This window comes from Carassius auratus, chromosome 28 (assembly GCF_003368295.1).
Source record: "Carassius auratus strain Wakin chromosome 28, ASM336829v1, whole genome shotgun sequence".
NCBI lineage: Eukaryota > Metazoa > Chordata > Actinopteri > Cypriniformes > Cyprinidae > Carassius > Carassius auratus.
In genome coordinates, this window is record NC_039270.1 from 4,391,021 (window position 1) to 4,506,662 (window position 115,642).

Consider the following 115,642-nt stretch of genomic DNA (forward strand, 5'->3'; position numbering starts at 1 on the left):
ATCAATGTTAATAAATGTTCATTACCCAAGCAGGTGTCATCACTGGATCACTTGGGTTGATGTCTTCACCACAGAACTGACAGAGATCAGTCAAGTCTTCTAAAAAGTGTACAGATTACAGATAACATTGAGACACTATATTTATTATACAGCAATCAGTGTTAGGGTGACTCAGACAACAATGATTAGATGTAATAAATTAAAGTAATTTATTGAGAACATGACTGAGCAAGATGACTGATAAGACTTCTAACAAAAGAGATGAACAAAACTGTGAGTATAAACAAAGAGTGAGGCAGGTAAATGGTGTGGATGCAATTAACTGGAGGAAATAAAAGTTCAGAATTTTTTTTTTTTTTTGGAAGATGAGTATCTATAACTTGGAGTTGGAGAGTAACTTGGCTGTGTAGTTGTGTCCATGACAATAGACAAACCCTTGAGGTGTTCGGTAAAGTTGGCAAGATATTCTCAGATTAGACTTAATGTGGATCAATAACTCGAGCAAAAAGTTATTTTTCTACACAATTGATGCCTCTTTTCTTTGTAGTGATGTAGAAAACAAGCTACAAACAAATTTTCCTCAAAGCAAGCTTTCCTCTGCTTTGTACAAAATACATTAATCTCAAAGCATTGGTGCCTCAGAGACAAGTCCGAAGGGACTGTCTGCAAAGTGCAAAACGTAAAAAATGTTACTAATAAAATACTCAATAACTTCATAGTAACATACTGTAGTGTCACCAAATTAAGCTCTCCTGCAGGTAATCTTAAAGCCAATACTGAAAAATGTTATTTTTCAGAAAATAAATGCTAAATAATTAAGTAATTATTAGTAAATAATAATTAATTTAATTATTATTATTATGAAAATAATTTACTTCTAAATATATAATGCACAGCTTACTAATTGTAAAATAAACCTTCCAGCATTTTGTAACAATTACAGCAGCATTTACCTGATTCTTGCATAAGAGTCACTGACATCTTTTTCCTCATGATGTTTATTTCATTTTCTGTATTACAAAAGGTGATTGGCTGGTCCTTCAGTAATTTTTCTGCAAACTATAAAGAAGAATTTCAAAAAAACAATTAAACAAGATTATAATTGTGGAAAAAGCCTTAGATTGTAATACATTTTCTTTAAAAACACATATTTATTTCTCAGTTTTGGCCTCTCCATCCCGAGATGAATTTTGTCATCTGAAAATTTAGCTTTTTGCAAATGCTCTCCAAAGTGGATGAATATGAAAATATTTGTTCAAGTTGTAGGACTCTGAAAATTGAAGCTTTTGAAAACAGTGATGCATTTAGTCAAGTAATTCAATCATGTGATCCATTCAGACCAAAACATGATGGACAACAGTGTTTCACAGCTGTTTCAGCTGCTCTCCAGATTAATGTCAGTTTGTACATACTTGTACATAGAACATCCACAATGTTTTGAAGAGTTGGAAACTCCAGACAGAAATGAAGCATGTTGAAGGGTCTTATAAGAGGATCACACTACACTTTTTACACTAAGATAAAAAAAAAAAAAAAAAAAACAAACAAAAAAATGGCTGCTTGGTAAGTGGTATCATTGCAAACAGGAAAAGATGTTACAATTGAACACTAAAACCTACAACTGATTTAATACAGCTGGCATCACACCTGACTCGCAGCAATGTCAGAATCTATGTTTATTGGCACTGTCTGAAAAAAATATTCACAGTGTAGTGTGACTGCCCCTTTAATCATTCCAGTATAGTGACATACACATTTTTAGATGTTACTGTGTGAATATTACTACTTTTGCTCAAAAACACTAGTGTGGACAGTGTTTTGAAATGAATTTTTTTTTAATGTACCCAGATTAATGTAGTTGTACCCTTAATATCTATTGTATACTTACCTTGCATACAAAGACACCACAAGATACACCATCACGTTCCATCTTGACACTTTGCAAATTTTACTCCACATAAAGGCTCTACAAAGACAATTTATATATATATATATATATATATATATATATATATATATATATATATATATATATATATATATATGTATATATGTGTGTGTGTGTAACATCCACATTGTACTCACAGCATAGATAATAAATATTCTTCAAAACTGTTACCTTGTGGTGTCCAGGCACTTCTGGACTTTCATATCCGGCCCTCCCAGGGGATCCAAGAAAAATGTTTGTTTTTGGGATGGATAAATAACCTAAAAATCAAAGCATTCACAACATGTATATCAGTTTATTGAAATTAACAATTTATATTTATATTAGTTATATATTAGCTTTCAACTTTTATATTTTTTATACGAACATTTCATAGGTATTTTTTTTTTTTATCTGAAAAGTGGTTGCATACTGAGATAGGGGAGAGACAGATATTCAGATATTTAAGTAATAAATTTAAAACTCCAAGAGGATGATTGGAAGGCCAGAAAAGTGCTCATGAGAACTGTGGTTTAAATGAGACTGGGGCAGGAGTAACTGAGATACCTATGTCTGGAGAATGTACGACAGTCCTTGCTTATATGAGTGCAGTGGTTTAAGATAATGATAGATTTTATTCTTACACCTACATATCAGATTTTATTGGCATATACTAAGGACATAATTCTGAGAGGTATTCACAAATACTAACAGCAATAGTCCAGTGATGATTCTTATTTATGACACCCAAAATAAGTTTGTATTGTTTTGGATCCCACTAAAATAAAAGTAATTATAAAAAAATATTAAAGGGGGGGTGAAATGCTATTTCATGCATACTGAGTTGTTTACACTGTTATAGAGTTGGATTCCCATTCTAAACATGGACAAAGTTTCAAAAATTAAGTTGTACGTTTGAAGGAGTATTTTTGTTCCCAAAATACTCCTTCCGGTTTGTCACAAGTTTCGGAAAGTTTTTTTCGAGTATGGCTCCTGTGTGACGTTAGATGGAGCGGAATTTCCTTATATGGGTCCTAAGGACACTTCTGCCGGAAGAACACGCGCTCCCGTATAGCAGAGCACTGAGAGCACAACAGACTTCACTGATCAGAGCGAGAGCGTCGCGAAAAGTCACAAAAGAAATGTGTTTTTGGTTGCCAGGGCAAGACAACCCTGCACAGATTACCAAAAGAGAAACAGCATTAAGGGACCAGTGGATGGAGTTTATTTTTACAGAGCATCAACTGAGTTGTGCAAGTGTTTTTGTTTGTTCCCTGCATTTCGAAGATGCATGTTTTACAAACAAGGCCCAGTTTGATGACAGATTTGCGTATTGTTTATTTCTTAAGGATAATGCAATCCCAACGAAAAAGGGTCACGATCGTGTGTTGGAACCGCAGGCGGTGAGTCAAACTGCTTAAAATATCTCTGCCTCCTTGTTAGTGCGTCCCCTCCCATGCCGGAGACCCGGGTTCGAGCCCCGCTCTGAGCGAGTCGTTGATGCTGCTGCTCTCGTTCAGTTTCAGCCCCTGGATCTGATTCTGGATCATAAATAAATGGCTGAATCTGACTGTTAGCCATGGTTTGTTTTGGATGATGTTTTTTTTATCTCAAGGTAATGTCACAACTTCCAAACGCTCTCAACGCAAAAGCCTACTGGCGCTCGTGATTCTTTAGCTCCGCCCACACGTCACGCCTCCAGTCGGTCGTGTTTTTCCGGGAAAAATCGGTACAGACTATCTTTCTCTTATAAATATAATAAAACTAAAGACTTTTTGGAGTTATGAAGGATGCAGTACTACTCTATAGGTACTCAAGATTAACAGGATATTGAGTGAAAACGAGCATTTCACCCCCCCTTAATACAGAATGGAAGCAATACATTTGCGACAAAATACTATAGAAACCATTATAATCAGTGATGCTGTATACACTGGACTCGGCACGACACAACAAATCCTTGACAGTACACTGCTGCCTCGTTTTATTTATGAAGTACTGACACAACATTAAAATGATTTGCAATGGTCACTTTGTCGCATCCAGTGTAGACATGGTGTCAGTCTGGAATACATTACCATACCCTTCTTAACATTTTATGTGACCCTTGCCATATTTTGGTCATTGCAAAGCTGTCAATCATGTAGGCCTTGCCCTCATGCTACTGGTTATATTTCCTCACAAGTGAAAGAATGTATGCATTAATAACCTTAAAAACACACACCCACACCCACACACACACACACACACGTTATATTAGTAACAGGAATGTCAGATTTTTAAACTGACTAATTATTATCAGGATTCGAGTTTCATATTACTTTAATGCTAAGTATCCAACACTAAAGCAGCAATAAGACATAAAAATTATTTTGAGTGAAAATCATTACCTCGCTCTCGAGTTCTCTGCCAGGTGCAAGGCATGCTATGTCCATCGTAAAGATTTTATATGGCCCAATTTTGGCCATCAGTACACATCCACTTTTTCCTGACCACACTGCATTGATTCCTGCCAAAATAAGTCCAGAGAAGAGGAATATGTAAATAAATCGATTTTGACAAAAAAAAAAAAAAAAGTTTGCATGGAACCTTATAATTCAAAGGTGATGATTTGTCAGCAAAGGAATGATTTAAATACAGTATGACACACACAAAAAAAGATACAGCAGAGTTAATAATGGCCTGCAGGTAAATCAGAATTGAGTACACATTTTTAGACCATGGTATAAAAAAGTAAAAACAATAACCATTGTTTAAAACATCAACATTAATACAGTATTTAAGATGTGATTTACTAATATCATGATGTCCCAGAGGCACTGTGCTGTGGATGGGAGACCATGTCCTTAGAACTGGAGGCAATGTGCTGGGGATCGTAGTCCCTGTCCTAAGGACTGGAGTCGCTGTGCTGAGGAAGGGAGTAGCTGTGTTGGGAACCGGGCGCGCTGTGTTGGGGACCGGAGTCACTGACCTTAGGACTGGAGGCACTGTGCTGGTGACTGGAGGCCCTTTTTGGAGACCGGAGTCCCTGTCCTTAGGACTGGAGGCACTGTGTTGGGGAACGGAGTAGCTGTCTTGAGAACAGGAGGCACTGTGCTGGTGACCGGAGGCACTGTGTTGGTGGCCGGAGGCACTGTTTTGGAGACCGGAGTAGCTGTCTTGAGGACTGGAGGCACTGTGCTGGTGACCGGAGGCACTGTGGTGGTGACCAGGGGCACTGTGTTGAGGACTGGAGGCACTGTGTTGGTGACCGGAGGCACTGTTTTGGAGACGGGAGTAGCTGTCTTGAGGACTGGAGGCACTGTGTTGGGGACCGGAGGCACTATGGTGGGAACCGGAGTCGCTGTCCTTAGGACTGGAGTCGCTGTGCTGGTGACCGGAGTCCCTGTGCTGGGGACTGGAGAAATTAAACAAACTTAATCACAAGAAAATAAGTTCTGTTAGGAACTGAAGAAATCTGTATAATATAGTATGATATATATGTAAGAAAAAATTTACAAATAGTAAGTACTGTTTACAACACACTGTAAAAAATTTCACGTAAAATCAACAGTAACTTACTGGCAACAAATAGCCAGCAAGCTTCAGTATTTTATTCCACGGTAATATTACTGTAAACCTGACTACAGTAGTTCACAACATACTGTATAATAACTTACAGTATATTTATACTGTAAAATTAATTACAGTTCATGTTTTTGCACTGTATTTTAAAATACTGTAAAGTTACTATGCAGTATAATTGATTACGGTAGTTTTTATATTCACATATACACATATATACACAACATATAACTAACTACAACCTGTTACATGCTTAAAAAATAATGAAATATAAAGGCTTGTATGCAAAAAAAATTCACACAGTTATATTACTGATTATTAGATGTCACGTAAATTATGACAACACTCAGAAGTCCATTTAAAAACTTTTATTACAATTGAATTGATTAAATGGTAAAAACACTCTCCAGACTTGACAGGGCCAATGCAGATCCCAGGTTTTTGCTGCTTATAGAGAACAAAACACAAAAATTAAGTTGCACTACAGCTTGACCGACATCAATGTGATAAACAGACTTGAAAATGACTTACCTCTTTATTAACTCATCAGCACGCTGCAATGTCGAACAACATACACGCTGAAAGAAATGAAAAACATATTCAACACTGCATAGACCTACACAGAGATATTCGTTTCACCATGCATCCCCAGATGTGGAAGTGAAAGTTTGCAAGATCTATAGTTTGCAAGATTCCTGTGTTCCTTAGCATGTCTGACAAATTCTGGAATAGATTTTACTGAGTACTGACACACTTTGCAAGATAAAGGCATTTCTAATCTTATTTCCAAACAATTTTAACTTTAGATGCAGTACTTACCCATCCATATCTGGTGACTTCACCAAGGATAAAAAGGTTACAAAATAATTACAATATATAGAATCAAAATAAATAATTTGAAAAGAAAACAAATTTCAAAGACCAGAAATGACAAGCTATCAACTTAAATGCAACTTAAAAATAGCACAAAAAAACTTAACATATAATTTAAGTAAATTAAATAATTGAATGCTAGTATTAATTATTCAACCTGTGCATTTCATTTATTACTTGTAAAAAATGGCTAATCTATTAAATTATTATTATTTATTTATGTACCTATTACAATTAATTTGAGATCTCTTGGTGTCCTAACAGAGACCCGATTTCGAGGGAGAACCTGATTTGTCACAAATAAGAAATGAGAAGCACCCAAAGTGACAAGAATACGGAGATTATAATAGCCATTATCGTGAATATCACACAATATCAAATATACAACTAAATTATCCGCAGTGCGTTGGCAGTGGCTATATTCAGATATTAATGCACTTGAAGAAGTTATTGAAAACAAGTGAGCAAAATCATGTGGTCTGGTCTGAAGAAGGACTATAACGAGACGAGTGAATTAATCCGGCCCGACTTTCACTGCCTGTGTATTCACTTTAAATGTATACATCGGTTGTACACACGCAATAAATGTATAATATGACTGAAAACACTGTGATTGTCCCTTCAAGTCGTGCATAACATTAGTGTAATACAGTAGGTCGATTTCGAACATAGCTTTAGGTTTAGGCGCGTAAGGCCTCGATCGCGACAGGACACACGCACACGGTGTAAGTTACACACAAATGTTCAGAAACAAGAACATTTCGATTACTTTGTTCTAAACTTGAAATTATTAACTAACATTAACAGCAAACCTTGTGATAATTAATATTTGGTTAACGTTAGAATGTTTGTGTTACAGACTACTATCAAACTCACCACCGATTATTTAGTGGTAACGTTAAAACGAATATCTTCCCTTTGGGGTGAAATTTTTTGAAATACACATCTTTAATATATTGAATAAAATTGTATATCTCACCTGAATGGTTCTCGTTGGTCTTGTTCATCCTCAAAGGCTCAGAAAATGAATTGGAAAATGAGTGCAGGCTGACGGTTTAGATGATTGGTTGCCAGGTATATCGCGTACGATTCCGCTCTTTTTGTAATTAGTGTGTTTAATAGAAAGCAAAATAATAATATTAAAAATATATCATGGGAATTGATTTTATCTATTACCTAGCCTATATTTTTGACATCTACATCTCTACAACTACCTCCCACCCACAAAATTGTTGGCTATAACCTATGAGATTAGGTGGGTTTTGTGTCAAAATCTGGCAACCATAAAGATACGCAATTAAAAAACACCCACATAAATCATTTAACTTTTTTTAACTATATGCCAAATGCCTTAATATATGGGTTACCTTATGAAATGATGTATTATAAAATTCCTTATAAATAAATATATAATTAATAAATAAAATTCCTTGTCAGTTTGATTATTACTGTCATCAATTTAACAGTAATATGAGGATTACTGTAATTATTTTCCCACTCTATTGTTTTTTTTCAAAGAATAGCATAAATTGACAGCAACTGTCCTGTAAATAGTTTCTACAGTAAGACAAAGCTGGAAATACAGCAATAATACTGCAAAAGTTATAAAATTGACAGCAACTTACTGTAAACTGTTTCTACAGTAAGCTTTCTCTGATAATACAGCAATAATACTGTGAAAACAACAGAAATCGTTTACAGTGCAATTATACTATATTTAGGATGCAACTTACCATAATCAAGATCACAATATTTGTCAGATGGTTGACTGGCTTACTCTCTGATTCTGTGAGGAATTCGAGATTCCTCGTCCACAAATGGCACCAAGTGATCAAAATTTATTTTTGAGAATGACACACCATTCTCATTTATCAAATCTGCACTTTTGCCTTTTATGGATGTGATTGTGAAAGGTCCCAAAAAACCTCTAATTTCCCTCCTTTCCTTTGTTGACTTCGGATGTTCCTCCTGAGCACCTTTTCACCAGGAACAAAAGTGTGGGTTGCCGTCCTGGAAGCTTGTTTTTTTTCTTTTATTTTGTCCCTTGAGGCTTGCATATTATTTTTCGCAGCCTCATATACAAGGTCCTGCCTGGACCATATCTTCCACTGTGGCATTAATCTAGGTATAGAAAAATAAAGAAATTATATACATTTTAACAATTTGATATCTATGCAAGTTATAAAAATAGTTGAAAAAATATCAAATATATTTAATGCAGTGAAAAAACGTACACTGAAAGTTTCAGGAACTTCAGAGAAATAGTGTGCCTCTCTTACAAATATAAGGTGAAATGGGGAATACTTAGTTGTAAGCTGTTTTTTCGTCCTGATGTTAAACAACACAGCATCTAGGTATTTGTCCCACAAATGTGGTTTTTCCTGGCACAGTTTTCCTAGGGCGCTGAAATTAAAATTCTATGTTACTACTACTGACTTTTTGTTTGTGTAGCTTGGTACTACTTTAAACTGGAAACACTGCTTTATGAAACTGATATATACAAAACTAACTTTATTATGTATGATAATCCTATATTAAACACAAATTTTCATTGGCTCACTCACTCCAACAAACACAGTCCCCCACTCAACAGACAACAAATCACCATCACCTGATTGTTTATATTAAGTTAGATTCTTAGAGTTTGTCACAATTAATCTTTTTTGTTTTAATCTGTTTTGTTTGATGATGTTGTTTTGTAATCACTGTCAATACGCATACTAATGTTTTGATTGATCCTGATTACATAATAAAACATTCTGGCTGGACAAATTAAATACAGTCTGTGCTTGGAAAGATAATAAGGTTGTATATGGTATACCATATGGTATGTGGTAACGCTGCAGCCAGATTTTTAGCTGGAGTCCGCAAACATCAACATCTATTCTAATGCCTCTAAACTGGTTGCCAGTTCACTGATTTCTAAATATTGATGTTTGTTTTTAAATTTGTAAATGGTCTTGCACCCTTTTGCTTGTCAGAAATTTCAGGTAGTCAGTATCTATGGGCCACAAATAGGTACACTCTGATCCAGCCTCGAACATGGCTGGAGTCAAAGAGGAGATCGTGGGTTCGCAATTGATGGACCTATTCTCAGGAATAGCCTTCCCGTAGATCTGAGATCCTTGTCCTCTGTATGAATTAAAATCTTAGTTAAAAGTCTTATCATCTTGCCTGGGCATTTAAAAACTATGTTTTCAACTCATTATGTGTTGTTGAATTATTTCTCTTTTTAATCATGTATCTCAGTCTTTTAGGCTGAAAAGCACAGCGGTCAACTCCTGTTCAGTTTATTTGTGCTATATAAATAAATGAAATTAATCAAATTAAATATGTTAATTTTCTAAGTTTAATCATATATCACATATGCATATTAATTTATTTTATTAATAGAATACATTTTAGGAATGAAAATATCTTGTTGCAAATGTGAGAGATGTAAATACATACATGCATACACACACAAACACACACACACAATTTTGGAGGAATATTCACAGTCCATCAATGATACTGATTTGTGTAGCCCTCTGTGTAGATCACACGCTCTACCATTCTGTTGTCAATTTATTATTGCAATTACACAATTACTGATCTTACCTCTGTATCGTGCCATTTATCCGTTCCACTAACCCATTGGTTTGTGGATGGTACGGTGAACATAGGCTACGTTTTATGCCGAAGAGTTCACAGACCTCTATGTTGATCTGGAGGAAATAAATAAATTGTCATAATAAAAATTATAACAACTACATCAACAATAAAGTAAGTTGTTGAGCAAATGGAAATACAAACCTGGTTAACAAATTCCCTGCCTTGGTCTGTAAGAATTCTTTTCGGTGCCCCAAAACGATAAAATAATTTAACAATGCACATTGTTACTTCTTCTGCCGTCTTGGAGGTAAGTGGATGAGCCTCAACCCACTTTGTAAAGTAATCGTTGAACACACAAATGTACTGATTACCAGAAGAGGTCATGGACAACTTGCCAATTAAGTCCATGCCTACCAACTCCCATGGTTCATGGACCTACAGTACACAAAAAAATTAGGCAATTAATTATTCGAACAAAAATTGTATAATAATAATAATAACACTAATAATAATAATAATATAAAACACACAATTACTGGAGTGTATTGTTCCTGGACTTTGACAGATCTATTCGCCTGGCACGCAAAACACTGTTTAATCTGCAAATTGGTACAAAAATAAAAAATACAATTAATTAACTGATTTTTAAATGTTCTCATTTATATTTAGGAACTGGAACTGTGGACATAAAATAGCAATTATAGTAAAACTCCCCCAGTTTTCAATGTCAATAGTCATTCCTGGCCAGTAATATCTTTTAGATATGGCATGCATTGTCTTCTCCTTTCCACTATGCCCACCTACTACTTTAGCTCTCAACGGAGGCGGTCGCATTTCTTTCCTCTCCTCCCCTGCCTTGCCTGCTTCGCCTGTCTCTTGTCTTGTCTACTTTGAGAGACTCTCTGCACTGCTTTCCTAAACTAAAAACATGGATTTGATAAATTGGTCTCTCAACGCAATTGACACCATCTTCTCGACGAGGAGCTTGGGTTCAGGGGAACCTGACTGTCCTGACGGAACGTTCGCAGCGGGCTGCACGATGGACGCGGGGGCGAATTGGCGGGTCGTGTGTCTGGCGGCTCTTTCTGTGGAGGACATTGAAGACATCTACCTATTCGGAACCATGATAACAGGTCTTCTGATGATTGGATTAGGCTTTGCCCTGGATTATCGGCAAATTCAGAAGATGGGAACAGCTGTTTAAAGCCTCACAAGGCTGCCCGTCATGATTGAAGTAGTGGGCAGAGCGGTCAGCATTGAGACTGAGACTATTAACCGCAATATGGATAACATCACAGTGAAGCTCACAGATTTGGAAAGGATATTGGAGGATTTGGAGACCAAAAAAGACAATCATAGTGACTGTTAAATTGCAATGCGGCTACTAGACCAAAACAACTGGTATCTTATCTTCTTTCGGCTCCACTCCCAGCTTGGCTTTGGCTGGATAACAAATTTTCCCCTTGGAAAGCATGGCAACGAGACGCTCTGCGTCCCTCAACCCGTTTCCCCCACACCTGTTGATTGTTGTTGACTCTGTCTAGGACCTGACCAAGGCTGTCTCCATGGCAACTTGCTTTGACGCTGTATAATCTGCGGACTGAGGCATCTAGAGAGAATCGCAACTCTCCAGGCCTACTAATACACAAACTCTTACACATATACAGATATGCACTCACCTCCCCACCCCCATCCCTCGCCTTCACCGCTTTGTACCGCCAGTCTGTCAAGCGGGTCCATGACCAGCGCTTTCTAGCTGCAAGGTAGGACGACTGCTGCCTGCACTAGATTACCTCGACCCCCCCAATTTCCGTCCCCAGTTGCAAAGTCTTGTGTTAATGGTGTATGTGCTTTTGTTGCTGAGGTGTTTTTTCATATTCCCATTCTGTACTCCCAAAAGGAGCATAGTATGGGTGTTGTTGTTTTTTTTCTCCTCACTTTCCCAATGTTATGCTGTATTTCTTCCTCAATTCCCTGTCTTCCTGTTCTGTCTACCCCATTGTATGTATGTTATGTATGTATGGACAGGTTGATGGCTAATTTCGCTGGTACTTGTGACTAGTGACAATAAAGGGCTACTACTACTACTACCTGCCTCACTGGCATGAAATTCTTGAAAAATGCTGTCTGCTTCTTCAGCACCTCTAACCACTTTTACATTAAGCTGTTTTTTGGTTCCCTTATTGCAGATATAAAACAGCACTCCATCTATATAAAAATTTACATATATTGCTTTTATCTGAAATGCACCATTTTTATTAGCAACATATTATGAGTTAAATTGATGATGTGGAAAAAAACGGTAAACCTTCAATACTAAGATCAGTGTTTTTAATGTCACATATAACTATACATGAAATAACTATAGGTGAGTATAATATAATAAGTATAAATGTATATAAATAAGTGTACAGTAAGTTTCTTACCCTGGACAACATACTGATGTGCACGTCTTCGAATTACATACTTTTCGGCCATGGATACATTTTCTGGGTATTTACCACTATTATTGTAGTTTAATATTGTGTCATACTGTTTCGAATCCATTCTAGCAAAAAAAAAAAGAGAAAAAAAGAAAAATTATACTCATTTATAGTGTTTAAATATTTATTCGATCTACGTCACACTCATGGTCTTTGGGGTGTCTAGGGACCCCAGGCAAAATGTAATTTTGTAACAAAAGAATAGTTTTTAAAACAAATGTAATTTTACTCTGTTTATTACTCTGTTTAATTTCTGCAGTTTTTCTATATAAATAAAAAAATATTAATTTTTCCAATATGTTTTTATACATTGATTTTTATGTCAAATTAAAGGTGCGGTAGGGAACTTTTGTAAAAAAATATTTTGTACATATTTATTAAACCTGTCATTATGTCCTGACAGTAGAATATGAGACAGATAATCTGTGAAAAAAATCAAGCTCCTCTGGCTCCTCCCAGTGGTCCTATTGCCATTTGCAGAAAGCCATGCGCTCCCGGTAAAAAATAACCAATCAGAGCAGCGGTCCGTAACTTTGTTTGTGTTCAAAATGTAGAAAAATTTACATAATAAATGAGTACACCATGAATCCATTTTCCAAACCGTGTTTTTGGCTTGTCCTGAATCACTAGGGTGCACCTATAATAAGTGTTTATATTCGGACTATTTTAGATTGCTTCGGGGGTACCGCGGCGGAGTAACCCAGTACCTTTGTGATTCTTCGTATGACATAAACAGAGAGAAGTAGTTCCGGCTACGATGTTCTTCCGCAAGACGCAAGCAGTTCTGTTTATTAACCGCTAGAGCGTCAAAAGTTCCCTACTGCAGCTTTAACTTTATAAAAGACAGAAAATGCGTAATTGTGTAATTTTTATTGTTCAAATTGTGATTTCATAATATGTAGATATGAGTCCAACTGAAAAAAAAAATAAAATAACTTGGGAAAATAGCTTTCAGTTAACGTTAGTCAAATAGCTCTGCAGCCATCTAGTGGTAAAAGTGATTATATTTTACTTTTAAAACTTTCCAAAAGATGGGCAAAAAAAAAAAAAACATACACCAAACCATGTCAAATTGTCCATGTTATCCCCATGAATAAAAGTTAGAAATGTGACTTTGTATAAAGTGATAATAAATAAATAATTCTTGGAAAGTGGGACGATTTATTTTTTTCAATTCTTAGAGAAAACTATTTGCAAGTTATCAGGTGCACTATTTAAAAAAAGAATAGTGCTTAAAATAAATGCGTTTTAACACATGAGATTAAAAACACATACGTATGCGTAAATATAAATATACATATACATATATATATACTTTACCTAGCCGTCAGTGTCCGACTCGTGGGACGCTTAAATGGCGCTCTTTTACAATTTTTTTTTTCTTTTTTCATTCTCAAGCATGGGTACACTACGTAATCCGTCACGTAATTGCAGGGATCCGTGGAATCATCACAGAAATGCAGAAGGAATGGGTTATCATTGTCAGTAAACTTGATAATGCCACTTTTTTAATATGTAATATAGGCTATCACAACTTTTTTTTCAATATTACAGGGGAAAATTGAAGATTTTATTGTTTTTGATGGAGACTTTAATAATTCAGTGGACAGGTTTCCTCCCGTGAAATGGACCTCAGTAATAACATTATTTGTACTTTATGTGATTATCTTCATTTTATAGATCCATGACGTTTTTATCACCATAATGTTAAGGAATATGGGAGGGGGAACCATATTTCTCAGTTCTTTGGGAAAATCTGTTCCCACTTTGTTTTTGGTGTATGGGACGGTTCTGTAGATTAAAAGTTCTTCTAGACGGGAGTAGTTTAACAATAATATCAACACAATATTGTACATTGCAATATTTTTTATTTATGGAAAACATAAGGTTGTGTGACAACCCCGACAAACAACAACAACAACAACATATGCGCCTGTCGAAATTCGTTTATTAACTTGACGCTGTTGTACAGAGTTTCACAAGTTGTAGCCTATGAAAGACTGAGCTATAAAACCTCCAAAAACAATACATTCTACTAATATTTTTGACAAACAACGTGAAATTTACCTTATGTGGATGAAAAGTAGGAAATAACATCAGAAACTGACGCTTGGGATAAAAAAGCACACATTTTCCGCTTCGAAATGACAGGAATTCACGCATCCGCGCCGAAGGGGAAACAGGGGAACTGAACTCACTGCAACACCGGCTCCAAGGTTTTTTCCATGTTTTTTTCCTTTGGCCGCTTACCTCAAGGCAGAACTTTGTTTTGATTACGGCCAATCAGGGGGGTATTCCAGAAAGCTTGGTTAACTTACCATTTGATAAACTATAACCTCTGGGTTGATTTACCCCAAACAGGCATACCATGAGTATGTCGGTTCCAAAACACCTGAGAAGAGTTAGCTTAATCAACCTCTGACTGGTTACCCAGAGTTAATGCGCGTGCACGGTGCATGTATAAAGACATTTTCAATGGATCGCCGATTTCACGAGTCACCATGGAAACTCAAAGCGAAAAAAAGAGAGCCGCGTATTTCACAGAGGCGGAGTTGGAAGTTTTAATGCATGCTTATGAGGAGTTTAAGCCAATAATATTAAAAAGAAGCAATACAGCTGCATCGGCTAAAGCAAGAGAGTTGGCTTGGCAAAAAATAACGGACAGAGTAAATGCGTGAGTGTATTAAATTACAAATTTGGTATTGGCTCCCGTTTTATTGAAATGCAAAATAATGAAGTATGACTTATACATACTTTTGAATATGTTAAATCACTATGAAAGCATTTACTTTTCCTGCCATTTTATTTCTTTAGCTTGAAATAATAATGTATATTTCTTATTTAATAAGGTGTAATCCTTCTGGAGCCACAAGAACTTTAAGCCAAGTCAAAATGAAACACAAAAACATTCTGCAAAAAGGTAATATTTGATTACACAATTACTGAACTATTATTATAACAGGATTTAGTATATTCATTCTGTCATGCAGCTAACAGAAAAAAGACTGAAGCCCGTCTAACTGGCGGGGGGCCACCACCACCTCCCCTCACCCCATCTGAGGAGCTGGCTCTGTCCCTTAATAAAGGGCGACCAGTGGTTGCTGGCATTCCAGGGGGCAGTTCATCACACATACTATGCACCACAAGTGATGGTGAAAAAAGGGTGAAATGTAAGTTTACCTCTATGATTTGTTTTCATTTTTTATCCTGATAAATTACTATCTCTGTCACTTAAAGGCTTTTTGAACAAGATTAATTTATGTAGGCTTATTTTATTTAACTGCATATGATGTATTATTTTCTTTGATAATATTGAGAATTTAACGGGTTGTGTGTTCTTATAGATACTGATGGACGGATTGTATTATTGGACTCTCCAGAAAGAACACAGTCTGTCACAGTTGTAAGTGATTTGTTGTCAGGTACTTTTAGGGTTTTTTTTTTTTTTTTTTTTTTGCCAAATAATGTACACTTGAATATTTGTCTTGTAGGATGAAGATGATGATGACGATGAAGAGACCACATCTGCTGTGACAGAAGTGGACAATGCTGGTAGATCCACTGAGGTATGATGCATACCATTATGATGTATGGCCCCTTTTTGCATTAGAGTAACAAACTGTCATTGTCCTTTCATAGTACATACCTAGGGATTTGCCCACAGATGAGGGTCCTTCAGCCTCAGCACACAATCTAAGCAGGGTAAGAATTTGTGTCCATGTGTCCATATTTTAATTTTATTGTCTGACCAAACAATCTCATTTATTACATTTTTCCACCTTAGTTGCCAGCAAAGGAGCTGTATAAGGTCCATCTTCAAAAACAAATAAGAAAAAGTGACATGGAGATGGACCTTATACAGCTTCAAATGGAAGAGAAAAGGCTCCTCATTAAAAAAGCAGCACTTGAAATAGAATTACTTGAGAATCGCCTTAAGGTGAGAACTTGTCTGAATATTAATCTGTTGCATGTTAAAAGTGGTCTGTCTGTCTCTATCTATCTATCTATCTATCTATCTATCTATCTATCTGTATGTATGTATGTATGTATGTATGTATGTATGTGTAAAGCAATATAAAAAAAAAAACATTTTAATGAATTTTACTTTTATTGTTTTTCAGGAAATGAAGAAATAAACTGCCTGGCAGACCAGTGCAAAAAAAACTAATAAAAGTAATTTTGACAAATCCTGTCTCTCAAAAGTCTTCCGTCTCTGTTGGCCTCTAAAATCTGTCGGTGTTCCTCTGGGCCATCTTCCTCAATACAAGGAGGGTGGCTCTCTCCTCTTATAGTGGCAATATTGTGAAGCACAACACAAGCCACAATAATGTCGCATGCCCTCTCTGGACTAACCCGGAGCCCACGCAGACACTGAAACCGAGATTTGAGGATCCCTATAGTCATCTCCACCTTGGCCCGTGTTCGGCTGTGAGCCAGGTTAAACCGTGTCTGTGGTCCAGGCTCAGGTTCAGGGTAGGGTGTCATTAAATAGGGCAGACAAGGGTATCCTCTGTCCCCCAGCAAGTAACCATTGTACTGTCCTGTAATGATTGAAGTGTACAACACAAATATAGTAAAAACGAAAAAACAAAAATTGTATAAAGCAAATCATACCCTGCTGAAATGTCTGGCATAATGATGACTCGCGGAAAATTCTGGCATCATGCACAGATCCTGGCCATTTTGCCTCGACATTGGTGATGATTTGGGTTGCCTCACATATTACCTATAGTTAGTGGAAAAAGTAATGACTTTGATGATTTTAAGAAGGGGAAAAAATTAAGTTGTTACCTGCACATTGATACTATGAATAGATTTCCTATTAACATAGTCTCCCTCATTTATTGATGGAGCTTTAATAGGAATGTGAGTGCCATCAATGCACCCAATTACATTTGGAAACCCTGAAACAGAAAGTTTTGAAAGTATGAAGTGTGTGCATAAGGAATACATGTATAGATATTAATAATATGACTAAATATTAAATATGCGTCATATATTTTACTACAAAGGACAAACCTGCCACTCTGTGGAATTCGTCTTTAATAACAAGCAGAGGTTTATGGCCAGGGAACTGTACAAACGTGGGTAACAACTGTTTAAGTGCCAGACACACTGTACGAACGGCTCTACACACAGTTGCCTTTCCCACATGCTCTGAATCGCCCACACTGTACAAAAAATGGCCAGACGCAAAAAACCTAAGTGCTATGCACAGAATGTTTTCTGTGCTAAGCGCAGAGCCGCGGTTTGTCACATTTGCGATATGCGGTTTTAAAAGACGTGTTAAATAAACTAATGAATCTTTTGAAAAACGATAACGCTCTTTTAAATATTCATTAGGGTAAGCAAACACATCAATACGCGGTCTTATAACCCTCTCCCGATGAAAAAAACCTCGTATAATTTGTGCTTCAACGTCCACAGGATCCTCGTCAAAAGGGCACGCCATGCTCACCAACCTTCTGAAACGAAGTTACACTGAAACATAACCTGCTCTCGAGCAGGTTATCTTCAGAGAGTCAGTTGCTATGGTTACATACATACCCAGAAAGTGACCTCTGTTTTTGGAACCGAACGTTGAGGTTATCCACGAACTTACCCTTATACATACCCAGGTATGTCACATAACCTGCTTTTTGGAATACCCCCCAGATGTGAGTATATGGGATCATAAGATTATGTTAAAACAGAGAGGGGGTTGACGTGAAGCAGCACTCCACTGCAAGTTAACGAGTCGTTACAACGTTAATGGAGTGGAGACTGTGACATCGGTTCCTTCAGAGAGAATCTTCTCAAAAACAGGGCACATAATCACAGAAAAAAGAAATACAATCAGTCCATCAAAGCTGAGGCATCTGATTTTTTTGAATGCCAATCTTCGCTGAGGACATTAATACTGTTTGCTTGAGTTTGGTTCTATTTCTGTGGATTTATTTGCTGTTTTGTTGTTAATTTGTGCAATAAAATGTTTGATTAAAATATTACACAAAAGAATGGTTTTATGACAAAATAAATGTACAAAATTAGGCAATTCTCATAAAGGGTTTTCAACAAACCATTAATTTATGCAAAGTTATGGTAAAACAAAGCCCTGCAAAAAATCCTAAATTAAGAACCTTTCTGGAGTCGCAAGAGCCGGCTCTTCTTTGGGAGCTGAGCCAAAAGAGCAGGCTCTCTGAAAACAGCCGAACTTCCCATCACTACATTTAGCGCTCGTTGCTTCGCTCCAGTCCAGCGGGAGGCGCTAAAACACACATACGTCTGTTTACCAAACACCAAGAAACCTCAGAAGAAGATGATTAGTTTCACCGCGCTGTCTGTTGTTTTGTGGTGATGCTGGCTTAACACAGACGGTTTGAAATGTTGTTTCTGTAAATAGAAAAATACAGCTTTTTTTTTAGTCAAGTCAGTAAATACATGTATTCGTCCTCACCTTCGTCTAAGTGTTGAATCAAGCAGGAATATCTGGAGGAGTTTATCATCTGAACTGAGATCTGTTGCTGTGAAATGATGTTTGTTAAACAAGAGAGAGAAGAGGACAGGAGTGAACCTGAAATCTGCAGAATAAAACAGGAGGAACCAGAAACTTCGAGAATAAAACACGAGGAACCAGAAACATGGAGAATAAAACCAGATGAACCAGAAACATGGAGAATAAAACCAGATGAACAAGAAACTTTGAACATAAAACACAAGGAACCAGAAACCTGGAGAATAAAACAAGAGGAACCAGAAACCTGGAGAATTGGACAAGAGGAAGCAGAAACCTGGAGAATAAAACCAGAAGAACCAGAAACCTGCAGAATAAAACACGCGGAACCAGAAACATGGATAATAAAACCAGAGGAACAAGAAACTTTGAGAATAAAACACGAACCAGAAACCTGGAGAATAAAATCAGAGGAACCAGAAACCTGCAGAATAAATCAAGAGGAACCAGAAACTTTGAGAATAAAACAGGAGGAACCAGAAACCTGGGGAATAAAACAGGAGGAACCAGAACAATGGAGAATAACACTCGAGGAACAAGGAGGTTGGTGTTTTTTCCTTAATCTTTAATCACTGTTTGTGGTACATGAAGCTTATAAAGCTTTAGACACAAGGGGGGCTGCACTAGAGAGCTATCAAAATAACTGAAAATCAAAATTTTTATTTTGTACTTACATATGATCAAATTTCTATTTATATGTGAATTTAAAATGCATACTTTCAGTTAGGGTGAAAAAAGGCCACGTCTTGTGGCCTCTCTCCTGAGGCCACAAGACGTTTCATCGAGCAAAATATTACTAATGCACATTTATTCAAAATATAAGAAAACATAACTGTGGAAAAGAAAACATAACTGTGGAAAAAGGTTAATGTTTAAAATAATGTTTAAAAACCAATTATAATTAAGTTGCTTAAACAACTAAAAACAAAACAGCATGTATGCATGCATAGTTAAATACAAAGGGCAGAAAGCCAGTCACACAGAAATGTAAAATTTCATGTTTTTTAATTTAAAAACATAAGATGTAATGAGATGGGTCGGCCGTCCGCATTATGTCATTTTCGTCATCCGCGTACAGGCAATTTTTTGAGACCGCGTGGATGGTGCACGTACGCGAGGTGAATGATGAGACGTTGACGCTGGTCCACCTTTGAAAGTTGCGTGGACACGGCTGTGCGCGAGACGGAACGGAACACGGAATGTGACGTTTACCCGGGGCTTAATAGGCAGCCTTCGTTAATGCACACCTAAAATTCAAATGCAACGTTTTTTCTTTCGAATGTGGATTTTATTTTAAATTAGACGAACATTCGAAATTCAATTAAAAATTTTTTTGAATAACTATGAATACTTCAACCTCGTCTAACATACCCAGTGGCATTAGAAAAAGTCTCCACTACAATACTGTCGCCGCGATTGCGGAGAGGTGCGGTCAGAAGACAAATATACAGGTCTAGCGCGGTAAAAATCTCCCGCCTCGTCCCCGCAACAATAACACGCCTGCTAATTTCGCGATGAACACTCCGACCCCGGCAAACATTGTTCACAACTCTGACATCTGGCAAAGGACCATTTATTTACATTAGGCAAAGGATTCACCGTTTGTGCTTGGTGTAGGGCTATACTTTCACTTTCAGTATCACCGTCATCTTCTGAATACAGATATTCCCCTTTAGAATCAGTGTCCGCGAATAGAAGTAACAACACCTCATTGCGGCTTTATTGATGCCATTAGATAATAATAATAATCTAATGCCAATACTCGCTGACGTTGACAATATTGGTCAGATAAAATGGCTCACTTAATTCTCACACAAGCTCCGCTTTTTTTCGCACTGATTCAATGCGTTCTAGCTCGAAGATTTTGTATAGGAGCATTACGTTTTTTTCAGTCAGAGATGAAGTATTACATGTCTGCTATCTGGTGCAGGGGAGGTTGCATGAAATGTGACACCCTATTTGACAAAATCGGCCGTTTTATTCAGTGCCGCATCTTGTCGAGTAAACTCGTCCGTGGCGCCAAGAGGGTTAATAAGTAAAGCCTGTGGGATGGAGTTTGCAGGTAACTGTGTTCACCACCGAATCTATACATTTTGTAATTGTTGTTTTATGATGTGCGGTGGATATTATCAAGTGTTGCAAAAAATCCAAACAAAACACACCTACAGAGTGCACGAATACATGACGTGAAGTCAGGCTAGATTAGTGTGCATGCGTTCTTTCACTGCATGATTCAGTCTATTAAAATGCATAACAAAATTAAAGATACCGGCCTTTATATCATTTCATATAATTAAAATCACAAAAGAGTGCATTTTTCCTCAAAACCCCAGCATGATTAGAAATTTGATATTGATTTTATACAAAGTTAACAGATAAACAAGAAGTTAATATTAAGAGACTTATGTTTTTAGACTTTTTTTGGTAAATAAAGGGGATTTACTATTAAAAATAAAACTTGGAAGAAATGTGAGGTTATTTATTAAAAAAATGTTGTTTGTTTAATTTTAGTAGTAGTAGTAGTAGGCTATGTGCATTCTGCTGAACAGTAGTAATACATTTCTGGCAAATACTTGTCTTTAAATGAAACCGTATTTTTATTTTGAAGGGTTACCATGAATACCTTTACAGTTTATGTGTATGTGATATCACACTAGTTTTACTCAAATCAAACAGTCAGATGCTCATGAAGTGACTGTCAGAGCAGTTCTTTAGATGTTTTACATGTGTTCATGTCCTTATTTAGTGAGACGACACACGGTGTAATCACCGGGAGCGTCACGCGCTTCAGTGTGTTTAATAAACGAAGTCATGCTTCTGCGCCATTCATTAACACAGACACGCAAAACATGCATGATTCATATTAAAATAGAGTTTTCCGGCTTAATATTTACAGATATTAGTCCATATTGTTTTTTGATGTAAGTGACTTACTTTTAATTAATCCAATATTGGACAAATTCTGTGACATTCCGTGTTAAACTGTAAATTCCAGTATAACAGATTTTATCCTCGCATTCTAAACTTTAATAAAGAATTTAGACTGATTAATATTAGCTGTCAATCACACAGTCACTGCTTTCCGCTAACTACCACAAGGAAAAAAAGGGCTGAAGAGGAAAAAATGAAAAGAATACTGATTTCATTTGTAAACAACCTAAACCTAACATGCACAAAAGAGGATGAGAGCCTGTAGTCGGTGATGAAGTTGTAACGCTTTTGACTCTGATAACTCTTAAAATCCATGAAATGAAAGAGACTCAATTCAACTTTACTCCAAATATATGAACTCATCTCTTTTGAATACTTTATATTTAACATGTTCCTTTATGTCCAATATCAGTGTTAAACTGTTGGACTTTAAATTAAATCTACTATTGCTTTTCACCATTGACTTATTTTGCAGAACATTTAGACTGATCATTTCAGTGCGCAGATACGGCAGATTTGTCACAGGATGCACGATGTGACAGTTGTGTCCGACTATGTGAACTAGCTGTTTTAAATACAGTATTTTTATATTTAACATTAGTTTATCAGTATGTTTGAAAGTATTTTTTTTGATTATTGGTGATTCCATAGGCTCTCTCTCGCGCACCTGCGTGGTTTAAAACACCAAATAGTGATGTTATGACAAGAACAAAGAGTTTCTCTCTTGCTTCACCCATGCACGATAATATCGTGTATCGTCGATCTCATGGGCTGACGATATGACTATTTGAAAAGTGACCATATTGCCCAGCACTACTAAGTTGGTTACTGCATTATGATTGGTTCAAAGTCAAGTCAAGTCACCTTTATTTATATAGCACTTTAAACAAAATACATTGCGTCAAAGCAACTGAAAAACATTCATTTGGAAAACAGTGTGTCAATAATGCAAAATGATAGTTAAAGGCAGTTCATCATTTAATTCAATAATGTAATCTCTGTTCAGTTAAATAGTGTCTGTGCATTTATTTGCAATCAAGTCAACGATATCGCTGTAGATGAAGTTACCCCAACTAAGCAACCGAGAGGCGACAGCGGCAAGGAACCGAAACTCCATCGGTGACAGAATGGAGAAAAAAACCTTGGGAGAAACCAGGCTCAGTTGGGGGGACAGTTCTCCTCTGACCAGACAAAGTCAGCAAAGTCAGATTGTGCAGAAGAATCATCTGTTTCCTGTGGTCTTGTCCTGGTGGTCCTCTGAGACAAGGTCTTTACAGGGGATCTGTATCTGGGGCTCTAGTTGTCCTGGTCTCCGCTGTCTTTCAGGGCAGTAGAGGTCCTTTCTAGGTCCTGATCCACCATCTGGTCTGGATACGTACTGGATCCGGGTGACTGCAGTGACCCTCTGATCTGGATACAGACTGAATCTGGTGGCTACGGTGACCTCGGAAACAAGAGAGAAACAGACAAATATTAGCATAGATGCCACTCTTCTAATGATGTAGCAAGTACATAGGGTGTTATGGGAAGTGTTTCCGATTCCGGTTTACCTAATTAATGCAGCCTACAAATCATTTAACGGATTTGGATATTAAAAGCATATTAGTATGTTATGTGTATGCCAGGTTAAAGAGATGGGTCTTTAATCTAGATTTAAACTGCAAGAGTGTGTCTGCCTCCCGAACAATGTTAGGTAGGTTATTCCAGAGTTTAGGCACCAAATAGGAAAAGGATCTGCCGCCCGCAGTTGATTTTTGATATTCTAAGTATTATCAAATTGCCTGAGTTTTGAGAACGTTGCGGACGTAGAGGATTATAATGTAAAAGGAGCTCATTCAAATACTGAGGTGCTAAACCATTCAGGGCTTTATAAGTAATAAGCAATATTTTAAAATCTATACAATGTTTGGTACGGAGCCAGTGCAGCATTGACAGGACCGGACTAATGTGGTCATACTTCCTGTTTCTAGTAAGAACTCTTGCTGCTGCATTTTGGACTAGCTGTAGTTTGTTTGCTAAGCATGAAGAACAACCACCCAATAAAGCATTACAATAATCTAACCTTGAAGTCATAAATGAATGGATTAACATTTCTGCTTTTGACATTGAGAGCATAGGCCGTAATTTAGATATAATTTTGAGATGGAAAAATGCAGTTTTAAAAATGCTAGAAACGTGGCTTTCTAAGGAAAGCTTGCGATCAAATAGCACACCTAGGTTCCTAACTGATGACAAAGAATTGACAGAGCAGCCGTCAAGTCTTAGACCGTGTGCTAGGTTATTACAAGCAGAGTTTTTAGGTCCTATAATTAACACCTCTGTTTTTTCAGAATTTAGCAGTAAGAAATTACTCTTCATCCAGTTTGTTATATCGACTATGCATTCCATTCGTTTTTCAAATTGGTGTGTTTCACCAGGCCGCGAAGAAAGATAGAGCTGAGTATCATCAGCATAACAGTGAAAGCTAACACCATGTTTCCTGATGATATCTCCCAAGGGTAACATATAAAGCGTGAAGAGTAGCGGCCCCTAGTACTGAGCCTTGAGGTACTCCATACTGCACTTGTGATCGATATGATACATCTTCATTCAAAAAGCATTCAAATGATTCGAGAAGCACCCGGCTGCAGCCTGCAGATGCCTACTCTGATTGGTTCGATTGTCTTTCATAAGCATACATGATAAGAAATGTCAAGTCAAGTCTGTTTTATTGTCAGTTTCCACATGTACAGTACATACATACAGAGAATCAAAATTGCGTTACTCTCAGACCCCGGTGCATACAGATAACATAAATATTAAAACCTAAAAATCTAGATCAAATATAAAATGTAGATACAACTATACAATAAGGGAATGTAATAAAAAGACATATCATAAAATTAAAAATAAATTTAAAAAAAGCAGCGCAAGGCAAATGGCAGATAGAGTGCAAATCAATGAAGTGAACAACAGTGAAGATAAAATATTTTTTTTTAATATGTGTGCGTAGTTGGTGTAGGATGGAGTGTTGTTTAAAAAGCTAAAAACGCTGTGTAGTTTTACAAAGCCTTCATTATAATGCACAGAAGAAGAAAAAAAACCATTAGCATGTAAGCCTCCATGTCCCTGAAGTGATTGTTTTGCTAAATTAAGCTGATCTTTAGGCTAACAGACAAACTACCCACTACATTTAATAAATGAATTGGGTTGATTATCCAGTGGGAGGATCAGGTTTTCAGATAGTAGAATTTGTTATGAATACATTTTTGCAAATTTGATTATTTCGTATTATCATAGTATAAGAAAGGAAATGAAAAGGATGTATCAGTATTGTTTTAATTTACACTGCATGACAAGACAATTATTGTTACATAATTATCTGTCATGCAGTTGATAAACCCGCAATAGGTTAATGTGTCTGCTGTGTGCCATTTTGAAATTTTTATGAAACTTTAATTTTCTTTACTATTTTGCAAAGCATAGACCTTTTCCTCTCCTTTATTTAGGAAAATATGCTGCTACTCATTATTTTAAAGTGAAGAAATCAAGAAACTATTATTTCTATCGACAAGTCTAGATTCTGAAAGGACATAACTGTAATCTGTTGCTATAGTAACGATCGTGTTCTTATTTTAGTGCAGTTGTTAAGATTGTGCTTATTTCAGCGAACAGTTTCATACATTTATACAGGGTTAAACTTTTGTGTCATTCAGTGGCACTATTTAGAGATGAGTGATGTGCATTTTAGACCCTTTTTAAAAATGTTTTTAATTATGCACATCCTTGAATAAACCACATTTAAGTGTTTTCCTCCGATAGAAAACCATTTGCCTAAAATGAAAATGCTTAACATGGCATAATGCATTAAAATGTGTTTTAAAAAGACCAAACTCAGTAAACATTTTTAATAAAGCATTCTATTTACAGACAAGCAGACTATGGAAGAGAAATGTTTAACGATTAATTAAGCGCGTTGCATTCGTATTCTGGACTCATATCTAGTTGTCTGTGAATAGAATGCTTTATTAATAGTTTGTTTACTGAGTTTGGTACTGGTAAGATGACTAAGGCAAATAGTCTGGTGACATAGATCTGCACGTGCTTCTCAATACAAAGTACACAAATTTTGGACTTGCATCCTCGGTAGTTCGGAAGTTGTGCATTCGAATCGGGAGTGTGATGTCCACGACGACGCAAATTCAGTAATTCTGCAAACAGCAGCGCACTTGATAACATCAGTCAGCTCACCTTGACTACTGCAATTTTCCTCACTGTACATTTATAATAAAACAATATAGGATATCAAGTACCACTGCCTCCTTTCGTTTTTCATTTTAACAAAATAACAGCTGCAGAAATGTACTTAGTTCAGGGAAATGTGTGTATACATTAGGGCTGAACGATATATCATTATCGTATTTATATGTAGATATGAACTTTCAAGATTTTACTATTGAAAAAAGCAACGATATAGACGATATAGATTTCCCCTCTCCGCGCTCGCCCTGCATACAACTCTGGCAGTCACAACAAACATCAGTTTTACGAGTGCTCTTGACTGCAGCGCTAAAGCCATAGGGACGTGGGAACTATATTATGATGGGGGGGGCGGCGTTTCCATGGTGACGCGTCATTGCTTGTCACGTGACACACCGCAGCAGCAACAGCGCTGAATGAATGATGATCTGCTTTTATATCATTTTTCCTTTTTTATTCAGAATATTCACAAATGTGTTAGTTATGGCATGAAATATCTGATATTCCGATTGTAAAATACATGCAAGTGGAAGTATATTGTTGTTTAAACACCTTTATAACGATCGCGTTAGTTGAGCTGTATGCGCGATGGGCGCCGCCGTGTTAGTTTGTGCCATAGACGCAGTTCAGAGAATAGGATTTGTAGTATTTACAACCTCTATGTTTACAACACATGAATTCATCCACTTCTCCCGAAATACTTAAAAGTAAGTGGCTGGTGAACTGGGAATAGAATATGTAAACTCTGAAGTAACTTACACAATGTGTATCTGATATGAATAAAACGTGTCGAATTATAATGGAAAGGATTATTATTACCTCTTCCATAGACATCAGTGTGTATTTTACAAACTCTAAATGTATTGTTTTTTAGTACTTATGTGAATTTATTTGTTTGAAAACTAAAATAAACAGTATGTGGTTGAAAACACTGAATAGGTGTGATATATGACAGCTCTGACTCTGAGCGCGCCTGTCTCTGGCCGCCAGCTCCCCCGTTCCAACGTCTATGCACACTGTACAGAGACAGCGGATAAATTAGAAAAAGAAAGAAATGAGTGCGGGAGATAATGCGGCCGGTGGCAGTGCAGAATCTGATTGGGTGCCAAAACATAAATCATCCTCCATAATTTGGAAGTATTTTGGATTCAGAAAAGATGATGTAAACCAGAGTGACGTGTTGTGCAGGTCGTGCTTAGCAAAAGAACACGTAGTCATATCGTATCGATATCGAGATATCTGGCATGAAAATCGAGATATGAAATTTTGTCCATATTGTTCAGCTCTAGTATACATACAGCCATTACAATGAAACGAAATATAATATCAATTGCCTCTTTTTATTTTCATTTTAACATATAGATAAATTGAATACAGACCAAAGATAACCTGTTAGATTGACCCAAAACGAATTATGTTTTGTTTAACCACTAAAGAGACATCAGAAGGACTAGCCGAGGTGAGGTTGCTCTCGGCGGATACGTGATCACTGAGCTCCCGCTGATCGCGTGGAGCTCATGTCTCTATATTAATATAAAAGATGAGGATAAAAAAAGACAAAAGGAACAAATTAAATAACACAGACACTGCTCTGCAGTACGGCTCCGAGGTTCTGCTGGACCATAGATCGGCGGTCGTGGCATAATAGGTGATCTTCTGCAATTTATGGGACAGCGTTTGTCGACAAGACTTGAACAGTTTTGGTAGAGCTGTTTTACTGAAATATCTACTTGAAGGCAGATTATATCTGGGATCTAATGTCTGTAACATTTCTTGAAACCCATCCTTCTCGACTGATGGAATTGGCAACATAGACCTTGCAAAAAAAACTTGTTAGAGAGTTCGTAATCGTTTTCCACCTTTCCCTTTTTTTTGTCATATGGTGTTTTCTTTGTGAATGTTTCTGCCAAGGTCTGTTGCGTCTGTTCTTTTTTTTTTGTATCGTGTTTGTCGCAGCAGTGTTTTGTGCGTGGTACGGAGATGATGGAAGAGGTTGGTTGTGGTGCTCTGCATGCAACAAATTCTACAGATGGGCGACTTTTGTTGCTCGTCATTTTGGTCAAAACCAAACCATCTCCAGGCTAAAGAAGGTGACCCATGTCTCGTTGTTAGCTCTTCTGGCACTGGTTTCGAGGATGACTGTATTTTCGCTTTCTTCGCTCATTTTTGTGTTGTTGCACTCAAAGCTAGATAACAAGTCACTGATGAGTAACACGCACGGCACACTGTAATGACGTAAGACGTCAGGGGCACTGAGGCATTATGGGCAGTTCACCGTATTAATAAAAATGTTTTCATTTGTGTTCGGAGGCTATTCCGGTGGATCTCTTGTGAAAAATGTATTCCATCTTTTGGACTCATCATTATACAACGCAATTTTCTAATAATGCAATCACAAAGCTCACCACTTGAGGACGCCACAGACATAAAAAAAAAAGTTTTAACTTCAGACTTCAGTTTTCCGCAAACAACGCATATTTGCTTTTCTAGCAGCTATTTTATTAATCGTGTATCGGCTTTGCTCTTTAAGTTTTTTGATTGTTGCTTCAACTAAGAAACGTCATAACACACAGGTAAGAACTCCGTAGTTGTATTGCAAATTAGTAGCAGCTTACTCATTGAGGAACGATCGTGATTTTGTAAAAAAAAATAAAAAAATAAAATATAGTCAAACAAACCCCTACATTAATAAAATCACTACATATAATTATTTAGAAGGTTATAGTGTGCATTATTTGTTTTCTCTTTAACTTCCTTCAGCTCTTTTCGTGTTTGGGGGGTCGGATTGTACAAATTATGAAATATCCGATATCCCAATTTTGCTTATCGTCCAGACAACAATTTGGATATTATCGTCTAAACGTTATATCGCCCACCCCTAGTACTATGTATTTTTACAATATAAGATATATCTTTTAATTTGCTAAAATAAACGTTTAACAAAAATTACATGATTTGGGCTAGTGCTGGGTGGTATACCCGGTCATAACAAATACAGGTGTATATTTTCGTTATGATATTAATTTTTTTATATATTGCCATACCGATTTATTTAATTATTCAATGTTGGAAATGAACGTCATGCTGTGCCGCGGCCGCGCGACACTGTTTCAGACAGACCCTTTAAAATGTTGCACTTCTAAGCAGCGACTGTGAGGCGTGGTGAGGGTAAACACAGTAGTGCTCTGGTGTTACGTTATAACGCCTGTTTCACACATAGTCCATCTGCAGTGCATATTGCGTATTTTTTTATGCACCCATGTTTAACAGATTCCAGCGTTTACACTGCACGAGGTTGCGGTCCGTCAGTGAGTTCAAGGAGCAGTGCGTCTGCAGCAGTGCATCAATTGTTAAAGTACCAAGTCTAATTTTGCTGTGCTGCAGGCACTGAATTAAAGTGATAGCGCATTGTTCGCTGGAAAAATTAACATGGATTGACAGGGAAATGCAGTAATTCCACAATAAATGTACACTAATTAAAGCTGTTTCACACACAACACATGGGTTTTTGGCTAGGTTTCAAACAAGAAAAACACTTTTGCACTTTTAGATAAACAAGGAAAACAATATATTTATATTCACTTCTATGGAGGCAGAAAAACAAAGTTCACCCATGGGATTGCTTGTGATAAAAATTTAAATGCAAAATGGACGAGACTGTTTCTGGCTGTGGTGTTTTAATTTGAAATATTTTAACAAGAAAGGTAGGCTAATTATTGTGTTGAAATGTTTTGCCGCTTGCTTGAGCAGCTTATTATACAAACCTAGAAGTAAAATGCATGAGTAATGTGTTGTTTATATTTATTGAGTTTAAACTAATGTCTATAACTATGAAAGATTGTTACTGTTCTTTGATAAAAGACTCACAATGTAAAATATATATATATATATATATATATATATATATATATATATATATATATATTTTTTTTTTTTAACATATGAAATCAAAACAATGAACAAATGTGTTTTGTGGACTAAACAGACGCGGATCAGTGTGAGACACAATCAGTCCGTGCTGCGGACTGCAGACGGAGTATGTGTGAAACAGGCGTTACAGGGAAGATGGATGCTGCAGAACTAGTAGAATATGACAAAGAAGAACTTGTGACAAAAAGAGGAGCCTGGTCTGTTGTTTGGAGGGTTTTTGGTTTCCAAAAATCCGACATCGACCAAACAACCATTTTATGCAACCGGGAAACCGGCATAATTTAGAAAAAAAAAAATGTCATATACATTTTTGTTCAGACCGCCCAGCACTAATTTGGTCCCTATTAAATTTTTTATTTTTTTCACCATATTTTTTTTTATTGTTACCAAATTCTGTTGTGGCATGTCTAATTATTAGAACGCATTCATGATCTAATGATTTTTCCCCTCAAACATTCTGTGTATTTGCAATTTAATTGTTATAAAATCAAGGCATGTAACATTTTGTCTTTTAATTACTGAAAATTAAGCAAACTTTTTTTTGCAAACAAAAACATTTTACTATTAAAATTAAAACATGGAAGAAATGTGTGATTATTCCTTAAAAAATAACGTTTGTTTAATTTAATAGTAGTAGCAGGGTATGTACATTCTACTGAAAAATAGACTTCAAAACCGGACTTTTATTTTGACGGTTTGTCGTGAATACCTTTACAGTTCTGCACATGTGATCTGATGCTTTTGCTCAAATCAAAAGGTTAAATGCTCATGAAGTGACTCTCAGAGCAGTTCTGAAGAAGTTCTTTATGTGGTTTTCGTCCTCATTTAGTCAGTTGTCAGACGCCGAAATCATCACGAGCGCCACGTGCGTTAAACTGTGAATTCCGTTTTTATGAATGGATTCCATGATTCCGTCCGCATTTTCTGCATCACAGGAAACACAGGACCCTACAATTCCATCAGCACAATGTATACTCTCACACTTGAACTGCTTCTGTTATTGAACACTCCGGACACATTGCGTTCAAATCAAGCAGTGGTCTAAAACAGTTTATTTATTCACCAATTGGACACAAGTTTACTTCAAGAATGAATGAGGCAAAGATTAGTTTGAAGCTCAGTGTTTAAAAAACGGAAAGAGTGATCTATATTATAGCTCTATAAATTAAGCATATGGACTTTATTAGAGCCACAGAAAGACAAACATTTAGATGAAAATGCTCAATATACAATTCATTATGTACATTAACAATGATTCGGGGTGAATATAATGTAATTTAATGAAAACCTTGTGAATGGCACTCTGAGGCCATTCAGAAAATCCTGTCTGAAATTTCTCGCTCTGTTCAGCGTGTAGCATCAAGTGTTAAAACAAACAGCACGTGCTGTTAGTGATTTCAACCGCTAGAGGCCGCTCTCACAATGTATAATGAAAACAGAGCCTTCTCAGCAGCTCCAGAAAAGGGCGAAATGTGGAAAACTATCGGCATGGATTTTTGCCGATAAGCGTTTGTTCCAGCAATCAACTATTGGTGCCAATCGGTTCTTCTATATATATATATATTTGGATAAAGCACTTCTCCTTTGCCGAGATAATCCATCCACCTCACAGGTGTGGCGTATCAAGATGCTGATTAGACAACATGGTTATTGCACAGGTTAGGCTGGCCATATAAAAAAAAAACACTCTCCGAAAAGTGTGCACAGAAATACAGTATCATACATCCTGATTATTTTTTTAAACGTTGAATGTTTTTTAAAGCATGACTCTAACTCTTTGTAGTGTAAACAACTCTGAATGCATGAATCAACATATAACATGTATATCCCCGCACCCCCCAATTGTTTTAATAAACGTTAGATTAACCTGTTAACCAGACCAACCATTAAGTGCCCTACGTAACTTAAAATTGCAACAGCTCCTTATCTTTGTTAGATAATTTTGGTGCCTTTGGAAAGAACTTTTTAGCAACCAGAGTTGATAATGCTAAAAAATATTTGTCAAGATTAATTTTGTCCCGTTTCATTTAATCTATTCATAACCATTGACACTTGCAAACAAAGAGTTGAGTACGCCGGCGTCCAGTTGAAGGTTAACAGGTTAATAATCATTTTTTGCAACCATTGTACACAAATTTTAACCTTTTTCCAAATGTCCCAATTGATTCTTATTTATTAATTTTAGGCCTGATGAAAGTGAAAGAAGGAGGACAAGATCCGAATAAGGTGGAGGAGAAACATCACTGTCAGAAAGATCATGATGTCAATGGAGAAAAATCTTGCAGCATTAAAAAACCAGAAGTCAAAAGTCTTTTCAGATGCTCTCAGTGCGGAAACACTTACAAACATAAAGTAAGCCTGAAGGATCACATGTTAGCTCATGCTGGAATAAAGCCTTTCAGCTGCTCTCAGTGTGGAAAGAGTTTTACAACAAAAAGGCTGCTTAAGTATCATTCGCTAACTCACAATATAGAAAAGCCTTTCAGCTGCTCTCAGTGTGGAAAGAGTTTCAAAAAGAAAGGACACCTTAATGATCATTTGCGAACTCACACTATCGAAAAGCCTTTCAGCTGCTCTCAGTGTGGAAAGACTTTCACTCGCAAAGCAAGCCTTAAGAATCACATGTTTATACATGCTGAGATAAAGCCTTTCAGCTGCTCTCAGTGTGGAAAGAGTTTTACACAGATAACTCAACTTAATGAACATTTGCATATTCACTCTTCAGTAAAGCCTTTCAACTGCTCTCAGTGTGGAAAGACTTTCACACGTAATGCAAGCCTTAAGGATCACATGTTAATTCATGCTGGAATTAAGCCTTTCAGCTGCTCTCAGTGTGGAAAGAGTTTTACACAGAAAAGGAAACTTAATGAACATTTGCATATTCACAGTTCAGAAAAGCCTTACGTCTGCTCTCAGTGTGGAAAGAGTTATACACACACATCGAACCTAAAGAGGCACATGTTAAATCATGATATAAAGTATTTTACCTGCTCTCACTGTGGAAAGAGTTTTACACAGAAAACCCAACTTCAGGATCATTTGTTTATTCACTCTTCAGAAAAGTCTTTCAGCTGCTCTCAGTGTGGAAAGTCTTTCACAGGTGCAGCAAGACTTAAGCATCACATGTTAATTCATGCTGAAATAAAGCCTTTTAGCTGCTCACAGTGTGGAAAGAGTTTTACACAGAAAGGACACCTTAATGCTCATTTGTATACTCACTCTTCAGAAAAGCCTTTCAGCTGCTCTCAGTGTGGAAAGACATTTAGATATAAATTAAGCCTTAAGAGGCACATGTTAATTCATGCTGGAATAAAGCCCTTTACCTGCTCTGAGTGTGGAAAGAGTTTTACACAGAAAGGACACCTTAAGACTCATTTAGTAACACACTCTTCAAAACTTTCAAAAACAAGATAACAGATATCTTGAGACTCACATGTTAATTTATATTGAGGTAAATCCTTTCAGCTGATCTCAGTGTCGATAGAGTTTACAGTTATATTTATTCATTTTAGCAGAAGCTTTTATCCAGTGACTTACAGTTGGGGAATATATCAAGCAGTTCATCTCAAAGAGGCAAACTGACACCATGTTTGTAATGGCAAGTTTCAGACATTTGCCGCATTTCCACCGAAAATACCCGGAACATTTGTACCAGGAACTTTTTTCCCCAGGAACTTTTTTCTCCCCAGATCTGTTGCTTCCTGCATTTCCACCGCGGTCTGCACGTGTTTCTCAATACAAAGTGCGCTGATTTTGGACTTCATCGGTAGTTCAGGCTTTGTGCAGTTGACTCGGGAGTTGTTTTGTCCACAATGACACAAACCAGTAATTCTGCAAACAGCAGTGTACTTGATAACATCAGTCAGATCGCCTTGGCTACTGTAATTTTCCTCACTGTACATTTACAATAAAATGAATTATGATATCAAAAACCACTGCCTCCTTTCGTTTTCATTTAAGCATAATAACAGCTGCAGAAATGTACTTAGTTCAGGGATATGTGTATATATACAGCCATTACAATGAAACGGAATATATCAATTTGCCATTTTTATTTTCATATTTACATATAGATAAATTGAATATAGACCAAAGGTCACCTGTTAGATTTACCCAAAACCAATAATATTTTTTGTTTAACCACTAAAGAGACATCAGAGCCAGCAGCACACATCAGAAGATCTAGCCGAGGTGAGGCTGCTCTCGGTGGATACATGAGCACTGAGCTCCCGCTGATTGCGTGGAGCTCACCGTCTCCGAATTCGGCAAAACACATTTTTAAATAGCCGCTGTATAAATAAACCACAGATTTGAGTTTTAAACAACTACATTCGCAACTATTATTGCTCAAATAAACATGAGCTGAACCAGGAAAGAATAAAGGAAGGAAGTTCTTTGTTCGTTTTTCAAATATTAACAAAAAAAATGCATTCACACTACAAACGACGCAGCGACAAATCAACACGATGCTATTAATTTCAATGAAGATCCAGCCATTGCTGGTTACACAGGTGATCGTGACAAAGGATGGCAAGATGATGTAGTGCCGCGTTTCCACTGAAATTACCAGGAACATTTGTACCAGGAACTTTTTCCCCCAGACATGTTACTCCCTGCGTTTCCAGCCCGGTGTAAAGCACCAGGAAGATTAGGCAAATAGACTGGTGATGTAAGTCTGCGCGCGTTCCTCAATACAAAGTGCGCTGATTTTGGACTTGTAAGTCCGGTAAATCTGCAAACACCAGATAACTGATAACTGATAATTGATAACTTCAGTCAGCTCGCCTTTGACTACTGCAATTACAATTAAACAAAATAGAATCTGGTTACATCGAATGATTTGTTCGCAAACCTGATATAACTACACTGCAGTTTTGAACTCTCTCACAACAGACACGGAAGAGAAGACAATGCTGAATAAAGTCGTAGTTTTTGCTATTTTTGGACCAAAATGTATTTTCGATGCTTCAACAAATTCTACCTGACCCTCTGATGTCACATGGACTACTTTGTTGATGTTTTTCTTACTTTTCTGGAAATGGACACATTGGACAGTATACCGTACACACAGTTTCAATGGAGGGACTGAAAGCTCAATGACTAAATCTAAAATATCAAACTGTGTTCCAAAGATAAACGGAGGTCTCACGGGGTTTGGAACGACATGAGGGTGAGTTATTAATTACATAATTTTGATAATTGGGTGAACTAACACTGTAGTATTCAAACTGTGTATTTACAATGTTGAAGTGGCTGACAACAATACATATTCTTATAAGAAATAAAACTGCCTTGTGGAAAAAATGCAGAGATGTAGCTGAATAGTCAGGCCAACTACGCTGCTGGAATTTAATGATGGTCATGGTGGTAACAAGCCAAATATTTACCGAAGTGGTTGGTATAAAAAGTTTGAGAACCACTGGTTTAAAGAAATGGTTTAAAAGACCCTATTTGTCCATTAATTATTTCTGAAGAAACACGAAAATGTATAAAAGGCTCCATTACCTTGTATCTTACCTTATGGTCCCATAGAAGCAGTTTTTGTAAAAAAAAATAGGCTAACGATTGTGTCATTACCTGCGACTCTCTGTGGCACAGTAGATAAATTACCGTATGGACAGGAGGAGAAGCTCGCAGGCAATCTTTTACTGTCTATGATGCTATCGAGGGACTTGGAGGCATAAAGTCAAGGGAGATAATTAATCAGAACACTTACCAAAATTTGCTCCTGTTCACGCTCACCTTCTCTGCAAGATTCGGTGGGTGATTCAGTTTTCTCTTGGCACAGCTATTAGAAAACTTACAATTGTCAGACAGGTTCCTGGTTGTGACTCAACAGTATGCAATGTATTACAATGTAGGCCCATGAAATAACCACTGAATTGAATACTACTGTATGCCTTCAATTCACTAAGACTGCACATGTGCCTGATCACTGATCATCCCAATATGTCTTTTTACTTCTAGCACAAGGTGAGTCGGAGACGACCACGTGGGCCCAACACTGAGAATACTAAGAGGAAGTACACCTTCAAGTACCATGTGCAACAAGGAGGCCAAAGACTTGCTGTTTGTAAGCTCACATTTATGTCAGTCTTTCAACTGACCAACAGTCACCTACAGGCAAGTTTTATACAGCCTAGCTTTTTCCATTTGTTAACTTTTTATTACATGCATGATTTTAATTCGATACATTGTCCATAACATATTGATTTAAAGTTACTTATCTTTGAAAAGGTTATTCAAGAAAAGTTAGGCAGTCAGTCTGAGGGAACAGAGCAGGTAGTCAGGTCTCCATTAGAGGACATAAACATAAGAACAGGTAAAAAAAATAAAAAAAAATCTTGAAGGACCTCATGCTCTTGTCCTGTTAGTTTTTAAAGCTGCACCAATGTCAGCATCAGTTGCCCTACAACATTCCCTGATCTAATGGTGCACTGGACACTGGCATTATAGGGCGTCGGGTGCCTTGCCTCATTGAGTTTACTGTGGCAAGCAGGACGAGACTGAGGGCCGCAGGTGTTGGCTTCATCCTTAAATAAGGGCCACCTGATTCACACCTGTTTCTTCACAAAATTGATGACCTCAGTGATTGAATGCCACACTGCTATTTTTTTGAACACACCCCTTTCAACTAATTGCCCAATTGCACAGCCTTAAGAGCGTGCATATCATGAATGCTGGGTCTTGTTTGTTTTCTGACAATCTACTGAACCTACTGGTAACTTGTTTGCCACGTAGCAATAAAAAATATACTAAAAACCTTGATTATTCTGGTTAGTCACATTGTACTGCTATTATTTTGAACAATACTGTATGTGGTTGTTTAGCAGATGTACAGTGTATTTGTTCGGAAATTAAATTAAATTACATTATATTTAAATAAGTTATAATTATTTAATTTTTTTGTCAATGTTAGAGCAATTTCTGAAACTGTATTCTTTTGAATTTTTTTTTTCTTTCCAGCTATCCATCTGGTACAGAAAAGTTGACACTAGTAAAGGAGATTGTGTCATTGTTCCTCTCATTAAGGATTTGGCGAAAATGAGGGACAGGTAAGGATGTTTTTACATTATAAAGTGAATTACTTAGCAATGTGTATATAACCTGCTCAAGTATACTTGACTTCAACTTAGTTCTATTTTTGCATTACTCATGTCAGGAGCATTTTTTGATGGACCATCACACAGTAGATTTATAGAAATGAGACTATGGAACATCAGACAGAAGCTTCAACAGAGCCAGCGGATGTACAGTTTGAAATGTCGTCAGTGTACACAGCAACCTTCTTTGTCAAGTCCAGATGAAACTGCCAAGTGAGTGGTTGACCCTGATAAAGAGGATGCGACCGTCACCAGAGAATTCATCATCAATAAAGACTGCAGTTGACCAAACCTTCAGTTACCAAAAGAGAAGGATAACGACAAAATCCCCAACTGTTGCTGAAATCTTCAAGGAATATCCCGGATTTCTTGACATGCCAGCCTTGGTAGTAGACATGCTCAATGAAGAGAACTTTACACATACTTGTATTTCATAATTGCAATATAATTTTTTTTTTTTTTTTTTTTGTTTTTTAGCATTGAGGATGGACATTGAGTTTTCCAAGCTCACAGATGGAGAAGAAAACTTGCTCATCCAGAAATGGGAAGAGACCATAATTCCAAAGCTCAAGGAAGTAGCATCCTTGGAGAAGAAAAATGACATCAAACACTTTCTGGAGAAAGCTGACAATCAGCATGATGGTATGATTTTCTACCTCACTGTCTGTTGCATGTGCATACATTTCCAAACGTAGTTTAAATAAGAAAAATAAATGTGAATTTTAACATTGAATTCATGACAAAATAATCATTTCAAATAAAATTTGTTTACATTTTCTTTTTTGCATGTGACCTGCATCTTCACTTCATCAAGATGAGTTGTGTTAAACTATTTTGAAGATCCTCATTCATCTTCTTCCACCCACGGCATCTGGGAGAAGTGTTGCTGGCAGTAAATGCTGTGTGAACTCTGCAGTCTCATACCTGTTGGAGCAAGTGCTGGTATGCTTTTTACTGTGTTAGCTTGGGATTAAACAAAATTGTATCTCATGCAGTAACATTTTTTGATGCTTTTCATTGTTTCATTTCTGTAGGCTGGTACCAACGTGACCTCCTTGCTCAGTGGATCCATGAAAGGTTCCCTCTAGGACATGGAGCCCAGTATGTAATTGTGGCTAATAATGATTCTTTTGGCCTTCCACTTGATGTTGGAAGCCTGACCTGTTCTGTAGACAGACTTTCTCAAATTCTTCTGGCTGTGCAATCTTCAGTGTCCATGCCAACTGTCCTCTGTTTTCAAATTTACGAGTATTTTTTTTAAATGACTGTGCCAAATGCTTTCCCAGTTGTGATTGGATCTTTGTAGAAGGAAGACAAATTGCTTGACAAGCTTAACCCTTTAAAGCCTGACACATTAAAAAAAGGGCAGAAAATTATATATTTTTGGAAATTAGATGTTTATTAAGCCTTGAATAAAAATCAAAAAAAAAATTTTTTTGCCAACTCATTTTGTTTATGATATATTTTTTGTATCACATTTGATACATCAGGCTTTTTGGGAACGTTTTGCTTACAACAGTGTAGATTTTAGATACAAAAAATCTATTATGCCTTTAACAGTTTGAAAACATAGAACATTTTAGGCAGTTTCTCTCTCTTTTTTTTTTTTTTTTTTTACATAGATCTTTTTTCCAGTCCTTTTATTTCACTTTGTGGTAGTCACGAAAGCAGTTTCTGTCTTTGTTCAGGCAAAGATGCACCTTACACTTCTCACAGTACACATGTGAGAAGTGATTGTTGGTACAATGCTTGCATCTTTGTCGGGTTTCCCATGTTGGAAAATGATCCATGGCATCCCTTCTGACATCCAGGGGCACACTGCAGCTTGACCTTTTACGGGGTGCTGATGGAGCTGCTTCTGGACAGGATAGTGGTCGGCCAACCTTTTTAGCCTTTCCAGCACTTGTGAGTGAAGTACCAACCAAAGCTTGAAACCTTCGCAGAGCCATGGTTTTCATCTTGGGGTATAGCATCTTCTGGTCTCTTCTGTAGAGGTTCCACGCATTGATGACTGCCACTGTAACAGTGTGCCACCAGATGTACATGTACCATCTTCGGGATCTGAAGCTAAATTTGTAAAGTGCAGACAGCATATCAAGGAGATCCACGCCTCCCATGAACTTGTTATATGCTTCAACGATGGCTGGTCTGGGAACCATTATGTGAGTTTTGGATTTGCGATCCCAGCGTTTCACATTTCCCACAGGTTCAATACCCACAAATGAAGAAATCAGGTTCACTGCTTTGTTGTCAAACCATCTTACAATGATGTTGTTGTCCTGGTTCACTCTGAAGTCCATTGACCCTCTTCCATGTTTCTTCATTTCCCTTTCATCCATCATGGTACAGTTGGCCATCCTGTTCATCCGGATTGTGCCAATGTAGTGGATTTCTCTCTCCTTTAGGTGCTGCACTAGGGGAACTGATGTAAAGTAATTGTCGGCAAAGACCTTGTGATTTTTTCCTGCTGGAAGTGTTGATGTCATTTTCAGCACAACTTCTCCTGTAACACCCACTTCTGATTTTTCTCTGTCTTGATGTTCTGCACCTTGACAAACATCAAAGTCATAAAGAAAGCCACTTTGTCCTGCACGTCCCCACATCTTAAAACCCCATTTGTGTGGTTTTGCAGGCATGTAGACACGTAGATGAGATTTTCCCTTGAATGGCACCATAATTTCATCTACTGCATGACATTCTTCAGGAGGTATGCAAAGAAACTGTTCTCGCAGGTTTTGTAACCATGGCCTAAGCTTCCACAGTTTATCTTTCTTTGCATCATCAGAAACACTGAAATTGTCCTGAAAGTGAATCAGTGTGAGCAATTTCAGAAACCGATCTCGAGACATTACATCACAAACTGCAGGAAGCTTTGACTCCATCTCCCAATATGCTCTCACACAGGACATCTGTACTAACCCCATATGCATGTACATGCCTAGAACTTTCTCTATCTCTTTGGCAGTTGTGTTTACTGACTTGCCCTCTTTTTGTACGCTGTACAGATTTGTTTGTTCTGCCGTTTCCTGTAGCATTTCATCAGTGACAAACTGTTTGAAATACATGTATGGAGTCCAGTTACACCTGTCTTCTGTCCCTTCCTCATCAGATGCAATGAAATCGACAGATGGAGGTTGAAATTGTTTTTTTCTCCATCTGTATTCTTTCTTTTTTGCATTATCCTTCACTGACTGCTTTTTGAATGTGTTTTGTGTTGTTGGGACCTCAACTTCTATGCTGCTCTGGACTACACTTTCGACTTGATAATCTTCCTCATCACTGCTGTCTGAACTTCCATCATCATGCATGGCCTGAGGAATCAATTCCTCATCATCATCATCCTCCTCCTCCTCTTCCTCTAACTGCTCTAGGTCACTTGAATTGCCATCCATTATTATGTCGATTACATTTTGAAGATGCTTTTTTTTTCTCTCTTCTTCCTCTAATCTCTTTGACATCTAAAAATACACATAAAAATGATGATTCCAGCATACTGATTATAATTTTAGAGGAATTGTTACTGTAAAAATAACCTAAATGTATTGTAAGATGACATTGTGGTAGGCATATTGTAGATTACATTAAAAAAAAAATGTGATACGACTATTCAGGGATAAAGAACCTTATACCTACAGTTTCAAATTTAATATGTGCATTTTTAACACAATATATATTTTAATATGGCATTTCAGTCATTAATTGCTATTAATTGAATCATCCCAATATTGTGTGTGTTTGCATTGTGGTAGTCATAAAGTAGATAACATTACTACAATTTGACATTACTGTTTAGACATAAAGCACCATTAATACCTGCAGTATCAAATTTGATACACAATTTCCAACACGATTTACTTGTAATTTAACGATTAAATTATTAAGTAATTATGCATTATTTCAATTCAGAAAGTGTTAAATTAATTATATCAGGCGCAATCCAATATTATTTTTTACCTTAACAACTTGAAATTAGCCTTTATTTTCCTGCCGATAGCGTCTGGCTTGATCCAATCGCGGCCGCCATTTTGAAAACCTAAAAAATCACCCCTCTACTGCCTGCAGTACAGTGAAATTCCACAGGATGGCAGAATACATGTATCAAAATAGATACAACAGGTTTCCAAAGAAAGTATTGCTCACACTGATTCAATATATCTCTTAGAAACTCGTGTATCAAATATGATACGTGCGGTTTTAAAGGGTTAAGACAGACTCATTTTGAGACTCACTTATACCAGTTCAATTCATGTGACGAATAATATCAGTTTTTTTGGGAACAACATACTGGACAAGATGCGTTCGGACTTTAAAAGAAGATAAAAGGGAAGAACCATTATTTGGTGAGGTTATACACATTATTCCACAAAGTGAAAGAGAATGTGCACGTATGTTCTTGAGTTTTAAGAGTTAAATATTTTGATGAACACCTTTTTTCCTTCACTGTCATCAGAACTAAAGATTATGACATGGCAAAGCTGCCTGGTGACTTAATAGATTACAGACCTTCAGATATTGTATCATTTTGTGATCAGCAATATGTAACTCCTAAATACAAAATTTAGTTTTAAACATGTTAGTGGTTGAAACTGTTGAACACAATGTTTTGACCAGATTTGAAAATGAATTAATTTATTAAGATGAGCACCTTATGTGAATGCATAAACAGTAAGTGTGTAATGGTTATTTCTTTAAATACAGTTTTCCGGTTCATTAAAAGTTTTTTTTCTGTATGAAAAAGAACATGTTGGTACTTGAGAAAAAGTTCAGAAAATTTGGTAATTTATATATTTGAAACTCTTTCATACATATTTGATCTTTTATTTGACTGTGCTTAACAGATGTGAGTTTTATAATATTTGATGAATGTTTTTTATAAATGTAGTTTTTATAATGTATGATGAATGTATTGAAATGCTAATTTCACAAGTTTATAGTCAGAATACTGTAGTAACAACATTTTAATGCATTAATTCCATGTTGAAAATGAAAACAAACAGTATGTGAGCAGTGTCTAATGGTTTCCTGTGAAATTACATAAACGTTCAAAAAAAATTATATTGATTTGACATTTTTAATAATTTTTATATGACCATATTAAACAATTGCTTAGTAACACACAGTTGTGTTAGATACATACAAAAAGAACACATCAATGTGTTTACTTAAGCAGCACATTTATGTGTTACATTTAATAACACATTTTGTGTGTTGAATTTAACTCAACATGTGTTGTCCCTGAGCACACTCAGAACATGTGTTAAAAATAACACATGTTGTGTGGTTTTCAACACATTTGTTCTAAGAGTGTGGTCAGTTTGAATGTGGCACATTTCGTTTTTAGTCACATGGTCAAGGAACAGATGAGAGAAGATTTTGACGGTTGCTTTGCATCTTTTCTTGGCGGGGTTTTACATAATTTACATTTTATTATTTTGCAGATGTTTTTATCCAAAGCGACTTACTATTGGGGAACATAAAGCGATTCTCCATAAAGAGGCAAACAGGCACATGAAGTGCTTGTAATACCAAGTTTTAGGCACTGTTCAAATAAGTACAAGCTAGAAAGAGAAGGAATAAATAAAGAGAAAGACTTCAAAGAGAAATGGTGAACAAGAATGTTTTGGAAAGTGATTTTGAGACTCTCTGTGATGGTACCCAAGAGGCGTCGCTCACTAGCGGATCTCAGACTTCTGGAGGGGATGTAGATTCGTAATAGTGAGTGGAAGTAGGTGGGTGCAGAGCCTGTGGCTGTTCTTTATGCAAGCATCAATGTCTTGAATGTGATGCAAGCTGCAGCCGGTAGCCAGAACAAGGAGATAAAGAGAGGTGTATCATGGGCTCTTTTGCGATTGTTGAAGACCAGTCGTGGCGCTGCATTCTCAATCATTTGTAGAGGTTTATTTGTGATAAAATGGTAGGCCATTAATGCTCCGTTATGTACCATGAATGTAAGTCTTTATGTATCATGAATGTAAATCAAACAACAAAATAGCGAAACATCACTTTTTTTGGCTTTATTAGACTTAATTTATACACTGAAGAATATGTAGTGCTATTTTACATTTGATTATTCAATTTCTGTACCCGAATACAATTAGACTTGCAAATGAAATCAACTGTGCTGTATATTATCTTAATTTTTTTAGCATTTATCCATGTTTGTAATTTGCTAATTTCTATGCTAATTTATTCACCTACAAAATCACCCCAATCATTGTTGTTGTTGTTTTTTTTCCTAAAAAGAGCTGTTCAAGTCATCTGGGGCCCGTTTCAATAAGGAGGTTCAACCAACTCTGAGTTTAAACTTGAACTCTGAGTGGACTTACGCTGAGATGGGAAACTCTTGAGTTTTCGGTTACAGAACAGCTGAAATTAGCTGGTTTAATCAACTCTAAATTGACTGACTCTGAGTTAAGCGCGTGCACCACAACTATAAAAAGCCATTATCAATGGAGCACCAATATTACGATTCACCATGGCAACAGCTCCTGCCAAAAAGCCGTCTGCATACTTCAGACTCAATACAAATGTAATTCTTATCAGTGTTCAGTGTTATAATATCACAGGTGAAAACTGGCAGAATGTTAGATTAATCAACTAATAGTTAATCATTTTATGGTATCTCATGGGAAATAAATATATATAATATATACATCTAATGTGACGTAATGGGAAAAGTGAGGAGAACAAGCTCGACAAAATCTGGACTCTAACCCAATCAATCGCATTACAAGCTATTTTTTCTGTGTCCAAAACATTACCGCCTACACCACTGAAGTCGTTATTCACATGTGTCATATTTAACCTTATGTGTCGATGGAGGGCGGAGTTACAGTAGATTTGCTCTTAGTAATAGACACTCCGAATAATCTTGTTTTCTATTTGCATCAAGATTATTTTTATTACCACACTGGCATATAATTTTACTTAAGTAAAATGCACTTAATTTACATCCCCCCCAGGAAACAAGACTAAGTATTTTTATATAATTTTCTTAAATAGAATATCAATCTTTATTTTATTTTATTTTTTATATATTTGTACTTAAGAAAAAAAAAAACAGTTCGTAAGAAGAGCATTTTTCAGCGTGCATCAATTAAGTGTTTAAAAAGGGGAGGAGACCGAAAGAAACTCTGGGTTTACCGAAGAAAACCTGCTCCAGGTTAGGTTCATAGAGTAAGTTACTATGGTAACGGGCTTGACTTACCGTGCTTTCTCGGGTTTGACAAACCTCCCATTATGAAACAGAAAACCTAGTGTTTCCCTCATTTCAGGGTTAACATACTCAGAGTTTTCACTTAACCTCCTTTGTGAAACGGGCCCCTGGTGATCTTTTTCTTTTTTACATATTGCAATATACATTTCAGAAAAAAAATACTGTAAATATCGTACAGCTCTACTGTTTAGGAAAGGTAATAGGATCAGTAGCTTCTGCAGCATGAACCTTACTGTGATTTTTTTTTTTTTTTTTGTATGACTGTGTAGAGCAAATGACTGAATGAAATACTTCCCACATGCAGTGATAGGGTTTTACTCCAGTGGAGATCCTCTCATGTGTTTTCAGATTTGATAACCAATTGAATCTCTTATCAGTGAGAACACTTATAAAGTTTCTCTCTAGTGTGGATCCTCTCATGTGTTTTCAGATTTGATAACTGATTGAATCTTTTGTCACAGTGAGAACACATATAAGGTTTCTCTCCAGTGTGGATCCTCTTGTGTTTTTTTAGATTTGATAACTGATTGAATCTCTTGTCACAGTCAGAACAGTTATAAAGTTTCTCTCCAGTGTGGATCGTCTCATGTGTTTTCAGGTCTCCTGACTTTTTGAATCTCTTGTCGCAGTGTGAACACTTGTAAGGTTTCTCTCCAGTGTGGATCATCTTGTGTGTTTTCAGATGTGTTGAATGATTGAATCTCTTGTCACAGTGAGAACACTTGTAAGGTTTTTCTCCAGTGTGGATTCTTTCGTGTGTTTTCAGATGTACTGACTGAATGAATTTCTTGTCACAATGTGAACACATATAAGGTTTTTCTCCAGTGTGAATCCTCTCATGCAATTTTAAACGGGTCGCTGAACTAAAAGTCTTCTCACACAAACGACATGAATGTGGCTTCTCCTTAGTGTGGACATTCATGTGTTCCTTAAGGTGTGCTGATTGTGTGAAACTATTCCCACACTGATCACATGTAAATGGTTTTTCTCCGGTATGAATTCTCATGTGACACTCAAAACTTGTTTTCTGTTTAAAACTCTTTCCACACTGGGTGCAGGTGAAAGATTTATTGGCTCTTCTTTTCTTTAAATCTTTCTGTTTGTCTTGAGAACTCAAGGGTTTTCCTCCAGTTTTGACATGATCCTCAACGTCACTCAATTCTTCATTCTCTTTTTCTTCAATGAATTCTGAAATAAAAGTAAAAATGGTCATTTTTGGTAACTCGTTAAAAGCTGAGAAATGTGAACATAAAGTAACCCCATTCAATGTTTAATGTTTGTAAATGTTTTTTTTTTTGACAATTGAATGGCATTTTCACTGTCTCACAAGATAAAAATGAATATAATTAATATTGTTATTTAAAATGCAGGAAATCATTAAACATTTATTTGTCCTACATGGACCTGTTGTTATACAAGCTGTTGACTCGTGAAAGAGTCAATCTTTTGTTCATTATCTGGCTCGGTGTTCATATTCAGTTCTCTCTTCACAGAAGTTCAGTCAGTCTACTGTTTGAGTACATGAATTACTCCGGGATATTGGTTTGTTTGAACTCGGAGGGAGTGTCAGCCACATTAAAAAAGTTAACAGCTTAAGTCATTTTGTGGATTAATGCGTATCGGAGACACAAAACGTTTAAAATGATTCCGTTTGATTTGGTGAACTGGTCCAAAAAGATCCGGTTACATCGAATGATTTGTTCACGAACCGGATATCACAAACTGCTTTGATTTGAACTCTCTCTCACAACAGACACGGAAGAGAAGACAATGCTGAATTAAGTCGTAGTTTTTGCTATTTTTGTATTTTCAATGCTTCAAATAATTCTAACTGACCCTCTGATGTCACATGGACCACTTTGATGATGTTTTTCTTACTTTTCTGGACATGGACAGTATACTGTACACACAGTTTCAATGGAGGGACTGAGAACTCTCTGACTAAATCTAAAATATCTCAAACTGTGTACCCAAGATGAACTCACGTGTTTGGAAATTTCATGAGGGTGAGTTAATAATGAAATAATTTTGATTTTTGGGTGAACTATCCCTTTAAATGAGATTGAGGAACAATCAGATGTAATTGATCATTTGAATGCAAGACCTATTAGATTGATTCAAAGTTGCAAACTGATTAGATCTGAAATATACTCTGGTGCTAAACGATGCAATGAATCCTGTATCGTACAGGAAGCCAGTGTTATTTAATAAGCACAGGAGTAATATGCTCTCTCTTCTTAGTACCCGTAAAAAGCCTAGCCGCTGAATTCTGAACAAGCTGCAGGCGGGAGAGAGAGGCCTGACTCACACCCAGATACAATGCATTACAATAATCCAAACATAAAAGCATGCACAACTTTCTCCAAATTAAAGGACTGGCTTCAACTTAGATATAGATCTAAAATGGAAAATAACTTTTAAACAATGGCATTAATTTGTCGATCAAATTTGAGCTCTGAGTCAAAAACGACACTAAGGTTTTTCACTCTAGAAAGATTTTTCCAAGGAAGTAATCCCAGGCAGTCAGTGACATTATCCACGCATCCCTTTTTACCAAATAAAATAAACTCAGACTTTTTCTCATTCAGCTGAATAAAATTATTAGCCAACCAACACTTAACCTCATCCAAATATTCATACAGAGACTGAATGGATAAATGATCCTTGCACTTCAATGGTAAATACATTTGTGAGTCATCAGCATACAAATGGTAATGAATGCCATGTTTTTCAAAAATTGATCCTAGAGGGAGCATAAAAAGGGGAAACAAAACTGGTCCCAGGATTGAACCCTGAGGAACACCACACATGAGAGGGGCAACAGATGAAGAGTAATTCCCTAGACTGACTGAAAAAAGTCCTATCTTTTAAATATGAAGAAAACCATTCTAAGGCTAAAACCTAGATGCCAACATGGACTCTAAAAGCTGCGGTAAGATCTAAAAGTAACAGAACGACACAACTTCCACAATCAGCTCTCAAAAGAGCCAGCTCTAAATCCTGATTGAAATCTATCCGAAATGCTGTGCATACACAATCTTCTCCAATATCTTTGAAATAAAAGGCAATTTTGAAATGGGACGAAAATTATTCATATCAAATGAGTCTTAACCAGCTTTTTTAAGAAGGGGCAGGATAACTGCATGTTAAAACTTGGTGGAACAACACCTAATGTCAAGCTACTATTCATTATAGTTAAAATGCATGTACCAATAAAATGAAAAACGTCTTTAAATAAAAGAGAAGGAATCACATCACAAGGAGACCTAGTGGGCTTCATGTGCGCAGTTATTTCTTTGAGCTATGGCAGACAGACTCATAGTCTGTAAAATTTTAGCATGATGTAGAAAAAAAGTTTGGAGTCAGTTTGTCATTTTATTTTATTAGTGTTCATTTATTATATTAAACTGGACAATTTGTTACACCTTTTTAAATTTTATGTGGCGTCATGATTTACTTTTGATAAAAACAAAGGTTTATTTTTGTATGTTAGTTTGGTATCACATTTATTGTATACCCTTTAAATTCACTTATTAAAGGAACAACACCAGCTGCAGTACGGTGTATCATTTATTTTAAATGATTACGTATTTTGTACATTGTACATTGCACATCAAAGAAGGTGGCGTTTCAGAACACACCCACCGATTGCGTAACCACCACGGACCAATAGAAGGTCAAAGATGTTTAGGAGCTGAAACTAACTCCCACAGAAAGTTTGCTTTGTTTCGGCAGTTTGAAACAGCTGACCAAGCTCCTGATTTTGTTCTAAATGATGTCATAACAGTTAATTTTCGATTTATTTTGAAGTATATGAGGGCTTTGATTTATTTATGCACATGCATGCACACTAGGGCTGGGACAACGCGTCGAGGTCATCGATGATGTCGACGCAAAAAATATGGGCATCGATTCGTCTACATGTTTTTATTTCTCTAAAAAACGTTTGCAAAACGTTTACCTTATGTGCACTGAATATACGCGATGGCTGGATCAACATTCTGTCCAACGTTATATCTTTTTTTTTGGCGGCTGTCAAAGCCTTATTTGATCGGTGAGTGATGTAGAATAGAATGACTGCTGCGCCTTATGACAGGGCGCGTACGAGAGAGAGCCCCGGCTGCGCGCGCACTCACAGTCTTCAAACAACACGAGCGCTTCTTGCTCTCTCTCTCCCTTGTGCATATTAATCAAAATCATTAAACACGATAGAAAAAGGGCGAAACACCAAAGTTTCATGCGTGCTTGTGTGCTCACAGTCTTCAAACTACATGAGCGCTGTCTTGCTCTCTCTCTCTCTCTCCCTCGTGCATATTAACCAAAATCATTAGACACGATAGAAAAAGGGCGGCACACCAAAGTTTCACATGGAGCAGTCAGAGATTTTTTTTCTCCATGACAGGCTGCTGGCTCCCACTGTTAGTTTTTTTTTTTGGAAAAGCACACTGAATTAGCTTAAAGCCCTCAAGTTTACATTGGTTACTGTATTCTTTCAATTGCTCTAAACAAGTATTTTGGGTGACCTTTTTTAGTTTATTTTAGTGACCTTTTATTGAATGCTAGATATCAAGTTGTTGTTATTTTCATCTGAAAGAAGAACTTTTTTTCAGTAAGCTAGGCCCCATGTATTCAGTAAGCTTGTTTCAGTAAGCTATGTGTTTTCAAGGCTTCAAGGTTTTATTGAATGCTATCTCTATACAAGTGCAAAGTAATGCATTTGTAAGGAAATATTAGCTCATTTATTTTGAGAAGAATCAAATCTAAAGTCCAAATTGATTTAGTTATACTTCATCAACGGTTCGTCCACCGAACTTAAAATTCAGTATATCCTTAAAATTCTGTTTAAGTTTACTTCATGAACAAGATAATATAAACAGAAAGATAATTTAAATACGCTACAGGCTAGGTAGCACAGGATCTGGGCAAAGTTTAATCTTAAAATACACCACACAAGACAATACTTCTTTATAAATGAAACAAGAATTTATTGAGCTATTCTATAGATTATATGGATCTAAAACTAAATGAACACACACACACAAACATACATACACATACCCACACAGTTGCAACGGATTTATGAGGTGAGTTAATGAGAAAATCTCTACCAAATTCATATGCGTATCAAGAATCAATAAAAGCAGAGCCCTAGTTTAGCTTTACAACTTAAAACAACCTTGCACCATTTCAGCATTAGATAGAGGTTTGTTTGTCTTTACTTGTGGTTGTGCTGCTGGCCGCGGTGTCGTTTCATCTCCTTGGCTCGCGTTGAGCTGAAAGGGGAATCCCGGCTGGGATTCGTGGTTGCGTAGATGACGTCTGGGGATGCCCTATGCCTCGATTGGTTGGTTGACTGCCCGGTGATTTTGAGAGATTCAACAGCTCTTGCCTTGACGGTGGACAAAGTTTCTTCCGAGTCCTCTTGTTTGCGCGGCGTGAGCTTTGAAGATTCTGTCACGGAAAGTTGAAGTTCTTTATGACTTGCAAGCACGCTGATGGCTAGAAGCCAGGGTTGAAGAGGGGCAAGCAAGCATGGTTTCACTGTCACAAAGTTTCAACGGAGTGGTTTTGAGTTCTGGATGGCAAGAACGCTAGCAGCGTGTAGGTAGTTCAAGCCATGGCCTAGATGGAAGAGCAGCGTAGCGCACCGCATTTAAGCGGCATGATACACGACATCAACCTCTACAAGAGATGACGCACTTGGAGACTAGATTAGAGACTAGACTGGAGCATTGGGGTTTTATCAAAGCAGAATTGGTCCATCCATTTTATCATTGGTCCATTGCTCCTTTTTAGGGACTCAGGATGTCAATGTACCATTAGTTTCCTCATGAGCGGGGGCATTTTGCAACAGACCTTTCCTCTGTTGTATGATCACGTTATCACTTCGCTTAATGTCGCAATGTCCTTTAGCCATTTGTTACCCTGACAAAAATGGGTCCAGACAATCTTGAGCATTGTTTTCCTCAGCTAATCATTAACGGTGTTCAGATCACAGATTGGAGGAAGTAGGCTCTTATAATTACTTTGGCCGAAGCAGCCGTTTCTGCAGTTATTGACGTGACTGTTCACCGAGGTCCTACACATTCTTAGCCAGTCTTTTATTTTGTAATTTTAAGAGCAATAAACATATATTGCAATGTTAAGGAATTCATGTTTTTTTCATTCAGATATGTAAATCAACATGTATAAATTGTTAGTAGTCAATTAATGGGGAGATAATCGAAATCTAATCGGTCTGGAAAAAATAATCGTTAGATTAATCGATGCATTGAAAAAATAATCGCTAGGTTAATCGTTTAAAAAATAATCGTTTATCCCAGCCCTAATGCACACACACATGCAGAGAGAGCAAGAGAGAGATGAAAAACTTTGTGAAAGTGGAAAAGGTCAGTTGTCTATGTTGAGAATGTAAGAGCTACGCTTCTAAGAGCTAAAACAAAAAAAATTGTTCCCACGAAAAAGATATAAAAGAGCATCTTTGGTGTCCAGCACACGGTTCACTCTCTTCGTGTTGGATTCCAGCAAAAATGAAAAAGGCCTGGAAGACTCAGAGTCAGAGGAATCTGAGCCAGAGGACTGCAATCCCCCTGAAGACAACACAGGGTTGGAAGAGGAGTGCCATGAATCGGACGAGAACTGTGAAGAAGCAGATGTAGACCAAACCTTCAGTTCTAAAAATGGGCAAATACTCTGGTCTACTACTCCACTTCCACAGGGGCCAGGGGAGATCTTCAGCTGCACGGGTAACAAAGTGAACTCCTGGAACAACAAGATACTTGTGTTCTTGTGTAGAGGACATAAAGTCAACCTTTTTATTATTTTTCCAGCATCTCGGTGGAGATGACAAATGGTTAAACAAAAGTGTGCATATGGTGCTGACTGGAGTGATGTGAATTGGACATATGCCACATTTCCACCAAAATTACCCGGAACAATTGTACCAGGAACTTTTTCCCCCAGGAACTATTTTCTCCCCAGACCTGTTGCTTTCTGTGTTTCCAACGTGGTCTAAAGTACCGGGAAGATTAGGCAAATAGACTGGTGACGTAGATCTGCCTGCTTTTCTCAATACAAATAGTACGCTGATTTTGGACTTCCATTCTCTGTAATTGAGTCTTTGCGAATTCGACTCGGGAGTGTGGTGTCCGCATTCATTTAATCCGGTAATTCTGCTGTATACAGCAGTGTACTCTTGAAAACATCTGTCAGCTCGCCTTGACTAATGCAATATTCTTCACTGTATATGTGGCGAGGGGGGCGTGGTTTTGCGGAGTCGGTAGTGGGTGGCGCGTAAGTAGGTCAAGTGCAAATGATAAACACGTGTCTGATTTTAATAATTGGCGTGAAGAGACCGGATATAAGCCGGGGAGCGCAGGTGGTGCGCGTCTTGTCGTGAATGTCAGTTGGTGATTCCACCGGCCACCACAAAAGCACCATTGTGCCCCCTACCATTAATGCAGGTCCCCTTCGAACAAATTGGTATGGACCTCATCGGGCCATTATAGCAGTCAGCGCGGGGACATCGCTTTGTAATAGTCCTGGTGGACTATGCAACGTGATATCCTGAAGCAGTGCCTCTCCGCACTATTTCCGCTAAAAGTGTTGCGAGTGGACTGTTTCGCGAGCTTTAAGAGTTATTGGGCATTAAATCGATTTGAACAAGCGTCTATCACCCACAAATAGATGGGTTGATCGAACGATTTAACCGCACATTAAAATCCATGATTCGCAAAAATTGGGATAAGTGGCTAGAAAGTTTCTTGTTCGCTGTACGGGAGGTCCCGCAAGCCTCCACGGGGTTTTCCCCCTTCGAGCTTCTCTACGTTCGTCAGCCCCGCGGGGTCCTCGACGTCCTTAGGGAAACTTGGAAGGACGGACCTTCTAATAGCAAAAATGAAATTTAATATGTCATGAACCTGGGAACAAAACTCCACACTTTGGGGCGGCTGTCAATGGAGAATTTGTTGCAGGCTCAAGACAAACAGAGTCGGTTGTACAACAGGGGGCTAGACTACGTCAATTCGCACCGGGAGATAAAGTGCTTGTATTACTCCCTACGTCTAGTTCAAAATTACCCTTCGAGGTCACACGGCTAGTTGGTGACCTCAACTATGAGCTAGCTCGAATGGATAGGGGCGGAGCACATCAAATATTTCACCTCAACCTGCTTAAATAATGGTCCGAGGCTAAATCAGTGATGCTGGCGACGGTAGTTAGTGGAGTGGAGGATCTCGGTCCAGAAGTGAGTTCAAAGTCTCTCGCTCAATCTCTCACTCTGGCCCCTGGAGGAGACCACCTCTCGCCCTCGCAGCTCACTGATATAAAGTCAATACAAGCAGAGTTTGCTGATGTGCTCTCGCCCCTGCCTGGTCGAACGAATCTTATTCAGCACCATGTTGAGTAGGGGTGTGCCAAAATATCGATATGGCAATATATTGCGATATTTTCTCCCGCGATTGATTCTCGATGCGCTCTTGCCAAGTATCGATCTTAAAAGTCGTTATAAAACGCTCTATTAGTATTCATTATCCCTTGACCCTTCTCCAGAAGTAGTTGCGTTGCGTTGCGAGTTTGGCTGTTGTGTTGTGAGCGTAAAAGAAGACGTACACACACTTGAAATGGTGGAGTCAAGCGAGAAAAGTAGAAGTGAGAGCAAGAAGTTAAGGAAGGAGCACTGAGCTCCTGCTGATCGTGTGGAGCTGACCATCTCCGAAATCAGCAAAACTAATTTTAAAGAGGCGCTGCTTTTATAAATAAACCACAGATTTGAGTTTTAAACAACAACATTTTTGCCTGAAATACTTTGTTACATTTCATCCCACAATTACTGTAATATTTTGAAAATGATTCGAATAAATGTTGAAATGTTGAAATCACAATGCTGCATGAACTCGACAAATCAGGATGTTTAGTGCCCAAGTCCCACCCCCGAAAGTTCCGGAACTTTGAAAAGTACTACCTCGCCAGCAGGGACTTTCTGAGGGGCATTTTTTTACCCGGAACTTTAGTTCTTGGTACCTGCGGTGGAAACACACCGAGTACCAGCCCAGAGTCCCTAATTCCTGGCTCTATATATCTATATATTCCTGGCTCTATATAAGTTCCAGCAGCTATATATGGAAGCATTTATTCTGCTCTTTCTTGCTTAAGTTTATCGCTCCAACAATGGGGCCCTCTCCAGTTTGTGGAAGGATGAAACTGGGTGTGCAATTTTTTCGTGCTGTCATGCCACAGAAAAGATTTAAAATGTTGTTAAGAGTCATCCGATTCGATGAAAAGGCCACAATACCTTCTCGGCATGAAAGTGGCAAGCTGGCACCAATTCGGAATCTGTGAAATTTATGGGTTGATCATTTCCAACTAATGTTTAATCCTAGTCAATGTTATGCGTGGAATAGTCTCTCAGCCTCAGACATCATGCCCATGGACCATTGGCTAAACAGGACATAAAAGTTAAAACACTTCAGGATTGTCAGTCGTCATTGGATTGATTGAATTCTATAGGATTTATGGGAGACGTGTGTGTCAGGTTCTTTAACGTTCTGTCTGGAAACACAGATCCCGTGACGATACCCCCTTACGAAAGATAGCGTTCTGATGATTCGGCATTTCCCGTAAAGGATGTCACAAACCAAGTAACAGAACCGGGTACACTTTACATTCAGCATTCCTTTCTGTCTCACGCACAGCCATGTCCACACATCGAGCTCGACACATGCGCAGTACCATGGAGTGAAAGGCTGTCTTCGAGCCCTCTTAATGACAAAAATGAAGTAATGCCAAAGGTGTGCAGACGGCCGAAGTATACTTTGGCTTTTACGCAAAAGGCGACTGGCTGTTTTTTGCCTTATTGTAACTGTCTGTTCTGGACTTGCAATTTAGGGCTGTGCGATTTGGGGAAAATATCTAATTGCGATTTTTTTTGACTGATCTTGCGATTGCGATTTGATTTGGGATTTTAAATTTGCAAAGTCAAGGTTCAGCTCAATATTATCAATAATGTGCAACACATTATGAGTATCCTTACCCTGCTGAAAAAAAAAATATATATATTTTTTTACAGTTTCATTAAATTTTATTTATACATTTAGAAGACACTTTAAATCAAAAGCAACTTATAGTGCACTCAGGCTAACATTTTTTCAACACGTGTTCCCTGAGAATCAAAACCACAACCTTTTGCGCTGCTAACACAATGCTTGACCACAAAGCCACAGGAACATTACAAAATATTTTTTTTGTTTTAGGCATTATTCCAATAGGAATTACTGTTGTTCTATGTGTTACCATCTGCCATATTACATCTCACCAATAGAATCCATCAAATAGACACCATTATAGTTTACATTAAAACCAATACAATTCTCATTATAACCCTGAAGTCCATTACATTTTCAATTGTGTTTTGGGATGAGTTCTATATATTTTTTATATTTTTTTTTATAGTGGGTGTTTATGCAGTTGGCTAGAGCAGAGTTGGCTACGCTCACTCTATTGGTTAGCAAGACTGACACTCAAGCCGGCAGTCATGCATATGCTCTGAAAGAGCGTAATATCGTGTCCAGATCGCAGGCATTTGCAATTAGAAAATCGCAACCTCTCAAATCGCGTTTGCGATTCGATTTATCGCACAGCCCTAATGCAATCATTTTACACAATGTCATTTATGTGGAAATATGAAGTGCTTCAAATTGGGTTATTAAATTAAATTATTTGTGTGATTATTATATAACAGAATTATATAAATTATATGTATATGAATTATATAACTAAAGTTAAATAAAGATGTCAATATTTTTTTTCTTTATAGTAAACAAATCAAAGACAAAATAAACAAATTCTACTGTTTCGAAGGTTCATTTCTAAATATGTTTTAATATAATTGAAATTGATTTTACACACAAGCAATATTGTATTGCATATTGAATGTTTCAACAAGGTATCGCATATCGCACAGCCCTTATAAAATGATAATGATATAAAATAATAAAATGAGACTCACATGGCTCAAGGGGGTGAATAAAGGCCTCCTGTAGCAAATCTATGTTTTTAAAGGAAAATATCCGTATTTAAAAAGTGATAAAATAATTGTATCTTCCACTGACTGTCCGCTGATATTTGCAAGCCATTCCGGAGGTTGAGATATGACTCTCATAAATTTGTTTACAGGAGCAAAAGGAAGTTTCATTACTTTAGCAAAGGAAAACCGGTCTCTTACAGGCTTATATCAAAATCTTCTTATATTTTTCTTTACCAGTCCTTGTTTTGTACTTCTAATAAGTGGCTGTCATTTTGTTTTGGTGTCTCTTATCCACGCTTCCGTGTTCGGCACAAATCACTGACGCCTGCTCTACGCGTACATCCTACGTATGTAAGTAAGTAGCCCGGGATGGCTTGCACGTATAACATTTCAGATAGGAATATTTTTCTCACAATAAACATTGATTCGCTACAGGAGGCCTTTATTCACCCCTCAGAGCGATGTGAGACTCTTTTTTTTAATCAAGGATTCACATGCTTTATTTGACTACTTTTGGACTGTTGAACAAAAACGCCCTCCTATTAAAACTTGGAAGAGCCAAGATAATTATTAATATAACTCAGATTGGATTAATCTTAAATAAATCAGTCATATACCCTTGAAGGATTCTTGAGAGTAGGGTTGTAACAGTATGAGATTTTCACGGTATGATAATCGTTTCAGAAAATACCGCGGTTAAACTGTTTCACGGTATTAAACAATCAAAACTGTTTTTGTTTTTTGTTAAATGTTTGAAATTAGGGATGCAAAATATTGATTAATTCCATAATCGATTGTCGTTTAAATTAACAATCAATTTATCTATTAATCGTTAACCATAATGCTGCAAAATGGATCTATTGCAGGCAGCAGTCACTGGCATGACAGAATGTGCTAAAGCCACACACACACACACAAAACGCTTTCTCACTTGAATTAAAGGGGGCTTTAGTCTGAATAAAATGGTAGTACAAGGATTATAAAATTAATAGATGTGATTAGGATTATTTTATAAAATGAAGAGAGAGCGCCATACATTTGAGATCAATTTACTTTGTTGACTTTCTTATCCCGCACAGAGACCGCTGAACGTGCCGGTGCTGTAGGGAACTTTTGTAAAAAAAAATATTTTTTACATATTTATTAAACCTGTCATTATGTCCTGACAGTAGAATATGAGACAGATAATCTGTGAAAAAAATCAAGCTCCTCTGGCACCTCCCAGTGGTCCTATTGCCATTTGCAGAAACTCCATCGCTCCCGGTAAAAAATAACCAATCAGAGCTGCGGTCCATAACTTTGTTTGTGTTCAAAATGTAGCAAAATGTATATAATAAGTGAGTACACCATGAATCCATTTTCCAAACCGTGTTTTTGGCTTGTCCTGAATCACTAGGGTGCACCTATAATAAGTGTTTATATTCTGACTATTTTAGATTGCTTCGGGGATACCGCGGCGGAGTAACCCAGTACCTTTGTGATTCTTCATAGACATAAACAGAGAGAAGTAGTTCCCGGCTACGATGTTCTTACGCAAGACGCAAGCAGTTCTGTTTATTAACCGTTAGAGCATCAAAAGTTCCCTACCGCAGCTTTAAATGGTTTTGTGGTGCTCGTTGTTGTATTTTAAAACACAATTACAATGTTTTCAACTGACATTATGGCATTTAAAATAAAATGATCCCAAATGTAACTGTGGCGCGCGTGTGACTGCTCTACGCATTAAGTGAGCCGCATCCATCGGCGCTGCTGCAACAAAACACTGTTGCTCACTTTAATTTGATCCTGCTGGATTCTGTTCTAGAAAATGTCAGATTTGGAATTTTTGCGTTCCGGTAGGCCTAGCCTATTTGTTTTAAAATATAAAGCATACAGTGCATTAGGTCATGACAGCACGTGCGTGTAGACGAGGACGAGCGAGAAAGAGAGAGAGAAAAAAAAACACAGGGTTAGGAAAATGTTAGATGACCATGCCTCTGCCGTATAGCCTTCATTAATGTGGTTTAATTTGTTCTGGTTTACCGGTTTGTTTTCTTAAATCTTCTTATTTCGCAGATTTATTTTAATTATCTTTCACTTTTAATCGCATCTCTTAGGCTACTGTGTGTGGTAAACATGGGAAGGGAAATTAAAGATTTCATGAATTAATAATTCGTTCGATTTATTAATTTGTTCCCTTATTTCAGTTAAATCATGGGTTATTTAGGGAACAAAATTAACGAAACATGGACAATTGCCACAAATTAATAAGTAGTAGAAACGAATTAACAAGTTGTAGGAATGAATAGTCTATCTGTCCTATGTCCCGCAGCCCTGCAGAGTGCAGTTCTGATGAAATGACTACATTTCTATTGCTTTTCATGTTGAATGAATTTTGTGTTCTTTCTATTATAAGCTCTAACCTGTTAACATGGGAGCCGAATTAAAAACAGACACGCCACGCAGCTGAGACGCTTGCGCCACGCATCCAGTGTGTCGCCGGCCGCAGCCAGTGTGGCGTGAGCGCCGTGTGTCTGAAGCGTCCCAGAAGCGTGGCGGATTCTGTGTCTTTACACACCAGAAGTGTGCCTGACGCGGCGCTGGCGCGCTGCTGCTGTAGAGGGAGACCGTTGACAGACCAGGCTCTTGTCTTAATGACAACAATATAAACTTTTTTTTTTTACACACCTACACCTACTGATAAAGGACACTGTCAAAAGTATTGACGGCGAGATAGATTATGTTTGACAGGTGCAATACTTGAAAATCGATAATTATTTATTTATTTTTTAAGTTACATTTATATCTGAATTTATGTCAACCTATAGACTTTCAAATACCAAAATATCATGAATTCATATGTATTTGTGTACAAAATGACATAAAAACACATTTTCCTATTATATTTTGCCTGGAAACGCTTCCAACACGCACGCGTGTCGCGGTAAAAATAGGCGTCGGTTCTATTTCTAGCATGCACGCGTTTTCCGCGCGTCTCACGCAAGGCGGTCTATAAGCTCGAACCTGTTAACATGAGAGCCGAATTAAAAACCGACACGCCACGCGGCTGAGACGCTTGCGCCACGCATCCAGTGTGTCGCCGGCCTAACGGTCAGGTGAGGAAGCTGAGAAATCGAGTGATTAACGTTGTTAAACTTGTTAAAAATTTATTGAAAGACTCTAAAAAGGAAGAAATAATGATACTTATCTGAGCTGCATCCCAAACGAACCATTTTGGGTGAAGTAATTTTATCTGTTGGTGAGTTGTTGATCTAGTTACTGTATCTGCTGTTTGCCATTACATAGCAAAAGCTAATTTAACAACTGATATTAATGAAATATTAATGTATGCCATTTATAATAAAATGTAATTATATAAAACACTGAAGTAGCGAGTACAAAATGCCTGTTCTGCCACCATTTTGAGCATTTTGAATTGTGCTTTGAGGTTTTGTGTAGCGCTTTGTTTATATTGATGGATTAATATGTTCTTTTGTGCAGGTTAGGTTTTATGTTCCAAAGGCAGAGAAAGATAGAAAAATCCCAATTTACACCGATTCAAATTTCTAGAAACTTGGGGACCATATACAGGCTAGGGGAACTCATATTAATCTTAAAAAACCTCAGAAAGGAACATTTTCATGTCATGGGACCTTTAAAAGGCCGTTCACGTATTGCGTCCTTTGCGCGCTCAAGTTCGTTATTTCAAATGTAGCAAACGCGCTCGTTTTTTTCAGGCGCCTCTGCACCGCATCGAGTTAAAAACATCTCAACTTTTCATAATGCCGCAAGCAGGTCATGTTCCTCACCTTTCCCGTAACAAAGTTGAAAGCTCAGCCAAGATGAAGGAACAGCTGATAATAGCTGTATGTGGATTGCCATTTTTAAATAAATCAAGTAGCAGAGCTACTGCAAGCAATTTTTAGTGTTGCAAATTCATTTATCAATGGCTGAAATTTCCACGTCTTCATGGAGAGAGCAGGTCATTGTTGCTTAGCAAAGGCAGACGCCTCAAGAGCGCTAGTGCCAGAAGGCTTTGGGAAAAAATCAGAAAGCAGCTTGTCTAAAGTTTCCATGTGTTTTAGGCGCGATATATGAACTGCCCCTTAGGTGGAACGTTGTTGCCTAGGCACAGGTGAGATTCTGTGTTTGTTATTTTCTCTCAATATCGTAGATAAGCAAATGTACACGGTATGATAATCGTACATGTTTATATCGCGGTATATCGTCATACCGGTATATCGTTACAACCCTACTTGAGAGTGCTTAAAACATGGCCTAATTTTTTTTTTTGGGTGAACTAACCTTTTATGTTTCTAGCACTGAACACAAAAGAAGATCTATGTGAATGATCTATGAGAATGTGGGTAACCAAACAGTAACTGGTGCACATTTGACAGTAGAAGAAATACCTTGAAAGTCTGTTCAACTGTCTGGTAATATACATTATTCAAAATAACATTTATCATAACATCAGAATATCAGAATATTGTTTTCTGTGAATGAGTGAACAGGATGATTTTCACATAATTTTTGTAGCATCAACTCTAGTGTAAAACATCCAGTTCTCAAAAGTCTTGTGTATCACAGCCTTATTTCACCTTTCACCTTTTTTTTTTTACTAACCATACATAAACGTTGTTTTCTCAAAAGCACAATCATGGCTACATCCATGCTGCTCACATATTATTGTAGCAGAGCAATTACATTGTAATCAGACTTAAACCAATAATGTTTTTTTTTTTTTTTAAGATGTTATATAAAAACACAAATGTCAGGGCATTCCCAAAACAGAGAAACCCCAGATAAGTAAAACTTTGTAAGCCTCATTTAACATTACCACAAACAGTCATTAATATGAATGAAGAATAAACACCAACCTCCTGGTTCCTCATGTTTTATTTTCCAGGTTTCTGGTTCCTCATATTTTACTATCAAATAATCTGGTTCCTCATGTTTTATTTTCCAAGTTTCTGGTTCCTCGTCTTTTATTCTCCAGGTTTCTGGTTCCTCTTGTTTTATTCTCCAGGTTTCTGGTTCCTCTTGTTTTATTCTCCAGGTTTCGGGTTCCTTGTGTTTTATTGTGCTGGTTTCTGGTTCACTCGTCTCCTCTTCACTCTCTTCTTTAACAAACATCATTTTCACAGCAGCAGATCTCAGTTCAGATGATACTCCTCCAGATATTTCTGCTTGATTCAAAACTTAGTCACGACTGTGAGGACGAAAATATTACAGTTTTTTATTGACCTGACTCAAAACTGATTTTCTCCCTTAAAAGAAACGTTTCTAAGTGTTTTTATATTAAACCATCATCCCGACATAACAACAGAGATCGTGATGAAACTAATCTTCTTCTTCTCAAGTTTAATGGCGTAGTAGCCTATGTGTTTAGCGCCTCCCGCTGGACTGGAGTATGAAGAGGAGAGAATAGGTAAATAACACGGGGGAAATTACCTATAGATAGTGCATCTATAATGCTGGCTATCCTAGCTATGTCCCGATTATCTTGATGGTTCTACAGATTATTTTATCCCTTGTCAAAAAATTCTATTGGAATTTCATTTTATCCATTTGGATCTTACTGGATTGTTAGAATCCTATTGGACATTCTAATGGATTTTATTTGATTTTTAGAATCCTATTGGACATTCTGATTTATTTTAATGGGATTTTACTGTGTCCCTGTAGGATTTTATTTGATGCTGCTCAGAATGTTATTGTGGACATTGCATTTTATTTAATGGGATTTCAATTTTTCATGTATGATATTTTTTTGATTTGTATCATATCGGACGTTGTGATTTTTAAATGGAAATTCATTTTGTCCTCTACAATCTTACTTTTTCTGTTAATTACTTCTGATTCTGTTAATTACTTTACTTTTTTGGAGTAACACTGTGTGTGTGTGTGTGTGTGTGTGTGTGTGTGTGTGTACTTGTAACCCATAAAAATGCAGCTTACATGAATATATACAAATATAAAAACTTAGTCATAATACAGTAGGGCAAATATAATAAATATGATATTTCATATGAGTTAAAATGTATTACATATGACTAAGAATTCATAATAAACACTCTGTCTGATTCCCTGGAGATAATGATTCAAAAATGATACGAAAAAACACACGCGATTACAAACATGAAGGACGTAATAGATTAAAACACCAAGCTATCGAATTTATTAGTGAGGAAGTTAACTGTCTGAAAAGCAAGTGTGGTGCAGTGGAGTCCAAGGTGGGCAAAATGGAGCAGACTACCTCTGAGCAAGAGAGAAGGCACACCTGGAAAGTTATTTGCGACGTTGGAAATAAAGAATTCACGGAGCCCCTGAGAAAGAGAGAGATGTTCGACTACAGGTGATCCAGTTATGTCAGCGACTCCTACCAGAGGACAAAGACAAACTTTCGAACGCCATTGATATTGGTCGCAAAACCAGAAGAATTATTGTTCAATTTGTGTTCAACCTGTGTTGCGTGCAGCATAGGAGTCTACTTTTCTCAGGGAAAACAGCCTGAAAATATCTGAGGACTTATCTCCGACAGATAAAGGGAGGAGGAAGAAATTATGGCCAGCAGTGGAAAAAGCAAGACAAAATAACAAGTGTGCTTACTTTATTGGAGATAGGGCGTTTGTAGAAGGAATTGAAATATTCCCTCCAGTAGTGTTGTCACGGTACCAAAATTTCAGTATTCAGTACTGATACCAGTGAAAATCCATGGTTTTCTGTACCAATTTCGGTACCAAACCAAAGTTTAATTTGGACTAAATTCACCAGTAAAAATTCATGGTTCTCCATTCCAAAGCAAAACACAAAAACATGGTAGCTGAACAAAACTCTATTTTTATTAATAATGTTAAACAATGCCGTTCCTTATATTTGTTTAAAATTGTGTTTCAAGTTTTTCCACAAGTAAAAATGAAAATAATGAAAATAAATTACAAACCTAAAAAACACAATTTTTATAAATTAAACAAAATATGCCATGACCAAAGGGTTATAAACTAAACTATTATTATACATGTATAAAAAACAATGGCATAATATAAGTATTCAAGGCAAGGATTGTAAACATTTGAGTGATTAAATAACTAGATAAATAACAAAACAATCCATGACTGAATAAACTCTTCTTATTTATAAACAAAATGTCATGACTGGTCAAGTTATAAATGAAAATTTTATAAATGTAAAAAAAAAAAACAGAAAACACATTCGTCACATTACATCTCCTGGCCCAGAGGACAAGCCCTACACATATCACAGTTAGAAATTGAAACAGCTGGGTTTCCTAAAACTGTCTGTGCAGTTGATGGATGCCACATTCCATTAGTAAAACTGCACTATGAGAATCCTGTGGCCTATATCAATAGGAATCAGTTCTATTCTGTTATTTGTACAGGATTCTGTGACAGTCAGCGGCGGTTCTGTAATGTCAGTGTGGGTCACCCTGGTAGTTGGCATGATTCAAGGGCATTTCGGTTGTCAAAAGGGAGGTGACTTCTTGAGGAAGATCCACATTCCCTGGTTCATGAGGGCAAGCATATAATTGGAGATTCTGTATCCTCTCTCGCTTCAGCTAATGAAGCCATACAGAGACAATGGCCACTTGACTGTCAGCCAGAGACGCTTCAATAGGAAACGGAATTCTGCTCGTGTAGTTATTGAGCATGCATTTGGAACATTAAAATAAAAATTCAGGGGACTCAGATGTGTGCACATGAGAAACGAATGAACATTCCTTCTGCAGTCACAGCCTGTTGCATTCTTCATAACATCTGCCTGAAATCCAGTGACCAAATTGATGAGGATCAGCAGGAAGATGTTATGGAGGATGTGTCATGATCAGTGTTACCAGAAACACGGCGAGAGAACCAATTGCAGGTAAGTCATTTATTAAAGGGTAATCCAAAGGGGTAAACAGTTCAGGCAGGGTCAAAATCAGAATATCCAAATCCAACAAGAAAACAAACAAGAAGAAAAGGCAAGGCAAGAACTGACGGACATGAATCAACTTTCAACATTAAACAAGGACTCCGTAACACAGACTCAGACAGACCGGGTATAAATACACAGAAGGATAATGAGGGAACAGGAGACAGTTGGGGAACAATCAATACTCAACAAGGAGGAAGGTGACCAAATAAGGGAACAGGAAGTGATAAGGTGACAGACACCGTGAGAAAGGAGGACATCTAGTGGAACCCCAGGGAACACAACCCAGACACTGTGACAGGATGACCCATATCCACCAGAAGCCCACATTCACAATGATGCATCACATCATAGAGATGCAATCTGTGGCTGCCTGTGAACATCACATTTACTTGTTCTACCTTCAACAATTCCCTCCATAAAAACTTATTTAAACTTATCTTAAGAAGCTTTTTGATTTGACTGCTTTGTGAGCTGGTGGATGGGATTGTACACAATTCTTCTTCGGCGCTCCAAGTCAGGCCGCACTAGCGACTCTAGAGCAGCTGTTCTCCTCTCTGAATGCACTTCATAAATTTCTCAGAATGTGGATGTTGTTTGTCTCCTTCTGTGCATTTCTTTGGAGGGCATAGCAGTGGAGGGACCTGGTTGTTTTTCTGGGAGAGGCTGTTCTTGGGAGCCTGTGGCCTGTGCAATTGAGGACTTGGTCTGGGATGAGGTAGTGTTGAACAGAGAAGTCGAGCAGATAGTGCCTGATAGTGCACTCCCAACTCCAGATTTCCCAAATAAGTCTTCCATTTCCTTTGAGAAAACATGTAAAACAATGTACAGTAAATAGAGATGCTTTAGAAATATTTTTTTGTGTAAACCCAGTGATTTGCAGTAATTTCAAAACCAAAAGCACACCAACCTTGTAATACTCCCATGCAACTTTTCCCTCTCCTGTTGACCGACACCGGTCTTTAGCCATTTTGTAAGTCGTGATCATGTTGCCAAGTTTTTTGCGCAATTTTTCATTGCTGATGTTTTTCTTTGAAAACTAGCTCAAGCTTTTTGTCAAATGCTATTTTATTTCTGTAGTACAAATGCAGATACATTTTTGTGAGGTCAAGCAGCAGCTGTGTGGTCCGGTGTATGAATTCTATGAAAACAGCAGTTTAAAATTGTGAGAGATAAACTTTATACATATTGGATATTAGTTAACTTTATACATATTAGAAACAGCACATACATTTTTGGGTTTCTTGACATTCTGACTGAATGGAAGGGGATTGAAGATTGTGTGTTTTCCTTGAGATTTATTTTCCTTGTTTCAACAGGGCACTCAACAAGGGTTACTGAATGATCAATCACTGGAAGGGGACACTGAGACAGAGATGCTGGACGTGGAGGGGGAAGTTGAGACAGAGTAGTAACAGGAGGGGGACACTGAGACAGAGATGCTGGACGTGGATGGGGGAGGTGGGACAAAGTAGTAACAGAAGGGGGACACTGAGACAGAGATGCTGGACGTGGAGGGGGAAGTTGGCACAGAGTAGTAACAGAAGGGGGACACTGAGACAGAGATGCTGGACGTGGATGGGGGAGGTGGGACAAAGTAGTAACAGGAGGGGGACACTGAGACAGAGATGCTGGACGTGGATGGGGGAGGTGGGACAAAGTAGTAACAGGAGGGGGACACTGAGACAGAGATGCTGGACGTGGAGGGGGAAGTTGGCACAGAGTAGTAACAGAAGGGGGACACTGAGACAGAGATGCTGGACGTGGATGGGGGAGGTGGGACAAAGTAGTAACAGGAGGGGGACACTAAGACAGAGATGCTGGACGTGGAGGGGGAAGTTGGCACAGAGTAGTAACAGGAGGGGGACACTGAGACAGAGATGCTGGACGTGGAGGGGGAAGTTGGCACAGAGTAGTAACAGGAGGGGGACACTGAGACAGAGATGCTGGAAAGTGGGTACAGTAGTATCTGCTAAAGAGAACACAATAATAAAAAAATCCCCATGATCATTTTAAATGTTATTATGGTTAGAAGAAAAATGCCTTACCTTGTTTCTGTGCTGCAGATCTCCCTTGTTGCATTATATATGCTTCATATTTTATGTCTATAAATAACTAATTTCAATCAATAAAAATAAAATTCATTATTTTTACATCATCAAGCAACTAATCTTTTTATTTTTTTTAATTGTTTTTTACTTACCATTCTTTATTCTCTCAGCAATTTCTTTGCTTACTGTTAAAGTGATTGCACCCTGGGAGTCTGATAGTGTTAGTAACATATTCTCCATCTTGCTACAATTGTTAACTTTGTGGATGCCTTTTATAATCAAAGCCATAATGAGAAATAATGAGCAAACAGATGCTGCATTAAATTAACATTGTTATCCCTAATTATGGGTTAAACATTTAAGAGTGGGACATGGCTGATTAACTTAATGATGTCTATCCTACTTAAGGGATAGTTTACCCAAAGAAAAAAAAATCTTTGGCTGAACTATCCCTTTTTTACATGAAAAATATTCCATATAAATATATTACACAATTGTGTGTCACCTTAATGTAAGTTTGGATTTCATGTTTAATGACCAATAAAAGTGTGTACAGCTAATTAATAGTCAAAAATTATATAAAACAAAAACACATTCTAAATTAAGAAATTAGCATGCATATGTGGGTTTTGTTTACTGCACTCCTGGAATAAGACATACCTAGATAAATATCTCAGATAAAACACAAACATGAGGCCGTATTGTAAAACCGTCACATTAGATATGCATGTTTGATTGACTAATTTATTAAATGGATTAATGTTGTACAAAAATGTCAATGTACAAAATTAACACAAGCATGCTATACAATAAAGTGTAAATTACAACAAACAAAACTTTAAACCAAGAAAATAAAAGGGTATATAAAGCACATGTCCGTATTACTAATAAAGTACTATGGAAAACAAATTATAGTATTATACTATAGGTAATGGACTTCTTGGAATTAAGGAAAAAAAATATATCAGCTGACATTCGCTGCCAATGAGCATTAAGCTGTGTTGTCAGGAAGTTGTTTCCCATCATGCTTTTGATCAGCACAGTCGGTGGAGGGCAAATGCGCATATATATATATATATATATATATATATATATATATTAGGGGTGTAACGGTTCAAAAAATTCACGGTTCGGTTCGATACGATACACTGATGTCACGGTTCGGTTCGGTTCGGTTCGATACGTTTTAGATACAGCAAAATGTAAAAACATCTCAACTTTTCAGAATGCCGCAAGCGCACCGCGGGTCATGTGACAAGAACCAACCAATCAGCTTCATCCTTTCCCGTAACAACGTTGAGAGCTCAGCCAAGATGAAGGATCAGCTGATCATAGTTGTATATGGATTGCAATTTTGAAATAAATTTAGTAGCAGAGCTACTGCAAGCGATTTTTAGAGCTGCAAATCCATTTATCCTTCGCTGAAATTTCCGCGTCTCATGGAGAGAGCACGTCATTGTTGCTTAGCAAAGACAGACGCCTCATGAGCGCTTCTGCCCAAGCGCTTTGGAAAGGAGGAGAAAGACGCGATTAGCGTTTTCCATGCGTTTTTAGGCACGATATGGGAACGGCCCCTAAGGCGCTTGCTCACTCAGCACGCGCTGAAGGCTCGTTGCAAAATGTCGAATGCCTTTAACAGACCAGAAATATAAGATCCTAAAATAACCAACAGGTCTGGTGTTTGGGTTGAATTCCCTGTAAGCTATAGTTTCTAAATGCTGCAGGGATAGTTTGCTGCGTGCATGTTTCTCCTTTTTTTCGTCTTTTCCCAGATAGTACTGACGCATATATCCCAGATATTCCCGCTGGTTTTTTTTTTTTTTTTTTTTATTCCCGCTGGTGTACCCTGTCATGTTGCAGATGCGACATACCGTTGTTTTTTTATCCACCACTCTCTTGCCATCACCATTATAGCTTAAAGGGAATCCAAAGTGCACCCAAACACCAGACCTGTTGGTTATTGGAGGATCTTCTCATTTCTAGTCTGTTAAACGCATTGGCTATTTTGCAACGAGCCTTCAGCGCGTACTGAGTGAGCGAGCGCCTGCTGAGTAGCCTAACATAAACATATAAGATGGTGTTTTTTTCTTCTTCGGGAGTGTCAGGGGCGTTGCCTGTTACGTTGTTTGGGTTATTGGGCTACCTTGTTGAACGCATATCATTATATTTCTCTCTCTCTCTCTCTTTTTTTTTTTTTTTCAAATATAATTAATTACTCCAACGAACCGTTCGGTATACATAATGCGTACCGCGTACCGAACCGAAAGCGTCGTACCGAACGGTTCAATACGAATACGCGTATCGTTACACCCCTAATATATATATATATATTCACTTTATTATTGTTATTATTATTTATTTATTTTTCAGTTTTTTCCTGTTCTTCCCTTACTATAATTTTTCTTTCCCTTCTAGTCCTCATCAGGAAACTACCCTAACTCTCTCCTTGAAAAGCTGTCATAATCCAAATCAAAGCAATGCAAGTCAAAATTGATGGAAAAGATGACTACTAGTTAACACCTCAGTGTGTACAGCGACCACCATCTACGATCAATGCTTTCCAGACTTAAGGCTGTAATTGACTGTAAAGGATTTGCAACCAAGTATTAAAAAGTGAAAGTTTGATTTATGATTATTAATCTGTCCCATTACTTTTGGTCCCTTAAAAAGTGGGAGACACATATACAAATTGTTGTAATTCCTACAACGTTCACCTGATTTGGATGTAAATACCCTCAAATTAAAGCTGAAAGTCTTCAGTTAAAGAAAGAAACAGGGCATTTAAGAGATTGAAGAGAACGCACAACTTTCAAAGATTAATGGAGTATAAAAAGGCTCAAGCACAAGTTAGGAAAGTAGTGAAAAAGTTAAAGAGAAATAGTTGGAGAGAATATTGTAGTAGTATAGGTAGAACAACTCCATTGGGGGATGTGTGGGGAATGATAAGGAAAATGAGGGGAATTAGAAAAGATTGGCAATATCCAGTTTTAAAATCAGGAGAGGTCATAGCTGTAACTAATGAGGAAAAAGCTTAAATAATAGTTAAGGGCTAAGTAGAAATTTATAGTTCTAATAATTTGTCAGAGGCGAGTAAACGGGGGAGGGAAGAGACTAGAGATGCATATCCAGAAGCACTAAGAAGAAATTAAGTACAGAGGATGCTATGGATACTCCATTTACATTAAGAGAAATGAATCGTGCAATAGATAAGTCAAAAGTAACTGCCCCAGGAAAAGACCAGATGTGCAATAGTATGTTAAAGCATTTAGGATTTTTAACTCAAATGAAACTTTTAGGATTATATAATAAGGTCTGGGTAGAAGGTAGATTACCTATAAATTGGAAAGAGGCGATTATTACACCTACAGTATAGCAAAACCAGGTAAGGGCCCTACAAATCCAGCAAACTATAGGCCTATTGCTCACACATTGCATGTTGGGAAAATAATGGAAAGGATGATTGTAGAAAGAATGACTTTTTATGTAGAAAATAAGGGACTTTTATCTGTCACGGTTTTCGCTGCCTGAAGGAATACGGAGTCGAGGATAAACAGAATAAGGCTTTTAATATATCCAACACAGGGGATATCCAACATGGAGCACAGAGGTAGACACACGTAAGTGGCAAATGGCAAAAACACTAAATGAGTCCAGGTGTGTGACAGTACTCCCCCCTCCCAGTAGGTGCGTCCTCGCACCGTAGAAACAACCGAGGGAGGCGTGGGTGGGAACTTGGGAGGAGGTTCCGGTGGAGGACGGACTCCCAGGAGGGGGCCAGCAGACAGGGACCACAGAAGGAGGAGCCAGGGAGGAGACGACGGAGGGAGGAGCCAGGGAGGAGATAGGAGCAGGAGGAGCCAGATGGTCCACCAGAGACCAGCCAGGATGGAGATCCAAGGTGGAGTCGACGGCGGGAGGAGCCATGGTGAAGGAAGGGTCGACGACACCAGGGGGCCGACAGGCGGAGACTGCACCGGTGGGTGAGGAGCCCAAGATGGAGCAGCACAGCCGCAGAGCCAGGGTGACGTCGAGGATCCGGAGGGCCTAGGTGGAGCTGAAGGCTCAGGCGACCAAGGCGGAGGCAGGGTCCTGGCAGACCGATGTGGAGCCGGAGCGACCGAGGATGGAGGTGGAACCGGAGGGAAGGAGGAGCCTGACAGAGCCGGAGGGATGGAGTGACGAGGTGGAACCAGAGGAGTGGAGTCCCGAGGCGGCGGATGGTCGACGACTGACCAAGGTGGAGCCGGAGGGACGAGGGAGCCCGGTGGAGCAGGTGGGATGACAGGCCATGGTGGAGACGAGGGAGCTAAGAGCCAAGGCGGAGCCGCTGGGTCGAAGGACCGAGGAGGAGTCCAGGGCTCGGAGGCTGGAGGCGGAGACAGGGCCTTAACACGCCAAGGCGGAGCTGGAGACTGGCAGTCCAGCGGCGAACCACCGCGCCCCGATGGCGCGGACTGAGGGTGAACTGCGGGACTGACTGGCACCAGCAGGGATGACGAGGAACTGGCTGGTCTAGGAGGAGGAGAGAGGAGAAGGATGGGAGGAAGGACAGGAGGATCAGGACTGGACGGAACCAGCGAAAGAGGAGTAGAGGGACCAGCAGGTTTGAGAGGAGGCGGGAGAGGGAGGCTGGGAGGGAATACAGGAGACACAGAAGATTCAGGGCTGGGCGGAACCAGCGGTGAAACAGAAAAATCATGGCTGGGCGGAACCAGCGGAGACACAGAAGATTCAGAGCTGGGCGGAACCAGCGGAGACACAGAAGATTCAGAGCTGGGTGGAACCAGCGGAGACACAGAAGATTCAGAGCTGGGCGGAACCAGCGGAGACACAGAAGATTCAGAGCTGGGCGGAACCAGCGGAGACACAGAAGATTCAGAGCTGGGCGGAACCAGCGGAGAAACAGAAAACTCAGGGCTGGGCGGAACCAGCGGAGAAACAGAAGATTCAGAGCTGGGCGGAGCCAGCGGAGATACAGGAAACTCAGGGCTGGGCAGAACCAGCAGAGAAACAGAAAACTCAGGGCTGGGCGTAACCAGCGGAGAAACAGAAAACTCAGGGCTGGGCGTAACCAGCGGAGAAACAGAAAACTCAGGGCTGGGCGGAACCAGCGGAAATGGAGCAGAGGAAATGACTGGAGGAGGTAGGAGTGGGAGACTGAGAGGGTATACAGGGGAATCAGGGCTGGACGGAACCAGCGGGGAAACAGGAAAATTAGGGATTACCTCCATAGACCAGTCCATCAGATCCAGAGCTTGCACCTTATGACCTTCAGAGACTGTATACAGCTCACCCTCAGTCGCAGGAGTGTGGGCAGGGCTTTCCTCCACGCCCTCGATCTCCACGAGGACTCCCACGATGCACGGTGTTGCCGGCTCACACACCTGGTCAGTCGCGCTCTCGAGATCCTGTTCCCTGTCAATGGATTGCTCGGGCTCTGCGGCTGCGGTGGGCTCTGGCTCCGTGTGGCGTGATGGTGGCTGGCTGGTCTCTGGGTCGGGAGTGGGGCTGGCGAGGTCCTCTATGGGGCAGATGGTGAGAGATGACCCATTTCTCGCCAGAGTCCACTCCACAAATGCGGCGAAATCCTCTCGAGGACCATCTTCGGACGACAACGCTCTGCATTTGGAGTTCAGGCTGGTGTTGTAGAAGGTGCAGAGCGCGTTGTCCGGGTAGCTGGTGGCATAAGCTAATAGAATAAACTGTCTGGTATGGTCCTCGAGAGAACGTCCTTCCTGCTTCAGCAGAAGGATGAGGAATTCGGGACGATAGAGGGGATCCATAGAACACTACGAAACAAAAAGACTTTGAAAACACAAAAACAAAACGGAGGGGAAAAACACACAGTTTTCTATTTTCTTCTTTTGGTCGGGTCTTCTGTCACGGTTTTCGCTGCCTGAAGGAATACGGAGTCGAGGATAAACAGAATAAGGCTTTTAATATATCCAACACAGGGGATATCCAACATGGAGCACAGAGGTAGACACACGTAAGTGGCAAATGGCAAAAACACTAAATGAGTCCAGGTGTGTGACATTATCTCTTTATCAGAGTGGTTTTCGGAATGGACTGGGAACAATGGATTCTGTGGTTTGCTTGAAAACTGAAATTAGAAAAGTTCAAATAAATAAGGAGTCTGTTATGGTCTGCTATTTTTTTAGATGTAGAAAAAGCGTATGATATGGTATTGAAAGAGGGATTATTGATTAAATTATATAAAACTGGTATTAAGGGAAGAACTTTTAATTGGATTAAAAGCTTTTTATATGAAAGGTATATTCAGGTTAAAATTGGTACTTCAGTGTCCAATAAATTTAGATTGGAAAATGGGACTCCGCAGGGTAGTGTGATAAGCCCATAGCTTTTTTCTAACATGATAAATGATGTGTTTTGTAAAATAAAGTATGATATTGGGAAGTCATTGTTTGCTGATGATGCGGCCCTATGGAAGAATGGCAAGAGTTTAACACTAATTCAAGAGAAATGCAGGAAACTGTAAGAGTGATTGAAGAATGGTCTTATTCATGGGTTTTTTTTCAGTAGAGAAGACAAAGATGATGGTTTTTACTCGGAAGAGGGTTAAGGACGCTAGGATTTTGATGAATGGAAAAACAAATTGAGCATGTTAATAGCTTTAGGTTTTTAGGGGTAATATTTGACTCCAAATTAAACTGGACAGATCATGTAAGAAAAGTAGAGGAAAAATGCAAGAAGATTTTAAATATAATGAGGTGCTTAACTGGGTCATAGTGGGGCGCTAGCCAAAGGGGATTGAAAGATTTATATGTTGCTTTAATGAGACCATGATAGATGATTGTGATAGAAAGTGTTGTGTGTTGATCAGTGTCGAAGACATCAATAAAGAAACTAGAAGTTATTCAAAATCAAGCACTGAGAATCTGCTGTGGGGGTATAAGGACCTCTCCAGCTTGTGCAGTTCAAGTGGAGATGGGTGAGTTACCTCTAAATTTACGATTCAAGCAGTTGATGATGAATTATTGGGCAAACCTAAAAGGGCATAATGAAAGAAGGCACCCAACAGTAAAGTATCTAAACCCATGTTGGGAAAGTACAAAGGGAAAGGTAGAATGTTTTGCTTGGAATCAGGAAAAATAGCAATTGAAATGGAGTTACAGGAGAGAAAGTTCAGTCCTACTGTCCCTTATCCAACCACACCACCTTGGCTGTTTCCACCACTTATTGTTAATCTACATTTTCAAGAGGAAATAAAAAGACATAAAGGGAAGGGCAAATGGGCAGAGATAGTGGATGACCAACTAAGGTCTGTATATAAATCTTCTATAGCAGTATTCACAGATGGATCAAAGGATCCTAAGAGTGGTCTTATTGGTTTTGCATTCACTATTCCAGAGTTGAAGATAAGTATTAAAAAAAGAACTTCTGATCATCTAACAGTGTTCACGGTTGAGTTTTTAGCTATTTTAACGGCATTGCAGTGGATAGAACTAAATAAAATTGGCAAGGTTGTGATATGTTCAGATAGTTTATCTTCATTGATGTCTCTACAGTATTTATCATCTAATAACAGACTTGATATTGTATATGAAATGTATGAAATTATGTTCAGACTTCAGCATATAAAAACAGAAATCAGAATTATGTGGATTCCAGCTCATAGGGGAATTGAGGGGAATGAAGCTGCAGACGCGTTGGCTAAGCAAGCTCTAAAATATGATAGAATTATGGAAGTAGCATTTTATAAAGCAGAAAGTAAAGCAAAAATAAGCAATAATATTATGAAGGAATGGCAGAAACAATGGGATGAAGGGAAGAAGGGACGTCATTTATACAATATTAAACAAGTGGTAGGAAGAATGAAATCAATAGGTAGACATACAAGAGAACATATAATTATTTCGAGGTTGCGATTGGGGCAAACTGGGTTGAATAAAACAATGCATGTATTGAAAAAACATCCATCAGGTATGTGTGAGTGTGGAATGGAAGAAGAATCAGCAGAACATGTGATTAGCCAATGTGTCAATTATGAAAATCAAAGAATAAAATTAAGAGATGAATTAAAGAAATATGGAGTGAACACATTAAATCTTAAAAACCTAGAGTTGGAGATCATATATATAAAGCTTTGTGTGTTTTTTATTTTAAAGAAACTGGTTTAATGAAAAGAATTTAAGTTCTTGGGGATTATTGTATTAATTTATTCATTGATGTTATAAAGGGAGTTATAAAAAATTTTTATAAATTTTTTTTTCTTCTCCTTAAGTATACATTTCTGGTTCACACTCCAGCACAGTAGGGGGCGGATATACATCTTAAACGTTAGTTGCCACCCGCCATTATAAATACAAGAAGAAGAAGAAGAAGAAGAAGAAGAAATGTATGTTTTTTAGTGCCACCCGCTGGACTGGAGTTAGAAGCGGCGAGAGGAGGGAGATAAGGCTGCAGTCCCGGAGCAGGCAGATCTACGTTCCAGACAGTTGCTGCCTCCGAAATGGGATACATCCCTATTATAGTAGGAAAAAAGCAGTAGGCGAGCAAATTAGTTTGTTTGAATGATCAGTATTCATAAAAGAGTAGGCGGAAATTACACTAATTCTCACAAGATTCGGACGTACATATACTTACCGTATTTTCCTGACTAAAAGTCGCACTTTTTTTCACAGTTTGGCTGGTCCTGTGACTTATAGTCAGGTGCGACTTATTTATCAAAATTAATTTGACATGAACTGAGAGAAATGAACCAAGAGAAATGAACCAATGGAAAACATTACCGTCTGCAGCCACGACAGGGTGCTCTATGCTACTCTGTGCTCCTGTAGTCTACTACTGAAAACATAGAGCGCCCTCTCATGGCTGGAGACGGTAATGTTTTCTCTTGGTTCTTGTAACGCGTAATGGGACTTATAGTCCAGTGCGACTTATATATGTTTTTTTCCTCATCGTGACGTATTTTTGGACTGATGCGACTTATACTCAGGTGCGACTTATAGTCCAGTTATACATAGTATGAATTTGGGTAGTATGAATGGAACTCGGACGTAGTACATCCACCATGTTGATGTCGTCTCAAGACGTGCGTCTTCACAACAGCGCGACACTTTATAGAGCCCACTCGACTGCACGAACATCAGCAATGTTTATTAATTAATATTAATTATTGTAGTTGTTACCACTTTCATCTGCGTTTTAACGTTGATAGGATCAACAGCTCAGAGGAGGAATAAGGTCAGCTGCTCGCAGATCACACCTTCGTCGACAGCTTATACAGTTTTTATATAGAGATGAACACCGTGACAGAGGCTGATTTAGATCAACAAAATTAAGTAATTTATTGTTGTGAATAATTAAAAATACACAAGAGAAACAAGACACATGAAAAAATTAATAAACTTTAATTAATGCATAAAATATATATATATAATATATATATATATAGAGAGAGAGAGAGAGAGAGAGAGAGAGAAAGAGAAAGCGTGAAAGAGAAAAAGAGAATGACTACAATATATGCATATATTGTAGTCAAGCTTAACTGATGCATATTTTATTTACCTTCAGTGATACATTTAATATACTGCAACTGTTGTAGGATCAATTATCATCTCACATGACAGATTGGATTACCATTGGACAAACCTAAACTTTCTTCTTTTGTCTGCAGCTTTGAATTAACAACAGCAGCAGCTGCGGTGCTGTAGGTAGTGTGGCTGATGGCTACTTGTGTTCTTCTTGTCTTGTTGTATATAGTTGAAAATGTTTAAGTTGTTGTATATAGTTGTAGATATGAGAATGTTGTTGAAATAAATTTGCTGCTTCATGTATATAGTTCTCAATATAAAAGTATTTAAATCGATTTTTTTTATGTAACAAAGATGAAATTAATGCTTTTTGTAGAGCTTGGAACACTAAATCACAAAACGTTGTAAATAAGGGTGAAGATTTGTTTTTTCTATTGCGGTCTAAAGAACAAAGGCTTTTAAAAAATGGATATACAGTTTATATTAAATAATTAAGGGACAAAGACAAAACCAGCTCAATTGAATTGACTTTATTTTTTCGCCAACCTCTCAAACAGCAAAAAAAGTGGTTTGCCCTCTCTCTAGCCTCTGCTTCCCTTCTCTCATCTGCCTCCCTCTGGTATTTAATATCCTCCTTTAGAAGTTGTAGGATTGGATCCTCTCGCTCCCTTCTCCTCTTCTCTCCTCTGTGCCATGCTCTCTCTTTGCTCTTGTCTCTCACTGTTCTCCTCATCCTCCCTTCATCTACCTCTTGAGCAGTGCTTGGCCCTGGTTTTTCCTCTTGGATCAAGGCAATAAGGCAAGGGGGCGAGACTGCTGCAGACTCCCCTAATGCCTCGTCCATGAGTGCAAACCAGGGCCAATTTGCTGCAGTCGCCTTGCCATCCTCTGTCCCTTGACCTGTGGCAGGACACTAAACAGTGAAGATCAAAAAGTTGTGATGTTCACAACCGTTCAAAAGTTTGGGGTCAAGTACGATTTTTAAATGCTTTAAAAATAATTATCTTCAGCTAACCATGGCTGTGCTTATTTGATTAAAAATACTACAAAAATCAGTTATAGTATTAAATATTATTACAGTGTAAATCAGCTGTTTTCTATGTAATATGTGTAATTTATGCCTGTGATCGAAGCTAAATTTTCAGCATCAACAGTCTTGAGTGTCACATGATCCTTCACAAATCAGTATAATATGAGGATTTGATGCTCAAGAAACATTTATTATCAATGTTGAAAACAGTATATCAGTTGTACAGTTTTTTTCAGGATTCTTTGATGAATAGGAAGTTCAAAAGAACAGCATTTGTTTGAAAAATAATCTTTTGTAACAAATTTCTTTACTGTCACTTTTGATCAAATTAATTATTCCTTGATAAATAAAAGTATTGATTTCTTTCCTCCAAAAAATACAAATCTCACTGACCCCAAACTTCTGAACGGTAGTGTATTAGTACTATTGTACACTACACTGCATATACTTGCTGGAAGCAGGCCCAAGTCTGTCAGGTTTACATTTAAGTCTTATTTCAAAAATCACAAGTTAGATTAAATTGTGGATAATTATTTCCATACTTGTCTCCCACCTTGTACTTCGTTTTTAAATTGTCCCACTTTTTTTTTTGCCTGGGCGTGGGAAACCCTCCCTTCGAGACCCATTGTTATATGATGGTTCATTTAGCCATCAATAACATAATTTGTATAATTTATAATATGACAAATACCTAATAAATTTGTAATGGCATTTAAGCATTAAACTTTATTTATGTGACATTTTACAGTTATACATTTGGTAATGGAAATAATACTTAATTACATTTGAAAGCATATTGCCCCGTTATTCCTCCCACTTCGCTAACGTCCGACATTTTGCTTAATTTTTTTAAACAAAAAGCTGCGCGCACAGGATTGTGTGTGATTTGAGAGCGCAAAGGCTACACACATTGTTTCTCAATGTCAAGGATACTTCCAAGTCACTTCCTTCAGAGGCTAGACGAGACTCCTCTTTAGCATTTAGAGAACACGTAAATCGAACAGACTAGCAAGTGCACATAATTGCATCATTACGTCAGTGAAACGGTCTGTTTGAATAACGCTGTGAATGGTAACGTTAAATTACTTTGGACAACTTAACTAGTTATTTATAAAAGAAATTCCAGTGACGCAACCAAGCTAACAATTGTTAAATGACAGGTCCGGTTCAGTTAGCCATTTGTATTTGTATAATTTACAATATCAATATGGTAGTAATTTGTACTGCCATTTAAACGTTAAACTTTACTTATATTTACTACAGCTATAACAAATGTTTGGTAACGTAAATAAAAACCGTTAACGCTCCGACTCCGCCAACGTTCGACATTTTTGAATTTTTGAACAAGAGAGCAAAGCTGCGCGCATACGATTGTGGGTGATTTGAGAGCACGAAGAGCGCGAAGGCTACACATATGCATCCTTTCCTATGTATGGGATATTTTTCGAATGAAGGACTTCGAATGAAATTCCGAGGATACTCGACATTGGAACAGTCATTCGACGGATGTCGTTGATGTAGCATCCTCGAAATTCGGGCTTCCGTGGATCCTTCCTAGACATTGAGAAACACCTCCTCCTGAGTGAGTTGGAGTTCATAGCAATGACGTAAAAAAGAAGTAAACTGAGAGTTCCGTGAGTTGATAGGCTATCAGCGACACCATAAACATTTTCCGCCTTTTTGCCTCAGTTGATTCACATGTTTTAAGCCTTAAGGTCCATTCACACCAAGCACGATAACTATAAAGATAACGATAAATATAGTTCTAAAAATCGTTCTCAATATTAAAGAATAGCGGAGTCAACACCACAACTATAACGATAAAGGCACAGAGAAACGATATCGTTGGAATCACTTTCAGAATGATATTTTTTTTCTGATGAACGATAAAAACATTGCCAACCAATCAGAATCAATCCTGCTGTAATGAGCTTGAGAATTGCGTCCGCTTAGAATACACAGACAATATTGTTCGCTGGTGTGGATGCTAATATCGTTATCTTTATAGTAACCTTTATAGTTATCCTTCTTGGTGTGAACGGGCCTTTACCACTTGTCGATGTAAACATTTAAGCATCCAAACACAAGACGCGGAAAAGCTTAAAAGAGTAGCTGGTTACTCTCACGCACTGTGTTCGGTGCGCACGAGAGAGAGAGAGCCACGTATCATGGACAGCGACACTGAACCGAGCTCTCTTCTGTGAAGTTCTCCGATAGCGTGTCCTACCATCATGGCCGACCGGCTCAGACCTCACCCAAATCAACCCAAATCAGCACGTGACTCATCAATCTCAATAGCAAAATTAAGCGAACTGTAACATATTACACCAACAGTGAACTACTAGTGAAATTGCTAAAAATTGTATATCTATCTATCTATCTATCTATCTATATATATATATTAGTGATGGGAAGTTCAATTCTTTTCCACGAACTGGTTCTTTCGGACGGTTCGATTCAATAAACCGGTTGAAAAAACGGTTCACCGGTTCTTTTACACTCCACGTAATGGCGTCAAGTCTATCAAACAGTCAAATACATAAAGTCAGTAATCATAACTTTAGTCAGTTAAAAACCTCATAATCATGAAAAGTTTACAATTAAGTTTTGCCACAACACACCAAAATACAGTAACAGCAATATGCATATGAGAATTTATGTCTTGAAGATATAAAGTAAATAACTCAGGTGTCATTTGCACAGAAACCATGATCCACTTACTATACATAATCCATTGCGATGTATTTGTTATTAAATGAACTTACGTTTCGCCAGATTGCCCTTCATTCAAGCCCTCGGTTTACCCGCAATCATAATATTAGCACAGAATCAGTTCAGAATTAATCACCAAAAGAATCAGTTCAGTTCAGCTGTGCTGTGAGTCTGTCGGCTTCACGCTGAATTACGCAGGCGCAGTATCATCAATTCATCGGTTCTCAAATCGGACGCGTCCTAAAGAAATGGTTTTCGGTTCACTGTACTGTTGATCCGAAAACCGATGCAACCGGTTCTTGACTCGAGAATTAGAATCAGCTCAAATCGGACACGTCCGACAGAAACGATTCTCAGTTCAGTGTACTCCGAAAACCGATGCAACCGGTTCTTGACTTCTTGACAACAAGAACTGCTCCATCAGTGGAGGCATTTGTTCGTCATCTAGCTCTGCTCGGTGTTCATTAGTGGTGAAAATAATGATTCTTTCTAGAGATTCGTTCATTTTCAGTTCGTTCACCAAAATGATTTGTTCAGAATCGTTCACTGATTCGTTCAGTGATCATTTCTTCATATTACACAAAATATGCCAGCAGGTGGCAAAAAAAGAGTGTATTATGTGCTATGTCTTTAGTCAACGAACGTATTCACTTGTTACAAAAACTGATCTGGCTTTATTAAAATGTGTATATCGCATTCAATATATAAAGTGTAATTAAGTTGTTCAGATGAACAAAGCACAATTAAGGTTTTCTTGCCTAATTAGCATTTTAATTGTCTGGTCACAGTTTGTATATTATATACCCACATTCATAATTCGGGGATTAGACGTGGAGTTGATAAAAACAAGCGTATGTGCACAGTATACCCATAATTGCGCTTTGCATTTTCCGAGATTGACATGCTGAATTGCAGACTAACCCGGTTTACTCTCATTCATTTCATTCACGAACAAGATAAACTATGTACCAGGGCCCGGTTCCCCAAAACATTCTTATCGCTAAGTAGTTCTTAACTTATTCCTTAACCTCTCTCTTATCAAGATACAGGTGTTGGTTTTCCTGCTGGGCATCACTGCCTGACGCACCTCCTCCGGTGCCTTTTGAACTTGTGTGTCATGGCACCTCACTGAACACTTTTGTGAGCCTGAGCGGGTCGTCAGCTGGGGACCACCACTCATCGACGTTTCGCTCCTTTAACCCCAGTACGTCTCATGGTGGCGGAGCGATGGCAGGGATCTCTTCCTGCCACCCCCTGCTGATGCCCTAGGTGTTTGCCCCCCAAACCTTCTCCTTCCTCCTTAGCCACAGCCAGAAGCTGCCTTTCTCTGCCTCCTCTGCCAGCTCTTTCATGGCTTTCCGATGCCTTGCTCCTGTGCATCCCATGTTGCGGAGTAGGCGAGCGGTTGAGGAACCTACAAAGCCCCTACACCCCACTTCCACAGGGCAGATAACGGCTTTCCAGCCCGCCTCCCTGCACTCTGCCGCCAGATCAGAGTACTTGGCTCGCTTCCGCTCATACGCGGCCTCCACCCCCCCACCCCCCTCCCATGGTACAGTGAGTTCCACGAGGAGGACGGTCTTGCAAGTCTCTGACCACATTATGAGGTCGGGCCGCATGGATGTTTCCACTATTTCCCTGGGGAACTGGAGCTGCCTTCCCAAGTCGACCCTCATAGTCCACTCACTTCCCGGTGAGAGGAGCCTTGCTGTGTCTCTCTGGCGGGAGGGTCTGATGCTCTCTCCAGCCCTCGCGAACTGGATGGCATGCCAACCTCGAGCGGAAGGTCACCTATTCGCCTCCTTTCTGCATGACTCTGACACCACTGCCAGCTTTTTCAGTACTTGGTCATGTCGCCACCTATAGCGGCCTTGGGACAATGCCGTCGTGCAGCCCGACAGGATGTGCTGGAGGCTTGCGTTGCTGGTGTTACAAAGGGAACATGTCTCTTCGGCCCCAAACCATTGGTGGAGGTTTCGGGGACAAGGCAAGGTGTCATAGGTTGCTCTGATCAGAAAGCTGAGCCTAGCTTGGGGGATCTTCCATAGGTCGGACCATGACATGGACCTGTCTGTGAGGCCTTCCCATGACGTCCAACGTCCTTGCTGGCCCTGGGACACAGCTTTGACGTTAAGGCGTTCGTGCTCAGTTCTTGCCACTTCCGCCACCACCATGGCTTTCCGGTCTTCTTTGGAAGCCTTTGACCAGAACAAGGGAACATCGCCCCTCCCAAGGCCTGCTCGACCCTCCTGGACTCTGCCAACCACCTCGCGGTGCTTCAGCCTAGCGATTGCCATGTCGACCTCTTCTTGGGCTTTCCACTTTCTTCCCGTTCTTATCTGGGTGCCCGCTGCTCTCACCAGCTGGTCAGTGGTTTCCCTCAGCTCCAGCACCAGCCGAGCCTTCTCTTGCTTGTATCCCCCGCTGATGGATCGCAGTGGTAGTTGTAGCGTGTTCCTCCCAAAGAGGCCTACCTCCGAGAAGCATCTTGGTAGTCCCAGCCACTTCCTGATGAACGAGTTTGCCAGCCCGTCCATCTTGTTTACCACTGATAAGGGGATTTCGCTCATCTTCAGTGGCCACATCACCCTTTGGTACAGTATGGCCTGGTAACACCCACACTTTGTGCTTTCCGGGGAGTTGGCTTCGGTTGATCTTGGCCAGGCCATCTGCGAGCTGCTTCCTCACCGTCTCCCCCATCTGCCTGTCTGAGAGCTCTGCTGTGTAGGTACGACCCAGGCTACGGACAGGTTGATCTTTCACCAATGGGATATTCTCACCGCCTGCGACAAAGATGGTGTTGTCATTTCGAACTCCTTTCTTGATCGACAAACTGCGTGACTTGGATGGTTTTATCTTCATCCTCGCCCAGCCCACAAGCTCGTCAATCCTCTTCAGCAGCCTTGTTGTGCATGCTGCTGTCTGGAGTATGGTGGTGATATCATCCATATAACCTCTAACTGCTGGTAGCCTTTGTCCTGACGGCAGTTTCACTCCTCCGACCATCTTCCTAGCCCCTATGAGGATGATCTCAAAGGCTGCGATGAACAAGATGGGCGAGATTGAGCATCCCATGGCAATGCCTACTTCCAGCTGTTGCCAGCCTGTTGTAAAGTCCTGGTGGGTGCAGCACATCTGGAGGTCTCCAAAGTACTTGGCCACCAGGGCTCTAATATCGACTGGGACGTGGAAGAAGTCCAAGGCGAACTCGATGAGTTGGTGGGGGACTGACCCGTATGCGTTGGCAAGATCGAGCCATACTACGTGCAGGTCACCTCTCTCTCTTTTCGCCCTTTGGATCTGCTCCCATATCACTGATGAGTGTTCCACACACCCTGGGAAGCCTGGCACACCTGCCTTCTGGCAACTGGTGTCAATGTACCCGTTTCCTGTGAGGTAGCTGGTCAACCTCTTGGCCAGGATGGAGAAGAAGATCTTCCCTTCGACATTCAGGAGGGCGATACTCCTAAACTGGCCGATCGTGCTGGAGTTTTGCTCTTTTGGGATGAAAACTGTGACAGCTCTCTGCCACTCTGACGGGATGACTTTGTTTCTCCAAGCCACTCTCAGCAGATTCCAGAGGTGTCTCAAGACCCCCGGGCAGTACTTATACAGCTTGTATGGTATCCCGTTAGGGCCTGGGGCTGAGGCTGTTCTTGCCTTCCGGACCGCCTCTGTTACCTCGCTGAGTTTGGGGAGGGCAGCGTCAAAGAGGGAGGTTGGGGGAGCTGGGCGAGGAACATACCCAGGGGATCCCAGCGGAGTTGACTTCGCTGGGTCACTGTACTGCTCCTTTATGTAGTTCTCCAGCTCAGACTTGGTAATCTCCAGCTTTCCGCTTCTCTTATCCTCTAGCAGCTGTCTGGCATGCTTGAAAGGATTTTTGAAGAAGTTACTCCTCTCTTTCTCCTTCCGCCTTCTGCGCTTACGGATGCACTCTGCCCTCCGTAGGCCGGCAAGCTCTTTCCTCACCTCGTCCCACAGTGGTTTCAGGCCTTCCTTCTCTTCTCTGCTTGCCTTCCTCCACTGTTTCCGGAGTTGACGTCGCCTCTTCACCAACTGTCCGATCTCCCTCTCCCTCCTCCCCTTCTGCACTGGGCAAGCTCTCCGCTTTCCAGCTGTTACTCCGAGTCTGCCTATGCATTCATCGTACAGGATGTCTCCGATGCGGTTCAGCTTATTTTCCACCTGGCCATGCAATGAGTGCTCCAGAATCAGGCTGAGGTCCTTGTCCAGCTTCTGCCAGACCGCCACTTCATTAGCTTTTGGCCACTTGACCATCTGCCTCCTTCCGGGTTCTTTCCTCTCTGTCCTATGGCTTTGCTCGCGGTTGTTGGGGTTGCTTTGTGCTCTGTGTGTGTCTTCGTCAGTGCCACTCTCAGAGGCATTGGCGTCCATCACGGGCCCTCCTGTGTCCTCCACCTGCCTTTCTACAGCAACGGTGGATCCCTCAGCGCTGTGGTTTGCGACCTGGCCTTGGGTTCCTCTTGTCTGACCTGCGTTTGCAGTGCAATGTTGCTGTTGGCCTCCCTCTACACACTTCTTCCTACCCTGGTGGATCCGCAACCCTCTGAAGGTGGTCTCTTTCTCCCACCCACACCTGCATCTTCTCGTGATCCTAGAATCTTTGTCCGTATCCGTTCCAGTCGTTACCGGGAAATCCGTCAGTCTTGGCCCTTCTTCCATCCCGCCTCTCGGAGGGCCTTCGGGTTGTTTTTCCTTATTCGTTTTCGTAGTGAGATCAGGGTGTCCCTTTTGTGGGACTAGTGGGTTAGGTAACTAGCCTTCCACTCCCGGTGCAGACTTTCCTGCGGTCATCCAGTCTTTCCTGGTTGTCCTCCAGACTTCCCTGGATGCCAACTGCCCTTTCACAGTAGTCACTTAACATTATGGCACGATTCCCTACACGTTCTTACGCTAAGTATATCTTCTGTAAGTCATACTTTCGTAAGGTTGGTCTGGATCATTCGTAAGCTCTCTCTTAGCGTTGTTTGAGCTCAAAACGCTACTGTACAGCAGTCTTTAGAAATCAAAGCAGCGCAGTACAAGTCCAGCACAGGCATTGTGTCCAGTAAGCGACCATAGCAGCGATCCAACGTGTCCTTTTATTGAATCAAAGATTGAGCCGGACGTGGAGCCTTTTCGTCCATGTCAATTTTTTTATTCGGCAAAACTTAAGCCCTTCTGATATTTTTCCTGACGTGGCTATATTAAAAAAAATTGCCTCCCAAGACAACTCATTATGGAGCTGCTGGACTTTCTCAGACCTGCGCTTGCCAGCCTAATGCAGCGGAATTTAGCTTGAAGCCCTGAAGCCCAGCGCCAAGGTTTTTTTTTTTTTTTTTGTTATTATTATTTTTTTTTTACTACAGAGAGATTCATCGAGATCGTGGGAGAGGGCTACAGCCTAATCAAGACCTCGGTGTGGAGGTGCGTCCACACTGTCACCAAAGCCCTTCTGCGCCATGCCGGATTAGATCCTGGTGGATGCATCCATATCGTCAATCCATCAGTGATTGATCAGGCGTAGGCTACTTATCGCGAAAGGGATACGCGGCCATAAACGTGCAGGTTATAGTGGACCACAGGGGTATGATCTCGGACCTGGTGGCAATGTCCAGCAAAACTTCAAGTTCTTCTGACGAGAGGCTTGGTGCCCTTTTTTACGTTGCTTCCCCATCATATTCTGTATCTAACTCTCTCTCTCTCATTGTAGAGAGGTTGCTTTTTATTTAAAACATAAAACCAATTGCAATCAATACCACATTAAACAGAAGTAACTGAAGTAACTGGGCTTCTTCACACTGCCTCCATATGTGCAATTGAGCTTTTGAAGCCTAATGACCACACGCACCTGTCTGCACGGTCATAAAAAAATGGGAGGTACACATTTGTCCTCTCAGAGCCTTTCCCACATCCCACACTCTCCCATGATGATGATTATGTCACGCCTACCTAGTGGTCCATAACGGTCTCCCCACGGACGTGGAAAGTTTAACATATGGCTGTCGTGGCAAAATTTAAATCAACTCTCGTCAGTATAAGAGACAGACTCAAATTTAGATATAATTAACAAAAAGCTTTTATTCTTTATAAAGAAGGTCAGACAATCATACAGCAACACTGAGTTCCTGCAGAGTGAAACCAGCCCAGGAAGAGGGCAGTCCTCCACCTTATATACCTCTGCTGCTTCCAAGGTTACAGAGTCTCAGCAGCTGTAAATTTCCACACATAACAAGGAACACTCTCTATGGGCTGTTTTCTCACACATTTAGGACTTAGGTGACCCCCTCAGGCCATCCTCAGACATTGTCCCCCCACTATATGGCCCAATGACCCTCTCAGGTCATACTCAGGTTTTCCCCCCAGGTGTCACCCTTCTGAACCACACAGCAATTCTAAGAAAACACATGCATATATAGGTATACAGAAGCAATGTTCAATGAATATTTTCCACCACAAAATTTTTTTTATCATTCATTGATCAATAAAACATAAAAATTCATTCTGGTTATACTTTCACTACACACTTAAAATTATGTTTGCTCTGGGCGCCGGGCTAAACGAGTAAGTCACTGCTACTGCATTCCTGACATTTAGTCAGACCCTCAGTCACGTCGCAGATACAAACACAATCCAAAATCAAAAAATTCACACTCAAGAATACAAGCATAATTCAAAATAAAGCAAACTTAAGGCATATCATCACATTTATACTCTTCATCCCTGATTTTCTCATAAATGATCACCCTCTTAAGTTTGTAAAAGAAGTTAGAAAATATGCCAAGGCTTTTTATATGGGGACAGACCCTATTTCAAGCAAGCAAACAGTATAGATTCAGATAGGCCTGAACATTACTTACTTCAAAGAAAAAAATCTCATAAATCTCATACATTTAACACATTTCACTGTAGCTTCCACTACTGTTTGTCCCTCCATCAGTAGTTTTCTCCCTACTCAAATCCATGATAACGTCTTCATTGTACACAGTCATTTGAACCATTTGATGTTAAATGGTAAGCTTCACCAGTCTCTGTACTGAGCTGGATATCAACTAAAAAATACATGGTAGACATAATAGCAGCAAAAATCATTTAGCAGCATTATGTGTACGTTCAGGCTCTTTTACAGCCATTCTCATGTGTGTGATGATATTGATAACATTGTCACTGTAGTCTGGAATATGATAACAACATGATGTACCCAACTATGATGCTCATATTTATCTTTTCACTTGTGCACAGACTACTTCGATGCTGTTTTTCAGTCTTAACCTTGCTCTTCCCGCTGATAAGGATGCTTGATGTTTAGGCTGGATTCTTGGCCTTGTTGACATGTGTGTCTCCAGATCCTTACTCCCTCGGCTCCTCTTCCTCAGATGCAGGTAGCCTGGATCCACGTTGGTCTCTCTGCTCCCTTCACAGCCGTGTGAGTGGTCAGAAGCACCTGGAACGGTCCCAGCCACCTTTTCGCCTTCCTGCTCTTTCTCCTCAGATCTCGTACCATCACGAAATCTCCTGGTTTCAGGTTGTGCAGTGGAATTTCAGCAACCTTCTCCTGAGCAGCTTTCACCTGAACACAGACATTAGACAACAGAAAAGATATTTCCTTGCATTAACTCAACGTGTCATGCTCACACACCTGTAGATGGTAGCTGTTGTTTAACCCCTTCAATACTCACGAATGGTGGGTTGCCAAAGAGAATTTCAAAAGGGCTCAGGTTTACTCTGGATCAATTTCTCATTCTCATGTACATGAGAATGATTGGGAGCACCTTAACCCATGTGAATCCAGTTTTCTCACAACACTTAGCCAATTAGATTTTTATTGCCCCTACACAAAATGTGTTTCATTGCTAGAACTGCTTTTTCGTGGAATTTCCCCATCACGGGACTATTTCAGTCAGCAGAGCCCTTACTACTGCTGCTGCATCCTGTTTGGACATTGGGCAGACCACTACCCATTTGGACCACATGTCCACAAATACCAAACCATTTTCCCTTCCCTTCACATGGGAACAGTTCAATGAAATCCATCTGTGCTGTCTGGGATACCTGAGACATTTCTATGCCTCTTGCCACATTATTACAAATGACAAATCTTTTTCGAAAAATTTCTGCATAATTTTTTTAACCCTTTTGTAAACCACAATTCTTTAATGCCACAAGCTCAGCTGCTTGTGCTGAATAATTTGATGGGAATGAGCTAGAGGCCACAATGTCAAATTCAGTTGTTATTGCATAACCAACCTTATTCAGGCCTGTTTGTGGATCTTTAAAAGCTGAGCCATCCACAAAGAGGACATTTTCACAATTTTCGAGTGGCACGTCAGACAGGTCTGGACGTGGCGTACACACTTGTTCAAGTGCTGTTAAACAACAATGATACTTTTCCCCATCCTCTTCTGTTGGAAGGAGAGTAGCAGCATTCAAGCTTGTGCATCGCTTAACAGTGATGTTAGTCATATCAAGCAGAATAGTATGATATCTTAACCATCGTGATGTTTTCTATTCCTGCAAAATCATGGACACTGTGTGAGACACCATCAATGTCAAATCAGAGTAACCTACGAATTCTCTAGAAGCCATCACGGCCTGTTCAGCAGCTGCCACCGCCCTCAAACAGTGTGGCAGGCCTGCTGCATCTGGGTCCAGTTTGCTGGAAAAAAAATGTGCCACAGGTCTCGGTTTGTCTCCATGCTGTTGCAACAATACAGAAGTCATAAATACATTTTTCTCATCAACCATCTGAACAAAGGGTTTTTCTGGCGCAACAGACAGCTGAACTTTCATGTTCAATACCTCTTCCGCTTTCTCTGTCCACTCAATCCTGTCATAAATTCAACCCCTTCCCTCTCAGGGCTCTCAGGGGCAGCTCAAAAATTCAGATAATAGATGTTCTACAATCGGAACACATCCCCAAAAATGAAAGCATTTGTTTCTTTGTCAGTGGTTTTGGGACCTCTTTTATAGCTTTAACCCTTTTTCAGACAGTGATTTGCTATTTGGTGTTATTACATGCACCAGGAATGTAATCTGTTGTTTTACAAACTGCAGTTTTGTCAGGCTGACTTTATGGCCCTCCTGAGCCAGATGCTTCAGGACAGTCACAGTGTCAGTCACACATGTAAGCTCATCAAGAGCACACAAGCAAAGATCATCCACATACTGTAACAGAGCTGTACCTGCTGTCAGGGTCAAAGGTTCCAAACTACTTCTTAGGGCTTCGTTGTAACCTTTGCCCTCAAATGCAAATGCAAATCAGAATTGGCTGTATTTATCAACTGGCACGCAACAAAATGCATTTGCCAAATCTACCACTGAGAAGAATGTTGCATCTTGTGGTATTTGTGATAAAATTGTGTATGGATTTGGCACTGATGGAGCTCTTTTGCATGACAGCAGCGTTCACAGCCTGTAAATCCTGTACAAATCGCCACTCTGTGGGCTGACCCACATCCCTTATCTTTTTTTACAGTAAAATTGGAGTGCGAACTGGAGAATCATTGCATGGCACCATTATTCCCTCCTTTAATAATGACTCAAACACTGTTTTTATACCAAGAATTGCCTCTAGTTTTAGAGGGTATTGACGTTGACATGGTCTATAATCAGATTTTGGGGTGACCACAACTGGTTCACATCCTTTAATCAAACCCACATCATATTTGTGTTTTGCCCATAGCTCTGATGGCACTTTTGTTAATGCTGGATGTATTAATGAGGCGCAAATGATTGTCATGCAATGATTCCCCCTCTTTCTTTTGTCAATGGGTACCACAACACTCTCTGTTTCAATGTCATGCTTGCACTCAGTCATAAACGCTCCCAGACTCTCACTGTGTTTCACCCCCTCCCCTATCTGTCTCCAGTCTTTGGCATAAACACAGTTTATTTTTCACAAACAAGTCTAATCTGGGCCCTGAGGCACAGAATCTTCTGCCATTGAGTAAAACTGAAGCTGTTTTTCTGTCAGGCAAACTGAGACTGCACACACATTTACTGTCTAAAGCATTTTCTCAAAATGTAAAGTTTCTCCTTTTCCTCCCTCAGACCTTTTTCATACTGGTCATCTCGCTGCATTACAACGTGACATACAATGCAATTTGTCAGGCAACATGATTTCTCTATCAAATGGTTTTGTTCTATCTTTAGCCAGTTCACACATCATTCCAGCCCAATCAGAATTTATGATGTGCCATTCATATGCCCATTTTGGTTCTGCTTGCAGACAGCAAATCTGCTCTTTCTCTGCCCCTTGGCCACCCCCAGAGTCTGCGGTCAACGTCAAATTTAGTTTGGACAACAATTCTCTCCCCATCAAAGGCACAGGACATGCAGGGGTGTAGAGAAAATCATGTCTCAGCACCTCACCCCCTTCTGTTTACAATTCAGAGGCACTGTGAAACTTTCACAAATTACGTGCCCTGATGCAGAAATTGACTCATTCATTTTGCCTGTTAATTGTGGTTGGCATTGCAAATCACATGGCTGTATAGATTTACATTTACATTACATTTATTCATTTAGCAGACGCTTTTATCCAAAGCGACTTACAGATGAAGACAGTGGAAGCAATCAAGAACAACAAAAAGAGCAATGATAAATAAATGCTATAACAAGTCTCAGTTAGGTTAACACAGTACACGTAGGATGGGTTTTTAACTAATATAATAAAAAGAAAACAGATAGAATAAAAAAAATAAAAGAATAGAGCAAGCTAGTTAGAGGTCTTTACACATAAACACACATACATATACAATTGCATAATAAATGAAAAGAAAATAGAATACAAAAAGATTAGAAAGGTAGTTAGATTTTTTAAAGAATAGAATTAGAATAGTGAGTGTTAAAGTTAGAGGGTCAAATAAAGATGGAAGAGATGTGTTATATGTTATATGTATATATATATATATATATATATATATATATATATATATATATATATATATATATATATATATATTGTAACGATAAAAACTCCCTAATCATCGGGAAGAAGGAGGCGGGAACCGGCGCACAATCAAAATACTTTAATAATTCAAAAATAAATACAAAACAGCACACCAGCCCCTCACGGCCGACTGGTGCGCATAAATAAAAAGCAAACACATAAAATAATGTCCCAGGCCTGGTCCTCTCTCGTCCTTCACGGTCGTCACTCCAGTTTTATATCCTTCCATCTCCTACGTGGGACTCGATACTGGCGGTGGGGCGCAGGTGAAGCTCATCTTCAATCACTACACCTGGCCTCACTCCTCGTTCCCACGCCTCTCGGCCCCGCCCCACTCGCCACATACCCCCATCGCCCCTCGCAGGCCGCTCACGGGGACCTGCAGGAACCTGGGGGTAGGACAGACGAGGCGAGAGAAAAGGAGATGGAAGGAGGAGCGACAAGGACGAGAGAGGGGAGAGAGGAAAAAAAAAAAAATCCCAGACGCACTGCGGCTCGGCCCTCCACCGGCTGGGTGATCTCCTCCATGGTGCCCGGCGGTGGCACTGGACGGCCCTCGGCGGACGGCACGACACTCCTCCGTCGCCCGGTGGACGGCGCCGGCTCCTCCGATTTTGGGCAGCGGCAGGAGTCCCCCGTTCCCTGCCCCTCCGGATTCCGTCACGGAGGCGGCAGGCTCCGGCTCCCTGGCGAACGGCGCCCATACCTCGCCTGCTCGAGGGCACCGCAGATTCACCACAGCGGCGAGGGATCTTCAGCAGCGCGTCCCTCCTTCTCCCGGGCTTCGGCACCACTGTAACGATAAAAACTCCCTAATAATCGGGAAGAAGGAGGCGGGAACCGGCGCACAATCAAAATACTTTAATAATTCACAAATAAATACAAAACGGCACACCAGCCCCTCAGGGCCGACTGGTGCGCATAAATAAAAAGCAAACACATAAAATAATGTCCCAGGCCTGGTCCTCTCTCGTCCTTCACGGTCGTCACTCCAGTTTTATATCCTTCCATCTCCTACGTGGGACTCGATACTGGCGGTGGGGCGCAGGTGTAGCTCATCTCCAATCACTACACCTGGCCTCACTCCTCGTTCCCACTCTTTCATCTGGTTCCTCCAACCCGCTGTGTTTGTTGAAAATCAGGTACAAGCGGTGGTAAAAGTCCTGAACACATTCATCTCTGGTCTGGCTACAGTTGCCAATCTTTGCTGTATCCACACGCGCTGGAAATGCTGCTTTTATTCCGTCAGCCAGCTCGTCAACGGCCTTTCGGTAGCTCGCATTACTAAGATGCATCCACTCGCAGTGTTCTCTCCGACAGTCCTCTTTCTGCAACTTTCCGCTCACTTTATGCCAGCTCATAGCCCCCAGTTTCACTGCCAACAGCCTTCTCAGTTCATGCACGGTAGGGCTGAATTCTTGGCAGAAGGTGACTAATTCGGTAGAAAATTTATCACCTGCTGCTGAACTTCTATTGTTCAGGATGATCAGTCACCGTCCGCTAATTCCTTCTGCATTGTTCTCCTTTCTCTCCTATCTGCTTCCGCTATCCAACAATTCACAGTTCCTTCACATTTTTCACACATGTGCCTCGCACAACAACCTTTCTGTCCCTCGCTTCCCTCTTCTACTGATTCCTTCACAGCTTTTAATTTCTTAACACTCAATGTTCCCTCTCTTGGAAAACCATGGTATTTAATTAATTTCCCCAGATCTTGCATGCATTTTTGGCCATACACTTTTTTCATTTGCCTAAACACCGGTGTATCATATACAGCGAGCTTGCTCTGAGACTTTCCCATATTTGCTGGTTTCCTTCTCTGTGGGGATTCTCTTCGGTGCGCCTATAATCTGTCAGACGTCTCCAACGGATCCGACTTTCCTCTGCCCAAGTCAGGAGAGCCAATACTCGCACAGTTTCACTTCCCCTCTTAGAAATATGTTAATGGCTCTAGCGTGATCTCAGCTTATCGCTTCGAAATATCTGGATCGCTTTGATCTCAATTTCTAACTCAATTTACGATCACACCAGTTGCAGCAGTTTCAATTACCCTTAGAAATTTATTAACTGTGCCGCAGTATTCTCACAATCGGATCCCCTCATCCTCTTGATTGTGCTTCCCACAGAGAAGGACTCACCGCTATGGTTTGTCCCTCATCTAATTTAGATTCCAATCCTTATTTCTAAAAACCCCAAATTTAGAATACCATGTCTCTTACCCGAGACCTGATTCCAGTGGTGTCTCCTCCAGGCCTCAGCGGTCGGTCCCTTTCTCCCTCAAATCTAATCGGGGTGAGGGCTGAACTTCTATTGTTCAGGATGATCAGTCACCGTCCGCTCACAGACACATCCAAGGAATCCCACTTTCTGACACCAAATTGTCGTAGCAAAATTTAAATCAACTCTCGTCAGTATAAGAGACAGACTCAAATTTAGGTATAATCAACAAGATCTGCCAGGAAAGTCTCAAAAACACACACACACAAATCCGAGTGGATTCGTAGTAAATGACGATTCGTACATTCAGACACTCGTACATTTTAAACATTCAAAGGTTTTTATGCACAGTTGTATATCTACAAATTGTTTTTTGCATTTGTGAAACATATTTTATAACTATATAATTTTATTTTGAGCTTGTGAATTGCTTTTTGTGAATTTTTTTTTTGTGTGTGTGTACGTGAATTAGGTTTCATGCATGTGAAATTGTATACGCATGTGTGAATCGTGTTTTTTGCGTGAATTATATTTGAGACTAAACTGCTTCCATTAAAAAGGGCTGCTGCTTGATGTCGTGTTGGTAGTAAAAAATATTGTGGAGGTGGTAACAAAGGTAATAAAATGTAGTAAATTCATCTCTGTGATTCCTGATTATACCCTGCTTTCATTGTAGAGTAGATAAATATTGATAAAAAAATTGTATTGTGGTTTTAGTAGTGTCAGAAAAAAGCACTCTAATGGGAGCTGCTGATACAGATATGGGAAACACAGGTGATCTGAGAAACCTTATTAAATAAATAAAAATGCTTTTTTCACAATATATTTCACCTATATCATCAAAGCAGAGTTGGAGTGGACATCTTGTTGAAGAACTTCTCCAGGCACTATGAACCATCTGACTAGTAAGAAAAACTGCAAACATTCAAAAGTTTATCAGATATTTAAAAAATATATCAAATGTGTTTTGAATCCTGTGTGTCTTACAAGGCCATCCTGTTTAACACTGCACTGAGGACACTACAACCAGAGAGGTACAACTAGTTTTGTTATGGTACCAAAATTTCAGTATTCGGTACCAATACCAGTGAAAATCCACGGTTCTCGGTACCAATTTCGGTACCAAAGCAAAACACAAAAATATGCTAATAAAAAAACCCCACACTTTATCACTAAAAATAAAACCAATGCCATTCTTTATCCTTATTTAAGTAATACAATTATGAAAAACAGCAAACAAGTTTTTTTTTTTTTTTTGGGGGGGGGGGGGGTAAATAAAGGGGATTTTCTATTAAAATTAAAACATGGAAGAAATATTTTGTGATTTATTTCTTTAAAAGATAAAGTTTTATAATTTTTTTCAACAGTAGTAACAGTATCAAATACATTCAACTAAATAATAGTAATATTTCTAGCACAATGCCTTTATGTAAAAATTTACTTTTATTTTGACGGGTTGCCGTGAATACCTTTAAATTGACACTGGTTTTACTCAAATGAAATGGTAAAATGCTTGTGAAGTGACTCAAAACAGTTCTGGTGATGGTGTTTATGTATCTATGTCCTCATTGAGATAGCAGATGCTGAAATTAATGCAAGCATCACACGCTTTAGTCTATGTAGTAAACAAACCCGCACGTATCTGCCATTCGATCATTCACACAGACGTACACAGCATGCAGGATTCATATTTCAGCCAACGTTTGATTCGATTAATTTATACTTTGACAAATTCTGTGACTGTCCGTATTAAAATGTAAGTTTCATTTTCATGACTGGATTTTGAGATTCTGTCTAGTTTTCTGCTTCGCGGAAATCATATCGCTGTATGCATCAAGAACCGGGTTGACCGGGCACTCAGTACCACCGATACTCAAAGAAACCTGGTACCTTCACATTTTCATTTTTTTAGTACCGACTTGGTACCGAAGTACCGGGTGTTTTGACAGCACTATTACATAGCTAACCAGACAATGGTATGTGTGAGTAAGTGTGTGTGTGTGTGTGTGTGTGTGTGTGTGTGTGTGTGTGTCGGGACTCACCGGGATGTTGTTCTTCTACAAATTAAACTACACACACACACTACAAAAAACAACAATTTTGATACAGTTTGCATTTGCAAGAAAAAAAATCTAAGTATTGTCATGTTAATTTTGCCACTGCCTTTACTTTATGAAAAAACACCATTATATAAATTGATAAAAAATTGAAGGAATCGGGCAGGGTTTGGATGTTCTTCCTTCACCCTCTCTATTAGACAACTGTAAAAAGTTTTTTTTTTTAATTAATAATATCAATTTCAGTAAAGTTGCTGGTTTTATTTGTTTTAATCGTGCAGTTTATGTGCACTCTGTTATTTTGTCAATATCAATAAAATTCTTGTTTTTCTATAGTAGGTGTTATGCCATCTGAATGTACTGCTCATTATTGCAAGTGAATTTATACTGTCAGCTTTTAAGTTGCATTGTCTGGGGATTTTAAAATTTTTCAGTCTCTTAAATGTACATGTACTTAAATGTAATATGTTAACAAATATTAGAAATTAATACGTAGACATATATTGCAAATTAATATATGTACATAGTCTGATATCTAAATGTATTTACATATATGGGAAATAAATATATGTACATTTTCCAATAAAAATATATTTACATATGTTTTAATATATGTGGAAAATATTAAAAAGCAAAAAGATTAAAATATATTTATATACATTTTAAAAAACATATTTTCTTCTATTTAAATTTAAGATATTTCAATATATAAAAGTGTATTTATTTTAAATATATTTCGATCTATGTGTATGGGTGGTTACCTCTTGCCATGTCATAATTGCTTCTTGTCAGGTGATACCTGTGCAGATGAACACCTGGGCTGCGTTCAGCCCCGACAAAACGTTGCACACCGTTTTTTAAACAGAAAGGGAGATGCGTTGAACACACTGTTCTGATGATGCAAGAGTTGCAACTATGGCAGCTGAGAAGGCCATTCTTTGTGTTCTTTGTGAAGAATTTTGGGAGCCATCTATTTAGCCTCACTAACTGACTTTATTTGTAGTTCATATGGTTTTAATACCCTGTATTTTCTTTCTAATTTTTAGGAAAAGCACTTAATTACCATTGTTTATTTCTATACCAAATGTCATACACTTGCAATGAAGCTAAAAATATAAACAACTACGTCATTATGTTGATATCCTATATTTTTACAATAAAACTTACGACAAACATGTCTTCTAATATCCTCAGTTGTTGCGTATACCGAACTGCAACGAACAAATTTATACATTATTTTCCTTGAAGCCATTGTGCGAGTTCACTTTAATACCGCATGCTTTATATACATGTTGCTGCTGATTGGCCTGCAGTTCTGACACACCCACCAAACAAGAGAAAACGCATCTCAAACCCCGTTGCACACCGGTGCACGCCGTTTCCAGGAAACATGACGTTCAACACGGAAACCGAAGCAAAACGTTGCGCACCATTTTGAACTTGAACATGCCCCTGTGTTTCTAGGTCATGTGACCACATAGAGATATATACCATGCGGTCTAGAGATTGCCATTTTGAATTTGCACTGAAGAAGGCCACAGAGACCGAAACATGTTGCCATGTTTGTAATGGATAGCCAAGTTTAAATAAAGACTTTTTTACATATATTCCTTGTGAGTGCATCAGAACTACTGTTTATTTGGGGTATATTTTACTTATAGTTTTCTTTACAGAACCACACAAACAACCACAAAGACAAATAAGCACAACTATTGCACCTTTAATAAATCTGAAGACGGGAACAATTTGTTTTGGAATTCTAATCCTCTAAGTGGCCACAGTTATTTGAATTCGGTAAAGTGTTCATTATAACAGCAAAGTTAACAAAACAATTCACGCCACTGTGTTGAGCGAGAAAACTTCTCTGCTGTCATCACATGCTATCGGAAACTATTTCCAACTTAATAAAGTTATGATTATATATATATATAATTTTAAAGAACTAAATTAAAAGTGCAATAACATTTTATTATAATTATATTGAATGGGTAACACTACATGCAGTTTGAGGACCAAACCAAATCTCCTGAGAATCAGGCTGAAAAAATTATGTGCACCCCTTGTAGCGGTGCATAAAGAACAATCCAAAGACCGCTAAGGAGCTGAGTGGAAGAATAACTTTCGTGACGCGTTTCCTTAAAAGCTTAAATGTTGTTTTATTTGTACAGGACCGTGCTGTACAACAAAATATGTGCTCCAGCACTCACCCCCATTCTTCCCTTCCTCCCGCACACACCCCACAGGTGTTTTTAACCCCACTTAATGAATGACACTCCCATAAACATTAGGTCACATGATTTTCCCATTACATGGCTCCTACACCCCTGTTTATAGATGATAAAATATTGGGTGTGGGAGGAGTAGGTGGATTTTTATCAATGTATGGTGGTTGTGTTCACACACACAGTTCACACACACACATTTATGTCCAAACTCCAGCTAAAACATTTTTTTTTACTTAATAAGTGCCCTTTAAAAAAAAAGAAAGAGAGAGAGATTAAAAACAAATAACTTAATCTTGGAAACAAATTGTAAATATTCGTTGGAATGGCCATTAACCAACTGATTTTCACTGAAAAAATTGACTTCCCTCATTTTTCTCTACCAATCATCATTCACGAAGGCTGCTGGTGTAGATCAAATAACACGCAAGTCTGTAATTTATTTATCATTTATTTGTGCAAATTACTTTTTTTTCTCAAAGGAAAACAAATTGTCACGTTTTATTACCCTCCTCTTGCCGCCTATCACTCCAGTCCAGCAGGTGGCGCTAAGACACATTCAGTTATTCGCCAAACACCTTTAAACCTCAGAAGAAGACGATTTATTTTACCCCGTTCTCTGTTGTTTTGTTGTGATACTTGTTTAATACCTGTAATATTCTTGTCCTCAAAAGTCGTGTCTAAGTTTTGAAGCAAGCAATATCTGGAGGAGTATCATCTGAAATGAGATCTGCTGCTGTGAAAATGATGTTCGTTAAAGAAGAGAGAGAAGAGAACATGAGTGAACCAGAAACCTGGAGGATAAAACACGAGGAACCAGAAACCTGGAGGATAAAACACGAGGAACCAGAAACCTGGAGGATAAAACACGAGGAACCAGAAACCTGGAGAATAAAACACGAGGAACAAGGAGGTAGATGTTTATTCTGATCTTTAATGAATATTTGTGGTACATCTAAAGTTCCTTTATTTAATACTAAGAACTTAAATTTCATTAAAATGTCTTAGCCTAAATCCTAAAGCCTATGTATATATATATATATATATATATATATATATATATATATAAAACAATTTTTTTATGTTTTTTTTGCATTCTAACAAAATAGTAACATGTTTAACTATTAGGAATGCATATTGTTCAAGCTCAGCGACTCAAAAATAATAATTATGGGTAGACTGAAAATGTTCCACCCTGTTAGTGCCATATAGTTATCGCAACATGTTAACAATAATGGGCCAATTTTCTTGGATCTTATATGTCCCTTATTCCATATTTTTATATATATATATATATATATATATATATATATATATATTTATTATTTTTTATTTTTTTATTTTTTTTTGAACAATAACAAAACAATTATTGATGAATAGAATATGTCTTAATTATTAATGACAGGTACTATTTGTGCCATTTAAAAAAATAATAATATGCTGTTAGTGCTCTTCACCTCACAAAAAAGACTAAAGTATGCCAAACATTTAACGTTGCTGTTAAATTAGTAAGAGTATTTATAAAAAAAAAGAAAAAAAAAAGGGTCTGTAGTTCGGTCTTTTTTTTTTTTTTTTCAAGTTTCAATGTAAAAAAAAAAAGTATTTTTTTTTTTTGATGGTGATGAGCATATCGTTTTACATTAGCATATTATCAAATTAGCATATCGTGATGTCACTGACCGGGTCTTCAACCCGCACCTTCAGGCGCGTTGTTTTTCAAAAATGTTGCACTCCTGTTTGTCATTGTGCGCATAACTTCACGCCAATAAATCATCAGAAATATTGGTCTTTACATTCGTCCTGCCTGTTGTCGGTGAATTTATCTATATTTGGTGTTATTTGCCATATAAAACTTATTTAGACATGCAAAATCGATTATAATCAATTCAATGAACATGTGTCACTCAAATCAAAAAGGATTTTTTTTCACAAAAGTGACAACCCAAGAAAGCAAAGTAAACGGTCTCTCATTTGCAGTGCTTAATTTGTCAATTGAGAGGTCTCGGAATAAAGCAGGGCATTTATTCAACATAGCTTGTAGGTTTGAATAATAAAATAAATCCACACAAAGTCTAAATTAAATGAGATTAAATGAGTCATTTGAATCCATGAACTCTCTCAGAGCGCGCTTCTCATCAGCTCATCTGTGACCTGCACGCTGCGATACAAGACTCACTCGCATTTAGATCGGGACAGCTGACAGAACTGTCACTTGACTAATCGGGTTGCATTGTCCCAAAAATGTATAATTTTCACACCTTTTAAGAATTTTAAGCCATTTGGTACTCACCAAAGGCTCCAAAGGCTGTATTATGTGCCCTCACAGTCACATCCAAAGCTCACGTGTAAAGCCGCCTCGCGAGTATTATATAAGTTCTTTTTCATAGGTTGTTGAGTTTAATCAACCAAATACAAACAATATGATGTCTGATGGTTGTTGACAAATAAAACCGTTTCATGGCACACACTACTAAAAAATACTGGGGGGGGGGGGGGGGAAAGAATAGGTGGAACAAATCAATAATTAAACAACACCGCGTCGTCAGTGTTGGCGTTGTATCAGACACTTGCAATTAACATCTGGTTATATGAAAAACAAGCTCAAACAGATTTAACAAGGTCTTTTGCCGGCGAATGAGGAGATCTGTGTTTTGTTCGCATCTGAGGAAAGTGCAGTGCATTATATGCCATCACCTATTACAGGTTAGGATATAGAGTTTTTTTTTTTTTTCTTTTGCTGTTTAATACACTTGGCCAAAATCTCATGGTATAAAACAATTAGGCACTTATGCACAGGATATTTTAAACGTACAAAGGTATATTGGCTAGATGTCAAAAAACCTACTTCTCCAGTCTTTAAACACACACAAGACATAGTGTTTGAGTAAAGAAATGCTGTAATGCATTTACACAAATGCTCATTTACCCTTGCTTTGCGAATAAGCGGAGATCTGTCTCCTCCAGGCTGTGCGCACGCGTCAATCTGAGTGGAGGCGCGAGAAGTGACAAGGGTTCGCTCAGAGCTTGAGGATCCAATGGCGTAATAAAGTTTTACAAGCTCCTTTAAATACCTATCATTGGTTAAATATTTCTAAAACCCTGTGATTTTAAAGTAAAAATAACTAATTATAAAAGAGAGATGAATTTTGGATCGTTTTTCACGGCACATATCTGGCTATTCTCTGTCTGCCATACGGAAACGCCACCCCTGGAGGAGGGGGGATCCGCCAAAATGAGTTGCCGGATCGGATTTTGGAGGTGCCAGATCCGGATCCAGCTTGTTCCGGCACAAATTAAGCCCTTCTCATTTGTAGGTTGCATTGATACATAGCGGTGGATGAAAGTAAAACAGTTTAACAGTACCTCGTTTTTTTTCTTCTCAACTGAACACATTTTTAAATAAGCGCTGTCTTTATAAATAAACCACAGATTTGAGTTTCACTACATTCTCATCTGAAATACTTTAAAAATTACATTTCATGACACAATAATAGTAATAATTTTAAATTGATCCGAATAAATGGTGGTGGAAATCACAATGCTGCTGAACTCAACCAATCAGGATGTTTAGTGCCCAAGTCCCGCCCCCGAAAGTTCTGGAACTTTGAAAAAGTACTACCTCGCCAGCAGGGACTTTCTGAGGGGCATTTTTTTACCCGGAACTTTTAGTTCCTGGTTCCTGCGGTGGAAACACACAGAGTACCAGGCCAAAGTCCCTAGTTCCTGCGTAAAGTTCCTGCGATGGAAACATGGCTTAAAATTCCAATTTTACCAAAGCAAACCTGGCGAAAAAAGTGTATTTATCGTCCGGAACGAAACACGATTGTGCTAGTTTTGAGAAGCAATTGAGCAGGTTTTGTTTTGAAAACCGGACAATCCTGATCTTAAATGCAGTATTGGTGTGGTGTTCCTAATAATCCTTTAGGTGAGTGTGTGTGTGTGTGTGTGTGTGTGTGTGTGTGTGTGTATATAGATATGTGTTTGTGTGTGTGTATATATATATATATATATATATATATATATATATATATATATATATATATATATATATATATATTAGTAGTAGTGGTAGTTGGCCGATATCGGCGTTAACGTGCTGAGTTAACGCGAGACTCTTATCGGTCGATTAAAAAAAATATCGCCGTTAATCTATTCTCAAAGTTGGGTTGGGAGCTGGGTTTATACTAAGCGAGCTATGATGACTTTCACCTTGATATTTTATATAACCGACTGACTGAGGACAGCTTAAAAAGATGCTCAGGACAGTTTGACAGTTGATGTGCCACTGCTGTGCGTCGTCACGAAAGCTTATCTTTTTCACATGTTTTTAAGTCTTACCGCTTGTCGATTTAAACATTAAAGCATCCAAACACAAGACGCGGAAAAGCTGAACAGAGTAGCTTGTTACTCACGCGCTGTGTTCGGTGCGGATGAGAGAGAGAGCCGCGTATCATGGACAGCGAAGACCCTCCTGCACCTGACAGACAAATACAAATCGCAGTTTAAACAAACAAATAGATGTGAAAGAGCCCAATTCAGTGTTCTGGTGTTCAGGGCTAAAGAAGAGAAAGGCGTCTCAAAACACTTGAACATCGAATTTGCTTATTTTTGCTCTTGTGCCGACAAATACATACAAAATATGTAAAAATATCCACCTTGGAAATTATGCTCGAAAAAACTGTCAGTTATTTCTTAAGTGAAAGTAAACAGTTGAGGAAAAATAGGATGTGTATTATATTGGATGCGTCCATCATCTCTTAAAGGGACCGCACCTAATTTAGCTACTGGCTGCTGTAATGTTAATCCAAGAAAGAAAATCACTCACTGCTCTTGACTGAATCACTTTGTAGTTTTAACAGTCAAACCAAAAATTATTCAGACACCAGATATAATTTTTGATAGCAAAACTGTAACAATGTGAGAAATGTTGAAGGTGTCTGAATAAATTTTGGTTTGATTGTTTATTTAATTTTTACAATGAAGATTATCCTGTGCTATTTTACATTTAATTATTCAGTTTCTGTACCTTGACACCTACACACTTGAATAAAAACTTAAACATTGTGTAAATAGCAAAAATAAATAAAAATGAACGAACATACAAACTAAACAATTTCAAACAGGGCCCACTGGTACAACCTTCAGCGGGGCCCCGCTAGCCCCATGAATGTGGGTGTTGAATACTGTGACCAAACACCAATAGCACTTGTTATTTTGGAAAGTAATGCCATAAAATAATTGTTAATTTACATGGTACTTTACAATGTTACAATTGTTAAGTGTTTCTGTGTTCTTGATACTCAAGAAAAAGAAGGCGATGGCTTCAGTTTCTTAATCTTAAGAAATAATTGAATAACTCTTTAAATAATAAAACTTGTTACTTTCAATGAAAGTCAATAATAAAAAAGACTTTTGAAAGGAATTTTAATGACTGAAGTTATTTATCGTAATTCGTGTAGGTCATAAATTCAAATGCTAATGGTCATAAAAAGGTCTTAAAAAGTCTTTAAATTTGACTGTTTAAAGCCTGCAGAAACCCTGTATATATGTAGTAGATCTGGCACAAATTTATTTGTTTTGTAGTCAAATCTGACCAGTTTTTCTTACACATTTTATTTTATAAACGGCGCCCCATACGTTAGAGACATTAGGGAAGCACTTTTGAGAGATGGACAGACTCGGATGTAATTCAAGTCCTCCCCCCACCCCCCTTCTATCAGCTTAGTTATTAAATGCATAAATCCATTTCAACATCAACACAAAACTTTTATTTTTCACCTTAATTAAAACAAATTCTGGTAACACTTAACACTCATTGAATAATATTATTAATACAACTGGTTGTGCTATTTGGAAAGGGGTGCGATTGCTTTATGTGCTTTACAGGTGAACTTGAAGTCTTTATTCATTCGAGATGTTCAATAATAGATAATCTTTGGCTTGGTAATACTAGTTCATGATCCGATTAGTGAAACAATGATTCTTTTGAGTCAATCTTTTAAAATAATTTATTTTGTTTTAACGAAACCAGTGTGGAAACCAGTGTTTCACAAACTGGATAGTTCTGAGGTGCAGGGCTCGCAAAATCGTTAGCCCCACATCCCGGGGATATTGTGTTTCCCAGTCCGATGGGCTATCGTGAATAGTCATGTAAAATTCATAACTTGCTTTGCGTTGTTCACTCGCTTGAAGGGGTGAAACAGATCGTAGCTGATCGTTTGCACTTGTTTCTAAATATTGCTGATTCAAGCGTTTTAAACAATTCGAGCACATTCTGAGCTTGTGCTCACTCATTCAAAGCACGCGCTGCGAGCAGCATTTCAAACAATGCGCGTACAGAGAATGAATTCATCTTTCGCGTAGCGTAACTTCTGAATGAACACATACACACACAATTATATCAAAATAATTGTCTCTGCAAGTATTTTCGTAAACACAGTTGGTTATGTTTTAAGTGAACGTATACAGTGGCCAGCTGCTTAGAAAAATTTGTTGTACTGGATAAATCTGTCTCTCTCTCTTTGTTTCTTAGACGACATGAAAAGGGGGCATGTTTCAAGATAAGCAATGGAGTAGACTAGAACTAAACAGGAGGGAGGGCAAAACACTCATCCAAATAAATGCTTCATTAAATTGGTGGTATTGCCGGCTTTGGTTCTAATACTCTTAACGCACATGTTGCACTTTGCAGACTCAGCATCCACTTTTCTAAAGTGTAGCCACACTTTAGACCTCTTTGGCAATGTAAAACGGAAACTTTTTGAGAAAAAACAACTACACTTGTGTTGTGTGACTGCGAGTATCTTCAGAAATCCTCCCTGTCACGTCACGTCACGTGGTGGTGGACAGCCAATCACAGCGAATTTAGGTCCTTACATGCACATATGCTACATGCTCACACAGACACAGCCGCTTGGCAAAAACAAAAATGGCTGCTTGGCTTTTGGAACCGAAATTGGGCACCGAAAGATAAATAATTTTTCGATACTCATTAGGCTTGGCCGGTATCCAGATTTTGATACTGTCAAACCTCCTCCTTATTTTACCTCGGTATACGGTATTACCGTGAATAATTAAAAAATGATGACGTAAGGCTGAGACAGCATCACCAAAGTGTTGGCTTGTGCCTAAACCATTCACAAACTGAATAACAAACACTAATACTGAAACAATAACAAAATTACATGCACAACAATATTAACAACTTTTATTAGCAACAAATAGCAATAGTCAAACAGTATTAAATTAACATAAACATACAGAACAGTTTTTGCGCAGAGATGCGCACACAAATCAATAAAATCACTAGTGGTGTGCACGGAAAGTCGAACTTTCGAATATTCGTTCTGCTCTAATTATTGGATAAATAAAAATGATATTCGAATTTCGACATATTTTTGCTTGCCATAAAAAAAAGAAAGAACAAAAGTACACAATAAAACCTAATTCTGTCACTTTCTGTGATTCTCCACGGCATATTTGAAGATGTATGTAAGAAAAAAATAATGAAAGAATGAATAAGAACTGCGGTCTAATACAGTACTTCAATTAATTATTGATTTGTAATATGCAGTGCTTACAAACTTAATTTGGACCATAAAGGTGATTTTCACAATATTTAGATTTTTGTTTTTGCACACTTAGATAAAGGATACATTCCAAATACCTGTATCACTGCCAAATATTTTCCTATGCATACATAGATTATGCATACATCTCAATTTATAAAAATTGAGCCTTATGACTTGTTTTATGCTACATATCCCAGACAGCATTCTCACATCATGGAAGTAAACTTTATTTTATTTTATTGTCTGTTCTGTAATCAGTGTTTTCTGATGTGTAATTATTCAAGTTCTGTCAGATTGTATTTATTTCAAAAGGGTTCAATGTTTTATGTTTGTGTGTGTGTGTGTGTGTGTGTGTGTGTGTGACCAAACTAAACATTGTTTCTCCTAATGGCATGAATGTAATATGTTATTTAAATAGATTACAGAAAGCGACAGTTTTGACCTAATTTTCATCTAAACACATGCACAGATATTTAATATTATTTCTTTTTAAACATACCAATTGATTTTCATTCATTTTTATTTTAGGCCTGATGAAAATGAAAGAAGAAAGACAAGATCTCAATGAGGTGGAGGAGAAATATCAGGATCAGAAAGATTGTGATGTCAATGGAGAAAAATCTTGCAGCATTAAAAAACCAGAAGTCAAAAGGCCTTTTAGTTGCTCTCAGTGCAGAAAAACTTTCACATGTAACAGAAATCTTAAGGATCACATGTTAATTCATGCTGGAATAAAGTCTTTCAGCTGCACTCGGTGTGGAAACACATTCAGACATAAAGCAACCCTTAAGAACCATATGTTAATTCATGCTGGAGTAAAGCCTTTCAGCTGCTCTCAGTGTGGAAAGAGTTTTACAAAGAAAGGACAACTTGATTATCATTTGGTAACTCACACTCTAGAAAAGCCTTTCGTCTGCTCTCAATGCGGAAAGACTTTTACATGTAAGAGAAATCTTAAGGATCACATGTTAATTCATGCTGGAATAAAGTCTTTCAGCTGCACTCGGTGTGGAACCGCTTTCAGACATAAAGCAAGCCTTGAGAACCACATGTTAATTCATACTGGGATCAAGCCTTTCAGCTGCTCTCAGTGTGGAAACACTTTCAGACGTAAATCAAGCCTTGAGAACCACATGTTGATTCATGCTGGAGTAAAGCCTTTCACCTGCACTCAGTGTGGTAAGAGTTTTACAGTGAAAGAACAACTTAATTATCATTTGGGAACTCACACTCTAGAAAAGCCTTTCGTCTGCTCTCAGTGTGGAAAGAGTTTTACACACAAAGCAAGCCTTAAGAATCACATGTTAATTCATGCTGGAATAAAGCCTTTCACCTGCACCCAGTGTGGTAAGAGTTTTACAAAGAAAGGACAACTTGATTATCATTTGATAACTCATACTCTAGAAAAGCCTTTCGTCTGCTCTCAGTGTGGAAACACTTTCAGATATAAAGCAAGCCTTAAGAGGCACATGTTAATTCATGCTGGAATAAAGCCTTTCACCTGCACTCAGTGTGGAAAGAGTTTTACACAGAAAGGACACCTTGATTATCATTTGGTAACTCACACTCTAGAAAAGCCTTTCGCCTGCTCTCAGTGCGGAAAGACTTTTACATGTAAGAGAAATCTTAAGAATCACATGTTAATTCATGCTGGAATAAAGCCTTTCGCCTGCACTCAGTGTGGAAAGAGTTTTACACAGAAAGGACACCTTGATTATCATTTGGTATCTCACACTCTAGAAAAGCCTTTCAGCTGCTCTCAGTGCGCAAAGACTTTTACATGTAAGAGAAATCTTAAGGATCACATGTTAATTCATGCTGGAATAAAGTCTTTCAGCTGCTCTCAGTGTGGAAATACTTTCAGACATAAAGCAAGTCTTAAGAGGCACATGTTAATTCATACAGGGATAAAGTCAGCTGCTCTCAGTTTGGAAAGACTGACACAGAAAGGACACTGCAAGGTTCCTTTGGTTACTAACTCTTCATTAAAGCCTTGCACAGTTTTTCTGAATGGCTGTTGAGTGTGGAATCATAGTCGTCTTCATCCTCACAGCCGATGAAATCTGATTGGACCCGGACAGAAATCATGTTCTTGGATGAGCTAATGATTTATTAACATAATAGAATGAAGCAGGGTGAAGCTGAAAGCTGTCGAAGCGAAATGATGCCGCTGAACGAACTTGATACAAGTACAGCTCGAAAGAAGCGGAGCTTTATTATGTCACAGTCGACCACGTCAGCTACTTGCAGTCATCCGAATGTGGAATAAAGCAGTGCTGTTTTATCATACTAGATACATTTGAAAGTTCTGTTGTAATGCTACTCTAGTCTATTAAAACATGCAACATATTAAAATGTCATATGTTTTATACAAAACGAAACCAAAAATTAAGGGGTTATGACGTCATTGGCAGGTGACACGTTGACATAATAGACACGGTCCGAGTTACAAGTTAAAACTGTTTATTTCTCTGGATGTAAAAATTCTCAGAAACATTAAACACTATTCTAGTGGTTTTTTGATATATATATATATATTTTTTAAATTGACCACACATTGATGTGCATGTTCTACTGATCCTATATTGAGTTACTGTTATATTTTTCTCTGTTGTGCTGGTTAAATTCTCTAAATGTGAAAAAACAAGAATTGTCTTTAGAGGATTGTAAACCAGGGAAGTGAAATAATGGGGAGGAAGCAGGTAATTATATCATAGACAAGTTTTGGGGAAAGCCCAGAGCATATTGTTAGTTTCATCATCTCCCTTCTGGCATTCGTTATAGAAACCCTATTAGAAAGACAAATCAGTTAGACATTAATTTATCCTCTTAGCTGTTAAAATTTAAGGTAAGATCTTATTAGGAATTAAATGTTGTTTTATTTTTATGTATGGTGTTTTTATTGTTTATTTGAAACATTGGATTGCTGCAACCAAATTGCCTTTGGGAAATCAATAAAGATGAACTGGACTGAACTTGCTAAGTATCTTTTGCATGTAAATTATACTTTAAGACAAATGTAAAGAAGGTTATCGTATGCCCATTTTCCACAAGTTGATGTGACTCTTTAGGGTCTTAATAAAACGTCTATAACATACTTTGGTAGAAATTTCTCAATTGTACTGTTAAAACAACAAAATTTTTAGCCCTATCAAAAACAGCTCTGTTCACAGCCAGTCATTTTGGGGCATGTTTACATTTATATTTAATCATTTAGCAGACGCTTTTATCCAAAGCAACTTACAAATGAGAACAATAGAAGAAATCAGAACAACAACAGTATATAAGTGCTGTGACAAGTCTCAGTCTAGCACAGAACACATAGCCAGGTTTTTTTTTTCTCTCTCAAAGAATATGATCGACAAGAAAAGGTAAGTGCTAGTACTAATTGGTTAAGTGCTGGCGAAAAATTAGTCTTAGAAGTATTTTGAAAATGAGTAAAGACACGGCTGTTCAAATTGAGATTGAGAGGTCATTCCACCAGCTGTTTGGGCACAGTGAGTGATTTAGTCAGTGAGTATTTTAAACCTCTTTGGAGGTATTTGAACTTCTGGAGGGCACATAAGATTGAACTAGTGAGTTTAGGTATGTTGGTGCTGTGCCAGTGGTCGTCTTGTAGGTAAGCATCAGTACCTTGTGTTTGATATGAGTAGCTACTGGTAGCCAGTGTAACCTGATGAGGAGAGGAGTAACGCAAGCTTTTTTTGGCTCATTGAAGGGGTTGCCCTTGCTGCTGCAATCTGGGAAATCCATGAAATCCAGGAGAGCATTACAAGAGTACAGTCTGGAGAGAACAAGAGCTTAGAAAAGAAGTTAGGTGGCTTACTCTGACAGGAAGTGTCTAATCTTCCTAATGTTGTATAAGGCAAATCTGCAGGACAGTGTCATTGTAGCAACATGGTCTGTGAAGCTTGGAAGGAGTTATGGTTGACGAACCCAGCTTTATAGAGTAGTTGTTATGAAACAATGGTTTAGCTGGAGCCAACTACTGTCGGGTCATCTGGTTGGAATGAGAAGTAGAGTTGCATATCATCAGCGTAACAGTGATAGGCAAAGACATCCTTCTGAATGACAGATCCTATTGACGTCATGTAGATGGAGAAGAGAAGTGGTCCAAGTACTAAGCCTTGAGGTACCCCAGTAGCAAGTTGTTGTGACTTAGAAACTCCCCCCCCCCCCCCCCTCCAAGACACCCTGAATTATCTATCTGAGTGGTAGGACTTAAACCACAGGAGTGCGGTTCCAGAGATGCCCATATTTCTGAGGGGGGACAGCAGAGTCTGGTGATTAACAGTGTTAAAAGCAGCAGACAGATCCAGCAAGATGAGTACTGAGGATTTTGAAGCTGCCCTTGCCAGTCACAGGGCTTCAGTTACCGAGAGCAGGGCATTCACAGTTTAGTGGCCGCTTTTGAATCCAGATTGGTTGCTGTACAGGAGGAAACATCGAGAGCTGGTTGAACACAGCTTGCTCAAGAGTCTTTACAATGAAAGGAAGGAAGAAGGTCTGTAGTTGAAAGGAAGGAAGAAGTGCTGGATTTAGAGAGAAGTTTCTTAAGCAGTGGGCTTACCCGAGCCTGCTTAAATGCTGAGGGAAATGTTCCAAAGTGAAGAGAGGTGTTGATAATGTGAGTAAGTGTAGGTATGACTGGAGAAGAAATCGCTTGGAAGAGGTGAGTGGAGATCAGATCAAGTGGACAAGTAGTAGGATGATTGGACAGGTTAAGTTTGGAAATGTCCATCTCTGACAATGGAGAGAAGGTTATTGTGGAGTTATCCTCAGTCTGCGGTATGGAGAATTGGTCACTGATGGTTTTTGTCTTATTTGTGAAGAAAACTGCAAAGTCGTCAGCTGTAAGAGTAGGGTTGGGTACCTATGGAACCGGTATGCACTGAACCGAATAAGAATGCAGATTTCAGTGCCTCTTAAATTCCTGAGTGATCGATTGTAATATTTGTCCTGGTTCTCCAAAATGTACATAAGAAGCATGGGTGCGGCTAGGCTTTTTTAGAGGAGCTATAGCATTAATATCCATAAACTGTACACAAATTTACAATCGCCTCAGAGCAGGCCCCATAAATTTCATATGAAAATGGCAGCAGACTCGTCTCCTCGTCTTTCAGTTTCTCTTCAATCCGCAGACCACAGTGGAGCAGCGCGAGCAAGCTCGAGCATAAACAGAGGACACAAGGTGTGTGTTTATCGATAGATTGTTAGAATATCTGTGTCTGTCCAGTTCCTTGTCATTTCCTCTCTCCCTCGAGACTGCGCTCTACTCCACAACCAGCACCCCCCTGCGAGACTGCGCTCTACTCCTCGCTCCCTCTACTCCCGGCAGCAAGCTCGCCCGTCCCCGGCAACTTGCTCCAGCCAACCGTCTCGAGCGTCCATGGCGGGACACTCCTCTGCAGCTCGATGGCACAGCAGATTCACCACAGTGGCAAAGGATCTTCAGCAGCACGTCCCTCCTTCTCCCGGGCTTCGGCACCACTGTAATAAAAAAATCTCCATAATCAACGGGAAGAAGGAGGCGGGAACCGGCGCACAATCAAAATGAAACTTTAATAATCACAAAACAAACAAAACAGCGCATCAGTCCCTCACGGACGACTGATCCTCTCTCGTCCTTCAGTATCGTTGCTCCAGTTTTATATCCTTCCATCTGCTACATGGGACTCGAGACCGGCGGTGGGGCGCAGGTGTCGCTGATTTCCCAATCATTCCACCGGCCTCACTCCTTGTTCCCACGTCTCTCGGCCCCGCCCCACTCTAACTCTGTGATACATCATGTTGGGGAGAGGTCGAGGAAAGGTAGCCTCAGCCTAGTATGATGCCTCGTTCCAGGCAACACGTAACCCACGTTTTTCCAACCCTGAACCACGGAAAGTGCACTGGAACGGCAATCAAACCCGTGACTTCCCACCCGTGAACTCGTACTAGATCGATGTACTCCGAGTTCCGAGGTCACACAGCACGCGAAACAATGATGACAGCCCCTACGAATAATACTGCCTGCTGATGCAGTGTTTATGCAAGTAGTACACATTGAAAAAATGATTTTTGGTCAATGCAACGTTGCAATAAAATAAATCATCTAGTTACAATTCCTTGCATTTAGAAAGTTTGAACGCAGCATCAGAACGTGACTGACTGTGATGAGGAAGAGGTGGCAAGAGCCAACATGTATGATGGCCCGCAGCCGTGTAATTTCGATCGAGCCAGTCGTGAGAGGGCAAATGAGGAATTGTCAAGAACTGATGTCCGTCAAAGCCTATAATGCATGGTCCGAGGAGAATGAGTGGAGTTGGTGAAGTGTCCTGGTGAGTTGCTATCATTAAGCATCGCAGCAATGAGCACTGGAGCTAGTTTACGAGCAGCAGTGCACAATAACGACAAACACACACACACACACACATATATATATATATATCACACACAGTGATCATGACTTTAGTTCAGATAAGTATCGGTAACCTTTGTCATAGTGTTGTAGTACTGGTAAACTTTGTCTTTTTCATCTAGAAATAGATGGCATCATGCTAGCTATATGGACGTTTCTAAGCGTTTATCTCTTCCTCCGGTGAAAATTATGTTGCAAACGTAGCCGCGTGTGTCTCGCTGTGTTTGGCAGGTGCTTGTGTGGGCAGTGCTGTCCCATGTAAACTGTGTTGGAAAGCTAGTGCTGTAGGGAAGTGAGTGCGTTTGGGTCGCTGTTGGTCGATATCTCTCTATCTATCTGTCTGTCTATCTATCTATATATGTAGTCTATCTATCTATATATATCTATGTATTTATCTATTTATCTATAATCTGAATACTCTCGTCTACCACTCGTCTCTAGTCACTCTCAATGCTCTCAAGGCAGGCTTTGGTAAATTCGAGTTGCTGGGTGGTGGCCATTCTCCACAAAGTAATTTACCTCCCCGTAGACCCCAGAAGACTGGGAGGCAGTTGGTCGTGGGTTTGCAGGGCTGGCAAGACACAGAGCTTTCTTGAAAGCTGCTGGAGCAATCGATGGCTGTCATGTCCGCATCAAGCCACCAAGTGGCCCTTATGGTCAGTGCTACAGGAACAGGAAACTGTTCCCATCTATAATCCTGCAGGCTGTATGTGACCATCAGGACCGCTTCACTGACATCTACGTGGGCTGGCCCGGGTCAATGTAAGATGCACGAGTGCTCTGCCACAGTCGGTCAGTGTACCTACAAGATCTCAGTTAACCCTCCTCCAGGGCACTTTATCCTGGCAGACGGTTATCCATGCCTCCGACAGACACTCATCACTCCCTATAAGTGGCTAGTACAAGGTGTGGGAATGTCACTCACTTTAATGTCCATCATTCCAGGGCACGCTCCATTATAGAGCGTGCTTTTGGGATGATGAAGGCCAGATTCAGGGCCATCTTCCCGCAAGCGCTGGAGGTGCACCACACCTTTGTACCTCATGTAAGTGAATTGCAAAGACATTTCAAAAATCCTGTAAAAGAATAAACAGATTTATTTTTACATCCTCCATAACATCTGCCTTGGGGTTGGTGACATCATGGTCCCGGAGGATGAGCACGGGGAGGGGATGGCTGAGGAAAAGGATGAAGGGGAAGCATGATTTGGAGACAGTAGCGCTCCATGGCGTGACCAGCTGTATGCAGAGGTGTCTACCCTGGAGGAGGTACCCACTGACCACAACTATTTGTAACAGGCAAGACAATTGTAAAGCTATGATGCCCAAGACAAAAGTTGATTGGACCATAAAACGGTTTTGAACATAAAAATATTTTATAGATTGTTTTGAGTATGCAAGTTAATTTAATTTATTCTTCCCTTTCTGAAAACATCTTAGTGACATGGCAGCTGTTGATTATGTCAGCCCTGCAAACCTGTTGGTAAACAACGCATGGACAGTGGAAAAATTCACTCAAACACTCAGGAGACCATCCCAGATGATGTCCCACCAGCAAAGAGGCCTTACCAGGGACTGTATTTTGGCAGCCCTTCCAGGTCCAGCAGCTACACTAGCGCCTACCTGCTCAGCTTAATGATGGTGTTGAAATAAATGTTTTGTTCCGTTTTATATACTATATCTGTTTTATATACAACTATATGTTGTTTTTCAGAAGATAAACCCAAGTTATGTTTTTAAGTAGTTTCAGTAATGTTTTGAATCATTTGTTTTAATGTAACAATTTAAGACATAAATAAATATGAATGCTTCTATTAAAATTAAGAATGCTTTGTAAGAATTATAAGGTGACATGGTGTACAGGAGAGTCATTTTATTTCCACACACAAAAAAGTAAAGAAAAATACTCAACCTCATTTCAAATAAATTAAATTACAAAAATAAATGCAAAGACCATTTCATTTTTACCTTAAAAAAATAAACAGAAATAAGACTATTTAATTGGCAAACTGTCTTAAAATAGGTTTTGTCTTCTTGATTAAATCGTTAACAATCGGCCTATTCTCTCTCCACTCTCTTGGGCTCTTCTCTCCTCCATCTCCCTCAGTAATTTGATGTCTTCTCGGAGTAGCTCCACCAGCTCATCCTCACGGCCCCGTTTTTTATTACCTGGTGTTGGTGCTGGCTCCTCATCTTTGTTACATTCACCCACTGTTGAGCTTGGTCCTGCCGTTTCCTCAGGGATGGAGGCAGTTGAGACGGGGGGGATTTTTGAGGGCCTCTGTCCTAACATCTAATCCATGAGGACAAATAAGGACCAAGTTTCAGCAGTGGGTTTCTCACTCACCCTATTAAATAATAGAATAAATAAAAAGAAAACAGATAGAATAATAATAATAAAAAGAATAGAGCAAGCTAGTTAGAGGTCTTTGCACATACACACAGATATACAATTGAATAATAAATGAAAAGAAAATAGAATACAAAAACATAGAAAGCTAGTTAGATGTTTTAAGAATATAATTACAGTGAGTGTTAAAGTTAGAGGGTCAAACAAAGATGGAAGAGATGTGTTTTAAGCTGATTCGTGAAGATGGCTAAGGACTCAGCTGCTCGGATTGAGTTGGGGAGTTCATTCCACCAGAAGGGAACATTTAATTTAAAAGTCCGTAAAAGTGACTTTGTGCTTCTTTGGCATGGCACAATCAAGCGACGTTCACTTGCAGAACGCAAGCTTCTAGAGGGCACATAAGTCTGAAGTAACAAATTTAGGTAAATGGGTGCAGAGCCAGTGGTAGTTTTGTAGTCAAACATCAATGCCTTGAATTTTATGCGAGCAGCTATTGGAAGCCAGTGCAAATTGATAAACAGAGGTGTGATGTGTATTCTTTTTGGCTCATTAAAAATTAATTTTGCTGCCGCGTTCTGTAAAGGTTTGATAGAATTGGATGGTAGACCTGCCAAGAGGGCATTGCAATAGTCCTGGACAGAACAAGAGCTTGAACAAGGAGTTGTGCAGCATGTTCCAAAAGAAAGGGCTTGATCTTCTTGATGTTGAATAAAGCAAAACTGCAGGATCGGACAGTTTTAGCAATGTGGTCTGAGAAAGTCAGCTGATCATCAATCATAACTCCAAGGCTTCTAGCTGTTTTTGAAGGAGTTATGGTTGATGTGCCTAACTTGATGGTGAAATTGTGATGGAATGATGGATTTGCTGGAATCACAAGCAGTTCTGTCTTGGCAAGGTTGGGCTGAAGGTGATGGTCCATCATCCAGGAAGAAATGTCAGTTAGACAAGCTGAGATGCGAATAGCTACCGTCGGATCATCAGGATGGAATGAGAGGTAGAGTTGAGTGTCATCAGCATAGCAGTGGTATGAAAAGTGATGTTTCTGAATGACAGAACCTAATGATGCCATTCCATGTAGACAGAGAAAAGAAGTGGTCCAAGAACTGAGCCCTGAGGCACCACAGTAGTTAGATGTTGAGACTTGGACAGCTCACCTCACCTGAAAATATATCAAAAAATCAGGACATGCATAAAAAAAATACTGAAGTGCTCAAGTTTGGTTCAAATGTGTAGACATCTTGCATGATGGCACTAAATAAACACAAAGTGAAAGACTACGGCCTTCTATACTGGTTACCATATTGTGGGCTTTGTGTAGGGTGGCAGCTAATTGTTATAATAAACAAGAGACCCTCGTGGAAAATTTTTGAAAGAGTCGTGGCCTCACCTCCAATCCACGCTGGCTGACTTTTTGGCCCCTGTGAAAAAATGGTCATTCTGACCCCTTAATTTGATTAATTGACCTTTCTGCTCGTTGCCCCTAAAAGCAATTGAAATATTTGAAGTTTTGCCTCAAACTACCTAACAAATGAGGCTGCTCAGTGGTAAAATTTTTATTTTAAAAGGTCACATTTTTTAGGAAAGACCGCCACCTTTTTTGTTAAAAATCATACTCGCATTTAAATGCCAATTCCTCTGTCGGCTTCACTGATGTCTCCCCTGCCATGTTGTTTGAATATTAATTAATGTCCTCTGCATTCCAAAGTTAAGGCCACGCCTCTGAAGTGCATGATATGGTCTGCCTTCGCTCAATATCCTACTTCTGCCACCAGGTGTTCCAGGTTACTGCTCTAACAGGTAAACTGGTTTGCTGCATCCTTAGTTGCTGGATTACAATATTAAATGCAGTTGTCTGTGTGGCTCATATAGGCCAATTTCATTACTCAACTCCGATTACAAGGTGTTTGCCAAAAGATTGCCTTAAGATTGGAAAAAGTAATTTCACAATTAGTACATATGGATCAGACAGGATTTATAAAAAAATCGGTGCCTTTTTGACAATGTTCACAGGCTTCTAAATGTAATTTTCTCCGCCTTTCAGGTGGATTATCTGGTTATTACGGTTTCTTTAGACGCCGAAAAGGCCTTTGACCGAGTTGAGTAGCTATATCTGCTTTCAGTCCTTCAAAAGATGAATTTTGGTCCTAAATTTATTAATATGGTTAAGATGCTTTATAACCACCCAACTGCATTCATTCAGACCAATAGTGAAACCTCGACTCTGTTTTCCTTGGACCGGGGCATAAGACAGGGTTGTCCACTGTCTCCCCTTTCATTCGCACTAGTAATAGAGCCTTTAGTCGAGTGTCTCAATGCCCCTTAATATAGCTGCTACTCGATTACCTCTCGAAATTTTCCCTTCACCTGTAATATGGATAGATCACATATCTAGGACTACAAGTATAAATAGATCTGTCTCGGTTATATAACTTAAACTATGCTCCTTTGCTTAAAAGTTTAGAAGGGGATTTAGGTGGAAATCTCTTCCTATTTCATTAATTGGTGGGGTAAATTCTATCAAGATGACAATACTACCAAAGTTCTTATATTTGTTTCAGGCACTCCCCCCTGTTTTGCCAAAGTCTTTTTTAGGGAGCTTAATAGAATTATTTCGAGGTTCTTATGGAAAGGAAAAGTACCACAGGTCAAACTAAGTTCACTATTTATGACATTCTGGAACGGTGGACTAAAGTTGCCTAATTTTTATTTGTATTACTGTGCAGCTCAGCTGCGCTCAATTTGGATTTGACGATCAAAATGCGCGCCTCCTCCGGCTTGGCGACAATTAGAGGAAGCACAAGTACAGGGTATAGCTCTTGCTGCAAAACCTTTTGTTCCTCTGAATTGCTTAAAGAAATTAAACTCTAACCCTCTGATCGTTTGGTACTTGTAAATTTTGTATAGACCTCAGGCAAAAGATGAAATGCAAACCAACTTTGTTCAGATACGCTGTATTTTATTATAATTTTTTCTTACCCCCATCTCTTAAAGATGGCATAACCAAACTATGGTTTGACTGTGGTATTCAAACTTTCGAAAAATTTTATGAGGGGGATACACTCCCCTCAAAATGTTTCTTCAAATATCATCAAGTTAGACACTATATTCAGATTCAGCAAGGTCGTCGTTTATCCAACCTCTCCCACTCCCCCCTGGAGGACATCTTATCTGACACTACACTTCTGTGGGCCACTTCAACACTGCACACCATGGCCATTCTGCAAGTGTTCCAGGCAAAGCTTCTACATTCCCTGGATGAGTCTAGCCCTAATGAACCTGCTTTTCATGACCT

The 115,642-nt window shown here is 38.9% G+C and overlaps 5 protein-coding genes and 2 long non-coding RNA genes across 8 annotated transcripts; 4 read left to right on the top strand and 3 right to left on the bottom strand.

The window, feature by feature from the left end:
• Positions 1-5,297: 5,297 nt before the first annotated feature.
• On the bottom strand, positions 5,298-10,388 carry LOC113047525 (uncharacterized). The gene is made up of 4 exons (XR_003276282.1): positions 10,160-10,388; positions 9,965-10,071; positions 8,098-8,485; positions 5,298-5,324 (listed from the first exon to the last, which is right to left on the bottom strand). It is a non-coding gene; the product is annotated as an uncharacterized LOC113047525 (long non-coding RNA).
• A 4,344-nt stretch (positions 10,389-14,732) lies between these two features.
• Positions 14,733-16,689, top strand: LOC113047490 (uncharacterized). Of its 2 annotated transcripts, XM_026208879.1 has the most exons (8): positions 14,733-15,115; positions 15,291-15,361; positions 15,432-15,611; positions 15,786-15,844; positions 15,933-16,007; positions 16,081-16,143; positions 16,226-16,378; positions 16,563-16,689. In XM_026208879.1, exons 1-8 carry the CDS (start codon positions 14,898-14,900, stop codon positions 16,575-16,577), a joined length of 834 nt encoding a protein of 277 aa, XP_026064664.1. In that variant the 5' UTR covers positions 14,733-14,897; the 3' UTR covers positions 16,578-16,689. The 2 variants fall into 2 exon arrangements, with proteins under 2 accessions (XP_026064664.1, XP_026064665.1); XM_026208880.1 differs by lacking the exon at positions 16,226-16,378 and having other exon boundaries at positions 16,563-16,651.
• Positions 16,690-18,721: 2,032 nt separating this feature from the next.
• LOC113047441 (gastrula zinc finger protein XlCGF26.1-like) lies at positions 18,722-33,966 on the top strand. The gene is made up of 2 exons (XM_026208812.1): positions 18,722-19,477; positions 32,220-33,966. The coding sequence occupies exons 1-2, from the start codon at positions 18,952-18,954 to the stop codon at positions 33,446-33,448; spliced, it is 1,755 nt and encodes a 584-aa protein (XP_026064597.1). The 5' UTR covers positions 18,722-18,951; the 3' UTR covers positions 33,449-33,966.
• Positions 33,967-36,831: 2,865 nt separating this feature from the next.
• Positions 36,832-38,461, top strand: LOC113047522 (uncharacterized). Its single transcript, XR_003276280.1, has 5 exons — positions 36,832-37,089; positions 37,197-37,523; positions 37,615-37,779; positions 37,952-38,079; positions 38,172-38,461. It is a non-coding gene; the product is annotated as an uncharacterized LOC113047522 (long non-coding RNA).
• A 316-nt stretch (positions 38,462-38,777) lies between these two features.
• LOC113046538 (piggyBac transposable element-derived protein 2-like) lies at positions 38,778-40,529 on the bottom strand. Its single transcript, XM_026207350.1, has one exon. It carries the CDS (start codon positions 40,527-40,529, stop codon positions 38,778-38,780), a length of 1,752 nt encoding a protein of 583 aa, XP_026063135.1.
• Positions 40,530-44,201: 3,672 nt separating this feature from the next.
• LOC113047472 (zinc finger protein 239-like) lies at positions 44,202-60,711 on the bottom strand. Its single transcript, XM_026208858.1, has 2 exons — positions 60,236-60,711; positions 44,202-45,541 (listed from the first exon to the last, which is right to left on the bottom strand). The coding sequence occupies exons 1-2, from the start codon at positions 60,492-60,494 to the stop codon at positions 44,727-44,729; spliced, it is 1,074 nt and encodes a 357-aa protein (XP_026064643.1). The 5' UTR covers positions 60,495-60,711; the 3' UTR covers positions 44,202-44,726.
• Positions 60,712-96,889: 36,178 nt separating this feature from the next.
• Positions 96,890-106,677, top strand: LOC113047451 (gastrula zinc finger protein XlCGF57.1-like). Its single transcript, XM_026208828.1, has 2 exons — positions 96,890-96,943; positions 104,130-106,677. The coding sequence occupies exon 2, from the start codon at positions 104,135-104,137 to the stop codon at positions 105,620-105,622; it is 1,488 nt and encodes a 495-aa protein (XP_026064613.1). The 5' UTR covers positions 96,890-96,943; positions 104,130-104,134; the 3' UTR covers positions 105,623-106,677.
• The last annotated feature ends 8,965 nt before the right edge of the window (positions 106,678-115,642 follow it).

Coding starts and splice junctions, on each gene's coding strand:
- LOC113047441 (XM_026208812.1), top strand. CDS start 18,952: ATGATGTTTGTTAAACAAGAGAGAGAAGAGGACAGGAGTGAACCTGAA. Junction 19,478..32,219: donor AACACTCGAGGAACAAGGAG/GTTGGTGTTTTT, acceptor TATTAATTTTAG/GCCTGATGAAAGTGAAAGAA.
- LOC113047472 (XM_026208858.1), bottom strand. CDS start 60,494: ATGATGTTTGTTAAAGAAGAGAGTGAAGAGGAGACGAGTGAACCAGAA. Junction 45,542..60,235: donor AAAACATGAGGAACCAGGAG/GTTGGTGTTTAT, acceptor CTTTTATTTCAG/AATTCATTGAAGAAAAAGAG.
- LOC113046538 (XM_026207350.1), bottom strand. CDS start 40,529: ATGGATGGCAATTCAAGTGACCTAGAGCAGTTAGAGGAAGAGGAGGAG.
- LOC113047451 (XM_026208828.1), top strand. CDS start 104,135: ATGAAAATGAAAGAAGAAAGACAAGATCTCAATGAGGTGGAGGAGAAA.
- LOC113047490 (XM_026208879.1), top strand. CDS start 14,898: ATGTATAAAGACATTTTCAATGGATCGCCGATTTCACGAGTCACCATG. Junction 16,008..16,080: donor ATGCTGGTAGATCCACTGAG/GTATGATGCATA, acceptor GTCCTTTCATAG/TACATACCTAGGGATTTGCC. Junction 16,144..16,225: donor CAGCACACAATCTAAGCAGG/GTAAGAATTTGT, acceptor TTTCCACCTTAG/TTGCCAGCAAAGGAGCTGTA.